The 144179-nt window shown below is 37.2% G+C and overlaps 1 protein-coding gene and 4 pseudogenes across 1 annotated transcript; 2 read left to right on the top strand and 3 right to left on the bottom strand.

Moving 5' to 3' along the window:
* The first annotated feature begins 16285 nt into the window (after positions 1–16285).
* LOC108383877 (inhibitor of nuclear factor kappa-B kinase-interacting protein-like) lies at positions 16286–17339 on the top strand (annotated as a pseudogene).
* A 7994-nt stretch (positions 17340–25333) lies between these two features.
* Positions 25334–26275, bottom strand: LOC118973848 (olfactory receptor 2F1-like; annotated as a pseudogene).
* Positions 26276–47551: 21276 nt separating this feature from the next.
* Positions 47552–49024, bottom strand: LOC108406930 (olfactory receptor 5V1-like; annotated as a pseudogene).
* A 5918-nt stretch (positions 49025–54942) lies between these two features.
* On the top strand, positions 54943–97993 carry LOC140845988 (E3 ubiquitin-protein ligase UBR3-like; annotated as a pseudogene).
* A 9387-nt stretch (positions 97994–107380) lies between these two features.
* LOC140845987 (endogenous retrovirus group K member 6 Gag polyprotein-like) lies at positions 107381–111162 on the bottom strand. The gene is made up of 2 exons (XM_073221427.1): positions 111136–111162; positions 107381–108880 (listed from the first exon to the last, which is right to left on the bottom strand). Exons 1-2 carry the CDS (start codon positions 111160–111162, stop codon positions 107516–107518), a joined length of 1392 nt encoding a protein of 463 aa, XP_073077528.1. The 3' UTR covers positions 107381–107515.
* Between the last annotated feature and the right edge of the window lie 33017 nt (positions 111163–144179).

Below are 144179 nucleotides of genomic sequence, written 5' to 3'. Positions count from 1 at the left end.
GAAATAAAGATTATTTTCTTCCTGTAAATTCCTAGAAGTGGAGTTACTGGGTTATATGGAATTTCTATTTTTGATTTTATGAGGAACCTACATACTGCTTTCCACAGTGGCTTCCCCAATTTACATTCTCACCAGTGTCATAAGAGGGTGTTCTTTTCTCCACTTACTCACAAATGTCTGTTTTTTTAGATAGCAGTCACTCTAACTGGTGTGAGGAGATATCTCGTTGTGGTTTTCATTTTCATTTTCCTGATAATTAACAATGTGGAGCATCTTTTATGTGTCTGTTGTCAATCGCTATTTCTTCTTTGGAGAAATGTATTCAGATCCTCTGCCCATTTTCTAATTGCTTTATTTTTTTTAGGTGTTGAATTGTATGCATTCTTTATATGTTTTGGAAGATAACCCCTTACTGGATAAATCATTTAGGAATATATTCTGCCATAATGTGGGTTATTTTATTGTTCTGTTGATGGTGTCCTTTGCTGCACAGAAGATTTTCTGTGTGCTGCAGTCCACTTGTTCCTTTCTGATTTTAGTTCCCTTGCCCAGGGAGATATGTACAGAAAGAGAATGTGCATGCTTATGTTGTCTTTTAAGAGTTTGATGGTTTCATCTCTCACATTTAGGTTTTTAATAAAATTTAAGTTTATCTTTGTGTGTGGTGTTAGACAATAAACTCAGTTTCATTTTCATACAATGTAGCCCTCCAATTTTCTAAAGCCAAGTTACTTAAGAGACTGTCTTTTCTCGTACATTCATGGGTGGTTTATCATATACTGATTGAACACATATTCATGAGTTTATGTCTGGGCTCTCTATTCTGTTCCATTCATCTATGGGTCTGTGCTAGTACAAAATTGTTTTGATTATTGTGACTTTGTAGTAGATCTTGAAGTTGGGGAGCATAATCCTCCTAGCTTTGCTCTTCTTTCTCAGGATTGCTTTGGCCCTTCAGATCTTTTCTGGTTCCATGTGAATTTTAAGTTTATTTGCTCCAGTTCATTGAAAAATTCCATTGGTATTTTGTCGCGACCCTTCAAGGACCGAAGCAACACGCCCAAGGTCTTGATTCTTCTCTAGGCTTTATTGTCTAATCTCTCACGGTGGTTACAGCAGTTGTTGGGAAGCTCCCCTCCCTCCCAGCGGGCTCCCTTATATTCAGTCACCCAACCAATCCAGGACAGTATCATGCGTGACCTTTAAGCGGATAGGTGTCACGCGCCACTCTAAGCGGGCAGCACGAGCTGTGCACGGGTATGGAAGTCTGCTGGGCCAATCCCCAAAAGGGAAGAGGGGAAAGGGTGGTGAGCAGTAAATGGGCGCCATCTTCTCCAGCTGGTGACGAAGCTAAAATACCAGGTCTTAGAACTACCACTGGGCAAGGGAGCTGTGGTGGATCAGCCCCGGGACCAAGCCCTGGCCAGGGGCCCGGCCCTCACATCTCCCCCTTCTTTGTTTGATATAATGCGTGGCCTTTGGATCATGCCTGTCTTAGGTTGCCCAGAGTCTGCAGCATTCTTACCCATCCTCAGGCAGCAGACAGCTCTGGTCTGTGCCCTGTCTTAGGTTGATATGCGCAGCTCCAGATCTTACCCGTCTCTGGCTACTGATCCAACATCTGAAGCCATATATTTGGGGAGACGCCTTCTTCCAGGGCAGACATCGCTTGCAACAGCAGCAGTCCAGCGATCCCAATCACACCAATAACTCCCACCCCGGACCAAGCCTTTCGGCATCAAACACTGTCATAGCTGATTGAGACATGGAGCTAACATTCATGATTTCTAATCTTAGCTGTGCGGTAAGCTCCTCGAGTTCGCTAGACCAGTTTGTGTTCAGCAAGTGTCCCAGCTGTCGGGATAGGTTTGCAGCCCGAGAGAAGTTGTTGAACGGAATGCTGGAAACACACAGTCCAGTGTAGGAACTGACACAGCCCAAATGCCATGTCTGACCGAGCAAATCTAGTTGTTCCTGGAGAATGTCCACGCGCTGGTTCACCAAGATCTTGCGACAGGCTGTTCAAAGTCTCTGCTGATAGGTTACTCAGGGGCAGTGGCAGTGGCCATGCCTTTACTACTCCCCATAGCTGTCTCTGCTCGGGTCTCGCTGGTGGCAGGGTCCACCCTAGGATCGTGAGCGCTATCAGCATCAGTATTCTGTTCTTCCGTCCTTGAGTTTTCCACTCGCCTCACGTATCACTCCGGTACCCAGATAGGTTGGTGTTGGCCCTGCGGGAAAACACAAACAGAGCCTCGGGTCCAGGTAAGTACTGGGTCCGGGCCTTTCCAGTTACCTTCCAGCACGTCTTTCCACAGTACTTTGGGTTTCCTGTCAGGGTTAGCAGACTGACTGTGTCTTTCAGCCGCACTCTGGCCGTTTCTGTCCAATGTCAAAAAATTTAATATAAATAGGATGATATTAAGTTTATCTTTAGGGGATTTGTAGTCTGGCCCTATTCCCCCTTTTTGTTTTATTAGAGTGGCCTTGAGTGTTCTGTGTGTGTGCTCTACTACACCCTGTCCTTGAGGGTTGTATGGAATGCCCGTTGTATGAGCAATGTTTAGAGTCTGAGTAAATGTCAGAAATGGTCGGGATGTATATGCTGGTCCATTGTCAGTCTTCAGGTGTTTAGGCATGCCCCAGGCAGAGAATGCCTGTAGGCAGTGGGAAATAACATCTCGGACTTTTTCACCCGTGTGGCAGGAGGCGAAGATTACTCCTGAGCATGTGTCAACGGACACATGAACATATTTCATGTTCCCAAATTCGGGGATGTGTGTGACATCCATTTGCCACAGGTGGTTTGGTAGTAGTCCTTTTGGGTTTATGCCTTGAGATGGTAGGGGTAGGAGAGCAATGCACCATTTATAGCCAAGAACTATGGCTCTCACTTGCTCCCTTGTAATAGGATATTTCATCCGTAAGGTGGTGGAATTAACATGAAAGAGCTTGTGGTAATTAGTGGCCTGTTCTACAGGGTTGGCTAAAGCCAGGATGTACGGGCTGCGGGTTAGTTTGTCCGCTCTCCTACTTCCTTCGGCAAGCGGGCCTGGGAGTGGAGTATGAGCCCTGATATGTCCAATAAAGAAAGGATGGACCCAATCCCAGATAAGGTGTTGCAAGCTTCTAAGTGTTCCAGCGACTGGCGATGTCTGTCTAACGTGCCCTGCATTTTCTATAATGGTAACTGAGTTAACTGCATATTGACTGTCTGACAGGAGGTTAAATGGCTCGTGAGGAAATAATTTAAAGGCCTGCACCACTGCCAGCAGCTCTACCTGCTGGGCGGATGTCGCCGGGAATGTGAGGGTCCATGATTGTTCATTGGTAACTATTGCGGCGGTGCCATCCTTAGAGCCGTCGGTAAAGATTACCTTAGCCCTAGGAATGGGTTCCCTCCTGGTAGTTTTAGGGAAAATGATCGGGTTAGCTAGGCAAAACTGGAGCCAAGGGGATTTTGGATAATGATTATCGAAGGTGGCACTAGATATGGTGCAGGCGATAGCCCATGCATCACAGCAGGCGGTAAGACATTTAATTTGTTTTGCAGTATATGGGGTAATGATGGTATTTGGAGGGGCACCGAACGTCTCTGTGGATACCCTGGCACCTTTCAAGATCAGCTCGGCCACACTCTGGGGATACCAATCCAGGATCTTCCCGGGCGAATGTGCCAAGACCCATAGCATAGGGCCCTCTTGCCACAATACGCCTGTGGGGCTATGATTACTAGGGAGCACTATGAAGGCAATTGGTTTGGAGTAATCAATCCGCTCGACTTGTGCTAACTGTAAGCGTGACTGAACCAATGTTATAGCTTTTCTCGCCTCTTCAGTGAGTGATCGAGGGGAGGCCAGATCAGGTTCTCCCCTCAGGAGGTCATATAAGGGACTTAGCTCTTCACTGGTGAGTTTCAAATATGGACGAACCCAATTAATGTCTCCTAGTAGTTTTTGAAAATCATTTAGAGTTTTCAGGTGATCCGTCCTTATGGTTACCTTTAATGGCCTGGCCATTGTGTTTCCCAATCTCATTCCTAAATATTCCTTTACTTTGGATGTTTGGATCTTTTCAGGGGCTATTTTAAGGTTCCACTCCTCAAAATGTTCCTGCAGGAAACAGAGAGCCAACTCCAGTTGTCTCTCCTCTTCACTGCACAGCAAAATGTCATCCATATAGTGATAGATGATTATCAGGGGAAACTGTTTCCTGACAGTTTGCAAGGCCTTCTTTACATACATCTGACACATGGTGGGGCTATTAGCCATGCCCTGTGGCAATACTATCCACTCATATCGCTCATCCAGACAACTATGATTCACTGCTGGCACGGTAAAGGCAAACCTTTGACAGTCTCTGGGGTGAAGCGGGATGGAGAAGAAACAGTCTTTGATATCTATCACTATTGGATTCCATCCTCTGGGCAGAGCCACAGGGAGAGGAAGGCCTAATTGTACAGGTCCCATAAGCTCCATCTGTCTGTTCACTGCCCTGAGATCATGGAGTAATCTCCACTTGCCAGACTTTTTCCTAATTACAAAAATAGGTGTGTTCCATGGCGAGGTAGAGGGCTGGAGGTGACCAGCTGCTATCTGTTCTTGTACTAAAGTGTGGGCTGCTTCCTTCTTTTCTTTGGTGAGGGGCCACTGAGGTACCCACACGGGCCTTTTTGACTGCCATGTTATTTCTATAGGCTGTTTTCCCTCAGTGGCCCCGAAGAAAAATCCAATCCTGGTCCTCCGGGCCCTTTGGGCGGTCTCCCTGCTAAAAGGATTGGTTGTTCTTTCCCTTGGAGATCCTTTCCTAGTCCTCTAGTGCCCGCGTACCCCTGTCTTTTCATTATGGCATTAGACTGCTCACTGTAAAAAGTCTCTGTGGTTAGTTTAAAATTCATTTGTGTTAACACATCTCGTCCCCATAGGGACATAGGCATTTTTAGGATGTATGGTTGAATAACACCGTGATGCCCCTCTAAGTCCTTCCATGGCAGTGTGGCTGCACTGTACATTGGTGCCTGGGCTATCCCCAGACCTCTCAGTGTTTGTGCAGCTCGATTTAGAGGCCAGTCTTTAGGCCACTCTTCTTCCCTGATGATGCTGCGATCTGCCCTGGTATCTAACAGCCAAACAAACTCCCTGCCTCTAATTTGGATTACATACATAGGCCGATCCCCTAATTCTAGCGTGACACAAGCTAGTGGAGCCCCAGATGACCCAAAGCCAGAGGTCCCCCTTATGACCTTCTTACTGTCAAAATTGTCATGGTTACTGGGAAGCATGAGAATTTGAGCGATGCGGTCTCCTGGATTTATGGCGGTAATGCCTCGTGGGGAGGAGACCATCACCTTTACTATTCCCTCAAAATCTGGATCTATCACTCCAGGATGGACTATCAAGCCTGCTCTAGTGGTGGAACTGCGGCCTAAAAAGAGTCCCACCACCCCCCTCTTTAAGGGCCCCCTGTAATCGGACTGCACTACTTGAACTCCCATTTCTGGGGTCAGTACGAGGTGGGTGGTGGCACGGATGTCCAGTCCGGCACTCCCTGTTGTGGCTCTCCTTGGTTCTCCGCCTCCTTGTGAGTGCTCTGATTGGTCAGATGATAATGTGTTCGGGGGATTTGCTGAATCACCCCATACATTTGCGGGCCCTGAGGTGTGGGGCCCCGCCTCCCGTTTTTTGGTTGCTGTGGAGGCAGTGGGCGTCCTTCTACATCGGCCACTGATCTACACTCATTTGCCCAATGGTTCCCTTTTCTGCACCTAGGGCACAGTCGAGGTTGCCTGATGGGTGCGGCATTACCTCCTGGTCCCCCTAGCTTGGGGCAGTCCCTCTTCAAGTGACCTGGCTGCTTACAATAGAAGCATGCCCCTGGAGGGGTGGCTCCGCCGCGCGCATTGCGCAGTCCTTGAGTTATTGCAGCGGCCATCACTTGCCCTTGAACTACACTATCGTTTATGTCTCTACATACCTTAATATAGGTGTTTAAGTCTTTATTTTTCCATGGCCAAATGGCTTCCTTACACCATTTGTTTGCTTGCTCATACGCTAACTGTTTGACTAAGGGCATGGCTGTTTCTGCATCTCCAAAGATCCTACCGGCAGTTTGCATCAACCTCGCGATAAAATCTGCATAGGGCTCATTAGGCCCCTGCAACACCTTAGAAAGCTGACCCTGTAGATCCCCTGTGCCTTGTAAGGTCTTCCAAGCTCTGACTGTGGCTGTGGAAATCTGTAAGTAAACCGCAGGAGGGTAGTTGACCTGATTGTGCTGCCCTAAGTAGGGTCCAGAGCCCATTAACATGTCTAGGTTCCATTGATGGTTCCCTGCTGCAATATTACGCCATGCAGTATCCTGGGAAAACTCCTGCCACGCAGTTTTAAAAGTCAGATACTGGCCTCTGGAGAGAGATGCCCTGGCGACATTGGCCCAGTCATCTGGGGTTAGGTTCAAAGAGGCCACTGATTCTACCAGAGACACTGTAAAGGCGACCTGAGGCCCATAGGTGGTGGCGGCCTCCTTCAGGCTTTTGATTATTTTGAAGTCTATGGGTTGATGATATCTTTGCTGAGTGTTCGGGTCTTCTATTACAGGGAATGCTGCCTGCCCTTCTCTGCATACCCACCTCGCCCAGCCATCTTTACAGTGACAGTGCTGATAAGGTGGCGGCTCGGGCCATGAAGTGAATGGTCCTGGTTTTAATCGTGAGGGTTCGATGGGGGCTGAGGGAGTTACTAGCCCTGCTTTGGCATTATCTGCCTTTAGGGGGGTGTGGTGAGCCTCCCCCTCCTCCCTTGGCTGGAGTCTCAATGGTTCAAGGGAGGGATATAATGACTGGCGTGATGCTCTGCTATTAAACCTGTTCTCTAGCTCGTCCCCTGAAAGTTCCCCGTCTTCATCCTCATCAGCTGGCAGTCCCTGTTCAGATCCCCCTTCCGATGCCTTTGTGGAGGCACGCTCTTCTCGTACTTCCTCTAATATTTCCTCCCCCTCTTGGATGGCCTCTCGGCAGCTTGGCTTCTGTCCCTTCAGGCAATTTTTTACTTGACCCCAAATAGGGATTGTCCCTGGTGGAAGGGGCTCCCTCTTGTCTGCCCGGCATAGGTCATCCCCCAGCCTGTCCCATAAAGGGCTGGTGATCTTTCCTTCATCTAAGAACCATGGGGCATGATTCTCTATAGTGTTCAGGAATGCCCTGGCAGTCTTCGTTTTCAAAGGGGTTCCATTAGCTCTAAGGAGCGCATTCAGAGGTTCCTCAGCCCTAACCCTAGAGGCCTCCGTCCCCATCCTCTCTCTAAAGGGGCAAGTATCCTAGTTATAATTTAGATGGACTACGTCGCTAATTCCGCGAACCTATTGATTTTGTCGCCACTCTGTGAACCTTTTGATTTCGTCGCTGCTCTGCAAACCTTCACTGGCGCCTCCTCATTCCATATATTATAATAAACAATGTCACAAACTCTAACAGGACACACACACTACACATAAACACCCACCGCAACTGCCTGCTGTCTGCCCTGCCACGTATACTTTCAGTTTACTCGCCGATCCACTCACCCTCCTCGGTTCCCTCTCCCAGTCTGGCCAGCCGACCGAACAGCATCCAGCCATGTTCCTGAAGAGTTACAAGCTCTACTTCATTGGCAGGCGCCAGGGTCAGCGGATCAGGTCGCGACGAGGTTTAGCGATTCCCGGGGTTCGGCACCACTTGTTAGGACCCTTCAAGGACCGAAGCAACACGCCCAAGGTCTTGATTCTTCTCTAGGCTTTATTGTCTAATCTCTCACGGTGGTTACAGCAGTTGTCGGGAAGCTCCCCTCCCTCCCGGTGGGCTCCCTTATATTCAGTCACCCAACCAATCCGGGACAGTATCATGCGTGACCTTTAAGCGGATAGGTGTCACGTGCCACTCTAAGCAGGCAGCACGAGCTGTGCACGGGTACGGAAGTCTGCTGGGCCAATCCCCAACAGGGAAGAGGGGAAAGGGTGGTGAGCAGGAAATGGGCGCCATCTTCTCCAGCTGGTGACGAAGCTAAAATACCAGGTCTTAGAACTACCACTGGGCAAGGGAGCTGCGGTGGATCAGCCCCGGGACTGAGCCCTGGCCAGGGGCCCGGCCCTCACAGTATTTTGATAGGGATTGCATTGAATCTGTAAATGCATTGGATAGAATGGCCATTCTGACAACATTTACTTCTTTCTATGCATCAGCATTCAATGTATTTCCATTAGCTTGTGTCTTCTTTAATTTATCTCTTGAGTGTTTTATATTTTCCATATTATAGGTCTTTCACCTCCTTGGTTAGGTTTACTCCAAAGTATTTTATTCTTTGTTATGTAATTGTAAATGGAATTGTTTTCTTGATTTCTTTTTCTGCTACTTCATTCTTAGTGTATAGGACTGCAACAGATTTCTGCATATTAATTTTGTATCCTGTAACTTTGATGAATGCAGTTATTAGTTCCAATAGTATTTTGAAGGAGTCTTTGGAGTTTTCTATATGTAGTATAGAATCATGTCTTCTGCAAATAGTGACAGTTTTACTTCTTCCTTAGCAATCTGGATGCCTTTTATTTCTTTGTCTTGTCTGACTGCCATGGCTAGGACCTCCAGTACTATGTTGAGTAAGAGTGGTGAGAATGGGATCCCTGTCTTGCTTCTGATCTTAGAGGAAAAGCCTTCAGCATTTTAACTTTGAGTATAACGCTATCTGTGGGTTTGTGTATAAGGCAATCTTTATTATTTTAAGGTACATTCCCTCAATACCCATTTTGTTGAGTTTTTTTCATAAATGGATGTTGAATTTTTTTGTATGCTTTTTCAGCATCAATTGAGTAATCATATGACTTTATCCTTCTTTTTGTTAATGTTCTGTATAATAGTAATTGATTTACAAATATCATACAATCCTTGCATCCCTGGAATGAATTCAATTTTGGTCATGGTGGATGATCCTTTTGATGTATTTTTGAATTTGTTTTGCTCATATTTTGTTGATTTTTTTTATCCAATATTCATTTGGGATATTGATCTATAATTTCCCTTTTTTTAGTGTATTTTTCTTGTTTTGGTAATAGAGTGATGCTGGTCTCACAGAATGACTTTGGGAGTATTCTCTCCTCTTCTTTTTGGAATACTTTAAGAATAGTGGGTAATTTTTTGTTAAATGTTTGATGGAATTCAGCTTGGTAGCCATAAATTCCTGGAATTTTGTTTGTTGGAATTTATTTGATTATTAATTCAATTTTGTTTATTGGTAGTTGTTTTCTCAGAGCTTCTCCTTCTTCCTGGGACAGTCTTCAGAAGGTTATTGTTTTATAGGAATTTGTTCATTTCTTCTATGTTCTCCATTTTATTGGCATATATTTTTTCATAGAATTCTCTAGTTCTTTGTATTTCTGCATTCAGTTTTGCTTTTTTTTGTTTCTGATTTTGTTTATTTGGATTCTCTCTTTTTTATTGATGTGTCTCACTAGAGGTTTCTATATTTTGTTGATGTTTTCAAAGAATCAGTTTTTTGTTTCACTGCTTTTTTCTGTTGTTTTTTTATTCCCTACTCAATACATTTCTTCTCTGATATGCCCCTCCTTCTAACTTTGGGCTTCATTTCTTCCAGTTTTTTTTAGTTTATGTTGTTGTGAGTTTAGACTGTTTATTTGGGATTGTTCTTGCTTTTTGAGGCAGGCCTCTACTACTAAGTACTTTCCTTTTAGAACCATTGTGGCAGCATCCTACAAAATTTCCCACAGTTATATTTTCATAAACTCTCACCAATTTATCTGAATTAAACAAAGAAATAATCAAATTTGTTTCATAGTATCATTTATTAAAATTAACATAAAACAAAAACACATACAAACACAACATTCAATATGAATAAATGTAATTTTTGTATTTGAGGGGGAATTTCTTGTGTGTTTTGCCTATGTGGTGCCTCAAATCATGAGGGTTACAGTTGGTCCTTAATGAACATGGCTTTAAACTCCAATGGTGTTACTCCAAGGGGAAAGTCTTGAGGCAAAATATCTTTAAAACTGAAATCAGTCAAAGGGAGAAAAAAATTGGGAGAAACCCATTTATTGCTAATAAGCAGTCATCCACTCTCCTTGCCAGTGTCTCTTGTGGCCTGGCTGCTGAGGAAGGGTGTCCCACCCAACCTCTCTGATCCAGATATTCCTCACTCTGCCTTGTAATTACCTACTGATATGGAGATGGACTACTTCTTTCCACCCCTTGGAAACACCTTTTGGTATGGAGATGCACTACTATGACCAGGCAAGATATTCTGGAAATATTGCAGTTTTACCCACAACTAGTCCACTTATGTGAAGATTTCTTTCAGCAAATAAAATGGAAAATATTTTTGAAATTCATATCAATTGGATTTTTTTTCTTTTCTCTAGCATACTTTACTGTAAGAATACATATATAATACATATAATACAAAATCTGTGCTAATTGACTTCACTGTTACTGTCTAAATTGGTAAGTCTTTGGGTCAACAGTAAGATAATAGTTAAGTTTTCAGGGAGTCAAAAGTTATGCATTAATTTTTCGATCAGCACCATTAACTTACATTGTTCACATAATTTTTTTCAGTTTATAGAGATATAATTCATAGGATATTGTTTAAGGTTCACAATATGTTGATTGATACATTTATATATTTTTAAATCATTGCCACCATAACATTCACAAACACCTCCAATCCATTTCATAATTATCATTATTTCTGTGATGAGACCATTATTATTAGCTGCAATCACCATGATGTACATTACATCTCCCGAATTTGCTATAACTGGAAAATGTGTACCCTTTAAATAATATTTACCCATTTCCCCTCCCCCAAGCTCTGGTAACTACCACTCTCTTTCTATCAGTTCAGCATTTTTCAATTCCACATATAGGTGATATAGAAAATGTTTGTCTTTCTCTGACTTAGCATAGTGCCCTCACGTTACATCAAAGTTATTGCAAATGGCATGATTTGCTTCATCTCACAGCTGAATAATAATCCATTATACATGTTTTGTTTATCCATTCATCTGCTGATGGACATGTAGGCTGTTTCCATGTAGTTTCTATTGTGAAAATACTGCACTGAATATGGGGGTGTGGATATTCTTTGGGTTCCTCAAGAGTGGGACTGGATGATCATTTAGATCTATTTTTAATTTTTGTGGAAATTCCACACTGTTATCTGTAGTGTCTACTAATTTGAATTCCCACCAGCAGTATACAACAGCCCCTATTCCCCACAGCTGGGTTGACACTGGTCACCTCTTACAGCTGTGAGACGGCCCTTCTGACAGCGTGAGGTGGTGGCAGGTGGTCCTGTGTGCATGTCCATCATGGCTAATGATGCCGAGCACCTGTTCATGTATCTACGGGCTACTATAACTGTGGAAAAACATGTCTATTCAGTGGTTCTGTCCTTTTTGTTCTGAAGTACAATTGATATACAGTCTTGTATTAGTTTCAAGCATACAGCACAGTGGTTCCCCAGTTACCATGTTGTTATATCCTCACCCCAACTTGTGCAGTTACTACTTGTCAACAGAAAAATGTTGAAAGTGGAGGTATTGAAGTCTACTACTATTATTGTTTGCCTTTCCCCTTCTGATCTGTTAAGTTTCTTTATATGTTTGGGTGCTATGATTTTGAGGGCATATTACCTTGTTATCTGTTATGTCAATCACTTGTACTTATTTCAGTAGGTTTGGTTTATGGTAAATTACCCTGTTTTTTGTTTTGACATATATTTCCCAATTTCCTCATTTTCCCTTCCACATTGTTTTGCTTTTTATGCATTAAAAAGAGTCAACTCTCCCTGCCTTGAATGCTAGCATTCTTTAGGATAAACTTCACCATTTAGCCTGGCCCAAGATTATAGGTACCTATGAAATTTTGCATATGTCCAAACCATTGTCTTCTTTTTTAAGCAGTTCCCAGGAGATTAGGGTGTGCCAAAGTTTGTGGTGCTCAGAAGCAGCATAAATACCTATACATCCATTCAGGTTCCAGAAGGTGTGATAGTGGCCTGCTCCATGGGCTCCCTGATGCAGGCTGATTAGAAGCTGATGGTGGACAGCCACTGGGAAATTCAAGGTGTTAGGGGACCACTCTTGCTCCCAATGTGAGATCCTATGAGCTAGGTGATTTTGGCTACTCATTCTGTAGCGATCTATGGGAATAGCCCCTAGGAGCGCTTGTGCATCCGTATAAAACCACCTCCTTGTTCTCTGTGGTCGTGGAGTCTCATGAATGCTGAGCACCGTCAGCTGGCTAAGATAGGGATACAGGATACAGGATCCAGTCTTTGGCTTGTGGCCATTAATGCTGTTTGGTAGGTGTTGGACAAGTTCATTTCAAGGACAATATGGAGACAATTGCTGGGTGAGTTGGAAGGAAGCTCCCACACAGTGGACCAAGTTCCTGGAGAAATAATTATATGCCCCATCACTCCCAGGTGCAGTTTAGTTAGAAACTTACAATCATGCATCAGTTAATCCTCATCCAGGGAGAAACTGTTGGCCTTATGTTTTTGCAGATATTTCTCTGCTGAGATGGGGGATAGCTGTCGAAGTTGTTTGCACTTTGCTTTTTTTGCTATCATTAATGTACAATTACATGAACAACATTGTGGTTAACAGACTCCCCCTACCATCAAGTCCCTACCACATACCCCATTATAGTCACTGTCCATCAGTGTAGTAAGATGCTATAGAATCAGTTTGTCTTTTCTGTGTTATACTTCCTTCCCCGTGTCCTGCCCACCTACATCATATGTCATACTTCTCTTTTAAACTGCCTCTTATTTTGATGTGGTCCCATGGCACTTGTAATTTCAGGACCCACATTCAGCCTCAGGAATTGGTGATTTGGAACCCATTTCCTCAAGTGACAGCCATAAAATTGGGGCACCAGCTGTGTGGACAAGCTCCTTTCCTTGGAAACTTTTGTTTTTACCCAGAGAGCATGCCAGCAGGAGGAAGTTTGGAGAAATTTTCACAGGCCTCCCAGGTTCCTAGAGGAGTCCAGTAACCTCCTCCATATGGGCTGTAGAACTGTCTCCCTCAGGGACACCTGGGAAAGCAGGCAGTCAAAACCCTTTGAGGGAGAAGCTGGGGGCTGGGCTTTTTACCTCCTATCCTTCTGAACAGTGCCTGTGAGGACATCTAAGGCCACCTGCACTTCTGCTAACAAGGTCCTCTTTGTAGAAAGTAGTCCTGGGACACTCAAGAATGCCAAGCCCATTGGCTCTCTGAGCTGGATGGTAAGATGGCAGCTATAAAGGTAGGGCTTCTTGATATTCAGACAAGCTCCTTTAAGGGAGAAGCTTGGACTTGGTTTTGCTGTTGGAATAGTCCTGGGTGAGGAGGCCTGAGAAGATATCACAACCCTTTATGGCTCCAAGGAGGATTGCAGTCAGCTTCAGAATGCAAGATAATTAGAAACTGACCCTCAGGAAGTAACTGCGATAATAGGCCATCTAACTTGTCCTAGGGAGAAACTGGGAGCTGAGCATTTTTGCCTGCTCCCTCTGCACTGAGGCCAGGATGGTAGCCGCAGGATGTGTTTCCATGAGTATTTAAAGACATCCCTTTTTAGTGTGGTCTTGGGGGTTCATGAGTACAAAGATAATTGGCTTTTAAAGCTGTAGGGTTTGGAAGCCATTCCTTTCATCTGTAACTGCATAAGTAGGGATACTAAGTGTGCTGTCCTCAGGCAGACCTAGAAGATGATGACAGTTCCTTCTGACTATAATGTGCTCGCTGTTTGACATTATTATGCCTCAGATTTCCCCACCCATTTTTTTAATATTTTTTATTTTGGTATCATTAATCTACAATTACATGAAGAACATTATGTTTACTAGGCTCCTCCTTCACCAATTCCCCCCACATACCCCTTCACAGTCACTTCCCATCAGCGTAGTAAGATGCTGTAAAATCACTACTTGTCTTCTCTGTGTTGTAGAGCCCGCCCCATACCCCCTCCACATTATACATGCTAATTGTAATGCCTCCTTTCTTTTTCCCACCCTTATCCCTCCATTCCCACCTATCCTCGCCAGTCCCTTTCCCTTTGGTAACTGTTAGTTCATTTGTGGGTTCTGTGATTCTGCTGCTGTTTTGTTCATTCAGTTTTTCTTTGCTCTTATACTCCACATGAGTGAAATCATTTGGCACTTGTCTTTCTCTGCCTGGCTTATTTCACTTAGCATAATACTCTTTAGCTCCATCCATGTTTTTGCAAACGGTAGGATTTGCCCTCTTCTTATGGCTGAGTAATATTCCATTGTGTATATGTACCACATCTTCTTTATCCATTCATCTACTGATGGACATTTAGGTTGCTTCCAATTCTTGGCTATTGTAAATAGTGCTGCGATAAACATAGGGGTGCATCTGTCTTTTTCAAACTGGAGTGCTGCATTCTTAGGGTAAATTCTTGGAAGTGGAATTCCTGGGTCAAATGGTCTATTTTAAGCATTTTGAGAAACCCCCATACTGCTTTCCACAACAGTTGAACTAATTTACATTCCCACCAACAGTGTAGGAGGGATCCCCTTTCTCCACAACCTCGCCAACATCTGTTGTTGTTTGTCTTTTGGACAGTCCCCACCCATTTTTATAGTGGTATTTTCTCATTTTCTGTAAGTGTGAGGGTCCCCTAACTAGAGTCTGGGTTTATCTCAGAAATAATGGATCTTTGTTGCACTGTATATTTAGTGCATCTGTACGAGAATGTAGGCAGGAGGCCCCAATTCTACCATCTTGCAGGTGTTATGACTACGTAATTTTCAGTGTGCTTTTCTGTAGGGTTATCCTTGAATGAGGTGGCCGAGGACATCCTAGGCTGCATTGTCTGTGTGATATGCAGGCTAATAAATGATACAGAATGCAGAACAGATATATTTATATCCTAGAAAGATGTGATTATAATATTGTTTTGTTTCAATTGGCAGTTTTATTTTTATTTTTTAACTTTCTTAATTACATTATTTCCATTATATTATAAAAGTAAAACTTTTTGTTTTAGAATTATTTTTATATTGACTAATGTTTTGACCCATGTATACACTCATGTAACCTTCAGCCAAATCAAGATTTCAACCATTCTCTTTCATTTTCCCCCTTTCAAGATTTAATCCATCCCCCCTCATGGCAACCACATTCCATCCTTTATGTGAGACTATTCCTGTCTTATTTATTCATTTGTTTTAACAGTCCACATATAAGTGAAATCAAATAATAATTTATGTTTCTGTCCTTTTAAAGTTAGAGTAATACCTTCTAGGTCCCTCCATGTTGTTGCAAATGGCTAGATTTCATTCTCTTTTATGGATGAGTAATTTTCTACTGTATATATGTTCCACATCTTTCTCCATTCATCTATTGATGGACATTTAGGTTTAGGTTGCTTTGTATTTTTGCTATTGTAAGTAACACTGCAATGAACATAGGAGTGCATATCACTTTTGAAATTAGTGGTTACCTCCTCATGGTCTATTCTCAGAGGTGGAATTGCTGGATCACATCATATTTGTAGTTTGAGTTTTCTGAGAAACTTTCCACTGTTTTCACCCATGTGCATTCTCACCTGCAGGGTACAAGGATTGCATTTCCTCAACATCCTCTCCAGCATGTTATGTTGTGTGTTGGTGGTGTTAGCCGCTCTGACTGGTGTGGTCATATCTCCCTGTGCAGTTGGCCTTCTGTGACACATGGATGGACCCAGATTATATTATGCTAAGTGAAGTAAGTCACACAGAGAAAGACAAACACCACAAGATTTCACCTATATGTAGAATCTCAAAAAGAAACAAATGAACAAACACAACAGAAAGAGACTCAGAGACATAGAGAATACATAGGTGTTCGCCATTGGGTAGCTGAGTGAGGGAATGGGTGTTAAAGGTGAAGGAGGAAACAATTCAGTGAGATTATTTCATACCTTGATCTTGGTGATGGTCACATGAATGTCCTCACATAGAAACGTTCACTGAGCAATGCACTGAGATTCATGCATCTTTTTGTATTTACCGCAGAAACAAAAATGACATAAATAAGAACCAGAAAAAAACTTTTTGACAAAATTTTTATCACAAGCCGAGGGGCTGCGGGACGCTGCGCAGCCGCGACGGTGCCCGGTGAGGGAGGGGCTGGCTTCTGGGCGGTGCCAAGTCCGGGAGGGGCGCGGCCACCGCCGAGGCGCCGGAGGCCACGTCCCGCTCCCGCAGGGTGAGGACGCGTCCCTGGGTGTGTCCTCAGGACCAGACATGTCCGAAGTGAAGAGCCGGAAGAAGTCCAGGCCCAAGGGAGCCTCCGCGGAGCCCGGGAAGCGAGGCAACCTCGGAAAGAGCCCCGAGGCCCGGGGCGGTGGAGGCGGGGGCTGGGCGGACCCCCGGACCTGCGTGAGCCTGCTGTCGCTGGGGATGTGCCTGGGCCTGGCCTGGTTTGTATTTCAGCAGTCGGGGAAGTTTGCAAGGATAGAAAACCAATACCAGTTACTAAAAATAGAAACCAAGGAGTTCCATAGGCTTCAAAGTTCAGTCGGTTTAATTTCAGAAAAGTGTCAGAAGTCTGAAGCCTGCAAGGAAAAATTGAAGTCTTTTCAAATAATTACTCGCCTAAAGCGTCTACAGGAGAAAATATATGAGGCGAAAACTTGGTCTAACAGGATAACTGAAAAACAGGATACACGGAACAACAGCTTGACAGATCTTTCTCAAAAAGTTGCAGAAGTAGACCAGAATATAACTTCCATGGCAAAAGATATTGTCTCAAGATTACAACTATAAAGACAGACATACGACGTATTTCAGGTTTAGTAACGGATGTAACATCATTGACAGACTCTGTGCAAGAACTAGAAAATAAAATAGAAAAAGTAGAAAAAATACACTGAAAAACATAGGTGATCTTCTTTCAAGTAGCACTGACCGAACAGCAATGCTCCGAAAAACAGCATCTGAAAATTCACGAAGAATTAACTCTGTTAAGAACATACTTTCAGAGCTAAAGAATGATTTCAACAAACACACAGATAGGTTTTTAACCTTAGAAAGTGACAGAGCTAAAGTTCTGAAGACAGTGACTTTGCAAATGATCTGAAACCAAAGGTGTATAATCTAAAGAAGGACTTTTCCCGTTTGGAACCATTGGTAAATGATTTAATACTACACATTGGGAGATTGGTTACTGACTTCCTACAAAGAGAGAACGAAATTGCTTTCTTAAATGAAAAAATACCTAACTTAGCAATAGTCCATGCTGAAATTAAAGATATAAAAGATGAAACAGCACACATTTCAGATATGGATTAGTTTTATGTTTAGATTAGACTGAAATTTTTAAAAAATAAGACCACTGTCATAAAAAGCCTGACAAGTCAGAAATAACCGAATTTTGGAGTTAATACCATTTTGTACTTGATTGTATTTTGAGTTCTATATTAAAGCATTGTGCACCTCGTTTTCCAAAATAAGTATGTGAAAAAAAATTTATCAGTAAATGAAATAAGTAAACTCACATGAAATAAACCTTCATACATAAATTAATTGCATTTTTATACACTGATAATGAACTATGTATAAGAGAAATGGTTCCATTCATAGTAGCGTCAAGAATATATTTAGAATACATTTAACCAAGGAGGTGTAAGACCAGTACACTGTAAATTATAAGATTTCAATGAATGACATGCAAAAAGACATCAATAAATGTAAAAATACCCAATGTTCAAAGACTGAAAGAATTCATATTGTTAGAATGTCCAAACTACCCAAAACCATTTATAGATTTCTTCTGTTGAAAGTATTTTATCTTTTAAAGTTTACTCTTTATGAAAATAATAACAGATGAAGTGAGGTAGTAAGGAATAGAAAGAAGGAAAGATGATGGAGCAATGGAGATTAAGAAAGGGGAATAAGCAAAATCAAAGAAAAGAAAGATGGAGGGGAAATATGTAACTAGAGTTAAAAAACTAGAAATTTAGGAACAGGGTCTATAATAAATTTTTTAACAATAAACCAATGAACCTGTTGGTAGTTTTACCAATTTTCCTATAAAACTACGTATGATAGATGTCTGTTATTTTCCAACATGAATTATCTTGGTAACCTTAAATTCATCTGAGATTCTCCCATGGGGATTTGTTCATAAATCTTTTTGGCATCCTGGGATTTACGGAGCTAAAGCTTATGACTGTAGAGGGTGTGCGGAAAGATGGTAGAGTTGAAAAGTAAGGCAGAAACACCCCTGCATGCACACTCCAAGGAGGAAACTGCGGAAAACACAACTAAACTGAGAAATGATCTGAAGACCGCAGAAGTCGTCATCTATCTCCAGTGAGGAGGAGAGGACCCACTGCAAAGGGCAAAGGGCCAAAAAGGGAAGGACGGAGAGCGACGGGCCCGGAAGCCCCCGCGGGGCCGTGCGCACCACCGCCGCCGCGGCCAGCGGGCTCCACGACGACGTCCCGGGCGGTGCCGCCGCCCCTGCTCGGGGGGCGGGGGCGAGAACCGCGTTGCCCGCCCCGCGGCGCTGAGCCGCCCGCCCCCTGCCGCCGCAGGCCGACGGACAAGCCCGCCGCCGCCGCCGCCGCCGCCGGGGCCGCGGGAGAAGCAATGCAAAGTTGACAATGTGGCCAACAGTACGGGTAGTGAGAATTAAGCTGATGTTCACTAATCAATAAATATTTAACATTTCTGATTGGTGACAACTGTGTTTGAGTCTTGTTGAGAAAAGGATAGAGCAACAAAGATTTCAGAAACTAAGTGATTAACCATGCCTTCAGAAATAGAGTACATTTTTCAGACACACACATACATACACATGTGCAGAGTTGCACAAACACTTTATCCTTTAGTCTAAGCTTCAGTGTACTTCCTCTAAAGGAAAGCCTCCTTTTTCCACTTCTGAGTTCTTCTGTATTCTCTGTTAATACAACTGAGTTCCTACCCAACATTAAGCTAAGTGCATCAACAGTCACTATCCTGGAGCCACCATTAACAACCTAGCATATGTGACATCCACACAGGCCACGTGGTGTTTACAAGTGGGCAGATGCATGGTGACCACTGTCCCACTTCAGAATGAGGGCCACAAGCCAAGGACTGTTGCCATGTAGCACAGAGGGTCATAGACCATCACACAGAGTCATAGGCTACTGCTACCACCATCAGGAGTTCAGTCCCTCCTTTATCATGAGCGAGAAAAGCTGAGCCCTGCATTGGGCAAAGGAGATGGTCTTCTTCTCCAGGAAGAAGTGCATCCTGCATCTGGGGAACCCTACTGGAGATGGAGCAGATGTTCACCACTGAGAGGTTGCAGAGGAAGAAGTATATAAGCAGGTCCAGCCCAATCAGGAGCCTGATAAACCCGTTGCCCAGCAGGGTCAGCAGATAGGTGGCCCCAAATTGGACAGAATCCAGCCTGGCTTGCCCATCCCTGGAGAGCCCCAGCAGGGTAAACTCACTCCCCTAGGTCAGGTTGTCCCTCCTTACGTAGCAGTGGGCCAGACTTCTGGGGCAGGAGATGCATTAGAGAAGCCAGAATCAGAATCAGAAATCATGGCCTGGATCTGAACAGAAGACGTGAGGTGGGATTTCAGGGACTTCTGTATTTTCTATATCAGCCTCTGGGCTTCTTGAAGTCAGGGATCTTTTCTGATTTTTATTTTTATACAAAAATTCCTAGCAAATGTTTAGATAATAAAAATTGTTTTTTATTGGGTGCAAAAATAAAAAAAGTTTAAAATAGTGGTTTTGAGGTTTATTCTCTGGTCCTAAGATATAGGACTTGTGTTCTGGAATTCTTCCATGTCCTTATTACTCACACTGGAGCCTGTGATTCTTCCTGCTTCTCCCATAAGCTGGGCCGGGTCAGTGACAGGCAAGAAGATTGCTCACTGGTTCTCAGTGTACTGATCAATCAGGCTGAGCCCTAAGGTTGATAAGATCAAGGCCTTATTGTAGAACATTATAGCAACTATAATTATGTCCCAACTTCTTGCCATTATGCTGTTTCCTTGGTGAAATGCGGGCATTTATTTGAAAGTAATTAATAAAAGATGAATTGCAATATCACTACTTGCAGTGACAACATTTGAAACTGATGGTGCCCACAGATGAAGTCAGGAAAGGAGTGCCTCTAAAACCCTTTGAGCTTTTTTATGTGTAAGTAACTCTTATGTGTAAATAATTTTTATGTGTAAACATGTCATAGCAAAGACACCTTCGCCGTTGGAACACCTCCCTTCTTACTTTGCTGGTCTTTAGCCTCTATCAAAGGATGAAGATGCCAGTTTTTTCTCAGTACAAATGTACTAAACAATTTGATAATCTTTATTTATCTGTTTATTAATAGCATTTCAGTGTTCACCTTGTGTGTCTTTGCAATATAGGGAGAGAAGGTAGTGAGTGCATTGGCTGGTATGGGAATAAGGAGAGAGCACAGGGCATGGAGGTGAGTCTGACTGCTGGAAAAGCCCATTTGGGTGCTACTAGGGGAAGCTTGAAAAGGAAGGAAAAAACTCCAGATGCTCAGGTTTGCCTGTGAAGATCCCACAGTTCCCACGGTGGGTACTAGAGCAGTGCTTTCCGCAGTGGCTACACACTGCAGTCACCTGGGACACTTTGAAAACTCCGGAAGCCCAGTCTACACCCCAAGCACTTAGGTCACAGTCTCAGGTGGGTCAAACACAGATATTAGTATATTAGTAACTTAATGTTTCCCAAGTAGTTAAAAACCAAGAAGCTAAGTTTGAGAATCACTACTTTAGAGGGAACTTTTAACCTTAATTTTGAAGATTTAAGATAGGGTTTTTTGAGAGAGGACTGTATTTTGAGATAAACCTAGGAGAGGCTTTGGGGGGAAAAGATGTTTGGGGTTAAACTTCTCACTCTTTGTTTTAGATTTGAGGCCAAGAGAGTTTAAATGATTTGCCTCATATCCTAGTGAATGGGTGAAACAGTGATCCTAGGTATCATGCCTTTTGTGTGTTAAGTATCCCTTAGCCTTAGCTTTCTTAGGTCTGGTTCAAAACAATGATCTAGAATATCTTAGACCCAGGGGAGAACTAGTGAGTATCAGATGAAATACTGTGTGAGAAAGTCCTTCATAAATTGCAGAGCATTTATCCAAATCAAAGAATTTATATTAAAGATATGAGAGATGGGCCTAGAAGTCAATGAAGGAAGTAAAACCATTCAACCCAACACTTTGAACTGAAGACAAGTCTCATGCTTGAATCGGCGTGAAGGGGACAGAGCAGCTGGGTGCCATCCCCCTTCTTTTCTAGCTAGTTGGAACCTACCCTTTTCCTCTGCTAGTCCTTGTGTGGCTAGAACGTGTTGCTGTAGAAAAATGCTAAGAATAGAAATTCGCTTTGGCACGATACCCAGCTGAGTTTCGGAGCCTGCATCTGGGATGGGAGCCCCGGGCTTTCCACAGAACCTAGTTATTTTGTCAGTAAATAACCAAACTTTAGTCCCCAAATGTGACTCCTGAGTGCTGAGAACGGCAAGTGAAGTTCTCACCTTTGAAGAGAATAAAATGGAAAATGAAAATCACAGAATGAAAGGAAAGCTGGAGGGAACTCTTAGGCTCATCATTTGAACCTTGTCATTTTACAAATGGGGAAACTGAGGCTGAGAGAGCAGAAGTGATTGTCACAAGACCCTGCTGCCACGGAGGAGCTGAGCTGGAGAAGGAGCTCCCGTGCCCTTCCTGCTGCAGCACATTGTGTCATCACCCGGAGCGTGAGGAGGCTGGCAGAGCGGCGAGTGAGGAGCAGCATTCCCTTGGGATGACCAGCGGGACAGGTTTGATTTATGAGGGGAGGGAGATGCCAGGAAGTGCATAGTGTTTGGGATGCTGCTCCTGGAAGTGCTACTTGGAGGCTTTGAACTGCCACAAAGTAATGCAGGGAATCAGGCTAAAAAGTAGTCCACACAGGTGAGTGGACTGGAAGTCTAGTTCATCAAGTCACCTGACCTCTTTCCATTTTATCTGTAAAAGGGAAATATCTACCCCACAGTTCAGTGAGAGCATGGAGCCCGCACACCTGGACTCTCAACTCTATGCAGCTGCGAGGTAGAAGTGGAAAAATCCATCCACTAAGCCTGGCTGCTTCACTTACCTTTTCTAAATTCTGACAAGCTAAGTGCTTGAAAGGAGAGAGGGTGTTTTCTTGTTTTATTTTATCTGTTTCTTATTTCTAACAGAGATTGGCATATAGAGTTGGTGGGCTGAATGAACATCTTATTGAGGAGTGGTTTCTTTAAACTTCTTTCTCTAACCTAGGAGCTCAGTCTAGAACCTTCTTGTTGGTGTTTTCGGAGTCTCCTTCTTAGTAACATCTCAAGAATGGCTCCACTCAGAAGGGTCTCCTGAGGACCAAACAGTTGTTCTCTACTGATTATTAAGTGTCCTTTAAATACACTGAATCTCTCTTTAAAGAGACAAGGACTAAAACAAAATTTCTAAATTATAAAATTCAAACAAAAACAATATTTTGTACCCATTCTCCCTTTTCCTAACCTGTAACTTAATGAATTGATGTCTTCTTTGGATATACTAAATGTATGCACTCATGCTGTGGACAATAGAATACAAGTATTATTTTATATACAAAATATGTTTTAATTATTATGATTAGAATATGTCTTAATAGATTATTATCCCTACTATATTGGAATTTAATGAAGGATTATAGCTCAACCAGTATATAACCAACGTCATTGTTTTTGGTTGACACCTCAATTTTTAACTGGCTTTATATATAAAAAAGGCAATTCATACACAAAGATTACCCATTTTTGGTGATCGTTTTGTAGCCAGGCTATGTTAGAAGGTATACTAGGATGTCACACTGCTTAAAGCTAGATGTTCCATTAAAATGTGATGAGGATAAAGGAAAATATATTAAATTATAAGTGGTTACAGTTTGTTCTTCCTCACAAGCAAGGAGGAAGAACTCTTGAGATTTCTTTGGTGTACAAAATGTAGAGCCTGGGCAAAGGACAGGCGTATGCCTAAACATGGAGGCTTTGGTTGGGGGAAAGGTCTTTGAGAGGAAATAGAGAAAGGGAAAGGTAATCTGTTGATCTAGGGAGAGAAATTCATAGTTAGAGAAGGGTCTAAAAATGAGAGTCAAAAATTTGGGGGATGGAGCTGGGCAGCTCAGATGGGAGTGGGGGAAGGAGCAGGGAGGGCAGTTGCTCTGGTGGGATGGGAAGAAGGACATGGGAAGAGGTTGAGGGAGTGAAAGAAGGTGATGCTCAAGGGAAGGGAGTGAAGGAGGGTCTTAAATAAAAAATGAAAATAAGTTTTGCTGGATATTTCTCCAAAGAAGATAGACAAATGGCCAAAAGCATGTGATAAGGTGTTCAATATCATTAGTCATCAGGGACATGCAAGTTAAAGATAGAGTGGGCTATCATGTCATACTCACTGGGATAGTTATAAGCAAAGAAACAGAATGTAAGTGTTGAAAGGATGTGGGGAGATTGTATCCCTCCTTCATTGCTGGTGGGGATGTGCAATCGTTTGGTTGTGGTTGAGAGCAGTTTGGCATGTCATTTCTCTAAAGTAAACATAGAATTGTCATATGATCCAGCAATTTCACTCCAGGAATTGAATCCAAAAGAACTGAAAACAAGTGTTCAAACAAAAATGTCTAAATGAATGTTCATAGTAGCACTGCTAAAATGGTAGAAATGACCCAGATGTCCACCATGTGATGAATGGATAAACAAGATGTGGTTATTTATGTACAGTGGAGTATTATTCAGTCATAAAAAAGGAATGAATAACTGCTACATGCTACAATATGGGTAGAACTCAAAACCACTGTGCTAAGTGAAAGAAGCCAGACCCAAATGGTCACATATAATATGATTCCATTAATATGAAGTGTCCAGATTTGTAGAGACAGAAAGCAGATTAGTAGTTGTCAGGGCCTGGGAGGAATGAGGAATAACTGCTTAGAGGGGGTTAGGTGCCCTTTCGGCATGATGAAAATGTTTTAGATAGGCACGAGGTTGTACAACATTGCAAATGTCCTGAATGCCACTGAATTGTACACTTTGAAATAGTTAAAATCATGAATCATGTACTATGTCAATTTTTACTTCAATTAAAAAAGAAGTTCTGCTAGGAATTGAAAAAGTCACTCCATTTCCTCCTCAACCTTTTGGCATTTTCTCAGCAGGTTGGTTAGAAGTCTGAATTGTTCTCAATTTATGGGTTTTTCTTTTGTTGTTTTTCATGTGTAAGACAAACCAGAGATGTGTAATATTGGGTAAGAGATGCTTTATTTTGATATTAAGTCTTGTTTTAAACCTTTTCTGGATAAAATTTTCACTGCTTTACTTGTGGTTTAGGATGTTTAGAGCTCAGTCATTAATTGTGTGTTAAACAGTAGAGTGAAATTAACAGTAGTGGAAAACTGACTCTTCCCTTGCTGACTGATGGGTTCACCTCAGGTGGTGCGTGGCATGATAGTCTAGTAAAATATGAGTTCCGAATACATCTCTTTATTTTTTCAAAAGAATATATATCCTTAGAGTTGATTGTGTAGAAGGATACATGTTCGAGGTCCTATATGACTTTTGGGAAGCTGTTTGCAACCACTGCAAGTCTGAGAGAGAAACATGCAGAGTGACATCCACGTGGCACAGTCCAGTCTGCCCATCAGGGGTGGGAGGATCATTAGCATGATTTTTGCTCCAAGTCCTTGTGGGAATTCCCCACCCTACTGAGCTGGGCTGACCATGTATGAGTCACTTGTATGACCTTTGAATCTTTGACCTAAGGCCTGTTTGATCCCAGTGGGCACACTGGGTTTTTTAAATTAGAGTTCCCCCACCCCCTACACCCATGAGCCCTCTGCCTTTTCTCACTGATCACAGAAAAGCTTAGACATATAGTTGTAGATTTTAGCAAGGAAATAGACTTTTGTGGCATAAGTTTTGTGCACTGCCCTAAATTCTGATTTAATCTTCCTTTCAAATTCATATGTGCTGCTATATCTTTGTTTTCCATTTAGTTTTCGAAGGGTGTTGTGTATTTCTAAGTTGTAATTAATATTTTTTAGAATAAGTCAGGGACCAAAATAGAGTCTAGAGATAAAATCCCACTTCTCCACCTCAAATGATAGTGGTCCAGATTGTGGTCTTCTTGCTGTTCCCTTATGCACATACACATGCCCACACATGTTCACACACACGTACATGGACATGCACACATCATGGCAGAGGGAAACTCCAATGGTCACTGTGTTCAGAGTGAGGCCCTCTTATGACAAAGTCATATACTAAAATTTTGATTCAAAGCTTTTCATCAGAACTTGGCCCAAAGAAGCCTTTATCTCTTTGTTCCTCAGGCTGTAGATGAATGGATTCAGCATGGGGGTCACAACAGCATAAAAGACCACCACCACCTTGCTCTGCTCTGCTGAGGCTGTGGAGTGAGGCTGCATGTAGGTCACCAGGGCCATCCCATAAGACATGGAGACCACAGTGAGGTGGGAGGCACGGGTCCTGAAGGCTTTGCGGCATCCCCCCATGGAGCAAATCCGTAGGATGGCAGCCACAATTTGGGCATAGGACAGTGAGACCAGACAGCAGGGCACCAGAAGCACCACCACACTAGAGGCCACTATGACCACCTGATTGATGGTTATGTCCACGCAGGCCAACCTAATGAGTGCCAGAGTCTCACAGGCCACATGGTTCAGCACGTGGTGCCCACAAGTGGGCAGGTGCATGGTGACTGCTGTCTCCACTGCAGAATTAGCCAGACCCACATGCCAGGAGACAGCTGCCAGCCCTGCACAGCGCCTTGGGCCCATCATGGCCATGTAGCTCAGGGGGTAACAGACAGCCACATAGCAGTCATAGGCCATGGCGGCCAGAAGCAGGAACTCGGTCCCTCCCAGGGCCAGTGAGAAGAAGAGCTGGGCCCCACATCAGGTGAAGGAAATGGTCTTCTTCTCCAGGAAGAAGTGCACCAGCATCTGGGGGACCCCGCTTGAGATGGAGCAGATGTCTACCACTGAGAGGTTGCAGAGGAAGAAGTACATGGGCAGGTGCAGTTGAGCGTCCAGCCCAATCAGGAGGAGGATGAGCCTGTTGCCCAGCAGGGTCAGCAGGTAGGTAGCCCCAAACAGAATAAAGAGTCCAGCCTGGGTCTGCCCATCACTGGAGAGCCCCAGAAGGACAAACTCACTCCCCCAGGTCAGGTTGCCCCTCCTCATGAAGCAGGTGGGCAAAGCTGCTGGGAGAAGGGCAGAGTCAGAAACCAGCAAGTAAAAAGCACCTTCAGGAGCTGGGGCTTAAGCCCTGGGCTGTGACCGGAGCTGCAGCCGGGACCCTGACCTGAGTTTCTTAGCTGAGGTGGTGAGGCGAGGATGCAGTGAGGTACTGGAGAAAGGGGCAGTGGGTTCTCACTGGACTGTGAGATTCCCAAAGATAACGTCCTGGTTCTACTTATGCTTTTATGTCTGGGATCCAGCACAGATAGATTAATATAGGAGACAATCCATCAGTCAAGAAGGAATGACAGGGAGAAAAAGTGCTGGATAAAGGATAGAAGGAAAGACACAAAGGAGAATAAAAGAGAAAGAAAAACTAAGGAAGGAAAGTAGGAAAATGCCGAGGGCGCCGAGGGAGAGCGGGATGGCGAGGCGCGGCGGGGAGGGCGGGGAGCCGGGGATGGCGCGGCGGGGAGGCGGGGTGGGGCGCCTGGAAGGGCGGGCGGGGCGCGGGGACGGGAGGAGCGGGAGGGGCGGGGCGCGGCGCCCGCAGGGGCGGGGCGGGGGAGCTGCGGGAGGGGCGGTGCCCCACCGGCGCGTTCGGCGGCCCCGCGGCCGATGCCCGGGTGAACATGACGGGGCCGGAGCAGGGCGGAGAGAACGGAGACGGGGGCGGCGACTCCACAGCAGGTCGCGCTGCGGAGGGAAGCCGGGAGCTGTCAGACCCGGGCAGCTCCGGTCCGTTACAGGAGCGGCTGCAGCGGTTTCAGGCAGGTGCAAAAGCGCAGCCACGGCCTCTCGGGAAGACCCGTAGGTCTCCCCGAACAGAGAGAAGTGGGTGCAGCAGGTACAGCAGGGGTGCCAGCGCCTCAGGTGGTTTGATCTCAAGTAGCACATTGGGCAAGAACATTGAAGATCTTGAAAGGAAGTAGTAAGAGAAAGGCAAGAAAATTGAAGACTTGTGGGACTAATGCAAGATGAAGAGAAAATGATCGGAAAACTCAAAAAAGAAATTGATTTGTTAAATAGAGACCTAGATGACATCGAAGATGAAAATGAACAACTGAAGCAGGAGAATAAAATTCTTGTGAAACTTGTTGGGCAGCTAACAAGGTAGAAGAAACAAGGCTCAATGTGGAAAAAATATTTTAAAACTAGTGATTGAATGTTATGGTTAGTGGTAGGACAAAATTCCTATGCTGCCATACATTAAGTAAGTATATTTATTTCTAGAAAATAGTGGATATTTATTTTCAAAATATTTCTATTTCATTATTAGTTTAGAAAAGTCATCAACCTATTTCACAAATAAATAACATCTTTCAGTTATTAAAATAATAGATTATCCGTCTTTTGGTTTTGTGTGGTATTCAGATAATATATGGTTTTCACAACCATATGAACATATTTTATCTAATTTAATGTATTTTCTTCCATAAGGAATATACATAGTCTTTGTTTACATAAATTCAAATACTTGTGGGGAGTTATCTGCAAATGCCTTAGTGCTGCTGTGAGCAACCTTTTATGTGTTGCTGACATAATCATAAAGGTCTCTGTCTACTGTCATTTGTTCTTTCAAATTATAAGCAATTTAGGGTAATAGAGAATCACACTATTTTGTGTAACAGTGATCTTTAAAAAGGAAAGCTATTATAAAAATTTTCTTAATATCATGTACTAGTAGTTGGCTGAATATAAAATTTAAGATAATACTTGAATTATGCTATAGTAAATTAAAATGTGGTATTTTGTATTTGAATATTTAAAAAAATAAATCACTGTAACTTCTGAAAAGCATACAGTTATAATTTGAATATAACATTTCTTATAGAGGTACTACCTTTTCTGTTATTACAAAGTTTATAAGTGAGCATGGGTATTTAAAAAGTTCTATATTCACAAGCTGGAGAATCTGTCCAATTTCAATGTATAAGAAAAAAACCCATTCTTTTAATTATCATATGCATTAAAATAAAAACCAACATATTTATCCACACTTAAAACATTTATACTTATATTAACCAAACAGTACATAGACAGAAATAGTACTGAAACACTTTGCTTAATTTCTAACTGGGAGAGGAACACTGTGCCACTGTTGTTCTCATGTGAGAGAATCATTCCCCTACCTCACATTTAGGGGATTGTCTTCTTAACATTGGATATATAAAAACATTTATTTTGAAGAATTACACAGATTTTCTTTTCTATTAAATATCATTAATGTTTAGAGTTGTCTCAATGACATCATCGTATTGAATAAGGGGACCCCTGTCTTTCAAATACATTAACAGTAAGATATGTCTGCCTTATGATTGAATCTCAAATAGTATACGATAGTTTTTCTTAATGTACATGAGTGGTCTTACGTGGTAAAATCCATTTGGGGTGCCCTATTGACTCTTTTCTTCACTTGGCAAGCCCCTTCATTATTCACTATTAGAAAAATAGGGAAGATGAGACAATTAGAAAAAATGTGGAATAATTGAAAAATATCAGATGTTGGATTCTAAATCTCTGTAGTGACCTAGCTTGGCTCCCCCACCTTCCACTTCAAAGTTTCAGCTGTGGCTGATCATCCGAATCACTTGTGCTGCTTGAGAAGAATTCCCTGGCTGTAGTTTAGAGATAGGCTTAGGCTGAGACCCTGGACAGAATTCCTGAAGCCTGCCACCTGGTGACTCTGACCGTAATCGGGGTTTGGAACCAGCGGCCCTTACCTCTTTCCTCCTGTGGCTTCCATTGGAGACTCTGCAATTAACATCATTTAACCACTGGCATTTTTTCCCTCTTAGTTTATTTAATAATTAACTTGGTCTCTGGAGGAATTTTCATATGTCCATGTATATGTATCAGAAAGTTCCCTATTAGATTACCAAATGAGAGAGCCGCAGAATTGCTGCCTTCAAGCCTCCTTTTTGGAGAATATTCCCTGGCATGGGAGCAGTGATCTGCTGCCCACGTGCCACATGTTGCACCAGGTTCAGGCCCCAGCTTTATTTTCAAGATACTCATCCCCCTTTGGCTACCCTCATCTAGGAAATGCTAGTATTGCCCAGTTGCCCTTCCATACTTTGGACGTTGCGAAAATGCTGTTAGTATTCACCCGTAAAATATATTAACGTATTTATTTTTCAGTAAAAGATTTGGATTTTCTATTTAATGCAAATATAATTAAAGGAATATTTCATTTTCCCTTTAAAAATTACACCAGTTATTAATACTTTTAAGGACTGATTGGTTAAAAAAAATTTTCCTTTTGTTCAGTTTATTGGGAAAATTTCCAACAGTGATCTTTTACATAACGGTACCCAGTTCAAACACAAGAGCCTGACAACTGAGGCAGAGCGGTTCACAAGCAGCCGTTCCGTCCTTAACACATATTTTCATGTTACATGTAGGTTTTTACACTGACACTGAAAAGTAAAGTAGTATCTGTTACAAGTTCCCTTTAATATTGATCAGAAACATTAAGATTTTTTTAAAAAGATAACTTTAATATGTACACTACCTTAGAAACCTTGGGTGTTGTCAATAAACTGCTAGTATTTGTGAAATTTTTAGTCCCGTTTAGAGAACATTTCTTATGTTTCCTGGGAATTTGTGGCATAATAAAGCATATTCAGAGTTAAAAAAAAATGATTGATTGAGACCCACGCCCTGCCCCCTTTCCTGCCCACGTGCAGGAGGGAGAGGAATGGAGTGGGGAGGAGATCAACATGCAGGAACCCAGCTCACCTGGCCTTGGATATCTGCTCCATAAACATGAGTCCACTTTGCGCTGGGAAAAGGAATTTCTTAAGGCCAGAAAATGCTAATAGAGGTGTGTGACAGCTAAAAACACAGCAATATTTCCATAGTAGGCATCCCAGAAGAAGAGAGTGATAAAAGTTCAGAAAGTCTCTTTGAAGAAATATAGGTGGAAAATTTCACAATCTATGGAAAGAAAAAGACATCTAGGTTCCCAAAGTACAGAGAATTCCTAACAAAATGAATCACAGGAAGACAACACCAAGACATATAATAATTAAGATGGCAAAGATTAAAGATAAAGAGAGAATCTTAAAAGCAACAAGAGAGAGGCACACAGTTACCTATACGAAAACTCCTTAAATGTATCAGCTGTGTTTTCAGCAGAAACTGTACAGGCCAGAAGTGAGTGGCATGAAATACTGAAGGTACTGAATGGAAAGAAACTACAACCAGTAATTCTCTGCCCAGCAAGGTTATCATTCAAAACTGAAGGATGGATTATAAGTTCCCCAGATAAAGGAAAATGGAAAAAATTCAGCACCACTAAATCTGACTTACAAAATATGATAGAGGGATTCCTTTAGATAGAAATGTTTTTAAGTCCAAATATTTTTCATCAGGAAACCAAAACCTGCAGTAAAGACAGTAGACCAATTGTTTCCAAAGCAAGTTTGAAGTTAAGGAAACAGTAGTAAAATAAACTGTACACAAAATTAGTCAAGGGATACCCAAGAGATATAGATTACATCATCTTATAAATAGTGTGGAGGAAGAAATACAAAAAATTGTTAATTTAGAATGTGACTCAAAGTCACATCAGTAGTCTCCATTTGACTTCTTTCACTTGGTGTAATGTCCACTAGATGTATTCATAGTGTTGCATTGACAGGATTTCATTATTGCTTATGGCTGAGTAATATTCCATTGTGTGTGTGTGTGTGTGTGTGTGTACTACATATTTTTGTATCCATTCATTTATAGATAGAAACTTAGGCTATTTTAATAATGCTAAAATAAATACAGGATTTCATATATATTTTTGAATCAAGGGTTTTGTTTTCTTTGGTTATATTCCTAAAAGAGCAGTTGCTGAGTTATATGGTATGTATATTTTAAGCTTTTTAAGGAAACTCCATTCTGTGTTCCAAAGTGGTTACACCGATTTACATTCCTTCCAGCAGTGTAGGAGGGTTACCTCTTCTCCACATCCTTAACATTATTTCTTGTCTTTTGGGTAGTGGCCTTTCTAACTGTTGTGAGGTGATAGCTCATTGTACTTTTGATCATCTCTAATGATTAGCTACAGAGGATCTTTTCATGTGCCTGATCGCCATCTGTATTTCTTCTTTGAAATATTTCTGTTTAGGTCATCAGCCATTTGCAACAACATGGATGGACCTGGAGGGTATTATGGTAAGTGAAATAAGTCATGCAGGAAAAGACAAGAACCATATGATTTCAGTTGTTTCTGGAATCCAAAAACAAAGCAAAACAAAATGAACAAAACCGCAGTACACTCAGAGACAGAGAAGTGACTACTGATTACAATGGGTGAAGGGTTGGAGTGGTTGGGTGGGGTAATAGGGGGATAAAGGGACACAAAACCTCAATCATAAGTTGCTTCCATATACAAAATGTTGTTGGAAGATATCATAAAACTTATTAAATGGAAAGGCATGCCATGTTTCTGGACTACAAGAAGCAATAAAGATAAAATTTCTTACCCTATTGATCCATTCCTTTATTAAAATTCTAGTCAAATCCCTGTTGACCTATGTACATCTTCACAAAGTGAATGTAAATCTTATGTGAGCTGGGCAACTAAAATATAATAGACAAAGTGACTTTGAAAAAGAATGTACTTAGTCGCATCATTCTATCCATTTTCAAGACTTTTGCTGAGGGTAAAGTACTTAAGACTCTCTGGTGTTCAGGGAGGTATAGACAAACATGTCGATGCACAAGAGTTCAGAAATAGACTCATGAATGTGTGGCCATTTGTTTTTTGTAAAACATATATATATAAATCAACGGACACTGGTTAGTCTTCTGAAAATTGTCATTAGAACATATGGACATCCACATGGAAAAATGGAATTGTTACCTAGCACTCAGATTTCATAAACAAATTAAGTCTAAAAAGAAACCATAAAATTATGAAACCTTTAGAATAAAGCACACAGAATTATAAAAACATGATAACACAAAGTGCTTAACAGGATACAAATGCAAAATCCATAAAAGAGGAAAAAGTGCTTCTTCAACATTGAGAAATAAATGATCTAATGACACTAAAGGCACAAAGTATGTAAGTAGAACTTCATTAAAATTTGAAATTTCTACTCCCCCAAAAGACAGTGTCATGGTAATGAAAAGGCAGTCCATGAACTGGGAGAAAATATGTTGTAAAGACTTAGCTCACAAAGGCCTGTCCTCCAAAAATACAAGAACTACTTAAATTTGAAGAAAAAAATAACCTAGTATAAAAGAGTCCAAAGACCTAGCACACTATAGCATAGAGAACATACAGTTGATAAATAAGCAAATGAAAAGATGCTGCACATCGTATGTCATTGGGAAAATGCAAGTGGAAGCACTGAGATACCACCATGCACCTGGTGGGAGAGATGAACCCAGAACACTAGCAGTGCCCAGCACCGGCAAGGGTGTGGGGCTCACTCACTGGAGCAGAAACACAGGATGGCACAGCCACCTTGGAAGGCAGTTCGACGGTTTCTCACAAAATTGAACACACTGTTACCATATGATATGACAACTGTGCTTTGGAGCTGAAAACATCAACAAAAAATCTGCCCACTGGTAATTATAGGAGCTTTATTCATCGTTGTCAAAGGGAATCAGCCAAGGTGCCTTTCGTAAGTAAATAGTTAATACATTGATGTACATCCAGACATCAGAATATTACTACTGGTTGAAAAAAATGAGATAGAAGGCCTTGAGATACAATGAAGGGCCTTAGGGACATATTAGTAAGTGAAAGCAGCCAATGTGTAAAGGATAAAACTTCTATTGTTTCAACTCCAAGAGATTCTAGGAAAAGCAGGATGGTAGAGACAGTGAAACACATGCAGGGGTTGCCATAGGCTGTGAGGGCATAGGGCTGAATAGGCACAGTTTACAGGCACTGAAATTACTTCATATGATGCTACGATGATGCATATGCAGCAACAGTGATCCACAATGTAAAATAATTTTTTTGCAGGATTATGTTTTTTTGACATAGATTTATCGAGTAACAAATGTGCCACTCTGGTGGGAAGATGCTGGTAAAGGGGTGGTCTATGCCTGGATGGGGCTAAAGAGTATTGGGATTTTCTGCAATTCCCTTCAACTTTTCTGAGAAGCTGAAATGGCACTAAAATTTTAATTCAGTAAGAATATAAATAATCAACAAATATCTGTGATAGATGGTAAGACAGTGACAGCACACATACAGTGGAAGAAAGGATTTGCAGATCACATTCTGACAATGGACTTGAGAATATATAAATATCACTCAGTACTCAAAAAATATAAATGACACAATTAAAAAGTGGACACTTAATTAGAGGATAAATGAATGGTAAATAAGTACATGAAAATATTCAATATCAAAAGATATTATGGAATTGCAAGTTTAAGGTAACAGCATACCACGTCTAATATGAAATACATTGAAAATGCCAAATGATGGGGGGATCCTGCAGCACCTGGAAGTCCCCACTGTTGCTGGTGGCAATGTGAAATGGCACAGAGACTGAACAATTTGGTCAGTTTCTAGTACTGTAAACATAGACTCACCATATGACCCAGAAATCACACCACTCTGTATCTGAGAGAAATGAAGCCTAGTGTTTAAATCCAAATCAGTACGTGGCGGTTATAGTCGATTTATTGAGAATCACCAAAATCAGGAGAAAATCCAAACATCCTCAGGAAACACTGGGTGAACACAAGTGAGACTCATAAAATGGAATACTACTTACGGATGAAAATGAGCTGTGGATATGCGCAGCAGCCTGGGGCCTCCCAGTGAATGACCCTGTGGGAAACAAGCAGCGTCAGAAGGCTGCATACTGTTGACTCGGTGCACAAGACTTTCTCCAGACAGAAACCCTAAGGGATGAAGAGACGACGGGAGCTACAGGGGGCCTGGGTGGGAGGGAGGGTGTGGGGGTGACGGACTAGCAGAGGGGGCTGGGGGATGGTTGTGCATTCTTGAAGCAGTGGCAGTCATAAGAGTCTAAAGAAGTTAAAAAAAATTCAGAGACCTGAAGAATACAACAGTTGCTAATTTTATGGTAATGTTAATTAGAAAAAATAAACCAGTGAGGAGAATTCAATGAGCAATAATTCTGTGGCCTTTTTAATGTATTTTTATTTCAAGAATAATTTCAATCATGTAAATAATAATTATTTTTATACAGGAATTGTAAGCATAATGCTCCATTCTTCAAGGGAGTCATCTGGAGAGCTGGTCCACCTACCAAAGGGTGAATGGATAATCAAAAGTTAGGAACTATTCCTGAATATTAAAATATTAAATTGTAGACACATGAAGCTTATTAATTTGACAATAAGGAAATATTTAACAAACTCAAAATAGGAATGTAAAAGTCAGTTACCTACCTTGTTTATATTTATGACATAGAATATGCACACATCATATTTGTCTACATCTCATTCACTTAAACGTTATCAGATTGATCCAGGCAGATAAGAGGGAAACTGGAAAATGTACCCATTAGTCAGTAAGTATTGTTTGCTGAAGATATCTAGATGGGGGGCTCCATCACTCCACCCCTTACAAATCATTAAGAACAGAGTAAATATTAGAAGGCAACTCATAATTTGCCAAATAATAAATGAAAAGTCAGATTATAGGTGGTTTTTATGGTGTTATATAAGCCCAATATTAGTTGAACACTTCAGCCTTCATACCATTTATAAAGATATACATAATCTTTTGTTACTTTTTTACATATACGTAAAGTAGTAAGAACTCATAATATACGCAACTCTTGACACTGTTTGCTGTTCAAGGATCTCTCTCAAATAAGAACCACATATCCAGACCCCCTGCCACCTGAGTGGGCCCAGATCATTCAACCCTTTCAAGTACAGAGTAAATGGAAATTTTTGAAACTGCTTTCACAAAACATTCTTCCAAGTGGCTCAACAGCTCACATTTTGTGGGGCAGTGGGGTTCCTATAGCCAGGATCCTCACTGAACTTAAACCACGTGACGATGTAACTGGCCTGTTGCTAGGCTACCGCTTCCATGCCTGCAGGCAATGAGCTAATTACTGCGCTATAGAGAGAGCTCTGCGCAGTGCTCCGGGCGGAGAGGGGGGTGGGGGAGCCAGTGCTCGGCCTACCGCCGGGAGAACCCGCTAGGAAATAAACCCTTTCACCCCGAACAACGTTTGCTCTGATTTTCTTTGGTCCCATTGAATCCACAGCGAACTTGCCCGGGGCTGAAACCCATTAGCAAGACGATTCCCTTCCCTCTTCCCAGGCGCCTGGACCCTGGAGCGGGGACAGGGATGCCGTCCGCTGAGTGCGCGTGGTTGGAGCTGCGGAGAGTGGGTGCGGGGCGGGTGGAGCTGCCCGCAGGCATGGACGAGAGCCGCGTGCCTAGAGTGCTGAATGGAAAGCAGGGGGCCCAGGTGCTTGGGAATGTGTGAAGGTGGCGTTTCACCCATTGCTTTCATGTGGAAGAAGAAGAATAAGTGAATTTGCTTAACACTTTTTGAGGGGTGTCTTTTTCCTGATCATTTTATCACAGGATATTCACCTCTACAGACCAAAGACCTGGAAGGTGAAGGGAGCATAAAAAGCAGATTAAGTTACAATCTATTTCATAGATAAAACACATGTGAAACCTTAAATAGGAGACTAGAAATCTTCTAATGAATCAGCAACTTAAAAACATGAAAAGTGTCATAGATGCCCATATGGCTGAATTACCCTGGGTAAATGGCAACTGCGTTACCAAAGAAATATAGGGTAAAGTTAAGAATTTTACGATCATAATGAGATTGAATAGGAACAAGGACCTCTATCATGAGACATTTTTCTCAATGTCATTTTTTATGTTCATGTTTGATTTTACCTTGGGAAGTGATACAGTTACAGAAAAATGAGAATGGCATAATGACCATCTGCATATCTTTCCCCTGAACTCACTGAATGCATGTATATTTTTAATTTACAGATGTGTATTTTTAAAATTCTTTGATCTAAATTTGTTTTACATTAAACCATTATTCTGAGATAAGACAATTTAGGAATTGTAGGTTGAAAATAATTTGAAATTGCACTCAATTTGAGCATGAAATCTTAAAACAACAAAAAAACCCTATTCATTTGGATAGTCTTAATAATACTAACATGTGAATAATGCACACAGATTGTGCTACAGCTTAGTTATTTCGCATGAGAAATGCAAATTTATGCAAGTGGATAGTACAGTCATATACTGAGAGTTAATTTACTGATTATAGAAAATTCATAATATTACTTTACTCTTTACTTTTGTCTTGCAATTCAATTCTTGACCCATCTTGTTTATTCTTATCCTAAACAGTTACAGCAAAATTTCACTCTTCTATAATTTAGCTTTTTTTCAATTATATTAAATTTAGTAAACATAAAATTAGTAAGTGCCTATAATTATTAAGTGCCCATTATTAGGTTGGTAGCAATTTATATTTGTGAAGACAAGAATATTCCCTATAGAGTACTTACTATAGTATTTTTCCTTAGAGAAAACATGACATCATTTCAACTATAGAATAAGTTACAATATTCATGCTGTATATGAGTAAAAAATTTTCTGTTCATTTTGATGCTTTCTTTCCTTTGGCAAGATCATTTTGCATTCTCACTGTTTAGAGTTTTTATTGGTACTGAGTACTCTCACACTGAAAAGGTATTGAAAATGAAAAGTGAATTCTGGACTTAGTGTAAATAATTTGATATTTGTAAAGATATTAATGTGGTGTAAAGATGTACACATTTGATAAATTAGTTAAAATTGAATGCTAAACCAGTATGATGAAGGGTGTGGAATTTGAAATATTATACAGTATATGTGTAAATATTGCTTTCAATTGTTTAATTTCATTGCCAGAAATTTTGCATCCCCCTGTAAGTGTGTATCCAGATTCTCTGTATGCAGAATTCTGCTGTGTCAAATGAATTTTTTTGACTGAATGACCTGAATGTATGTTCCTTACAAGAATGGTCCATGACTCCATAGGCAATAAGGATGTGCCAAAGCAAATGTAGAGGGACATTTTTGATTGCTTTAAAAATCTTAGCTGTCAATCCACTTAGTTAAAAAGGAAGGTTACTCACTTCTTCCTTATCTATATAGCCTCAATAAAACATATCCTCCTATTCAGAAAGAAATTTTACTTGCAATTTTCCTTGATATCGACATACTGAAGTAATTATAAAATTTTAATTATCTTAAGATATGAGATTTCTCAGTGATTATTTTTGCTTGAATAACTAATTTTCTTTTTTGTGACATAGTAGATCCTTGACATAAACTATTTGATATAGAAGAGAGAGCTTCATATGTGGTTTATTTCATTTTAAACAAAGGCACAAGGGTAAGTTATATACATAATAAGAAAGCTTGATTTCTGGATAATTACCAAGGAAAGATAATCTTAGCTCCACATCCCTTCCTCCAATTCTCATTATATGATTGGCTGTTTCCAAACATAATGAAAAACAAAAAAACTTGATTTCAACTTGTGTTTTTCATATACCATATTCTTATGTTTACACCGATTAATCTCACAGAGAAGGTGAGCTATTGCGCTTCCTAAGAATTTGTTGGAATCTTTAGTATATGTGCTATCAGTCTCCTGGGTTAATAACAATGTTATAAAAGTTCTTCCTCTTCAATATGTTATCAAGAAAAGTATCATTCATCTTTCTAATGAGATGCAAATTCTTAAGATTTCATTATGTTTGATTTTAAAGAAGGGTATTGTTAATATGAATACAAGTTTTCTTCCCAAATGAACAGACTCTATATGCTAGAAGTTAAATTAAAATGTGAACAACAAAGTAATAAATATTTGGAAATTTTATTGTGTTTTGAGGGATGTATATTGATTAAGGAAACTGATGTAGAACTAGGTTACATATTTATCAGGATATTTTGACTTATTTGCCATAATCCATATTAAAACCAAGAGTGAAATTAATAAGTGTGAGTTCAAAGGAAAATGAACATTTCATATAGAACTTAATATTTAATGTCACAAGGTATAATTTTTCTTGTATTAGAAAGTACCTTTTAAACTTTCATAAATTTACTGCAACATTTTCAAAAATTAATATGTAAAGATGCAGAACAGTGAAATTGTACAGCTCTGTAGAACCTAGAAATTTGAGAATTTGTAAACTGACCAGGTAGATGTTGTTTCAAACATTTTAATTCATTCACTAAACACCAGCTTGCATAATGATATCCAAGCAATTTGTGGTTAATATAGTGATTTTCTTTCTTAAATTTCATGATTAAATATCAAGAAAAATAATTTTATTTTCCTCCCAAGAATGAAACGGACCTGGTCTTGCTTGCAGAAAGAATAAACTCATCCCCAAGGTAATATCAAAGATCCTTATTTAATAGTACATGGGAGAGGACCGTGAATGTGGGCAAAGTTGGGGCAGGAGATAATTGCTGACTTCCAACTACAAAATAAATTCATCACAGGGATAAAAGGATGGCAAAAGGAATACAGTCAATAATATTTAGTAACTTTGGTGACAAATGGTAACTATACTTACTGTGATGAGGATTTAGTGACATATGTAAATATCGAACCACTATGTTGTGGACCTGAAACCAATATAATAATGCCCCTCATACATTTCAGTTTTAAAAAATGGTAAGGAGCAATAGTTCTCAAATAGATGTTCTAGAGCTTATTGGTTTTGTGAAGTATAAATAAAATATTAAACTTGAAAACAGTTTGCTAATGAATAATTTGTGCTGTTTTTATTAAAAGCAATAAAAGATTAATATAAAGAATTACTAGATGGAAAAACTTGTGATAGAAAATAGTTTCATTCCACATGTTTAAACAAATCATTACATATAATTGTATTATTCATATGCATTTTATCTGAGGAAAGAATTCATTAGCAATTTCCATGAGGCAAAAGTAAATATAGAGGGGGAGCCATTGAAAATTACTTTAAAATTTTATTTTCTTATCATATATCCCCTTTCTATTATACAAATTTGATATTAAAAAAGAAATAGTTTTCAAAGTGAAGATATAATCCACAAAAATATTGACTTTTAGACTTTCAGTTAAAGTGATTTTAAGAAGTTTTCTTGAACTTTACGATTATGAGGATCATTAAAATACATCAATTGCAATTCAAAAATTAAAACGTATGGCCGACAGCTTCAATCATATATAACATTGAAAATCCTTTATTTCCTTAAATAATTAGACACATGATCACGTTTGTTTTAAGTAAAATACAAATTAAATATAATATGAATATAGTGGTTTCTAATTTCGGATACCTTTAGAAACTATCAACAAAGTTGTATCCTTCCTTGTTTTAATATGATTTTGAAGTACAGTTGATGTGCAATATCGTATTGCTCTCAGATGAACAATATAGTGATTTGACCACTCTATGTATTACTGATACTCACCCTATAAGTGTAGTTACCATTTGCCACCAAAGACGTAACAATATTATTATCTATATTCACCATGCTATACTGTCATCCCAGTGACGAATTCAATGTATGATTTGAAATTTGTGCCTCTTTATCCCTTTCACCCAATTCTCCTGCCCTCCCCACTCTGCATGGTAACCCGCAATCTGTTCCGTGTGTTTTTGAGTCTTTTTCTGCTTTGCTTGTTTGTTCTTTGGTTTTGTTTGTATTTTATATACAAATTTTATTTATTAAAGTATAGTAATTGTGGAAAATAACTATTGAATTTCATACTTAACTGGTTATGATTCAGAATCTATCAGAACATTTCCATATGTATTATCAATACACTTTGTCTAAGAAAGAGCTACATCATTCATTCTTTCACACAAAACTTATTTAGATAATTTTTATTTTATTATGTGTTTGCTAGTTTTAATAATTATTAAAATTACCCACCATGCAAAATACATGGTTTCTACCCTTAAGGAATGTACAAATGAGATAGAGATAGTGCATAACACTGTGCACATTGAGATAATACAAAGCAAAACAAGGAAATGCCCACGGAGGTGTGACACACACACAGGAAACTACCACTGAATTGTGAAACCCAAACACTGGTGAAGGGTTCATGATGGTTTTTACTGAGGAGATGAATTTTTTACACATCTTCTTAGGGTCCCAGAGAGCTATGTCCTGAAATGGATTGGAAGATGAAAATTTCAAGAAGCAAACTGCTGTAGGAGATATTTTAAACAGTAGTTGTAAAAACTGAAGTCCCTAATTAGAATAGAGCTAACTATTCATATCAACTACACACCAGTTTTCTGAATCTCATCACTGAGCTCCTTGGCTTTTTAATCTAACCCATTTGTTGCCTTCCTTCCCTCCAGAAAGACCCCAGTGGAGAGAGGAGATGGGCGGCTACAATCTCACCACTGTGACTCACTTTATCCTCATGGGGCTCTCTGACCTCCCCGAGGTGTGCTATCCTCTCTTTGTGGTCTTTGCCACCATCTACCAGGTCACCTTGGTGGAAAACAGGGCCATTCTCTTGGCCATTGGGATGGAGAGGAAGCTGTGCACACCCATGTATTACTTTCTGGCCAATCTGTCCCTCTTAGACATATTCTGCCCATCAGCTACTGTCCCCAAGATGCTGGACAACCTCCTGACTGGGAATTACAGCATTTCCTCCCTGGGCTGTGCTTTGCAGCTTTATTTCCTGGTGGCCCTGGTAGGGACTGAATTCTTCCTTCTCAGTGTCATGGCTTATGACCGTTAGGTGGTCATCTGCTTCCCCCTCTGTTACACCCTCATCATGACAAAGGCTCACTGTGCCCAGATGGCAGCAGGGTTTCTCAATTCCCTCCTTCATACTGTGTCCACCTTCTGCCTGTCTTTCTGCAAATCCAGTTGGATTAACCAGTACTACTGTGACATCCCCCTACTGGTGGCCCACTCCCGCTCATCCAAGTCCCTGAAAGACACGGTCGTGTTTGTGCGAAGAGGGATTTTGGGGATTGGTGCCTTCCTGACCACATTCATCTGTTACATCTACATTATATCTGCCATCCTGAAGATCCAGTCAGTGGAAGGGAAGCACAAAGCCTTCTCCACATGTGCTTCCTACCTCCTGGTCTGCTTGTTCTATGGCACAGCCACATTCACCTACATGCAACCCTCTTCCGGTGGACACTCTTCCACTGGCCACAGCCTCATCCCCATGCTCTATGGGATTATTACCCCAGTGTTAAACCCCATGATCTACAGCTTGAGGAACAGAGAGGTGAAAGGCGCAGTCAGCAGGACTGTCATGGAGCATGTTTACAGGAAATGCAAGAGTAAAAGAGAATGTCTTAATGCGTACTTTTAAATAGGGCAAATTCATAGAAAGTAATTTTCAATTGATACAGAACATACATACAATACACAGAAATTTATTGATACACACATACATATAACTTTATACCTATATCTGTATGCATATTTATCTCATTCCAATTGAAACATAAAGTGTTTCATTCAAAAGTAGGTATTTTCAGGTGTATACAGAGAACTGTTAATGATCACACTAGGAAGAGGTGTAACTGGGCGTTTCTTTTCATTTAACTGGGGTGTGTGATCGCATCCACATTCACATCCATATCCGTACCTATACCTGTATCATCTGTATATTTTATGTCTATTTTTAAACCTATATCTGAACATTTATCCACAGGTCTTTCCCTTCTTTCCACTGTGATACCAGCTGCCTAGGCTGATATGTCTCTCTAACGTTATGATCTCTCTCAGCCTGTCTTTCAGCTTTTGCTCCCACTCACTCTGTATTCCTCTGCTGCTCCCCCTTTCCTGGTGACCCTATCCATTTTCAGTAAAACCTGTGTCTCCAAGGAGAGCACTGTCTTTTCCTGTCTGGTTTAGATATCTAATTCAGTTTAAAATATTACTGCCCTCTTAGCTTCAACATGTTAGAGACTGGAAACACCTTCTCACATACACACAAACACACACACCTTTTAATCAGCTGCCATGTATTCTTGTTACCAGTTTTCCCCAGGTACATAGACTAAAATCCCTGAAACTAGACTCTGCCTTGAAATCCAGCACTTCCGGTCAGGGTCACTAGACAGCTGTTGTTGTTGAGGGGATGGTGAAGCTTTCTCACTCTATTCCCTTTTCCTGTCACCTCAGGAAAAGGAACGTTTTCTCTATGTTTATGTAATACACTGCTTAATCTGCAATTGTGTATCATTCTCTCTATAGTTTTCCTAATAATCTGGGAATCCCAACAACTTCGGAATTTAGTCCACAGTCAGGTGGTCACCTTGAATATCTATCCCCTCTGCACTTCTGATTCTCCTCAGTCTTCTCCTCTACCTGCACTTTGTCCTCCATTGTCATTAAATGATGTGATCACAGCACTAGTGAATGCTCCTACATTATTTAGAATCATTCTGTTACTTACTTCTCTGTATGTTATTGATATTTTTACTCAATTCAAAGCTTTACACAATGATGGCCTCATCATATGAACTTGTGCCGCATCAGACAGGGTATGTGAACTTTTGCACGCAGTCTTTTGGAAACAATTAAATTCTCCCAGACGCAGCATTGCCCAGACACACATCCTCTATGACACTTCAGAGTTGCCCATAGCAGGGGCAGGTCACTGTTACTTGATTTTTAGACACAGTGAAAAAATCCATAAAGACTTGAAGTAAGAAGGAAAGTAATAATACAACTGTACTATTAGAAACTTGAGGTTTGTTTTGTTTTTTTCTTCATTTTATTCTAACACAGTTTGCATGTGGTATTAAAAATTCAGTTCTTCATTGTATAAAAACCCATAGATTTTGTTAAAATGTAATACTACATAAAATTGAATAAAATTTTAAAAACACAACTAGTTGTCTATTTTAGATAACAAATATTCATATGTTTGCTTAATATTTTACCTTTTATTTGAATGTAATATTATTTGTGGTGATGGTGTTATATCTGTGTTACACAAACCACCCTGAAATATAATTATCTCTTAAAAAACAGTAGCTATCTCACATTTTTTGCCCAATTCAGGTCTTGCCCAACAATAGAAAGATTTTTGGATAATGGTTAAAAGAAGAAAAATAAAGGACTACAATTTTCTCTTTTTTTATAAACATGAAATCATGGCAAATCAAGTTTCTTCTTATTAAGTGTAAAAGAAACCATTGAACTCTTATGAAAATAATGGGTTACTCTGTTTTCTGTGAGATTATGGGTGTACTACACAAAACTTAAAATATTTTTAATTTAAGTATAGTTGATGTATAGTATTATATTGATTTAAAGTATATTACTTAGTTGATTTGATCATTTCCTACATTATTAAATGTTCATTCAAACTAGTGTAGTGTCTGTCTACACAGAAAGATGTTATAGAACTATTGACTAGCTTCCCTATGCTGTACTTTAATCCCTGTGACTAATTTATATGATGATTGAGATTTTGTGCCTCTTTATCATCTTCACCCATTTCACCCACCCACCCCAGCCCCTCCCACATGGGGATCATCAGTGTGTTCTCAGTGTCTATGCCTATTGTTATTAGGTTCATTTTGTTTGGACTTTGGTTTCTTGGGAGTTTTCATTACCAATTCAATTTAATTTCACTTTGTTTTGTTTTTAGATTCCACATATAAGTGAAAACATATGGTATTTGTCTCTCTCCACCTAGCTTGTTTCATTCAACATGATGACCTCTAGTTCCATCATCCATGTTGTTGCAAATGACCAAATTTCTTTCTTTTCATGGCCGAATGTCATTACATACATTTGTCTACTGATGGGCATACTAGTTTCTCCCACATCTTGGCTATTGTAGGTGATGTTGCTGGCAACACAGGAGCGCATTCATCTTCCCAAATCAGTGATTTTGTTTTCTTTGGGTAAATTCCTAGAAATGGAATTGATGGTCATAGGTGATTTTTGTTTGTAGTATTTTGAGGAACTTCCATACTGATTTCCATGTCTTCACCAATTTTCCATGGTGACTGCACCAAAAAGAGGGTTCCCTTTTCTCCACATCCTCACCAACACTTGTTTTTTGCAATGTGGCCATTCTGAGTGGTGTGTGGGGTGACATCTATTGTGGTTTTGACTTGCATTTTCCTGACGTCTAGTGATATGAAGCATCTTTTTATGTGCCTGTTGGTTATTTGTATGGTATGATGTTGGCTGTGGGTTTGCCATCTATGGCCTTGATAATACTGAAATACATGTCCTTTTTAATATTCGTTGGAAGTTTTTATCATGAATGGGTGTTGAATTTTGTCAAATGCTTTTTCAACATCTGTTGAGATGATTTTTATCCTTCCTTTTGATCATGTGGTGTTTCCCATTGATTTATTTGCAGATATTATACCATCCTTGCTTCCCTGTGATAAATCCTAGCTGATCGTGGTGAATGATCTTTTCAATGTATTTTTGAATGTGGTTTGAAAGTTAAAATACAAAAGTAGCAAAATCAACTGCTTTTTCAGATTATTTAAAGGAATCCTGAAGTCAAAGGTGATAAAGTAGACATATACATATCTATATCTATATATTCAGTGGAGGAGGGGGAAACAGAAATGTAGGATGTTAGAAGGTATTCAAAATTAAGCAACTAACAAAATAACATAGGCTGCTATTTATGTAACATCATATATAAAACACACGGTAACTACAAAACACACACCTATAATAGATATACAAACACAGAAAAAAGGAATACAATATAGCAAAAAGTTAAGTTATCAAACAATAGTGTTTTAAGTAGGAAAAAAGAGAACTAAGAGATGAGTCTTTGAAAAGATAAATAAAATTCTAACTAGGCTATCAAAACATAAAAATACAATAGTAGATGTAAAGAGAAACATTACAACTAATCCTACAGAATTACAAAGGATCATAAGAGACTAACATGAACAATTACAGGCCTAAAAATGGTCTAAACAAGAACAAATGGACACATTTCCTAGAAACACTTTCTACCAAGAGTGAATCATGAAAATATAGAAAATGTTAACAGACCAATAATAAGATTGAATCATTAATAATAAAATCTTAAAAATAGGAAACTCCTAGGACTAACGTATTTATTAGTGTATTCTAGTAATCATTAATGAATTAATACCAATCCTTCTCAAGAGCTTGCAAAAATTTTAAGAGGAGAGAACATCACCAAATCCATTTCACAAGGACATAATTACTCTGATACAGAGCAAGATAAGGAAACTACAAGGAAGAAAACTGCCGTCAATATCCCTGATGAACATAGATGCAAAAATCCTAAAACAGTTCTGACTTTTGTGACTTCTATTCAACAAAACATTGGAGTCCTAGCAATTAGGCAAGAAAAGATTGACAAATATCCAAATAATAAAAGAAGTATTAATGTTGTCTCTGCAGATGATGTACTTTTTATAGAAAAATACTTAAGACAAAAAAACCCCCAGAAATTAATTTTTGCATTTCAATGACATGGATTGACCTAGAGGGTATTTTGCTAAGTGAAATAAGTCTCAGAGAGAAAGAAGATTATTTATCCTAATCTGGGTGATCATTACATGAGCATATAAACATCAAAATTCTTCCATCTCTGCAGTAAGAAATGTGCATTTTAGTATATGTGCATTGATAAAAACTGACATTAACAAGAGAAAGAAAATCACTAAGATTCCATCAGAAAGTATTAAACAAAAAAACTAAACACACAGGATACAAATCTACATACAAATATCTAATACATTTTGATACATTAATAATTTATGTATAAAAGATACGAGACATATCTTACAATTGCATCAAAAGTATACTAAGACTAAATTTAGCCAAGGAGGTATAAGGTCAATAAACTGAAAATTATTAGACATTGATAAAATAAATTTTAAAAAGATACAAATACATGTAAATATCCCATCATGTATAAGAAGAATTCATACTGTTAAAATGAACACACCACCCAAAGTTATCTATAGATTCAATACAATTCCCATCAAACTTCCAGTGTCAGTTTCCACATAAATAGAAATCAAAACTCTTATCATATGGAATAAAAAAGAACCTTAAGTTACAAACACTACTGAAAAAAGTACAGAGTAGGTATCACTCTTCTTTACCTCAAATTATATTATGAAGCTATATTATGCAAAAGAGTGTGGTACCAGCCAACAAAACCTTATAATAGACACATAGACCCATGGAATAGAATTAAAAGCCAGAAGTAAACATACATATATGGGCAGCTAATATCTGATAAGGCAGCCAAGAAACACAATGGAGAAAGGATAGTGTCATAAAATAGAGGTGGTAGATGTGTTAACCAACCTTATGGTGTCAAATATTTTGCAACAAATATATCAAACTATCATTTTGCACACCAAAACTTATACAACATTATATGTCAACTCTATCTCAGTAATGGTGGGGAAAATGATACAATTATAAATTATGCGTGTCCATTTCTCCGTAATAATTACTGTATCTAAATGAGAGACTAGTTTCAGGGATTTTAGTCCCTGTAGCTGGAGAATACTGATACTAAAAATACACAGCAACTGATAAGGAGTGTTTGTGGTTTGTGTATGTGTGTGTGTGTCTGTGTTAGAAAATGGTGCTTTCAATTTTGATCATGTTGAGAGTAAGATGAGAGTAATTTATTGAACTAAATTAGATAATCAGAGATAAAATAAGTCCTCTCTTTGGAGAGACAGGTAGGTCTAAGAATGTACAGGGTCACAGAAAGAGGGAGAAAAGCAGATAAATACATAGTAAGTAGAAGCAAAAAAAAAAAAGGCAGGATGAGCAAAAGGAAAATTTTATGGAGAGAGCACAGGCATTCAATCACATGTGGAAAAGAAGAAAAACAAAGATCTATGAATACACATTTAGATATAGATGTAAATGTAGATATAAAAAAAGGTAGTATAGGTTTAGCTATGGATATGGATATGCCTATGAACATAAATTCTAATTACCTTAAAAGATAAGCTCAGTTTATCCTTATATTACTGTAACTAGTATTCTCTGCTACTCATGAAAAGGTTTATTTTGAGGTTATATACTTTAAGTTCCCCTTGGATTGAGATACACATATGCATATATAGATATGTAGGCTTTCAGATAAACTAAAATCATGTGGATGTTTGCATGTTTATAAATTTCAGTGTGCATAAGTGCATTCTATGTGTCAAATAAAATTATTGTCTATGAATTCTCCTTAAAAATGTGTTCTAAAATGAGTACCGACTTTTTCTGTTTTACTTTTACACTCACTGTAAACATGCTCAGTGACATAAGTACCTGCTGAGTGACCCTTTCACCTCTGTGTTCCTCAAGCTGTAGATTGTGCGGTTTAGCATTGGGGTGATAACCCTGTAGAGCATGGCGATGAGTCTGTCCCTGACTGGGGAGTTGTGACTTGAAGAGGGATGAATGTAGGTGAAGATGACTGTGCCATAGAACAAACAGACCACCAGGAGGCGGGAGGCACAGGTGGAGAAGGCTTTGTACTTCCCTTCCAGAGACTGTATCTTTAGGATGGTGGATATGATGTAAATGTAAGAGATGAAGGTAGTTAGGAAGGCACCAATTCCTGAGACACCTCCTGCCACTAAAACAAGCATTTCTGCCATGTAGGTGGATGAGCAGGAGAGGATCACCAGTAGGGGTTATCACAGTAGTACTGGTTAACCCGATTGGACTTGCAGAAAGACAGGCAGAAGGTGGACACTGTGTGGAGGAGGGAATGGAGAAACCCTGCTGCCAGCTGGGCACAGCGAGCCTTTGTCATGATGAGGGTGTAACGGAGGGGGAAGTAGATGGCCACGTGCCAGTCATAAGCCATGACAGAGAGAAGGAAGACATCAGTCACCACCAGGGCCACCAGGAAATAAAGCTGCAAAGCACAACCCAGGAAGGAAATGCTGTAATTCCCAGTCAGTAGGTTGTCCAGCATCTTGGGGATAGTAGCTGATGGGCAGAATATGTCTAAGAGGGACAGATTGGCCAGAAAGTAATACATGGTGTGTGCAGCTTCTTCTCCATCCAGATGGCCAAGAGAATGGCCCCGTTTCCCACCAAGGTGACCTGGTACGTGATGGCAAAGACCACAAAGAGAGGATAGTGCACCTCGTGGAGGTCAAACAGCCCCGTGAGGATAAAGTGAGTCACGGTGGTGAGATTGTAGCCATCCACCCCCTCTCTCCACGGAGGTCTCTCTGGAGGGAAGGAAGGCAAAAAATGGGTTAGAGAAAAAAGCCAAGGGGACTATTGATTAGAAATTTGGCAAGTCATTGTGTGTGGTTCGTGATGAATATGTTACTTATATTTTAATTAAATATGCCATTTATTAGAACTGTTGTTAAAGACATCTCCTGACTTCATGCTCTTGCTTGGAATACTCATCCTCAGTTCCTTACCATGAGGAAGCCCTCTGAGACTAGAGATGTTTAAAAATTCACCTCCTCATTAAAACCATTGTGGATCTTTCACTAGCATTTGAAGTTTCACAACTCAGTGATATAGCTGTTTTGGATTCTTGAAACTGATGGGAATTTACGTTATTTTGCTTTTATTATTTCAATGTTTACAATTTTATGCACTATCTCAATTCTAAGTATCTCAAAGGCAGTAGCTATTTATTTTACACTGTATGTAATTTTGGGGAATATTGTTCATGTACAACATTATATTGGTTTCAGATGTACAACAAACATAGTGACTCAGTACTTACCCACATTCCCAGCAAGTCTTGCCATGGTCCATCTACAGCCCGCTACCAACCACCGTATTACTGTGCTATTTTTTATAATCATTTTTTTTCACTTCCATTCCTATGCCCAGTTCATTTTATAATTTGAAGTCTGTACCTCTTTATCTGTTACCTTTTCAACCATCTTCACAACCCCACTTTACGTTATGTACAAAAAAAACAAATAATAAAAAACAAATACATGGTAAATCATTTAAATAAATTTTACCAGTGAACAAACAATAAAAGAATAATTTACTTTTTTGTATAGGTGCAGAAGAATAAATGCTGAATCTCCTGGTTAGACAAATTGTATCTGTTGTTAAGAATAAACATGGAAATGTTTTTTATAATAGAATCACAATAATTTAAGAATTAATTTTAACAGGTGTTCTCAAGAATTAGTATAGTTTGATAAATGTATGTTTCATACAAAGTATAAACTAAACAAGCTAGAAAACAGAAACAGACTCATAAACACAGAGAACAGCCTGCTGGTTACCATGGACAGGGGCAAATGAAATAGGTGCATTAGATAAAGAATTACAAATTTCAATGTATTAAATAATTTAGTCACAGGGATGGAAGTACAGCATAAGTAATAGAACTAATAATATTGTAATATATTTTTGGTGACATATAATCACTACACATCATGATGAGCATTTGGTAATGTATACAATTATTGGATCACTGTTGTTCATCTGAAACCAACATAATATTGTATATCATCTATTCCAATAAAAAAATTTAAAGAATAAAGGACAAATAAAATGTTTGATAATGCCTAAGTATGAAGAAAATTAGAAACAAATATATTCACATGATACTCAGTTCCCATTCTCCTTAAAATAAATATTTCTACATGTGTCTAATTGTTCAAAGAAATATGAGATCACAAAAATTAGGTGTGATGGAAGCTCTTGGTCATTGTCACTCCTTTAATTTTTAAATTACATTTGTATGTATTTTAAGTCCTCATAATCATGTTCAAAACTATTTATAAAAATAACCTCCATGAAGATCTAAAAATCAGTAGTTCTATGGATGGTTCTGTCACATTGAAAACTACTTTTTTAAATATTAAATGTGTATGACAGAGAGGGAGATGATTAGCTCATAAAATATAACCATCATTTCAGTGCTTCTGCCTCCACATTTATTTTGTCTACTGGAAATTACTGATGATATATTGGCTCAGATAAAATGTACAAATAATAGAAATTTATATATTATGATTTATTTTTACAAATGGAATAAAATTTTCTACCACCTTTCTTTAATGCAATATTTCATTATTTCCTTCTTATCCGTCTTCTGATTTCTTACTTTGTTTCTTTTTGTCCTTCTTTCCACCCATTTGTCTGTCTTTTGAAAACTGCAAAAAAACATTCAGTTGACAAATTTTTCTACTTTATTATTTCTCTTATATTTCATTAAACTAATAGACTGTTGAATATCTTCCTGAGGGCTACTACCCCTTAACTTTAATTGAAATAAAGTTAATTGAAATATAGTTAACGTACATATTATACTGGTCTCAGTGTACAACATAGTGATTTGAGAATTATACACTTTGCTAAATGCTCACCATGATAAATGTAAATATCTGTAGATAATATCATACAAATATTCCACAATATTATTGACTATATTCCCTGTGCTGTGCTTTCATCCCTGTGGGTACTTTATTTTATAATGGGAACCCTGCTCCTCTTTGACCCCTTCACTCACTTAGGCCGTCCTCCTGTCCCTCTCCCCATGTGATGTATATTTAAGTAAGAATCACTGATGTTACTTGGATGATTTTATCTTTTATATTCTCAAACCACCCCGGGTCTGTGTCATGCTTTGGAGGAAAAGACAATGTATTTTTGTGATATTAAAGTCATGATATTTAGGAAAGAAAATTACAGTACTGAACAGAAAGTGTTTGGATATAATTCAATCAGCAGATGTTTAGTGGGCAAATGAAAATGACTGAAGAAAAACACCCACCTCAAATGTCAAGGTGCTGTAAAGCTGCACAATTTCAGTTCTCTACATCTTTATACATTAATTTTTTGGTATCATTAATCTACAATTACATGAAGGAAATTATGTTTACTAGGCTTCCCCCTTCACCAAGTCCCACCCACATACCCCTTCACAGTCACTGTCCATCAGTGTAGTAAGATGCTACATTCACTATTTGCCTTCTCTGTGCTGCACTGTTCTCCCTGTGATCCCCCACACCATGTGTACTAAACATAATACCCCTCAATCTCCTTCTCCCTCCCTCCCTCCCTCCCCACCCATCCTACCACATCCCTCCCCTTTGGTAACCACTAGTTCCTTCTTGGAGTCTCTGAGTCTGCTGCTATATTTTTCCTTCAGTTTTGTTTCATTGTTATACTCCACAAATGAGGGAAATCTTTTTGCACTTGTCTTTCTCTGCCTGGCTTATTCCACTGAGCATAATGTCCTTAAGCTCCATCCATGTTGTTGCAAATGGTAGGATTTGTTTCTTTTTTATGGCTGAATAGTATTCCATTGTGTATATTTACCACATCTTCTTTATTTATTCATCTACTGATGAACACAGGTTGCTTCCATATCTTGGCTACTGTAAAAAGTGCTGCAAAAAACATAGGGGTGCATATGTCTTTTTGAATCTGAGAAGTTGAATTCTTTGGGTTAATTCCAAGGACTGGGATTTCCGGGTCAAATGGTATTTCTATTTTTATTTTTTTTAGGAACTTCCATATTGCTTTCCACGATGGTTGAATCATTAGTTGACATTACCACCAGCAGTATAAGAGGGTTCCCCTTTCTTAGAATCCTTGCCAGCATTTGTTGTTCTTAGTCTTTTTGATGCTGGCCATTTTTACTGGTGTGAGGTGATATCTCACTGGGGCTTTAATTTGCATTACCCTGATGATTAGTGATATGGAGCATCTTTTCATGTGCTTTTGGCCATCTGAATTTCTTCTTGGAGAACTGTTTCTTCATATCTCTGACCATTTTTTAATTGCGTTATTTACTTTGCTTTTTGGGTGTTGAGGTGTGTAAGTTCTTTATATATTTTGGATGTTAACCCCTTGTCGGATATGTCATTTACAAGTATATTCTCCCTTACTGTAGGATGGTTTTTTGTCTGTTGATGGTGTCCTTTGCCGTACAGAAACCTTTTAGTTTGATGTATTCCCATAACTTCATTTTTGCTTTTGTTTCCCTTGCTCAAGGAGATGTGTTCAGGAAGAAGTTGCTCATGATTATATTCAGGAGATTTTTGCCTCTTTTCTTCTAAGAGTTTTATGGTTTCACGACTTACAGTCAGCTTTTTGATCCATTTTGAGTTTACTTTGTGTATGGGGTTAAGCAATCCAGATTTGCCAATACCAGCTGTTGAAGAGGCTGTCATTTCCCCATTGTATATCCATGGTTCCTTTATTGTATATTAAGTGGGCACATATGCTTGGGTTAGTATCTGGACTCTATTCTGTTCCACTGGTTTATGGGTCTGTTCTCGTGCCACTACCAAATTGTCTTGATTTCTGTGGCTTTGTAGTAGAGCTTGACTTCAGGGGGCATAATTCCCCCTACTTTATTCTTCCTTCTCATGATTGCTTTGTCTATTCTGGGTCTTCTGTGGTTTCATATGAATTTTAGAACTATTTGCTTTAGTTCATTGAAGAATGCCATTGGTATTTGATAGGGATTGCACTGAATCTGTAGATTGTTTTGGGCAGGATGGCCATTTTGACAGTATTAATTCTTCCTATCCAAGAGCATGGGATGTGCTTCCATTTATTGGTATTTTCTTTAATTTCTCTCATGAGTGTCTTACAGTTTTCAGGGTATAAGTCTTTCACTTCGTTTATTAAGTTTATTCCTAGGTATTTTATTCTTTTTGATGCAATCATGAATGGAATTGTTTTCCTGATATCTCTTTCTCCTAGTTTATCATTAGTATATGGGAGTGCAACAGATTTCTGTGTGTTAATTTTGTATACTGGAACATTGCTGAATTCAGATGTTTAATTTAGTAGTTTTGGGGTGGATTCTTTAGGGTTTTTTGTGGTATGTGATCTATTCTTGAAAATGTTTCATGTTCAGTTGAGAAGAATGTGTGCCTTGTTGCTTTTGGGTGGAGTGTTCTGTAGATGTCTGTTAGGTCCATCTGTTGTAATGTGTTGTTCAGTGCCTCTGTCTCCTTACTTATTTTCTGTCTGGTTGATATGTCCTTTGGAGTGAGTGAAGTGTTGAAGTCTCCTAAAATGAATGCATCACAATCTATTTCCTTCTTTAATTGTGTTAGTACTTGTTTCACATTTTTGAGTGCTTCTTTGTTAAGTACACACATATTTATAATGGTTATATCCTTTTGTTGGACTGACCCCTTTATCATTATCTAATGTGTTCTTTGTCTCCATACTTTGTTTTCTGAAGTCTATTTTGTTGAATACATGTACTGCAATGCCTGCTTTTTTCTCCATTAGTTGCATGAAATATTTTTTTCCATAACTTCAGTTTTAGTCTGTGTATGTCTTTGGGTTTGAACTGAGTCTCTTGTAGGCATCATATAGACGGGTCTTATTTTTTGTCCCTTCAATGACTCTATGTCTTTTGATTGATGCCTTCAGGCCATTTACATTTAGGGTGATTATCAATACATATGTACTTATTGCCATTGCAGGCTTTAGATTTGTGGTTACCAAAGGTTCAAGGGTAACTTTCTTTCTATCTCAATGTCTAACTTAACTCATGTAATGCTATTACAAACACAATCTAAACGTTATTTTTTCCCCTCCTTTTCTTCCTCCTCTATATTTAGTATATTAGGTATCATAATCTGTACTCTTTGTCTATCCCTTGTCTGACTTTGGGGTAGTTGATTTAATTTTGCATTTGTTTAGTAATTAATTGTTCCACTTTCTTTACTATGGTTTTGTTTGTTCTGGTAACAGCTATTTAGCCTTAGGAACAGTGTGGAGACGGTTTGTGGAGGAAGGTAAATTCTCTCAATTTTTGCTTATCTGGAAATTGTTTAATCCCTTTCAAATTTAAATGATAATCTTTCTGAGTAGAGTATTGTTGGTTCAAGATCCTTATGTTTAATTACATTAAATATATCCTGTCACTCCCTTCTGGCCTGTAACATTTTTGTTGAGAAGTCTGATGATAGCCTGATGGGTTTACCTTTGTATGTGATCTTTTTTCTCTCTCTGGCTGCTTTTAATATTCTGTCCTCATCCTTGATCTTTGCCATTTCAAATATTAGATGTCCTGGTGTTATCTTCCTTGGGTCCTTTTTTTGGGGAGATCTGTGCTCTTCCATGGCCTGTGTGACTTTCCTTCCCCCAGATTGGGGACATTTTCAATGATTATTTCTTGAGAGACCCTCTTTATCTCTTTTCCTCTCTCTTCTTCTGGTGTCTTTAGAATGTGAATATTGTTCCTTTTGGATTGGTCACATGGGTCTCTTAATACTCTTTCATTGTTGGAGATCATTTTTTCTCTCTCTTCCTCAGTTTCTTTGTGTTCCTGTTCTGTAATTTGTATTCCATTGAGTCTCCTGTCACTCCTATAATATCCTTTCAAATCCTTCCATTGTATGGTTCAGTTCAGCTACTGTATTTTTCAAAGTCTCTATGTCTGTCTTGAATTGTCCCTGAGATCTTGAATATGTTTTTGTAGCTCTGTGAGCATGTTTATGATTTTTACTTTGAAATCTTTATTGAGAAGATTGGTTATCTTGGTTTCACTCTCCTCTCTAGTGTTGTAGGGCTTTTGGATTGAGCAAGGTTCTTTTGACATTTCATTCCTACTTGAATCCTATGGAATGATAACTTTGTGTAATTCACTCCCTCTAGTGACCAGGATCTTTACTCTCTGGGGTATTAATGTTGGTTGCAGGATGTGGCACTGGTGCCTGCTGGGATGATGGAGCTCTTTCCTGATTCACAGCCACAGTGTCTGCCTGAACTGCCAGGGCCAGTTGGTCAAGCATGCAGGGAGCAGCCTCTGTGTTACACCCCTTTATCTGCTCTATTGGGTGCTGCCCTCCTGCTGACCCAGTGTCATGGTTGGGGTAGCAGTTTTGTGAACAGGTGCTCGACGGGAGGAAGGAGTAGGCAGGTTGCTTATGGTGGTATGGGGCCTCGAGGCTGCATTGTTAGACAGGGGGATGGAGCTCTGGAAACTCCTGAAAGTTCCCATCCTGATGGACTGAGTGTGCTGGGATGATTTTGTCTCCATATCCTTCCTCCTTAGCAGCAAACTCTGTGTAATCCTTGCCCCTTTAGCAGCCCTCTTGCTGTTGGGAATCTTTCAATGCATCTGCCTTTGTCTTGTCCTGCAGTGGCTGTTTTTGGGTACTTGTTCTATGTAAGTGACTGGAATCTCAGTCTGCCCAAGTGTTCCACCTGTCCCTGCTTTCCAACCCCTTTAATTTTCAGAGCACCATGCAATGTGGGTTCGTGATCCTAGAGCTGGGCTGGGTATTTAACAGTCCTGGGTTTCTACTCCCTTCCTCCTCCTGCCTATGTGCTGGGTTTGGGGAGAGGGCTTGGGTTCTGCCCGATTATGGCTTTGATACTTTACCCTTTTCCTTGAGGTCTTCTATTTTCCCCAGATGTAATGTCTATTGCTGTTTCCTTCTGGTCACTCTGTCTAGATTAGTTGTATTTGCTGTGTTTTCATGTTATATGTGGTTTTGGAGTTTATTTCTACTTCACTTCTCATGCTGTCATCTTTCCTGCTCTCCTCAAGGGTATTCTTTTTATAACCACTGAATACCATTATCACATCCAAGAAATTTAATAATATCATCTATTTCTATATTTAAATTCTCCCAGTTGTCCTAATAATATTGTTTGTAGCAGATTTTTTTTTTGGTCCAAAAGCCAAGAAAATAATCATGCATTGCATTTGCTTGTCATTTCCTTAGTCCCCTTTAATCTAAAACAGTTTTTACTACCACTTCTTAAAAAAATTCAGGAGTCCAGTTCTGTAGAGTGTCTCATTTTCTGAATTTGTGTGATTATTTTCTTATCATTGGATTCGAGTTAAAAGCCATTACCAATTTTGGTAATGGCATTGTATAGATGATGTTCCTTCCCATTTTGTTATATCAGGAGTCTCATAGTGCCAGTTTGTCCTGTTGTTGGTGATGCCAACCAAGTCTAATTACTTAGTTAAAATGATAGGTAATCTTTATGATGATACTCTATATTTTGACTCTAATAATTTATCCTTGCCCCCTTTTACTTGGAGTCCTTGCCTGAATTAGTGAATATATTATCTGTTATTATCATTATTTTTAATGCTCAAATTTTCTCAGATTTGGCCAATTGAAATTGCTTTAGTGCCCTGAGCACTCCATGTTTAGATACTTCCTTGCTCTTTATTACACACAATTACAGGTCGCTTTGTGCTTTTCTCTAGCCCTGTACTCAGCTTTTTCTCCAAAGATAACTGTTTCCTGTTAGTGAGAAATAATATATTTAGGAAGGAAGTTTATTGATACTGGAGAGTCATAACTTCTAGATTTTTTCAGTGGACAGATTTTGGAAACCATTGTCAGTCACTCCATACATCCATCTATCCATCCATCCATCCATCCGCTCACCCATCCATCTATCCACATAATTCATACTGATATTTTAGTGTTGTTTTTTAAAAATTGGTATATTTGAAGCTTTATTTACAATATAGAAGAAAGCTAGAATACCAGTTTAGGTCTTTAAAAATATTCTAATAGTGGAAAAAATTAAAGTAGCTGAAGGTAAATAACAGCTTTTCTTGGTGAATCAGGTATATGTCTGTTATTTAGTGAGTTCTTATTTCTGTTGTTAATGTAGTTTTGGAGCAGTGCTGTGACAACATGGAGCCAAAAAAGCTGCCTGTCACTGAAAAGGAGCAGATTTACCCTTGGGACACATGTGCAGCTGTTCATGACGTGAGGCTTTCATTATTACAGTGTTATTTTAAGGATGTAAGCACTCTTTTTTTCACATGTATATTTTACTGCAAAATTGATGGTTATTTGATGGTTATTTCTATCCAGAGTGTTGTTCTATATTTTTCTTCTATGAAATGTCATTGTAATTTGGAATCTAGACATTTGTTAAAAAAATACTTAATGTGTGGATTGTAAGGAAATAGAAATTTTTAAAAAGTCAAAGAAATGGATTGTAAACAATAAATAAAAATTTCAGGTTATAGATGTTACACCTTTGTTTTAAATGTTACTTATTATTAGGCATACAAATTCAGTTCAATGGAATGTAAATATTTATAAAAACTTGATATGATACAAATATTTTATAAAGATTTTTGCCTTCTTTTACTTTTATTTAAAGATACACAGTATACTCTCATTATGATACTTCTAAAATGTAAAGTAGGGTCAGATTTAAGTCATGCTTTTCTGGTTTCTTGTTGTGAGCTTGTTTTTTTTTTCAGCTCTTTGCACCTAGGTGCTCTAGCACTCAGGTGTCCTAAACCTCAGAAGATCAACTTTATTTATTTAGTAGCAATAGCATTGTTAACTTCTTTTAAAAATTTCCATACCACTTCTAGTGTTTCCTGAGTAGATTATCAAATGAAGTGTTCTTTCACCTGTTTTTTTTATCTACTGTGTTTTGAATTAAGTAAACATACAATAATAACAAAATGCTTAAAATACAAAGTGCAACATTATTTTTGGTTAGCTAATGAGATTCTTGCTCATAATACACTAGATTAAATATAAGAAACTATTAGTATAGGTGGAAGAAAGATTACTTAATCAGATAACCAGGAATTGGCCTAGTGATGCTAACAGTCAGAGTGGTACGGTTCAGTTGGGTGGACAGAGGAGAAAATATTTGGTGGATTCTTGAGGAGATGATGTCTCTAGTTACAGAGGTGTCATATAGATTATACAGAGTCCCAGATTAGAAAAAGTGGGTTGTCATTCTGATTCTTCCATTTCTTAGCAATATGAGCTTGGCTATATAAACACTCAAAGGCTCAATTTCCTTATCTGTAAAATAGGGCATATACTGGTCTTTGATGCAGTAACCCACCAGGTTAGAAATTTCTTTAGATCACTTTATACATAATAAAGGTCAGTGTAAATGTAAAGTGTTGTTTTTAATATTCAAGGTAGCCCATTTAGGAGGGCTCAGGTTAGGCTTTATAATGTAGTTTGGGTTAGGTAATGAGGATTATGCTTCCATGTATTTTCAGAAGGTTTTAAATGAAATTTTCATTATTTTGAAAAAGGATGCCTTTCATACATTTGTTGCAGGTTGAGTTCATTCTCCTGAATCCTTGTCCCCACTTGCAGTAAGAATTGAAAGGCAGAGACACAGTAGCAAAGCAGAGGGCAAGTTTTATTTGAATATACTCCAAGGGAGGAGTGGGCCAGAGTCAAGGTAGATAAAGGCCTCGATTTGTTAGGTGGGAGGCTTGTCTATTGAATTCTGGTTAGGAGGCAACTGTTTGACTGGCAAGGTGGGATTATTTGATTTATAGGTCCTTGTATACAGTCACCCCTCTCAGAGAGCATTTTTAGTCTATTGTGGTCTGGTTGGGGAGGGGAGGAAGTTATCTCCCTGCAAAGCCTTTGCTGTCTCCACATGGGACCCCCTCCCTGGGCAGAGTTTTTGGGCAGTTTCTTCTTTGAACTTTATCTTCCCCTTTTATGGCTGCTCATGTCTCTTTCTACCTAACATTCCTAACACTTTTTTCTTGATTATTCCTTTGAATTTTTGAAAGCTTATATATATTATTTTATTATTCAGACACTAACAGATATCTTCATTTTAAAGATAATTGTACAGTTTTGCTAAGTTCTGCTTTTGCAGAAATTTACTACAATCTTCATTTAGATTTTAGTTTCCTGCCACAACCCTGGTTTTAATTTTATCATTTGGAATCACTTTAGAGTAAATCAGTAAAAGTGAATCCTAAAGCCAAATAGAAAGAAAAATAACTTGATTCAATCAAAATATGATCCAGACCTAGGAGTAAAATAATTTTGAGGGAAGGAGCGATCTAATAACGGAGAGAAAAAGTAGTATCCTTTTTTGCTTCAAGGATAGTTACTCATTTTTAGAAAAGAATCTTTTTTTGTAAAAAGGCTCTGAACTTGTCTGATTCTCTGTTATATTTCTGCTAGTGATTGTGAGAGTCTATTCTTGTATTAATACTTTTATGTACATTCATAATAGTTATTGTATGTATATATGGTGTGCTTCCTGGACTATGTACCTCTGGACATTTAGGGCCATTTCTCATATTGGATTTATATTCCATTCAGAGACTAGCACATGCTATGTGTGTTATAAATGCTTACTGGATTTCTTCTTGAATTACTCTAGCATAGATTACCAGAGTTTTGTAGCCAGAGATACTGCTCAGAGCAGTACCAAAGGGCCCTGGAAGTGATTATGGAATTACACTGTGTAGATTCTGCTTTCCTCTGATCAAATTTTACAAAGTTGACATGCAGAATTTAGTCATGGAAGACTGTGAATTTATGGTCGACACTAGAAGCATTTTATATGAAAGAGGTGACATAGTAGCAAGGGAACCTGAACTTTAGAGTCAGATAGACTTGGGTTTGAAGTTGGTCTCTATCACTTATAACTGAGTGATCTTGGTAAACTTTTCATTCCTTGTTTGTAAACAAGGATAATACCACAAAGTTTTAATAAATATTGAGGTTGTGAAGATGTAGTGTTAAGCAGTTAGCACAGCGGTAGTTGGGCATATCACTGAAATCTTCCTAAAATATTTGTCTCATGTTAGTGTTTTCATGCTTTTTTTGACCCTAGCAGATTTCAAATAAGAAATGTAAAGCTGCATAGACAAATGACATGCTATTTTCAGTTTTAGATGCTTTAATTAAAAAGATTAATTACATTTTCATAAGACACTGCCAAAGACAACAGCTTGTTTATTAACTGACTACCAACTATTCTAAAATGAACTAATACCAGTATCTGCTTCTACTTCAAGCAGCTCTGAAGCATTAAGCAGAGATGAACAGGGCTCCTGTTGTTTTTCTGATTTTTAACATTAAAAGCTAGCCCACCTGCTGTGAGGATTTGATTTCTGTGGCTGCACATCTTTAAATCAGCTGGGAAGGCATTTTGCACTGTGTAATAATTTCAACTTTCAGATGCTTATGAGGAGTCTTGATTTAATATTGGAACTTTGTTTACTATTGTTTAAAAATGATTTGGTCATCTTACATTACCATATGTTTCTTTTCAACATAAAAATAAAACATAAAGGTTTAATCAGTTTTAAAGGCTCTCAAATCTTTCTTCATATGCGGTCTCATGTCAGACCTTGGGCCTCATGCTTCTCTGGCTTGGCCATGTACGTACTACCGACTCAAGGAGGTGAAGTCAAGTTCAGGCCCAAATGCTGTTTGACAGAGGCTAAAGGAAAATTCGAAGAAAATTATTTTAGGAAGAAAAGTTTAAGCCTGTTTATAGGTTTAAAGGGAAGGAATTAGCAGGGAAGGAGGAGAATAAGGCAATTAACTTTCAAAAGGCTATGTATTTTGCTTACATAAACTTGGTCTCTTTTTTGTGCATATTATATGAAACCCTTGTTAATATTAAGATACTTTTTAGGGTTATTCTTATGAGCACATTTTTACTTTAGAAAGATGTGTGGAGGACACATCATGGAGAGCAGAAATTGGAGTCAAGGAGACCAGTTAAGGAACTTTATTTTAAAGAACTCCCTCCCCCACAACAAATGATACAGACTTGAATGTTATAGTGGGAATGAAGAGAGGTCAAAATCTGTGGCTGGAGAACTAGTACATATAGTTGTATTAGTGTAAGGAGAGGATGTGATTATAGAAAATAACTCTTAGTTTTCTGATTTGGTGACAATAGATTGTAGAGTTTTTAAACCAAAAGGAAAAGAAAGATGCATGGAGAAAATGACACGTTTTTGACGCACTGGTTTTATATTATCTGAGAGACATGAGAGTGGAGATTTCTGGTTGGCAGCTGAGTTTTTTTTTGAGTTCTGGAGAAATCTAGGCTTGGAAGATTTACTGATTAAATCACTCAGGGAAAACAGTTTGAAGGAGAAGGGAACACGACTAAGAATAGAACTTTGAGGAATATAAACATTGAAGGGGCAGGGAAAGAAAGAGTCTTAAAAGGAGGTGAAAACTAAATGGTTAAAGAAATTGGAGAGAAGCCAAGAGAGCAGCACTGCAGAAGCCAGAGGGAAACAGGCAGGTAAAGGAAGCCGTTCGTTTCAGCGGCTGTAGAGAGGTGAGTACCCTGTAGGCCATGCCAAGTGATCAGCAGCAGCATAGTCCACACTGAGTTGTAGTATAACATTGGGAGTTTGTACTTTATGCGGTGGAGAAAGACTAATTCAAATTTTTCTTTCATTATGTACAGAGATATTTGAAGCTAAAACTTCATGTAGTTTCAAGTTTAAAGATACTGGCTTAGGGCTCTCAAGTCAAGTGTTCTGTCACAAAAATACAAAGTTCACAGTAGTATAATAAAAAATCATTCATAGGTTTATGTGGGTATATTTAGGTTTGTTTAAACTTCTTCAAAATTAATTGTATTTTTCTTTTTATTTTTTTTAAGAGTTCTTGTCTCTTTGCAGTATCAGTTGGCTGGGGAGGAGGTGTTTATGTACAGACCTGTGGCCACACATTGCATACCGATTGTCATAAATCTTACATGGAATCTTTGTGGGTATGTAGAGTGAAACATTTCTGGTGGTGTGTATCGTTCTAGATGTTAGATATTTTCACAGCAAATACATCCCATTTCCTCTTGAGTGATTTTTCACTGTTTGAACCATCCAGCCTGAGAGTTCCTTGCCTCTACAACTTCAGGGATTTCATTTTTTTACTTCACTTTAGCAAGTGACTTCCGTAACTATAATTTTAGACTTTGCTACTCTAGCTTTGAAATACTGTTTTAATACCCCACCATATCCTCTTATTATATGATTATTCTTCACATTCTCATTTTCACTGTCAAATGTTTGTTTTGCTTCTGACATGAAGCTCTCTAGTCCTTTAAACCCCTTTGCATTTTTCCTACCATTAGCTCTTCCCTAAACTTACTTTCTTGTAGTATCCCCATCCTGTTCTTAGTGCTAGTCATTCAAACTACCTTCTTTGATTTTAGACCCAGGCAGCTAGTCCTGCTAGTAAAATTATAAAACTTGGTGAACTGGTACCTCTACAAATTTTTACTTTCCTATAACAGTAGTTTAGACTAGGATTCTGGATTGTAGATACTACTTTTCAATTCATTTGCCTGTCTTTGATCAGTTCTCTCTCCTATTTCCTCAGCAGCTATTGCAAACCTTTCCCTCCCTCATCCCAGACTCTTTGCCTAAACCCCAGGAGAGATTGTTGTCTCTCACATACTACCTCAGCTTCTTGCCTTATTATTCTGTTCTTGATAAATGTCCCTGCATCCCAACCAAACCTTTCCTTTTTACTCCTTGAGGCAGTATTCCTTCTCTTCAGGAATAATTTTTCTGCTAATGCTTTACTACTACTTTTTCCCCATCACCTCAGAGGCCTTGATCTATCAGTAGGTAACCTATTTTTCTTCTGTATCTCCATTTTCTGCCTACTCTGTCCCTTCTTTTCAGCTCATAAAGACACTCAAGTCCCTGCTATTCAAAATTCCTTCACTTGACCTTACATTCCCTTGTAGCTGCAGTCTTTCTCCTTCTCTCAGATCATCTTCCTAACAGCATTGTCTACTCTGATCTTACATCCCTAACTCAGAAACAGTGAATTTCTGCTTTTCCCTCCCTATTTCTTACCTCTCACATTCAGTCACTTACCAAATTCTATTGATTCTGTCTCCTAAATTTTACTTGATTATATCATGCCTTTGTTATTCCCACTTAGGCTTTTTGTATATGCCTTCATCTCTCATTTTGACTTTTGCAATTGCTTTCTTACCAGTTTCTTTACTCCAAGTCTAATTTATTCACTACATTAAATCTTTCTAAGATGTAAATCTGATGACATGTCATTGGCTTAAAAATCCTTTGCTGACTTCTTCCTGACATGATAAAAGTTCACTCTTCTCTGAATGACATTCACAGCACTCCATGATCTGGGCTTACCTATTGCTTTACCTTTATCTTCCATCAGCTCAGCATTAATAAGCTAATTAATAGCTCACTAAGCACATTATGCATTTTTCATACCTTTGTATCCAATTTGTTCATTTAACAAATATTTATTCAGTGCCTGCAGTGTTCCAGATACTATGATAGACACTGGGAATACAGCAGTGAAAAGACAGTTTCTTCCTTAAAGTAGTTTAGTATGTATTACATGAGACAGAAATAAACTGTTCCAGTGTATGTGCTGAGTATTATGAAGTGTGCACAGGGTCTTATTAGAACATCTGCAAGTGTTGGAACCTTTGATGAAGTAAGGTGACTGAGTGATGAGAGAGAAGACTGGGGAAGTAAGTAGGGGTCATATTGTAAAGGGCCTTGAGGTCCCTGTAAAGAATTTGGAATTCAGACAGATTATTTACAGAGAGCTTTTAAATACTCTTAAGCAGAAATAAGACGTGTTCAGAAAGGCCATTGTGGCAGTTGTATAGATTGCAGGGGTTGCTGTGGGATTGCAGGAGAGTAAAATGAATGTGGTGATATCATTTAGAAGATAATAGGTGATGGTGGCTCGGGCTTAGTCAAGGCAGTGGAGATAGTGAAGGGGTTAGAGATTTGAAATATATTTAACAGAAGAGTCTTCCGGACTTGGTGAGAGAATGCATGTGGAGCATATGAAGAAAAAATAATTACTGTGAGAGACAATGGTGATCCTTGAAAAACTGTGATTAGGAAAAAGAGTCTCACATTACATAGATCATATTTGCAGTTGTATGGTTGGGAGACTAGTTAGGAGATAACCAGCAAAGGGGGTAGAAAGAAGAAAGTGGATGGAAGGGTGATGGGAGTGATTAATTTGATATTTGAGGAATATGAAGGAGTTGCATGACTTTGTTCTTTCTGGGGTAGGAAATGTAGCTTTATTCAAGTAAAAAGGGGCAAATCTTGGGTAGGTGAAGGGACTTGACAAGTGAAGTGGTTAGAAATGGGAATTAGAGAGTGCTTCAGAAGATGTAAGGAAAGATTGCCAGGCAGTATTCATGGCTTAGTTGAGGATGGAAACAGGTTATAACAAGAAGTTATTTCAATTTCCTCTAACAGCACTCAGTTCGCATGCAGAATTGAAGTCATACATTGGATTAATGCTGTGTGAAGGTTTAGTTAGATACATGTGATAAAAGGACATATGGATGGGGAATGAGAAGCATTGAAGAGAGTTTTTGAAATGATAGATCATGGTGTGTAGGCAGGATGGGAAAGTCCTGATAAACTGGGGAAAAAGGAGGGACTAAAGGCGATAGGGGGAGTTGGCAATCAGAATTTAAGATGTTTGAATTTTGCATTTCCAGAAATGGACAATTTGGGGTCATTGCAGGACAAGGGGATGTTCATGGTAATAGGTTCTGGAGTAGGAGGCCAAAGCTATAGAATTTGGTGAGGTCAAAGAGCTCACCAACTAAGATACAAGACTGATTGACCACATACAGACATACATACATGCACAGGAGGATGGCAGGTCTTGGAGTGAAGAGGAAAACTGATCTAGGCACCAAAGTCTTCAGCGATTGAGGGCAATGGATTTCAGTGAAAATGAAGGAAAATTGTGCTATCATTAAATAAAATGAGCCGCAAAGACAGAAGAATGCAAGAGTAATAATCTCGAGCCTGCACTGGAGATGAGAAGGACACTGAGGTGTGACAGATGTAGGGGAGTGAGTAATGCCTAGTTGAGAGGGCTTGTGGGGAGGCCTCAGGGAACAACCTCATGTCAATCAAGGCAAAGAGGAGGATCTAGTTTTCTTTAAAATTAAGGCCCTACGGAAGCTTAACACAGAATGTCCTTCAGTGACCAGGATCTTTGCCCCAACCTTCTAAAAACACTCTTCTTGTGTATTTTTAAAACTTAGCTCACAAGTCTCCTTCTCTGGGAAGCTTTCTCTGTTGTATTTATTACACTCTTATTAAAATATTTTTGTTTCTGCTTGCTTTTAATTGGTTGATACTTTAAGTGAAGATGTGTCTTCCTTTTTTACATCATCACTGCATTTGACACATGATAGGAGCTTAGTAAATGTTTGTAAAAGTGGATTTAAAAAGACATGGTGTCACATTTTTAAAGATTTGGAAAAATGTCAAAAGGTAAAAAAAAAGTAGAATTCAGTTCTTTTTAGTCAAAGTTTTTGAGATCCAAAATATAGTCAAATGAGCACCTAGTTAAGAGTTGGGAAACCTAAGTTCATTCTGATGTCATTAACTACCTTTGTAACCATAGGCAGTTAATTCATTTTCTTTTCTTTGTATCAGTTTCTCTCATTATTTTTGTCTTGTTAGTAGTAATGATCATATTGTAAGATTCATACATATACATCAGTGTATTAAATACAACTTTTGAGATAAAGCATTTGGCCAGTGGCAAAATAAGAGACAGACTACCTGGGAAAGATTAATATAGTAGTTAGGACTACACAATAGCAATATTCTTAAATTGCAAAGTAGACCTGGGGTGGTGTCAGTAAAAGAAAGGAACAGATGTAGCAGGCAGAATTCCTCCTACCCTAAGTTGTCTGTTTAGTCAGCATATATTGCTGTCTCTTATGAGCAAGAGTTTCCTCCTAAGTGTGTGCACATTATATATCTGTTTCAAAAATTATTTTTCTTCCTCTTCCTATCAGAAGCATCTGAAGTAGAAGTATTAAATTAATTCACCTCCTATCACACTTATGTTCTGAGTAATTTAACTAAATCTTCCCCCTATCAATTAAACCTAAACCCACTGCATAAAATTCAGTCAGTTTTGTTCAGCAATTAGACACCTTAAATGACACAGCACATTGCTTAGCCTTAATTTACTCTCAAAAACTGCCTATCCTATATCAAAGAATATGGGTCCTGGGAGAATCTTCCCAGTAGTGATTACAGACTGTGAAAACAGGGGCATGTAGTAAGAGGAAAGAGATCCACTTTAATGTGGCCTACTTTTTGAGTTATTCTTTATTTAAAATCCACATTTCAGATTGATTGCATGATGATTTGAATGTCTTATCCTGAATGAAGAGCAACTAAATAAGAGACTTTGTGTTTTTATGACATATATTAGATGTATCTTTTTTTTGTGTGATTCATTTTACTTACTATAAAAGGTAGTGGTGTCAATTTTGTTTCTGGAATGGTGTTCATCTTACATATGTATGTTTATTTCCTTTTTTAGAATGACCAGGTTCTGCAGGGCTTCTCAGTGGACAAAGGAGAATTCACGTGTCCTCTCTGTAGGCAGTTTGCTGACAGTGTCCTTCCTTGTTATCCTGGAGGCAATGTGGAAAATAACCTCTGGCAATGTCCTAGTAACAAATACATCCAAGATCTCATAAAGGAAGTGGAGGAGCTGCAGGGACGGCCGGGAGCCTTCCCAGTAAGCATCAGTGTGAGGCCGAAATATCCTGGTTGACTCAGCTCTGCTTTTCAGCTTTCATTTTTGTTCTGTTTCTAAATTACTGCAGAACTTTGTACATTTAGTAGCAATTGCTGTTAGAGGCTTTTCTCTTCTGTTTGTGGTTATTAAAAACGAAAATAAGAGTAACAAAACAAATTATAGAACCAAAGGCATTAGAACTAAGGGATATACTTTTCCATAGTTTGAATTGTTATAGTTTTAATATGTATCTTCCAGATCATAAAATCCTATCAGCTTAGATATGGTTACACTCTTTTAAGATGTTGAAATATTTAACAACAAAGCCAAACAAATTACATATATGTATCTTGCAATGTAAAGCACAATCTAAATACATAAAAATATACCAATTAGGCACATTAGATTAAGATGATATATTTCCACACACATGCATACTTTATGTGTGGGCAATTATAGATTTACACATGTATGAGTGCATATCTTTGTATTGCAGAAATAATTGTATACTTGATTGAACCATTCACCATAAGTCAGTCAATTTTACTGTGGGATTTGGTGTAAGTGAACTCCTCTTTAATCTCATCCCATAAGATTTGTTTATTTGATTTAAATTCTAATATATTTCACCTTCATTATAGATCTATGATATGGTCCCTGAGAGAAGTGACAGCTGTGCCTGTTCTATGGAGTAAATTTATGAAAGCTATGAATATTTGACTTTTGAAACAAATTCATCATTGAAATCTGCTCAGTAAGCTTTCTCTCCTGGCAGTTCCTTTTATCAGTTGATGACTGTTCTTAGAGTGTGTGTGATTTTTTTCTTCATAAACTGAAATTTTTGTGCTAATAATAGGCTTAAAGTAAGGGATATTGATATTAGTCTTTGAAAAATGAATTCAAATGACTGGTTTTTTATAAATATGGAAACTGTTCTAAAATATATTTTTAAAGACATCCACTTATTTGTTTAGGATATAAATTTATGTGGTTAATTCATGGTTGGATTATAGTGTTACCAATCACAATGTAGAATTATAATGAAAGATCTCTAAAATAAGAGAAAATGTTTCTTGATCTGTTTTACCTTTGTGCACTAAATATAGTAGACAGCTAATGTACATGTGACTTTTTAATTTCCTAGTGTGTTCATATGATAAACATTGAACTGTTAAACTATTAGAGAAAACCAATATAAATAAACTTTACATGTATGTTTGCAGTTTTTGCAGTCAGAAACCAACTTAAGTAAAGAAATGGAATCTGTAATGAAAGACATCAGAAATACCACTCAGAAGAAATACAGAGACTATAGCAAGACCCCAGGCTCACCAGACAATGATTTTCTCTCTATGTATTCTGTTGCTAGGTAGGTAATAATAGTATACACTTCTGTATTATGTTATTAGAAGTAATTGATTTTATTATTGTCATTCATATTTATTTGAAGAAAGGATGCCTTTTTTTAATGTTGGTTGACATTATGGCTACTTTTAAAACCTCCTAAAAGTATGAAAGTGTAGTCTTCCTTCATTTTCTGAAGTTTTTATTTTAATGAACTATTGGGTTAAACTTTATTAAACATTATAAGATATGTGGGAAAAAATATATTAGTAGCATTTGGGGACAGATACCTACCTCAACGCATGTGAACATTATATATACAGTGTGTTGTTAAGAAATCCCTATTGAAGTACTGCCCAAAAGTGGTAATACTGAGAATTAAAACATTGTAATATGTAAACCTCTTTAATTTATTTTTAAAATAAGAAAATAAGATCTTACTTTTTTCCATTTAAGCTAGTGAAAGATCTAGTAATATCCAAAAATACTACAGGTAGTTTAGAAAATCAGGTAAGGGAGAAAAGCAAGAGAACTGGCATGTTCTAAGCCTCTGTTAGTGGCCAGCAGCAGGCTCAAGAAAACAGAGGTGAGTACTTTTCATTTTTCAGATCCAGTAGGATTAGTCTGATTGACTGAATATGTGTTCAGTACCTAAGAAACAGTTCCAAATAGGAATTTTAGAAACCTTAATTGAATGAGAACCATAAAAAAATGAAATCGGGGCAAGTAGGCACAATTAAGAATTTAAAAACACATTCTGCCAGCATATGTGTTGTAGACCCCTGGATATCTCTAGAAACATACTTTATGTTTTGCCCAAGTACTATTTATTACATACTAGGTAAAATGTAGAGAGATAATGTGATTTGAAGTCATGCAGCAAATTACTGGCAGAATAGAACTGGAATTCAAATCTTGAATAAAGGTCTAGTTTTCTTTCAATTACTGTTCTTTCTCCTCTCCTGTTTTCAGCTTTTTATAGGTCACATGCAATTCATCATGGCCATTCTCTGCCTTATTCCCAGAACAGAGGGTAACAAAAGAGTAGATGAACTATATATATGTAGTCTTTAGAACCCAGGAAAAATGGAATCAGACTTAGTGAAATTGCAGCAAGAAAGTTACAGCTCAGCATAAGGAAACATTAACTTTTTGTCTAAGAATGTGAATGTTGGATACAGATTGATGTAAAAGGATCTAATGGATGGGAAAATAACTTTCCAGTCTGCCATTCCTGGACTATTGTTTTTATTGTAAATAAATAAGAACAATATTTGGGGAAACATGTACTGGTTAATTTAACATTTTGTTTCCGGAGAGTTACCAGTTGCATACTTGGAACAAAATATACCTCATGTGAAAACTAAATTGAATATAATTTAATTTTGCCAAGGTTTCAAGTTGTACAAAATTTATGTACAGTATTATGGTAATGTTATAGAAGATTTTAAGATGACTGAAGACTATCTCTTGTTATGCTATACAAGTTACATGCACACACATTTATGTTGCTTATGTATTTATGCCTTTAATTTTATTAAGATGGACCTTTTATTAAGATTGACCTTATAAGAAAATCCTGGTTGAGTGGAAATGATCTGTGCATGGAATTTTTCTATAGCATGATATATCAAATAATTTGATTTAAATTTAGTTTAGTGGAAGTTCCTGTTTCTTGGTTTAAATATATATTTTATAGAAGAAAGCGTGTTGTGGTAATGGGAGACTTTGATTCAGCATGTTTCAGTTTTTCTTTTATAGAAAAGCAGGGACAGATATCAAATGTCATTTACTATGGGTGTATGTAGAGAAACAAAATGTGTTCTCCCCTCTCCCATTCTTCTCTGATCCCTAATGATAAAGTCTAAAGCAGCAACACAATGAGTCTAAAAGAGAAAGTTTAAACCCTTAAAAACCTCATTATCCTTTGGTTAAAATTAAAATTACCCAGACCATTCATTGCAAGGTTCTCACAGTGAGATTGTGTGCCTTCTCTTAAGTTTTCCTTATTCATTAAAAAGAAAACAAAAAGCAAATTGACTGAGGAGTTAAGAAAAACATGAATTGAAAGAAAAAAGTATGTGTATCCTATTTGAATAGGATGTAGTTTTTTCAAGCTAGGTAACCAGGTCTTTATTTTATGCCTAGCATATAACCTTATTTCATAAAATATTATGATCACAGATCATGATTATATAAAATATTCTGAAATGAACTTAATTTTAACTATTTAACTTTTGAACTAAATATGACTCTTAAAAATGTACTTCATTAGATGTGTGTGTGTTTGTATTTGACATTAGTAATTTGAATGGAATACAACCCTAGTTTCCCAGAACTGAATACTCCAAACTGAATAAATAATTTTGTTTGCTCTTTCAGAGCTAAATTCTTTGATGTTTAGAAACCAAATATTTCTATTGGGTAACTAGCCTGTAAAACTGTTTTCTTCAGTGATTGTTTTAAACTAGCCTGTAAAGCTGCTTTCTTCAGTGATTGTTTTAGAGCTGTTTTATTTTTTTGTAGGACAATATGTATCTCTATCTCATTTTATTTGTATGCTTAAGCCTTGAAAGATTTTCTGAGGGTAGCAGAGAAGAATTTGTTGGAATGATATCTTTCTGTGGTATAAAAATTAATTAAAATCACTCTGTTCAAGTTTTAACATATTTCTAAAAAACCTTCTGTTGCAAATATGTGTCATTCAGATGGATTATGGAAAGTTAATTTTAGAGTAGAAAGCTTTACTTCCTTCAATGCCAATTTAGTTTTTCATTATTGAAACAAAGAATGACACTGATTTTTCCAAGAGTTTTGTATGAAAGTTACATATAGCCTAGAGGTATTGGTGACTAGCACTTGGCCTTCATATAGTCAGAAACATGGAAATGGAAAGAAAATAAAACGTAAGTAGCTGAGATGTAGATAGGGAAACATCTTTAAATCACAGTGGGTAAACCAGTCAGTAGAATGAATGGACCTTGTTTTATACATTAGTTGAATTGTAAGTTTAAACTAAACTATACGTGAAATAAAAGGAATGCTAGCTAGAATATCAAATTACGAATCATTTTTAAAACTAAAATATTATTTTGTAGAAACAAATAATCTCCCCCTGCTCCCCACCCCTCTTTCTTGTTGGTTCACTGCTGGGTTTAAGGGAATGGAAGGAAGGACCATCAAAAGAAAAAATGAACTGGGGACTAATGAGAATCTTATCATTGGTTACATATAAAAACAAAGAGGTTGTTGTCAGTTCATAAGAATTGTTTGAACAATTTGCTAGTTACCATCAGGGATTTAGAAGCTGTTACCTGAAATTGTCTCTGCTCTCTGGGAATTTATATTTGGTTGGACAGACAAAACTAATAAACACCAATCTGTGTACAATGGAATACAGTTTGTTAAAAAAACTATATCATATTGAAAAAGTGCTGAAGAGCTTCAGAAGCAAAAATGAGCAAATTGAAATATAAAATATGTGGAAGTGCTTCTTTCCTGTCCTAAGAAGAAGGGATTAGTTCTTGCTAACTCCTGAAGGAGTTAGCTTGAGCTGAGTCTTGTATGGATGAAGATATTTTTTTCTCTGGAAACCAGTAACTTGTTCAGACAGTAGGTGGTAAGCTCAGGCCTTGAATCTATACTATACCAGTATGTGTTTGAGTGTCTCTGTGTGTGTGTACGTATATATACCCATTTCTTTTTCAAATTATAGCTCTAAAAATAGAAGTTAGTGCTGATATGGGGTAGAAGGGAAAAGCAGACCCTGGTCATGTAAATAGAAGCTGGGACATGGAGGAGTTTTTGTCTGGGATTTCTAGGTGGCCACTATGTGAATCTGGAAGCAGTCTGTCTCATCATTCTTTCCAATGTAGAGATTTTCTCTTTTTTTCCCTTCCAAACTAACTTGAAGGTATTTGTGTTAGAAAATACAGAAAGTAGAGTCTGTTGAGAACAAAAAGGCCCAGAAAACTCCTGCTCCCAGGGCATCTTATTTTTACAGCATCCCATTCAGGGGGACAGGAGCTGAAGACTGTGTTGGGATTTTCAGCAGTGACTGAAAATCAGACGTGGGGCATGTGCTGCAGTTGTGTTTCTTTCCTCCAGGAAGTGTCAAGGGAACTATTTTGATTAAATGAAATATGGGCAGGCTGATGGGTAGGGCCTCTGACATAGAGAGTTTTACCCTTTGGATAGGTAGTTTTTGTGTTTTTAACTCACATGAAAAGTTGTGTTGGAGATCTTCCACCCATAATCAGAAATAATTACATTTAGTAGTTTTCTTTCTGTTATTTTTTCAAATAAAATTCTTGGTAACATGTTTGTCATCCTTTAAAATATCTTACTTGATGATTGAATAAACAGAATTGTGCTTGTATTTATATTTTAATGAATATTTTTCAAAGTATGTTGAAATAAAGATTGGCATTCTGGTTCTGACATTCATTTATAGTAATTGATCATGTTTCTGTAGCTCTTTTAAAAGTACAATCTAGGAAATCTTAGTTTTTATAAGAGAATGTAGCCATTAATTTTTTTCTACAGATTAGGCAACAGAAGATTTGTGAAAACAAAATGTATTGATCTCATTTATGTTCCCCTTGATGAAGGAACACATGCTGGTCTCCGCCCGCTTTCTGTCCACTGATATGAAATCCTTGTCCCTGCTTCCTTGCTGGTAGGTTTTTAGAAGTTCAGAGAGCAATGCAAATCGCCTGAAGGGTGGAAAGTTCCCTAGTCACTCAGATGCCCTTATCGGCAGCAACCAGATGGAGCTCTGAGCAGGAAGATTATCAATATTAAATTGTCCCCCCCACCCAGTAGAGAGCATTAAAGCGTTCCTTCAGAAATGGGTGGCAAACATACAGACTTAGGAATATTATTTTTAACAGTTTGTATTTGTAAGTAAATACATGAAAATAACATTTCAGACATTGTGTGTTCAAAATAAAATGAAAACAGTTCAAAATGTTTTGTTTTAAATCAAATAAGGTATCTTTCTTGAATTCACTTGCCAAGTGTAAGCTTGAAACTTTGCCCTTTTTTGTGGTTAAGATGGGGGAAGTCTAACCACTAGTGTTAAATGCATATCTTCGATATAAACTAGCTTATTCATCTTTAATTGTGGCAACTAAATGTGTGTTTTTATTAATTGAAGTAAAAATACAACTTATGTTTCTGAATTTTCATTTATTTTGGCAAAATTGGCTATTTTACTGTTACTGTTTTTGTATAAATTTGTGAATTCTGCATCAATTTGATTTTTGAAATGTCAATTTAACAATTATTTCTATCCTGTAAGCTAATGATCATTAAGTACTATAAATTCAGATCTGTATGAACAGTACTGATGTTTAGCAGTGTTAATAGTTATACAATATATTTTAATTAAACTGTAATATTAGAAGTCCATGAAAGAGACTGCCGTTGATTAAATGTGTTGCTCATAGCTGCTTTAGTGTTAGTGATTTTGTTTCTTAATACTGATTTCTAGACACCATCTAAGCTCCAACGAGTGACAACCATTTCTCTGCTAGGAAAATTGGTATGCCTGCCTTTGTGTCTTATATGACAGAAACGACCTAATTAGTGGCTAACAGTTGGAGTGCAAATGCTTTCAACAGATTCATATGCAGGTTTATGAAATGTGTTACAGTTTTTTTCTTAAGGCCTACATTCTAGTATTTGCCAACAGTTGAGGTTTTGCAACAATTACACCATAACGTGTGCAGTTATGCAGGTGGAAATATGAACATGTAAGTAAGGATAGATGAACTGTTTCCCTTTTTAGTTCTAATACATAAAATATGATTATTACTGATATGCATATACTATACTTCAGCAAATAATAAAGTTGAAGAACTTTACTATTTGGGTTGATTCAGACATATTAATAAAATAAATTTTGAAATATTGCTTCAGCCTAATGACTAAGATATATTTTAATGTTTTACTTACAGAACCAGTTTGAAACTTGAATTAATTCATTGAGGAGGCAATTTGTGCTCAGGTGGGTGGTGCAAGCACAGATGGCAAAAGGTCTTGTTTAAGTAAGTATTAAAGAGAGCTACCTTTTTAAAATGTCTAATTATATCATTTTTGAAGTATATACAGGCAAAGTGGGTTTTTTTTGGTATATTTTCAAGTTACCTTTATGTTATAATCAGTTTTACTAGTGATTCTATGCTTTAAATGGTTAATCTTGTACTTAAAAGAGTCATATGAATATTTAGCTCTTTCTATACTATGATTACTCAGTAAATTGATGTCATACTAACTAATCAGATTTACGGTGGTTCAAAATAAAAAATAATGTAGTATTCTCAGCTGTAATTGTCCTCAAACTTAAGTTCTTTTGAAGAATTTTTAAATTGTGTGGATTTAAGAATATCTTTTTATAAAGACAATTTCTGTTCCCTAAAAATTCCTGTAGATATAGCTGCTGTTAATTAATGAAAGTGTACTGAATTTTGATGTGCACATTAAAATATATTAAAATTGTGGATGTTTACTTTTGTTTATGAATATATATTATAAAATGAGCATGATGATTCAATACTTTTTGTAAGGGTAAATTTGAGAGAAATGTCATTTAGAACTTGAAGTAGATTTTTCATGAGTATGGTTTTGATAATATCACTATTTAGTCATTGTTTAGAGAATTAGTGTGAATACTAGGAGTAATATTATTCAATGTCCTATACATCTAATTACTGGTCCCAAATCACTGACATTAAAATATTACCTAATGTGATTGGTATAGGAAATAAAAATTATTTAAATCAAATAATGTATTCTTTCTAAAAATTGAATATGTTTTCTTAAGTATTAAATTATTAGTTATTAAATTTTACTAATACTTTTTTTAATTAGTATATTTTTAGAAGATATATCTTTTAAATTTTGGAATGATTTCAAAGCAAAAGACTGATCAAAAATATCTTGCGTTTTCTAACATAAAGATACAGACTTCTGTGTGATTTCGACTGAGTTACTTTAAAATATTTGATAAATTGTATTAGATTTTGATATTTTATTTGGGGTCTCACTTGATACCTACAAGTTTAAGGTTTTGGAAGTTATTTTTTACTGAGTATTCAGTATTATTGATCCTTTGATGTATACACTTAAACTGCTTAATCAGTGATTTAGTATTATTTTTTAAATAAAGGGGAAGGTGCTGACTGCTAAGGGCTTTAGCTTCAAAGTCTGTTTGAATTAGCTGAAACTGTCATTGCACTTACATAAATTATTCTTTCTTGTTGATTTATTCATACTTGATATTTTTCATTGGATAATATTCTAGAAAATGTTACATTAGGAAGCATTTAGTAAGGGAATTTCAGTTTTATGTTCACTCTTTCATATCTATTTTCTCTGAAGTATTCAAATTTATTCAGAGGCTTGTAAATTATTAATTTATTCAGAATCCTAAAGTAGTAGTAAAATTCTAGCAGCAGCCACTGCAGTCATCATCCTCAATTTTTAATTTAAATTATTAAATTGATAGTTATTTTCAGATTTCTTTTTTTTATTTTCCCCTTAGGTAATAAGAGATTACAGTGTACCAATATAGAAAAAGTAGTGATGAAGCACATTCTAAATATAAGTTAATACTATTTTTAGTTTTCTTTTCTTATTAACTAATACTAGTACTTTTTTTCCCCCAACTTTGCTGAGGTAAAATGGACAAAGAAAAGTTTATGTGTTTAGGTTTCACAACATAATGTTTTCTTTCATTTTCATCTGATTTATTGTTCAATAGCTCATGTGTTATTTATCCTAATACTTATAAAAGCAATCATGTATGTAGAATATATTGTATAAAATCGACTATTTTTTTGCAAGTGTATAAACTTAAGCACTTGTTTTTCACTCATGCTTAACTCAAACCTCATTTACGTTGAACACCAGAACTTAAATGGATGGTGTTTCATAGGATGCTAGGTCAAATATCTCATTTTTTTCATCTTCCAGTAGAATTTTAATTGTATTATTAAACAAAAATTTCTGTCTTTTCTCTAGAGATTGCTCATATGTCAGTATTATCCTCTTCCCATTCATTGCTCTCCATTACTTTTTGTTGAATATCTCATTTTAAAAGTGTCTTTTTAAAATTTCGTAATATTTTGAGAAAAGACCGAAAATGGTCCACTAATTAAACAAATGAAAGGGAACTTAGATTTTTTGAATACTCCACAACTTCTTGATGAAATTGAAGATTAGTTTAGTCAAGGAAAGATTTAATAAATTTTGTCTGGAATGGCTTCAGAGGCCTGACAGGTAATTAATAGATGTACCCACACATCCACAGGGATGGGGTGGAGAAGGGTCAGAGGTGGACAGGAGATCAAGGATTGTTCTTTCTACACAATAAAAGCAGAAAATATAATAGCTAAATTCATACTGAGAAATCAAATAATATTATAGTGGAACAATACCCTTCAACACATTTATATTCAAATATATTTTTTTACTTTTTATGGTAAAATGATCACTATCCAATCATAATAAAAGTTCATTCCTAAATATGGGTCTGAAAAATTTTCCACATTAAAAAAATGAGCAAAATTTATTTACATAGCAGAATACTATGGTATTTTAATAATACCTTACATTTGTATTCTTAAAGTTGTAAAGAACTTTCACATAAATTATTTATTCTTTAGAATGACCATGTGAACAGGTGCTAATCTCTTTTTTGTAGAAAAGGAACCTGAAGTTCAGAGTGATGCCTTGCCAAGTCATACAGCTAGAAAATGTCAAGCTCATACTTCACCCCAGCTCTTCTGACTCTAAATTCAGTTTTTTAAGACATATTCCTTCCCCTTAAGTGTTCCAAAGGATTCAGAACCTTTAGGGCCTTAGCCAACGGGCTTGGTCAAGGACTGAGCTACACTGTTGATATGGCATCTTTCCAGGCTCTGCCATGCTAACCCTTCTATTACTTTCTCTGTTTTCTCTTACCAACCTTTCTCTGTGGATCCTCTTTTTGTGTTGGGCCACTCCTTCAGCTATTTTCTCAAGTCCTGATTCCTTATTCCTTGAATGCCAGTTTGCTCTTCCTTATTTTTCACCAGTTTGCTGACTGGTTCTTCCTTGCTTCTGCTGTGCACCATCTGTGTCAGTTCCGACATATAGCTCTGCTACTGAGTCCTGCTTCAGAGGCCTAGACCTCCTGCTTATCCACTAGAAGATAAGATTTAAGGACCTTGGGTTCAGCAGATAATGCTGGTTATAGATCATTTATTATAAGGTAGAAATTGTTAAGTTCTAAAGAGGGATATGCATAAAGTTCTAGGAAATTAGGAGGTTTAGGATCATAACTAGCTGGTAAAATGAGTGAAGATTATGGTAGACATGGGATATGAACAAGACTTTGAAATATAAGTGAATTTAGAGTTTTTGTTAAATATTCGTGTAAATGCTGGTAAGTACTACCAACTTGGTGAGCAACTGATACAGGACAAAGTGATGGAAAAACTGAAGGCAAAATTTTTATTAAGAATAAAGTCTTATGGAGATTAAACAAGATGGCTGTGTGAGAAGTGAGGCAGAAACCTCCTCCCCAAACCACGTATAACACGAAAATACAGCAAATACAACTAATCCTGAAAGAGCGATTGGAAAGAAGAATGCAACAGACAGCTTACATGCAACAGACAGCTTACATCTGGGGAAAAGAGAAGATCTCATGGAAAGGGTAAAGAAACCTGTGATCCTGTGTGACACAAGCCCTCTCCCACCTAAGCTCAAGAGCGGGAGGAAGAGATATGGAGGGGGAGAGAGTAGAAGCCCAGGACTGCTAAATACCCACCCCTGGAGATCTGCTCTGGGAGCATAAACCCACATTACATTATTCTCTGGAGATTAGAGGGGTTGGAAAGCAAAGACAGGCAGAATACTCAGAAAGACTAGATTCTAACTACTTGTGGAAAACAGCTACCCACAACTGGTTATGCTGGAACAAAAGAAAGGCAGGCACTTTGAAAGACTTCCTAACAGTGAGAAGGCTGCTAAAGGGACAAGGATAACACAGAGCTTGCTGCCAGGAGAAAAGACAGGTGCACAAAATCATCCTGGCACACTCAGCAGAGCAGATTGGGAACTTTCAGAAGCTCCATGCACTTCATCCCCCTGGCTGGCAACACAGTGCCAAGGCCTACCCAGTGCAATATGCAGCCTGTGGCTCCTTCTTCCCAGCCAGCACTAGTGCACAAACCTGCTGACACCACCATCATCCCGGGCCAGCCAGAGGGCAGCCCCACCTACAGCACCAACAAAGGTGTAGCTTAGAGAATCCATCTTGCACTCTTGGCCCACTGACTCTGGCATTGGAGGCAGGCACTGTGGCCAGGAAGATGGGGAAAGTGCTCTTTTTTCCCAGAAGGTGCTGGCCCTGTGCACCTCTGACCCCTGCCTTTGCTCCAGGGGCTGGACAGCTCTGGAGAGTAGAGCTTCTGGGCACTAGAGGCCACTGCCTACACAAAGTTACTATTCAGTAGGATTCATTAGAAATATGAAATGGCAAAAAACCTGGTACAAACCAAAATCCCTCAAACACCAGAAAGAAGGCTAAGTGAAACTGAATCACCAATCTTCCTGATACAGATTTCAAAATAAAAATCACAAACATGTTCACAGAGCTACAGAAAAATTTTGAAGACCTCAGGGAGATTTTCAACAAAGAGACAGAAACTTTGAAAAATATAGCATCTAAATGAATGCTATACAATGGAGGGATATAAAAAGCAGATAAGATGAGGTAAAGGAGATGATTAATGAAATAGAAATTAGGGAACAGAAATACAAAGAACCTGAGGTGGAGAGAGAAAAAAGAATCTCTAGGAATGAAAGTGTATTAAGAGAACTGTGTAACCAATTCAAAAGAAGCAATGTTCATATTACAGGGGTACCAGTAGGAGAGAAAGAAAAGTAAAAAAGGAAAGAAAGTGTCTTTGAGGATATATTTGCTGAAAACACCTCAATCTTGGGAAGGAAATGTTCTCTCAGGCCATGGAGGTGCACAGATCTGCCAACACACAAGGGACCCAAGGAAGACAGCACCAAGACACATAATAATAAAAATGCAAAGATCACGGACAAGGACAGAATATTCAGAGTATCCAGAGAGAAAAAAAAGATTAGATACAAAGAAAACCCATCAGGCTGTCATCACACTTGTCAGCTGAAATCTTAAAGGCCAGAAGGGAGTGGCATGATACATTTAATGCAATGAAACAAAAGGGCCTTGAATGAAGAATACTCTACCTGACAATATTTTCATTTAAATTTGATGGAAGTATTAAACCATTTCCAGAAATGCAAAAGTTGAGGGAATTTACCTTCCAGAAACCAAACCATCTCTCTGGTACATTTCAAAGGCACTGCTCTAGATGGGAGTGCTCCAAAGGCTAAATAGCTGTCACCACAGAAAATAAAACCACAGTGAAGAAAGTAGACCAATTAATTGCTAAGCAAATGGGAAATTAAATAAACTACCCTCAAAATCAGTGAAGGGATACAGAAAGAGTACAGAATATGACACCTAGTATATAAAGAGTGGAGGAGGAAGAAAATGGAGAAAAAAATTCTTTAAATTTTGTTTGAAATTGCATGATAAACAAGTTAAATTAGGCTTTTAGATACTAAATAAGATGCCCTTGAACCTTTGGTTACCACAAATCTAAAACCTGCAATGGCAAACTACATATCTATCGATAATAACTCTAAATGTAAGGACTGAATGCACCAAACAAAAGACATAGAGTTACAGAAGGGATAAAAAAAACAAGACCCATACATATGTTGCCCACAAGAGTCTCACTTCAAACACAAAGACCTACACAGATTAAAAATCAAGGGGTGGAAAAAGATATTTCACGCAGCTAAATAGGGAGAAAAAAGCAGGAGTTGCAGTACTTGTATCAGATAAAAAAAGACTTCAAAACAAAGGAAGTCACAGGAGAAAACAAAAGAAGGACATTACATAATGATGAAGGGGTCAGTCCAACAAGAGGATGTAACCATTAGAAATGTCCGTGCACCAAACATAGAGCACCCAAAAATGTGAAAAAATGCTCACAGAATTGAAAGGGGAAATAGAATGCAATGCATTCATTTTAGGAGACTTGAACTCACCACTCAATACAAGGACAGATCAACCAGACAGAAAATAAGTAAGGAGACAGAGGCACTGAACAACACGTTAGAACAGATGGACCTAAGAGACGTCTGTAGAACACGCCACCAAAAAGCAACAGGATACACATTCTTCTCAAGTGCACATGGAACATTTTCAAGAATAGATCATATACTAGGCCACACAAGACCATTGGTAAATTAAAAAAGATTGAAATTGTACAAACAGCTTTTCAGACCCCAAAGGTATGAAATTAAAAATAAATCCTGCAAAGAAAACAAAAAATCGCACAAACACAAGGAGGCTTCAGAACATGCCCCTAAATAACCAATGGATCAATAACCAAATAAAAACAGAGATCAAGCAATATATGTAGGTAATGAAAACAATAATTCAGAACCCCAAAGTCTGTGGAATGCAGCAAAAGCCATGCTAAGAGGGAAGTATATTGCAATACAGGCCTACCTCAGGAGAGAAAAACAATCAGATATGAACAGCCAAAACCTGCATTTAACGAAACTATAAAAAGAACAAAGGAGACACAAATTCAGTAGAAGGAGGGGCATAATAAAGATTAGAACATAAATAAATAAAATCAAGAAGAATAAAACAATACAAAGAATCAATGAAAGCAAGAGCTTGTTCTTTGAGAAAATAAATCAAATAGATAAACCCCCAAGTCAGACTTATACATAAAAAAGAGAGTCTACACACATAAACAGAATAAAAAATGAGAAAGGAAAAATCATGAAGGACACCACAGAAATACAAAGAATTATCAGAGATTGCAATACAAAATAACATGCTAAAAAACTGCATAATCTAGAAGAAATGGACAGATTTCTAGAAAAATACCACCTTCCAAGGCTGACCCAGAAAGAAACAAAATCTGAACAGACCAATAACCAGTAACAAGATTGAATTGGTAATCAAAAAACTACCTAAGAAGAAAATCCCTGGACCAGAGGGCTTCACAGCTGAATTTTAATCAAACATTTACTGAAGACATATTACCCATCCTCCTTAAAGTTTTCCAAAAAGTAGAAGAGGAGGGAATACTTCCAAACTAATTCTATGAGGCCAGCATCACTTTAATACCAAAACCAGGCAAAGACAACACAAAAAAGGAAAATTACAGATCAATATCCCTGATGAACCTAGATGCAAAAGTACTCAACAAAATATTAGCAAGCTGATTTAATAAATACATTGAAAACATCATCCACCATGACCAAGTAGGATTTATTCCAGGGATACAAGGATGGTACAATATTTGAAAATCCATCATCAGCCACCACATCAACAAAAAGAAGGACAAAAACCACATGACTATCTCCATAGATGCCTAAAAAGCACTTGACAAAATTCACCATCCATTCGTGATAGACTCTCAACAAAATGGGTATAGAGGGCAAGTACCTCAACATAATAAAGGTCATATATGACAACCCACAGTCAACATTAGACTTAACAGCGAGAAGCTGAAAGCCTTACTTTTTAGTTCAGGAACAGGACAAGGATGTCCCCTCTCTACACTTTTATTCAACCTAGTTCTGGAGGTTCTCTCTACAGCAATTAAACAACACAAAAATAAAGGTCATCCAGATTGGTAAAGAAGAAGTTAAACTGTCACTGTTTGCAGATGACCTGATACTGTACCTAAAAATCCTTAAGGAATCTACACCAAAACTACTAGATCTAATATCTGAATTCAGCAAAGTTGCAGGTTAGAAAATTAATACACAGAAATCTGTTGCATTCCTGTACACTAACCATGAAATTACCAGTAAAAGATATCAGAAAAAAAATTCCATTCACAATTGCATCAAAAAGAATAAAATACCTGGAAATAAACCTAACCAAGGAAGTGAAAAACTTGTACTCTGAAAACTACAAGACCCTCATGAGAGAAATTAAAGAAGGTACCAATAAATGGAAACACATCCCGTGCTCATGGCTAGGAAGAATTAATATTGTCAAAATGGCCATCCTGCCTAAAGCAATCTACAGATTCAATGCAATCCCTATCAAAATACCGACAGCATTCTTCAATGAACCAGAGCAAATAGTTCTAAAGTTCATATGCAACCACAAAAGACCCCGAATAGCCAAGCAATCTTGAGAAGGAAGACTAAAGCTGGGGGGGGTTACACTCCCTGACTTCAAGCTCTAGCCAAAGCCACAGTAATCAAGACAACTTGGTACTGGCACAAGAACAGACACACACACAGACCAATGGAACAGACGATACAGCCTAGATATAAACCCAACCATATATGGTCATTTAATATACGATAAAGGAGCAATGGATATACAATGGGGAAATAACAGCCTCTTTAACAAATGGTGGTGTCAAAACTGGACAGCTACATGCAAGAGAATGAAACTGGATTTTTGTTTAACCCAATACACAAAAGTAAATTCAAAATGGATCAACGACTTGAATGTAAGCCATGAAAACATAAAACTCTTAGAAGACAACATAGGCAAACATCTCCTGAATATAAATATGAGCAACTTCTTGAACCTATCTCCTCGAGAAAGGGAAACAAAAGCAAAAATGAACTCATGGGACTACATCAAACTAAAAAGTTTCTATAAGGCAAAAGTCATCATCAACAGAACAAAAGACATCATGCAGTATGGGAGAATATATTTTTGAACAGCATATTCGACAAGGGGTTAACATCAAAAATATATAAGAAACTCACACGTCTCAACACCCAAAACAAATAACCCTATGAAAAAATGGGCAGAGGATATGAACATGAAATTCTCCAAAGAAGAAGTTCAGAGGGCCAACAGGCACTTGAAAACATTCTCCACATCACTAATCATCAGTGAAATGCAAATTGAAAACCACAATGATATATCACCTCACACCAGTAAGGATCACCACCATCCAAAAGACAAACAACAACAAATGTTGGCCAGAATGTGGAGAAATGGGAACCCTCCTACACTGCTGTTGGGAATGTAAGCTAGTTCAAACATTGTGGAAAGCAATATTGAGGTTCCTCAAAAAAATGAAAATAGAAATACCATTTGATCCAGAAAACCCACTCCTAGGTATTTACCCAAAGAATACAAGTTCTCAGATTCAAAAAGACATATGCACCCCTGTGTTTATGCAGCACTATTTACAGTAGCCAAGAAATGGAGGCAACGTAAGTGTCCATCAGTAGATGAATGGATAAAGAGGTGGTACATATACATAATGTGATTCTATTCAGCCATAAGAAAAAAACAAATCCTACCATTTGCCAGAACATGAATGGAGCTGAAGGATATTATGCTCAGTGATATAAGCCAGGTGGAGAAAGACAAGTGCCAAATGATTTCCCTCATTTGTGGAGTATAACAAAGAAGCAAAACTGAAAGAACAAAACAGCAGCAGCCTCGGACCTCCAAGAAAGGACTAGCAGTTACCAAAGGTGAGGGATGTGGGAGGGCAGGTCAGGAGGGACACAGAAGGGGATTGAGGGGGATTATGTTTAGTAGACATTGTGTGTGGGGTTACAGGGAAGGCAGTGTAGCACAGAGAAGGCGAATAGCGAATCTGTGGCATCTTACTACACTGATGGACAGTGACTGCAATGGGGTATGGGTGAGGACTTGATGAATGGGTGAATGTAGTAACCACATTGTTTTCTCATGTGAAATATTCATGAGTGCATATCAATAATACCTTAATGAGAAGAAATTAATATGGAATGACAAAAGACCCCGAATCTCCAAGCAATCCTGAGAAGGAAGAATAAAGATGGGTGAGTTACGCTCCCTGAGTTCTAGCTCTACTACAAAGCTACAGAAATCAAGACAATTTGGTACTGGCACAAGCACAGACCCATAGATCGATGGAACAGGATATACAGTGCAGATATATATCCAATCATATATGATCAATTAATATACGAAAAACGAGCCATGTATATACAATGGGGACATGACAACCGCTTAAAGAACTTGTGTTGGCAAAACGGGACAGCTACATGTAAGAGAATGAAACTGGATTATTGTCTCACCTCATACACAAAAGTAAACTCAAAATGGATCAAAGAATGTAAGTCATGAAACCATAAAACTCTTGGAAGAAAGCATAGGCAAAAATCTCTTGAATATAAACGTGAGCAACTTTTTCATGATCATATCTTCTTCGGCAAGGGAAACAAAAGCAAAAATGAGCAAATGGGACTACATCAAGCTAAAAAGCTTCTGTTCAGTAAAGGACACCATCAGCAGAACAAAAGGCATCCCGTAGTATAGAGGATATATTTGCAAACGATCTATCTGTAAGGGATTAACTTCCAAAATATATAAAGAACTCACTTGCCTCAACACCCAAAAAGCAAATAAACTGATAAAAAATGGGCAGAGGACCTAAATAGACAATTCTCCAAAGAAGAAATTCAGATGGCCAACAGGCACATGAAAAGATGCTCCACATTGCTAATTAGGGAAATACAAATTAAGATCACACCGGATGGCCACCATCCAAAAGACAAGGAACAACAAATGCTGGTGAGCAGGTGGAGAACAGAGAAGCATCCTACACTATTGGTGGGAATGTAAATTAGTTCAATGGTTGTGGAAAGCAATATGGAGGTGCATCAGAAAACTAAAAATAGAAATACCATTTGGCCCAGGAATTCCACTCCTAGGAATTTATGTGAAGAAAAAAGATCCCAGATTCATAAAAACATATGCACCCCTGTTAATCACAGCACTATTCACTGTAGCCAAGATTTGGAAGCAACCTAAGTTTCCATTAGTAGATGAATGGATAAAGAATATGTGGTACATAATACATGATGCATATTATTGAGACATAAAAAGACAAGAAATTCTACCATTTGCAATAACATGGATATATCTAGATGGTATTATGCTCAGTGAAATAATCCAAGCAGAGAAAGACAAGCACCAAATGATTTTACTTATTTGTGGACCATAACAATGAAGCCAAACTGAAGACATGAAGCAGCAGCAGACTCACAGACTCCAAGAAGAGCCTAGTGGTTACCAAGGGGAAGGGGGTGGGAAGGGTGAGTGGAGAGGGATAGAGAAGTGGATTAAGCGATATTATAATTAGCATACATAGTGTCGTTGGGTCACGGGGATGGCAATGCACCACAGAGAGAACAAGTAGTGAATCTCGCATCTTAATATGCTGATGGACAGTGACTGCAATTGGATTTGTGTGGAGGGGGACTTACTAATATGGGTGAATTTAATAACCACAATGTTGGACATGATAAATCTTTGTAAGATTGTATATCAACGATACCTTAAAAAAAGGAATATCTTATTAAAATTACTCAGTTAATTTCTTCATTCAAGTAATTTGAATGTAGACATGAAACTCCATAGATTCGTAGGCTTTCAACACTTTTTTGCTATAACATTCTTAGTGTATTTCTCATGAAGTAATTGTTGAAACCAGTGGCTGGAGGAAAGATGTCATTTGGTAAATTATTAACATTAAAGGATAAGTTTTAAAACGTTATCTTTAGATAAAAAAACATCTTTGCACATGGTTGGGTGAGACTTTCTGCTTATTACTGTAGTTTTAAGAAGTATCAATTTGTATCACAAATGGATTTCATGATTTTATGCAGAGGTTTAAAAATGAAACTTAAGTTAAGAGAGAGTAAGCAAACCCTCTCTCTGACATTTTCATTTGAGGAGTTCTAACTTATTTGTGATATAATTTACAATCTTATCAAGAAATGATGCAAATATGAAAAACTGACCCCTGTATTTGTTTTTCATGGAACACAATCCATCTTAAATGTGTGCAGGAAGTTAAAGTAGCTTTACTTGCTCAAAGAGTGACTTTTTTGTGAGTTCCGAGTATTTAAGATTATTTGGATGTTAATTTCACCCTGCAGTAAGGCTGTATAAAGGTCTTGTTGAGTAAAATCCCAAAACTGCTCTTATTTAGTCTGACCTTATCCTTGAACACTGGTAAATTTCTGGTATATATGGTTTACTAAGTTTTTATTTTCAGGTTTAAAAATTATGAATTCTGCAAATATGTTTAATCACAACTTCTGTTCTTTTTGTTATCCCATAACTAGTGGAGAGTTTGTCCCTCAAATTTTATGTCAGTGTGCATAAATTAATAGAAAAATGTGGAGTTTTCCTCCTGAAACCATTATTTATGGTAGACATGGTTTAGGTGCGAGCTTTTTTACCTCATCCATTCTGTTTCCTCATGGTCCTCAACCCAGAAGATCGTTATATAAGACCTCAATTTTACAGTGTATATTTAAGTCTTCATAGATTGTAATCTCGACCATTACTATTTCTGCTATTTCAACACTTCCATTATCAAATTAGTGAAGGTGGTGGTGGTGGTGGTGGTGGTGATGAGACCAGAAGTAAGATGAAAGTTAATTTTTAACTCTTTTTTTTTTTTTTTTTAAGATTTCAACAGTCTTTCAATCTGTTAAGAGATGATGTTAGAAAGGACAGAATGGGATTTATTTCCAAAGACTGATATAACTCATCTGTTTGGTTAATTTCAGGGAACTTTTAGCTTTAATATTTGCGATCAAAGTTGTGGCTTTTATAATTCTTTAGTCTTTCTGAAAGTCCTTTGCTTTGTGGCCCAGGAAGCCAGGACTCCCTGCATTCATCATTCATGACTTCCATATTCCAGGACCTAAGTACCACATATAATAATTTCTGCTGTCAGAGCATAGGCACAAGGCATCCAGCTCCTTTTTTCTTCAGTGTGAGTAGAACTCTATTCTGTGTCCCTCAGTTTTAAATGAGGTGCTCCAATTAGACCTAGATTCATGAAGTGTGCCCTCTTTGGTAAGAAGTAAATTAGGAATCCTAAGAACCGGCCTGTTTCTTTACACTTCCTGGGGCTACCTATATTTGGAAGCAGAATTGTGCCCCTCCCCACCCCTAACATTTTACCTTATTGTGGAAATGGGGATGATAATACCTGTGATGATTATCTCACATACCATGTTTAATGAAAGGTCCTGTGATGATTATCTCACATACCATGTTTAATGAAAGGTCCAAATGGTATTATCTAATGCTATATATCATATGAATTAAAGTATTTTATATATATTACTTTATTATTATTACTATTATTACAGAATTTTTAACCCTTCAAAATTCCTACCACGACTGCCACTTCATTCCCCGCCCTGCCCTGCCCTGCCTGGAGTGGGGAGGAGTGGCATGGGGAAAGTTCCTGCTACCCAGTGGCATGAGCCTCCTATTTCTTGGGAACCAAGAGGAGAGCTGCCGATCTTTCCTCCTTAGAGTTGTTCCCAGACCTCAGCTGAGGAGCTCTCTCCCATTTTTCCGCGGCTGATTTCTCATGGGCGTGTAGAGAAACCAGGGGAAGCTGACCCTGCTCAGAGAGGATACCCATACCTGTTATATTCACCTTTTGGATAAATGGATCAGAACCATTTCCTCACTTTCATTATTCAGTTACAGAGAAACTGAGATTTTTTTTTCCTCATGGTAATTCAGAAAGTTATTTGGCTACTTGAGATTTTTTTCACTAACAATTATTTAACCTGTGATAACTGTATTGATAGGGCTAAAATCCTGAGTGGTCTGGAAATGCAACCCAGTTAATTTTACCTTAAGTAAATTTTAACAGTGGTACAACTTAAGATGTAAAGCTAAGTGAGCACTCAGCTGAGTAATCCATCTGAGAAGTGATGGTCACAGTGGAGTGGAGCAGAGGATGGATCATAGGATGCAGGACCAGTAGGACTGGTGACCAGTTGGCTATGGAGGATAAGGGCACGGAAGACGGCTCCCACGTTTTCCTTGGATGTTTGCATGGCAGTGATGTCATTAGCTTGTGTAGGGACTATGAAAGGAAAAGAACATTGGAGCTAGGTTGAGCTATTTAATCAGTCTAGTTTTGGGTATATTCATTTTATGGTACCTATCGAACATCTGAATTGCTAGAGAAATTTGTGAATTGTAGACTTATAGGTAGAAGTAGAAGTTGAACTTAACGTGAAGTAGTGTGTGTAGAGTAAGAGGGAGGGGGGACTAGGAAGAACTTCCTTATCCTTTCTTACAGAGAATGCCACCTTTTCGGGTTCAGTAGAGGAAGAAGAGTGTGTAGAAGTAACTGAGAAGGAAATGGGGGAGATCCAGGGAAGAGTGGTACCAATAGTTCCGGGGAGGTGTGAGAAAGAGTTAAAAATGCATGTTAATATTTTCTGTGGAGTGGTAGTTTTATGTGGATACCTGATGTTTCTACTGTAGTTATAACCTCTAATTTTAGTTGTAATATCTCAAGTTTATAAGTATTAAATTTACTACTTGGAATTTAATCTTAGAAACCATATGTATATACATGTATGTAAGCATACCTGTCTATACACTGCAAATGTATGCTATTATGGTAATCGCTTTCATATGTAACAGGGCAGAAAGGTGATATTATCCCCATGGGACAGATAGTAAGACTAAGGTGATTTTCCCTAGGACACATAAGGCCAGTACAGAGCTTGGATTCAAATCCAGGACTTGCTGGCTCCTGCTAGACAGTGGTGCCTCCTATACGTGTGTTGAAAGCACAACACACCCATAAGTTAATTTAATAATGTTTCTTATTTCCAAACTCTTTTATAAATATAGATCTAACTTCAGAGCTTTAAAATGTGTCCTTCCAGAGAAGAAGTTATCCTTTCCTTTTACTATTGTTCAAATTTTAATAATATGCTTTTTTGGTATCATTATTTTCAGCTTTTTAATACCATGCACATATTTGATGTTTAATACATCTTCTCATTATTTTTTAGTTTTTAACTTTTTGATTATGATCTTAGGGTTTTACTTATCCTGTGTGTACTACTGTCATTATTTGTTTAGTATTAGAGATATTTTTTCAGCTAACTGAATATTAGAGTTTAGTCTTACTAATAGGTCTCAGGCAAAATTTTGAAAACAGTGCATTGTATAAACTTAGTAAGAGGTATTGATTGTTACTTGGCCAATTCTGTTTCCTACTGAAGTTATCTGCAATTTCTAGGAGTGTTTTTGGAAGGTAAATATAACTTGTTAGATATGTTGTTATTCTTCAGTTCTAGTTAAAGCCAATACCAAAGACTTTTATCATATATTGTTTGAATAGCTTTAGAAGATGCCTCCGGGTTTTCATAGGAATAGGAAGGTGTGTGTGTGTGTGTGTGTGTGTGTGTGTGTATTAAAAAAGGAATTTTGTACTATTTTATTAATTATGAAAACTCCAAGGAGAGCTGGACTGGGAGTGGTAGAAAGAACTAGGAAGTAGCCAATCTTGAATTCCATTTTTAAGCTTTTCCTATAAATACTATGATAACTTGGCAAGGTACTTCCTTTCTATTAGCCTATTTCTCACCTGCAGGATGATGGAATGTAAAAAGGTATAAAGTTTCCTTCTAAAATTTATGTTTCTTTAATTATGGTGGGGGCTAGGAAAATAGGCAGATTGCAACATTATTTGTATGCTGGCTGTGATTTTTAGTGTGAAACAGCTTAATAAAACTGCAACTTCTATGCTTTTGATTTAACTGGGTACTTTAAGGTAATTGATCTCGAAAGGAGATATTTTTAAAAGCTCTTTGATTTTGTTAACACTTATATAAACAAATTGCAAAGCTCCCCATCTTGCAACTTGAGTTAATATTTTTCTGCAAAAGGAATTTAGGGATTTTAAAATACTTTTAGGTTTTAAGATACTTTAAATAGTATATGCTTGATCAAAGCAGTCTATTATGTGTAACTGAATTGAAATAAAATAAAAATGACCAATATATCTTTCATTGTATTATTTCTCTACTAAAAATGACTCTTGTTCTCAGTGTAATCAGTGGAACCAATGGAACCAGGTTACTGGAAAAACTAGAAATTTGGGAGATTTGTCTCAAAGCAGGATATAACACTATTACTTAACCTGGTAGAATTTGTGTGAAAATTAATTGAGATAATCTGTGTAAAGTGATTATTAAATAGTGCTTGGCACATAATAGATGCTGAGCTACTGTTAGCTGTTAATGGGATAAAGAAATTTTAAAAGATGACTCTAAACTATACACTGATTTAGAGACAGAGGTGAAGCAGGGTGAAGTATTTGGATTTTTATATTTGTTATAGAGAGATCAGATTGAAACTTAAATTTGTGTGTGGAGTGTTAAGATTCAGCTCTCCCACCCACCTCCTATGTCCTCTCCCGTGCCCCACAGAATAGAAGAACATTTATTTTGTTCATCTTAGAGCTCTCATATGTCTTACAATAGCTTGCCAAAATAACAACTGTGCTACCATCACCACTACCATATACCACCAACACAGACGAATACTGATGGATCTTAAGTTAATCTAAAATATAGTTGATTTCTAAGTTAATTGCTTAGAGAAACAAAACCTTGTTTAGTTTTGATTATTGTAATTTAGAGAATAAAGGACAATATGCTTGTGCCATTTGGCTAATTCTTTTCCTCCTGATTTTAAGAATTAATTTCAGTCATATGTGAAGAACTGTTTGTTATCTGACTTTATAGAAAATGTCTTTTGATTTAGAAATATTTTGAGTATTTGTGTTAAAATAATTTAATTCACCCTGTCATTTATACCAAAAAAAAGATGTGATATGAAAGCAAAATTCAGGATTTTGTTTCTGAATAATTAAAATATTTTTAATAAAATTTTTTCTTCTAAATGGTGTGAGCAGAATTGTGTTGAAAGTTAAGACAGGTAGATTATTATGGTTTAGATAGAAGAAATAAATAAATAGCCAGAGTAAGTCCTCCTAAATACTTTTATTTCAATTATTTTTTTCTTTATGTTGATTCAAAAGATGATGAAATCACAATTCAGTCTAAAGAGGATTTAAGAGAAAATATCAGGTAAACAGAGAAATTCACCTAACAGTGATTTATATAGATGTTACTATCCATATTACTTAGGGTAGGGCATTGAAAGTAATAGTAATTTTGGTTATGAGGTGACCATGATAGTAAGAGTTTTTGCAAGTTGTCAAAGCTGAACCATAAAGCCAAGGAAAAGTAGGTCTTTGACAGGAGATGAGAAAAACATTCCTGTGTTAAGACACAGGACATAAGGACAGTTCAGATTCTAGTAGAAATTATTTGGATCTATATTTCAGTTTACTGTAAAGAGAGCACGAAGTAATTTGTAGTTAAACTTGATGAATTATAAAGATAGGAAGCATTTCCCTATGAATTAGCTAGAAATTGTATCTGAATTTTTTTCTGTAGGAATTGTGTGCATTTTACCTTTTCTTCAATTTATTTAGATCAGCTGTTCCATGTATTAGCCTTGCACATGCGGCTCTATAGTATTGATTCTGAATATAATCCCTGGAGAAAGCTTACACAGTTACTAGGAGACATGAATTCACAGTAAGTATTATTGAAAAATTTAGGTAAATTAAAACTGTTTTTGAAAAATAAGTGTAAGAATAGATTGAAATTCTTCATAAAAGTGTGTATTTTCCTTGTAAACACAGAAATATTTAAAAAAGTTGAAAGCCATTATACTTTTTGTAAAAAATGCTTAAAAATTCCTATCAAGTGAGAAAATCTTTTAAAGAATCCCATTGGTTTTTATCCAGATAAAACATTCAAATGGAGGCACATAATGGCTAGTTGGCTCTCTTTTTATGTCAGAATCAAGCAGCGGGTCCAGGTGGCCTTGGTCTAATCCCTCTACTGTAAAGTTCCCCACCAGCCTTTCACCTAGTGAGTTTCGCAAGCCCTGATGATTCTTGCTTAAATGCAGTATTTCATTAGGGGCAACAAAATAAACAACAAAAAGGCTTCCTTGTGATTTATTAGCTAAAATGTTTTTATAAAGAAGAGTTGTCCGTATCAGCTATTTGGTTACCCTGAAATATACTGGCTTAATTATTCCCAATTTATGAATTTTCAAATAAATAAGTTGATGCCCTGTTAGTCATCTATATGTCTTCTTTTGAAATATGAATATCCCTATTTGGATCCTCCTCCCAAATAGGGAGTTATATTAGTTCTTTATATATTTTGGATCTTAAACCCGTATCAGACATATTTTAATATTTCCGTGGCTTCAGTTTTTACATTTAGATCTCTAATCATTTGGAATTTATCATAATGTGTCATATAAGGAGTGGATCCAATTTAGTTTTCTTCCATATAGCCAGCTATCAAATGTCCTACTACTTTGCCTTTTCTACAATAGTAAATTAAAACAGAACTAAAAGAAAAGAAAGGTGAGAAAGTACTTTGTATATTGATATGGAAAGATCAACACCAATGCAATGTTAAGAGAAAAATCTGGGAGCCGAAAATGTGTACTTTATGCCACTACTTGTATAATCAAGGGAGGATGAAAAAATAAATTTGTATAAGCACGGAGAGGACAAGTAATGACTCTATAGCATCTTCCTATGCTGATAGTGACTGCAATGGGGGAGTGAGGACTTGATAATATGGGTGAATATTGACACCACAATGTTGTTCATGTAAGACCTTCAAAAGATTGTATATCAATGGTAAATTTAATTAAATCTTTCTCATTCCAGAACCGAAGTTCTTAATTATTACTGGGTGCTTCCTTTCCTAGAACGAAGAAATCAGGAATTTCAAGAAAGTTCGGTTGATTTTTGTGCATAACCTCCCCACTCCCCATTTGTTCTCATTTTATGGTTCATTAGTTCTCTAACTTGTAATATAATTTATTGAATATGTCATCTGTGTTTCATATCTGAATCCTAGATTTTTAAAAAATTGAACTATCTTTTTCAATTTTCTCACTTAATACTTTTCCAACATAAAATTCTATGTCTGGTAATACAAGTTTCTCATATATAGTTTTTCCAGTAATCCTCAAGAAAGTTATTTCCTTATAATTTAACTGTTGATAATCACTTTCTTTTAAAATGTAATGGTAAAATTAGGCCTATTAACTCTAATCTGTCCTTTTCCTCTTATCATCCATAGAGTTTACTAGTTTACTAGTTTACAGTTTTTAGTCTAGATTTTAAGATTACATAAAAGATTTAAGAGATAGAAACAATTTCATATTTTAAAATATTAAGCATTTTAAAGGATAGTATCACAATGATAGTACTAAATCCCACAGTCAAAATCTTTGCAGTGGGGTATATCCATTCATTCATTCATTCCAATTATGTTCCTACCATGTGCCAGGAAAGATCCATTTCTGTGTTTTCAGAATGGTTGTTTTTATCTTAGAAGCCAGTAAGCTCTAGGTTACTGTTTTTGTAAATTTTTTTCTGATAATAAAAATTGTATTTATTGTATAGTGTTCAGAATATACAAAAATATTGAAGAAAAAAGTGAAATACTCTAAAATATTATAACCTACATGTTACATATAATTTATTATAATTTAATAAACTAATCAACCATAAAAGTGAGAGCAAATATGAGAGAAAACAATCAACTATATTTTCCAGAATTCCTCTAATACTGTTAAGATTTTCAGAAATTTCTGTCCAGTCCCTTTTTTTCTGTGTGAAAATTATAGATTTTAAAATACTATTTGAATCATACTATATGTTTTAGAATCTGCTTTTTAAAATTCACACATATCAATTAAATTCTTATATCATTAAAATTTCTTTAAATGATGTACTTATTTATTGACTTAAATTGTTTCTCCTTTTCCAGCATAATATCAGATGATGTGTTAAGCCGTTCTTAACATTCAGATGTGACCCCGGAACTTACAGAATAACATGAAAGCATATAAATATTTTATATTTTTAGTCATTAATTTGATAAATATTCACTGAGTGTCGAGTACTGTGTTACATAGTGCTACAATACTTTCCAGAAATATGGTATACATAAATTTTCACAGGCAGTGTAGGAATGTCTCCATTTGTCAATCTGCATATTACCACCTGAAAAAACATTTTTAGAGGCTAATTTGGTAAGTAAAATGGGATCCCAAAATAAATTTATTTAATTTCTGGTGAAGTTAACTTTATGCAAATATTTCATATTTATTAGCTATTTGTATATACTCTGTGAATGATCTATTCAGAAAATCTATCCATTTTTCTGTTGGCATTTTATTTTAAAAAATTATTTGAATGATTCATTGTACCTTAAAAATATTAAACTATCATAGGTGTTGAGATATTTTTTCAAAAATATGTTTTGCTTTTTAATTTTATAGTTACTTTTCTTGACATATTAAAGTTTTAAATTTTCATGAATCCAAACCAATCAGACCTTGTATTTCTTGATTTTCCTGATTATTTTGACACTTAAAATGCCTATCTATCCCTTCCAAGATAATGATGTTTACCTTCAAGAACCAGTTTTATAATGTTTCCCATCTTAGGACTTGCAATATCTACCTATATATTTTTTGTAGAATTTTCTTATGGGATGATTTTTTTTAATGCATAATCTACTTGAAGTTAATTTTCATCAGCACTAATGGGTGAAGATTTAAAATTTATTTTTTAGCAATTTTATATCCTACTTTTTTATATACTAAGTGTGTGTGTATATTGTAGTCCTTATTAGAGATTTTTCTCTTTGTTCTGTTGACCTACAAGCCTATTTCTGTAACAAAACCATGCTGTTTACTTACTGAGGAAATAAGAGTATACCTCTAGTTGGGCTAGGTTCCTCTCATTCTTTCCTTCATCTCCCAGTTTTTCTTTGCTATTCTCACTTATTTTTCCAGGTGATCTTTAGAACAATTTTCTAAACATTTGTGATTTTGATTGAAAATATTTTCAACTCATAAATTAATCTGGGAAAATTAGTTACCTTTATACTAGACAGTCTCCTCAAACCTTTCCCATTCTTTCATTTTTTGGTGTCATTGTAGTTTGAAACACTTGTTAATTATACATTCTTAATTGTATTTAATATAAAAGTTGCTAAATTTTTAACAAGGAATGTATGAATAATCATAACAGGATATAACTTTTGTATAGGTTTCCATGCATATGGGGATTTAGAATGATTTTAAATGAAATTGGAAGGACACTGCAATAACAATAAAAAGCAAATAATCCACCTTCAATTTTGAGAAAGATTGATTCTATTATAAAAATCTGTTGACATAATAAGATAAATGAAAATCTAGAATTGTTAGTCCTTAAAGCTTTTTAGTTGCTTGTAATATCCCCATTTTAAGAAATCATATTTAATTTACTTGTTTGGGAATGCTTTTCTGTATCTGAAAGCTCTGTAATTTGTTGGTCTTGAGGTTATGATGCAAGAAGTTCTCAAGCCTATTTGATTTTTGTGCAGTAAAGTGGATCCTTGCGTCAGTGTGAGATTGGCCTGGTTTAAATGGATCCATACAGTTCCTTATAAATATGAGTCATAATCAGCTGTTAAATTTATAATGTAAGATTTAATAATCCAGAATCATTTTTATTCTAAGTAGTTTTTAAAGGACCTGTTTATTATTACCATTTTCTTTTTTATCCATAGTACAGCAAGGGTTTTTCAATTTTACCTTCCTCTTACTCTTCATGCCCCTTTATTTGGGTCTGGTTTCACCCTTTCTGCATATTTCCTTTTGAGTCAGTTAGTTCATTTCATTAAAGGGACTGTGATAAAACCACTGAAATACAAAAATGTGTAGGACCTATGGGCCCTGATATCAGTAAGGTTGTAATTTACTATGATGTGTCTTCCCTTGGTTTACTTTGTCAGTCTCATTATGCTCTAGTGTAGCTAAGCTAGTCTAGTTTTTGTTTCTTTTGCCACCTGTTTGTTCTTTTGTTCATCCATCCATCTATCATTCATCCATCCATCCATCCATTATTTATTTATTTATTTGTTTATTCAGGTAGTTTTTATTAATTGTTTTAATCTGGGCATCTAAGATATAATAGCAAACAAGATACAGTTCCTATGGGGTCTTTTTTTTCAGGGTACTAACAGTATAAAGGATGAATTGGAGGGACATAAAATTAGGGGAGATAGAATACTTAAACAGCCATATGGATGGCAGAGTCATTAGGACTTACTGCCAATTAAATATGGGGTGAATGAAAGGAGATGGGTTTGGGATGTCCTAAGTTTCTTCATTATACTTTTAGTACATTTCAGGCATGTGCTGAATACTAAAATATATAATAAATAAGCCACATCAAGACTAAGACTATAATAGGGAGAGCATATTGATTATGACTAGGATGGGATTACATGTGTGGATAAAGTGGAATGATGATGAGTTCAGTTTCAGGCATGTTGAGGTTAAGCTGTCTGTCAAATGTGCAAGTGGATATTCAGATAGAGTGTTCAAGAGAGTCATGGCTAGAGATACAGACTTGGGATACAGCTGGTGATTGAAGTCATGGGCTACGGGATCTTTCAAGGAGAGTCCTTCATACTAAAATAGAGTGAGAATTGGAGCCTTGGGGAACAGCACTATTTCTACTGGTCAGAGGCGAAGAACCTAGCAAGAAGATTAAATGGAGTAAACAGAAAGGTAGAAGGGAAGCTGGGAGAGTGTTGCACAAAGCCAAGAAAATTTTCCAGACAAGAGTGTTCAGCTATATCCAAAGTTGAGGGTCAGAAAGATAAGGATTGAAAAATGTTCACTAAATTTTTAATTATAGTATCATTGTTGACCATGTGGAAAACCATTTCTGTGGGGGTTTGAATAATAGGTGAAGAAGTGGTGCCCCTCCATTCAGATTCTTTTTTAAAAAAGAACTTTTGGGCTTGTAAGGAAGAGATGCTAGAGAGACTCGAAAGGCAAGAAAGAGTAGGATCCATTAGCATTAATGGAAGGTTGGCTTCAGAGAGGAAGACAAGTAAATTAATGGGATATTTGTAGAGAATAGAGATATTCAGAGAGCTGTCTTCCTTCCTCTGGCTTCCTTCCTGTGAACTTCATAGCACCAGGTTTTAGTTTATCCACCAGTGTATTCAGTGCCTGACATATAGTAAGTAATTTGTAAGTATTTGTTGAATGATGGGCCTAATAAAAAGAGCAATTTTTGTTCATCCTAAGTCTAGTCAGAAGTGTAGCTTTAGAATTTAGCTGATTCTGGAAGCTTAAGATTTATTTTTGTTCTCTGACATTAAAAATTAAACCTATGATCAAAAACTTTAACCTTCTAAAGAAGTTAAAAAAATTTGACAACAAAATATGCTGCATTACATTATATCCCATGTTTTCCATAGTACGACTCTCCTCAGGTTTAATCCTTTGTCTTTTATAATGTATTTTAAGTTCTGCTTTGGTTATTATTATCTTTTGTGAAACTTTGAAGATAAATGTTAAAGATTTTATTTGAACTTTATGTTAATTATAAAGTTGAGACATCTTTTAAATGACATATAAACCAAGACTTTTCAGTGTAACTTCTTTGTGAATTGTACTTGTTCTTTTCGTATAATGTGAAATTGACTCCTTAGTGTGAAGTTTATGATAGCAAGCATCTTATGTGCCACCCCATCTGTGGTGAAATAATTTTAAGTTCCATTTAATGCTTCATTTGATTTCTGTAATATAAGAGATCAGAAAGACTCAAGTCAAGGTAAAATATTCCAGTTATTTACTTTAGTAAGACCTAATAAATTTTCTATGTAGTTTTTTATTTTAGGGAGAATCGAAGAAATAAATGGGTCCAAAAGATTATATTTTGAGGCAAAAAATGCAGCCCCTAACTTTTTCTTTTGAGAGTTTTCAGTTGCTCATGAAAGTTTCATTTCAGTTCCATAGGCATGTATCTGAAATATAAAATGAAATTAGACAATATGTACAATACTATCTAAAGTGGTTATGCATTTTTCTTTTAGGCAGGGAAATGAAGAACAACAGCCTGAGGTTCCAATTCTTTACCATGACGTTACGTCCCTCTTGCTCATCCAGATCTTAATGGTGCCACAACCCTTATGCAAAGGTATGTCTTTGTAATACAGGTTCTTAAATTATATAGTATATATGCTGAATATTCTAAAAATGTTGGGGACCAATAGAGCAGTCAGTCTGATGGAAATGTTTTGAGGTAAATGACATTATTGTTTACCTATTATTAGTAAATAGTAATCATATATATCAAAAGAAGATGACAAGTAAAGGATTTTTTTTCCCTTGTGGGTCTATTCTTTTCACCTTTTAGTCAATAATAAGGAATAAGGAAAAGACATGGGGAAATGACTCTGAAAACCTTTGTTTAAAAAAAGTGGTAATACAAAAATGTGAAAAATAAAGCAAACTGTTAACCTTAATGCCTCTACCCTGTCTACATACATACATATTTTAATATAGTAGTAGTCATATTTATTTAAAATGTGATATCCCATCATTTTTAGTTTTCATAATATTATGATATTATGTTGTCACTAACAGTATTAACATTATATTATCAGATTTGAACTATTGTTCCATAGTCTTTGTAGTTTTCATTTTGAGATGTTTACAATGTTACATCATTCAGCAAACTTGCAGGATACAAAATTAATACACAGACGTCTGTTGCAACAAACTAGCAGAAAGAGAAATCAGGAAAACAGTTCTGTTAAAATTGCATGAAAAAGAATAAAGTAACTAAGAATAAACCTAACCAAGGAGATGAAAGGTGTACACTCTGAAAACTATAAGCTACTCATGAGAGAAATGAAAGAAGACACAAATAAGAGATAATCTATCCCATGCTCATAGATAGGAAAAACTAATATTGCCAAAATGGATATCCTGCCCAAAGCAATTTACAGATTCAGTGTAATCCCTATCAAAATATCGATGACATTTTTCAGTGAACTAGAGCAAATAATCTTAAGATTCATATGGAACCACAGAAGGCCCTGAATGGCCAAAGCAATCTTGAGAAAGAAGAACAAGCTTGGGGGTATTTTGCTCCTTATTTCAAGCTCAACTACAAAGCTACAGTAATCAAAATAGTATGGTTCTGGTGCAAGAACAGACCCCTTAGATCAATGGAACAACATAAAGCCCAGGAATAAACCCATGCTTATATGGTCAATTAATATATGATAAAGGAGCCATGAATATACAATGGAAAAAGAGTCTTGTCAATAACTGGTGTTAAGAAAACTGGACAGCAATATGCAAGAGAATGAAACTGGATTACCGTCTAAGCCCATATACAAAAGTAAACTGGAAAGACCTAGATATAAGACATGAAACCATACAACTTTTAGAAGGAAACATAGGTAAAAATATCTTGAACATAAGTGTGAGCATTTTTTTTTCTGGATATGTCTCCCTGGGCAAGGGAAAAAAATAAAAGTAAACAAGTGGGACTATATCAAACTAAAAAGCTTCTGTACAGCAAAGGATACCATCAATAGAACAAAAAAGCAACTTAGGGTATGGGAGAATATTTTCATAAATGATTTATCCAATAAGGGGTTAACATCTGAGATACATAAAGAACTCATATGACTGAACACCAAAAAACCCAAATACCCTGATTAAAAAATGGGCAGAGGACATGAACAGACATTTTTTCCAAAGAATAAGTACAGATGGCCAACAGTCAAATGAAAAGATGCTCCACATCGCTAATCATCAGGCAAATGCAAATCAAAACCACAGTGAGATATCACCTCTCTCCACTACCCAAAAGACAAGAAATAACAAGTGGTGACGAGGATGTAGAGAAGAGAGAACTCTCCCACATTGTTTGTGTGAATGTAAATTGGTACAGCTACTACAGAAAGCAATATGGAGGTTCCTCAAAAAAACTAAAAAAGAACCATAGAATCCAATATTCTGCTTCTGGGAATTTACTGGAAGAAAATAAAATCCCTGATTTTAAAAGATATATGCACCCCTATATTTATTGCCATATTATTTACAATAGCCAAGATATGGAAGCAGCCAAAGTGTCCAACGATAGACAAATGGATAAAGGAGGTGTGGTTACTATACAAAATGGATTATTATTCAGCCATAAGAAAGAAGCCCTGCTATTTGCAACAACATGGATGGACCTAGGGGGTATTATGCTCATTGAAGTAAGCCAGGTAGAGAAAGACAAATACCATATGATTTCACTTGTTTATGTAATACAAAAACAAAACAAAATGAACAGAATGGCAGTACACTCAGAGACACTAAGAAGTGACTGGTGGTTACCCTGGAGGAGGGTTTGGAGTGGGTGGGAAAGGTAGGAAAGGGCACAGAAATCTCAATCATAATATATTTTTTTCATGGGGATGGAAGTGCAGCATAGAGAATATAGCCAGTGGGTCTATAGCATTTTTCTGTGTTGACAGGTAGTAACTACACTAGTTGCGGTGAGGATTTAATAATGTGTGTAACTGTTGAACCATGGTGTGATATGCTCAAAACCAACATAATAATGTGTATCAACTATGCTTCAATTAAAAAAAAATCTAATGTGTATCAAGTATACCTAAATGAAATAAAATTCTATCAAATAATTGACCATTCTTCTTTAGTGGAAAACTATGGTCTTGTGCTACATTATAAGTTACATCACAAAGAACATTTGTGGGTATGTAAAGGATCATTGATTTTAAGTACAGGCAAATTGATATGCAAATTCTGGTATTTTGTAAAGAGTTGAATAATATCATTAGTAAACAAACATAATTATACTATAGGTGTGAATTTTGTATTAATATTTTAATTACAAAATTCACAAAACATAAAATTCAACATTTTAATGATTCTAATGTGTACAATTTGGTACATTCACTATATTGAGCAACCATCACCATTATCTAGTACAGGAACATTTCATCATCCCAAAGAGGAACTTTGAACCCATTAAGCAGTCACTCCCCATTTCCTTCTTCCCCCAAGCCCTGAAACCGCTAATCTGCATTCTGTCTGTATGAATTGACCTACACTGGATATTTCATATTAATTGAATTAAACAATATGTGCCCTTTCATGTCTTGCTCCTTTCACTTAGTATAATGTTTTCGAGGTTCATCCATGTTGTAGTATGTGTCAAACTTCATTCCACTTTATGGCTGAGTAATATTCTATTGTATGGATATACTACTTTTATTTATCTTATCCATTCATCAGTTGATGGACATTTGGATTGTTTCTACTGTTTGGCTTTTGTGAGGAGTGCTGCTATGACACTCATATGTAAGTTTTTGTTAAAATACCTGTTTTCAATCTTTTGTGTACATAGCTAAAAATGGAATTGCTGGGTCATGGTAATTCTATGTTTAACTTTTTGAGAGACTGCCAAACTTCAGATATTTTTGAATGTTACCTTTTTTGGGATTTGGCTATGTGTATTAATTTCATCATTTATTTTTCAGACTTGAAAGTATAAACCTATCAAGTGGTCTTACTGAAATTCATCTCTTTGCAGAATTATAAATTGTTTAGGTTTCTTGTGTTACCCTGCTTAGTTTTCCTTAGTTTAAGGAAATAGTTGCTTTGGAGTTATGCTGGTTTACCTTGACTGTGCTCTTGTAATTATACTAGTAGTAGTAACATTTTGAAATATAAAAAGTATTGCTCTGCTTTATAATGTCTTCTAAATAGTTAAGTATTTTACTTAAATATATATTTTACTTGTAAGCATAATTATTACACAAACCTGAGAGGCTAAAAGTGAGAGAAACTTGATATATAGAAGTAATTTTATTTCTATAATCAGTATTTATCTAAAGAGAAAAATATTTCAGTTAATTGTAAAGAACCTATTGTATTAGTGTTTGAGATCTGTAGCTGGTGTATCTTCCCCATCATTAGATAACTGTTGGCACTGTCGCGTGCCCTGTCCTCGCCGGCAAGAACAGCATGCAACAACAGCAGGATTCTTCTGCAGAAAGCTTTATTCTTCAGCTCTTTGTGAAACAAATGAGTTGGGCAGGACCCAGAGGGGAAGGAGAGGCTTGCTTATATAGTTCTCATGCTCTGACCTGGTTGGTGCGGCTCCATATGCCTTATTAGCATAACCATTTGGTGGGTCTCATTGGTCCTTATGCCAAGGCGCAATTAGCATGTAGTTTAGTGGTGTGGGATGATTTGTCATTAGGAAGTTCGGGGCCTTCCGGCTGCCCTGCATTGGGCGCTATTTTCTGAGCACGGCTGCCAACATCTCCCCCTTTTTTGTCTAACAGAAGCTCAAGGCGGAACTTGCCAGCAGAGGCGGAGACAGAGGCCTGACCTCCATCATACTTCCTGATGCCCCCTTTTTGGAGAGGGGTTCTGGGCATCTACCCCTATGCAGTCAGGCATGCCTCTCAGAGGGGTCCAAGACCTCTTGCAGTGCTTTGCCTCGCATCCTCTGGCTGGCGTTGGGACCGCTTGGTACAAAGGGTTTGGACCCTTTTTCTCAACTCTCTTGCACCATGAGCTTCTTAAAGAAAGCTGTGATTAAGCATTGAGGTACTCGGGCCTGGTGCAGTGCCACATGGGCTCAGGGTGCAAGAGCTACCTCAAGCTAAAGCCGAGCTTCCTTCTTAAGCATGTTGAGCCACACTTGGGGAGAGGCGCCAACGTCTATTGCCATTAGGGCTTGAGCAAGGATCACCTTGTCCTGCTTATGTTGGTTGCGGAGTCTGCATAACAACCAGAGTAAGAGCATGAGACCTTCAAGCAGGAACACGCCCATCCCAGCCATGCCCGCCCACTCCTTGACGTGGGAGAGAGCTCTGAGGAGCCAGGAAGAGAGTCCTTCCGCTACAGAGATATCTAGACGGGTGGAGTTGATGTGGATAATTTCTCGCCGCAGCTCTTCTAGTGTCCCATCGAAGTCTTGGGACCAGTTTCCTGAAAGATACTGGGACAGGTCTCGTGACAGATTAGCTGCCCGTGTAAAATTTTTATATTGAATGCTAGTGATGCAGAGGGCACGATATTTCTGCTCACATCCCAATTGGGCCATTTGCCAGAGCACCTCTATTTGTTCCTCCATGAGATCTATGTGTTGATTGAGGATCATTATTCCTCCTTTCAGTTTGCCATCAAGTGTGGACTGTTGGTCCAGGGCAGAAGCTACTGAGGCTGCAAGGTTATTGAGCTCTGTAGCCGATTTGATGGAGGTGTCTAAAGCTATACCAGCGGCGGTGGCTGCGACCGCGGTCGCGGAGATCAGGAGCACTATGGCGGCTGTAACACCGAAATCGCGCCTTTCTCGAAACAGAGTCATGGTGTTAGGGGCGTCTACGGGAACAGGGACCCAACGGGGGATGCGGACTACCAAAGCATTGGTAAAGTTACGCGCATCCCAACACTGAGACAGAAAGCAGGTTTCATTGGAGCAGGAGTCAAAGCTACTATTGGATAAGATAAACAGAAATGGGGGGTATACGCATACTGGAGAAGGTGGAAAAAGGGAATAAGGTGACTCTGGACCTGATTTTGCTGAACACGTGTAGTTCTCGTTGTTATGGGTCATGATCATGTTCCAGTGTGCGCGCATGTGGTTATTCTCGCACCAAAAGGTGATATTTTTTACACCGATTCCCCCACCCTGGAGGGCGGAAAAGGGGGAGAGGTCGGTACACGAGCCATTGACTCCACACAGCATCCATTTATGGAAGGGGTTCATGCTCAGCTGCTGACGAAACTCGCCTTCGAGCACCTTTACTGGCCACCAAGCCTCATTGGCTGGCCGTCCCTCCATATCTGGGGAGATGGTAAACTCCTGCCTCTCAGTTGCCCACGTTACTACAGTTGACTGACAGTCAGTCCAGGGCCACAGCTCTCCCTCATAGTCGCCCACACAATGGGAGGCATATTTGGGTTGACGAGGCCTGTCGGTGGAATTGTTCCTGGGAGAGTGTACAAATGTGCCATTGATCCAGAGAACCATCTGGTGGATAGTCATGTTCTTATAGGGCGGGCTCCCTTCCTTATTAGGCCCTTCAAATTTAGCTGACATAACGGGGAGGCTACTGGCCTCTAGAATTATGTCACTGAACCATCCGTATTTCCTCCGTTTCAGGGAGATACAGCCAGCTAGATTCTGAGTGGTGAAGCATAATGACCCATTAGTTATGAAGGATCGGTTTTCTCCCAGGGGAGCTACTAGGGTGTCTTTAACTAAGTAGGGCAAGTTCATACTAGCATTGGTAGTGAAAAAGTGCGGAAAAACGGCTGCATTGAAACGGACAGGCATAGGCTTAGGAAAGGCAGACAGGGTTCCCCATCTCAATACTCCCTGAGTCGGGGTCTCCAGTGTCAGGAGCAGGGTCAGGAGGTATAGCGAAGTCATCTCCTTTGTTTAGGACTTTCCTTGTTAGGCGCTCCGGGATCCAGAAGGGATTTTCTTTACCCTGGGGGAAAACACACACAGCTCCCCTGGATCTGATTATGATTGGATCCGGGCCCTTCCATTGGTTAGATAACACGTCCTTCCATTTTACTAGTTCTTGTGGGTCTTTTGGCCACTGATTATGGCGATCCGCTGCTGTATGGCCTTGAGCATCCAGATTCAAAAAATTTATAGTGAAAAGTGCTAGGGCTATGGCAGTTTTTGGTGTGGGGGGTATATCTTCAATTCCCCCTTTTTGTTTAAGTAAATAGGATTTGAGCGTGCGGTTCGCGCGTTCCACAATCCCTTGACCCTGTGGGTTGTAGGGAAGGCCAGTGATATGTTTTATCCCCATGTGATGACAAAATTGAGCAAATTTTGTAGAGGTATAGGCTGGGCCATTGTCTGTTTTCAGAATCTGTGGTAACCCCCATGCGCTCCAAGCCTCAAGGCAGTGCTGGATGACATGGGAAGCTTTCTCTCCTGACAATGGGGAGGCAAAGATGACTCCTGAACAAGTATCCACGGATACATGTACATATTTCAGTTTCCCAAAAGACGAAATATGCGTCACATCCATTTGCCAAACTTGTAAAGGCCTAATACCTCTGGGGTTGATCCCAACATGAGGTGTGGGAAGGAAGCTGCAGCAATGTTGGCAGCTAAGGACAATGTTCCTAGCTTCGGCCCTGGTTATGCTAAACCGCTTGCGCAGTGTTTCGGCAGTGACATGAAATTGTGTATGGAATTTTGAAGCTGTGGTGATAGGGTCTAGCAGGGGAAAAGCTATATTTCTGGTTGCGAGGTCTGCCAGGTGGTTTCCTTGGGTCATAGGCCCGGGAAGGCCTGAATGTTCTCTGATATGAGTTATATACAAAGGAGATTGCCTATGAAGTAGTGCTGATTGTATCTGTTTGAACAAAGTGGCTACTGGGCTGGACGCTTTGATTAGCCCGGCCACTTCTAGAGATTTGACTGCATTAACTACATAACAGGAGTCAGACACAATATTTAAAGGTTCAGGAAAGATTTGTAGGACCTCTAAGACTATGCGACATTCCACTATTTGTGGAGTGTCAGGCGTGTAGCCTTTTGTCACAACTTTGCCATCATGGACATAGGCACCTGTGCCTGTCTTAGACCCGTCCGTGTAAACTGTTTTTCCATGAGGCAGCGGGGTTAGGCTAGTGACCCGAGGAAATACTAGGAGATGATTTTTGGCGAAGTTGATGAGGGGATGTTTTGGGAAATGATTATCAAAGGTTCCTGAGAAACTGTAAGCAAGTATGGCCCAATCATCATTCATAGCACATAATACTTGTATCTGTTCTACGCTGTAAGGGGTTATAATTTTAGCTGGAGCCTCTCCGAAATGTGTCATGGAGGTTTTTACTCCTCTCAAAGCAAGTTTGGCCACGGCTGCCGGTTAGTACTCTATTGTCCTAGCCTGAGAGGCTTGGGGATGGATCCAGATCAGTGGGCCGTGCTGCCATAAAACTGCTGTTGGCAGCTCCGGGGTGGGAAGCACACACAACTCAAAGGGTTCATTCGATTGCACTCTATTTAATTGTGCTGTCATCAAAGCCTGTTCTACTTTGCGAATGGCTTGTAATGCCTCAGGTGTGAGGGAGCGCGGTGACGTTAGTTGTGGGTCTCCTTCTAGGGTTTTAAATAGTGGAGTCAATTCAGTGGTGGGTATCTTTAAGTATGGGCGCAACCAATTAATATCTCCTAGGAGTTTTTGGAAGTCATTCAAATTTCGCAATTGATTATGTCTTATCTCAAGCTTTTGGGGGCAAATTACATCTGTGTAAATGGTTGCTCCTAGGAATTTGCTAACACTAGATTTTTGGACCTTCTCGCTTGCTATATTCAGTCTCCAATTTTCTAGGGATCTAGTGAGATCTATATATGCTTCTTTATTTCTGCTGGTTGTGGGGAGCAAAGAAGGATGTCATCCATGTAATGGATGATCTTTAGCGTGGGATAGGTCTTACGAATTGGGTCTAGCGCTCGCTGAACGTACAGTTGACATATGGTGGGGCTATTTGCCATTCCTTGAGGGAGGACCTTCCACTGAAATCTGGCATCGGGTTGTTCATGGTTAATAGCTGGCAAAGTAAAAGCAAATCTTTCCCTGTCCTTGGAGCTTAGAGGTATAGAAAAGAAACAATCTTTAATATCTATTATGAGCACTTTCCATTCTTTGGGTAAGGCAGAGAGGAGTGGCAGTCCCCGTTGTACGGGTCCAAGCATTCTCATTTGAGCATTTACTGCTCTCAGATCATGAAGCAACCTCCATGATCCTGACTTTTTCCTGATTACAAATATGGGTGTGTTCCATGGGGACACAGAGGGTTCTAGGTGTCCCACTTGGAGCTGCTCTTGCACTAAGCAATGAGCTGCTTCTAATTTTTCAGAGGATAGGGGCCACTGAGGAACCCATACGGCCTCCTCTGTGAGCCAAGGTATGGGCATGGCATCTTCAATGGCCCCTATGAAAAACCCAGGCCGTGACGGTCATTCTTTACTTTGGGCAGGATGGGCTCTATGTGTCCCTGTTGGTGTTTCCCCAGCCCCTTGCCAGGGATGTATCCCATGTCCATCATCATGCCTTGGGCGGGGGTGGAGTATTCATTAATGAGTTTGAGGCCTAAGTCTCTCATGACATCCCTCCCCCATAAATTGACCGGTAGAGGGAGTACATAAGGGGTGACTGTACCCTCTTGTCCTTCAGGGGCTCGCCATTTCAATGGTTTGGCACTAATTGAAGGGCTTGACTCATATCCTAAACCTTGTAATGAATGTGAGGATTGGGTCACAGGCCACTTGGAGGGCCACCAGGTTGCAGAGATAATACTTTTATCTGCTCCAGTGTCTAGGATTCCCTCAAAGCTCTTTCCCTCTATTTGAAGAGTTAATTTTGGTCTGTCTGCTAAATCTAATACTATGAAGGCTGAATCCCAGTCAGAGGAGCCGAAGCTCCTTTCTCCCCTCTCCGTGTTGGTAGCAGGATAATTTGCGTGGAGACTAGGTAAAACTAAGAGCTGGGCTATGCGGTCTCCCGGGGATATAGGATAGATTCCTCTGGGAGCCGAACACATGATTTTTACTTGCCCTTCATAATCTTGATCTATAACTCCGGGATGAACTACCAGGCCTTTCAATGCAGCAGAAGAGCGCCCTAGGAGTAACCCAAGGGTATTTGGTGGTAGGGGGCCTTTAAAGTCTGAAGGGATAGGCTGAACTCCCATCTGTGGAGTCAACACTATTCTGGTGGTGGCACGGATGTCCAATCCCGCGGAACCTGAAGTGGCTCTCCTTGGGGGGCCTGGTTGTTCCCGAATGACACTTGTGTGCTGGTTGCCCCATATATTTGCGGGCCCTGGTGACAGGGGCCCCTCTGGGCGTTTTTTGGCAGTTCTAAGGGTTTCCCTTCTATATCTTTAATGGACCGGCACTCATTAGCCCAATGCCTGCCTTTCTTACACTTAGGGCACAACCCAGGGGTCTTTTGGGTTGTTTGTTCTGAAGCTGGGCTCCTACACTCTCTCTTTATATGTCCTAATTTCCCGCATTGAAAGCATTTGATACTTCTGTTAGTGATCCTGGCTTGTTTGTGGCTCTGTAATATGGCTGCGGCTAGGCCCGCATTGGTGAGTGGCCCTCCTATTTCTCTACAGGCTTTCAACCAGGCATGTATCCCTTTTTGTTTCCAGGGTGTTATCGCCTGTCTGCATTCCTTGGTACATTGTTCAAATACTAATTGCTCCACTAGGGGCATTGCTTGTTCCTGATCTCCAAATATTCTGCCTGCGGCCTCCATCATACGAGCGACAAAGTCAGAAAATGGCTCGCTCAGCCCCTGAATAATTTTTGTCAAATTGCCTGATACTTCTCCTTTGTTGGTGAGGGCTTTCCATGCCTTGGCGGCGCACGTGTTTATTTGTGCATATACCTGTAAGGGGAAGGCGGTCTGGTTGGCTACCCACTGTCCTTGGCCCGTCAGCATATCATATGACCACGCAGGCTGTCCTTCGGTCGCGTTTGCGCGTGCCTGGGTCATGCTGATATCATGCCACAATGCCTTCCATTCTATGTATTGCCCCATACTAGAAAGGCATGCCTTAGTTACATATTGCCAGTCTGCGGGTGTCATGGCTGTCTCTGTTAATCTCTCAACTTGTGCTATGGTATAGTTAGCACTGACTCCATAAGCCCGAACGGATTCTGCTAACTCCTTAACTTGTTTATGGCTCAGGGGCTGGTGAGAGCGTACGCCATTATCCTTAAATACAGGAAACATTTGTCTAATTGCCTGAAGAGTATCTGGGTGGCAAAAGGAGAGTGCGCCACTCACGTAAGGTGGCGGGGCAACGGGCGTCGGGGGACACCCTGCTTTCATTTTTTCCTTGGTCCGCTTTTCAACTTTGCTGGTTCCCTTACTTCTGCACTCTGCGGTTTTATTCTCTTCCCCTTCCTCTGCGGACGTTAATTCCTCTTCAGATTCCCTATTGGAAAGTTGGAGGTCCCTCAACTCTTTCCAGGGGTATTTACTATTTTCTCCGAGGCGATCGTCACTCGCTTCTCGGGGCTCTTTCGCTTTTGCCCTAGGCGGGCTTTCTCCCTCACTCTGAGGTTTCTTTACCTTCATTTTTGTGGCCTTTTTTTGGCCGCGCGCTCTCTGTTTCCCGTTCCGTTTCTGACATGCTCTCTTGGATATCTGTCAATGCTCTCTGACCTTCTTTTATTACCTTTTCACATCTCTCATCTTGCAGACAAGCTCTAATCAGTTTCCAGAGGGGCCTGGTGCCTCCCCTCAGGCTACCCTCCTCCTCCTCTCTATCAAGATATTTCCCCAGTTTGTCCCAGCTCGGGATTGAGAGGGACCCTGAACAAATGAACCAGGGGGCCACACGGTCTATCTCCTTCACAAAAGATCCTAAGACTTTGCTGGAGACCTTCAAGTTTCGCTCTTTGAGAGCTGTCTGCAGCGCCGTGACTAATGACGGTGCATTCCCCATGGTGCCTCCTTATTTACAGAGAACCATCAACCATCATCCTAAAAAGCAGGGGCCTCTCGGAACTTACCCCTCCGGGCTTTCTTCTGACCTGCAGTTCTGAATCCTCTCCAGATGTCTGAAGGGTCCTCCCTGTGCCGGTGATGTTCTGGTTCCCGGGATTCGGCACCACTTGTCGCATGCCCTGTCCTCGCCGGCAAGAACAGCATGCAACAACAGCAGGATTCTTCTGCAGAAAGCTTTATTCTTCAGCTCTTTGTGAAACAAATGAGTTGGGCAGGACCCAGAGGGGAAGGAGAGGCTTGCTTATATAGTTCTCATGCTCTGACCTGGTTGGTGCGGCTCCATATGCCTTATTAGCATAACCATTTGGTGGGTCTCATTGGTCCTTATGCCAAGGCGCAATTAGCATGTAGTTTAGTGGTGTGGGATGATTTGTCATTAGGAAGTTCAGGGCCTTCCGGCTGCCCTGCATTGGGCGCTATTTTCTGAGCGCGGCTGCCAACAGGCACTATATCTAAACAGAAGGTGAAATTAATGCTGAAAGGGGGTATAATACATTGAATTAACTGAACCTAGTAAATTAAATTCAGTAGGAACACATCCTAAAATTATTTACTAAAATATAAGTCAAGAAAATTGATTTACTTAATTTAATAATAGTTAAAAGAATAGAACATATTCAGGAAAACATACATAAATGTTTATAATACTGTTAGTAACTATAATCATTTAAAAAGTGGTGGGCAGATTTAATCAAGCAAATATTTTTTATTTTTTATTTATTTTATTTTTATAATAAAGTATTAATATACAGTCTTATGATGGTTTAAAATACACAGTGGTTCAACATCCCCCTATATTATCAAGTCCTCACCCCCTCTATTGCAGTCACTATCATCATAGTAGAAATTAGAGTCAATTGTTCTCTGTACTGTACTACCATCCCCGTGACCTACCTATATTGTGATTGTGAATTACAGTACCTTTTCATCCCCTTCTCCCTTCCCACCCATCTTCCCCAGTTCCTTCCCTTTGGTAACCACTAGTCCCTTCTTGGTGTCCATGAGTCTACTGCTATTTTGTTCCTTCTGTTTAATAGCAAGTATTTACTAGTTGTTTGTAAAGACACTGCTTGATACAAAAAATATTTAATGAGTACCTACTATGTGCCAGGTGGTTATGCTTGTTTGTCAGGTGGTGGAGATACAAAGCTGAATAAAACATGGCTTTGCCTTTGGGGAACCAGAGAGCTGAATATTTAGCAGTGATTAACTTTAGTCAAATTAGAATTACTTCTAAAAGCCTATGATTTATATTATTTCTTAAAACGTCATAATGATTCTAGATTGGATGATCTGAATTTTTATAAAACAACTTGAAACACATTGTGTAATATGTTACTTGCCATCATTGCAGTGACGAGCACTTTTTAAAAATCTAGGACCAGAAAAAAATTGCCATTCTTTATTAAATTTTTTCAGTCTGTCACATATTGGGAGCTGGATAGAGACCTTTATTTTAACTTTATATTTAACTGGGTATAGATCTATTTTTGATTTCTAGGAAGTTCAGAACTTGATTATATTTTTATTATAATTTTCCTCCGATAATTTTTTTTCTGAAGGTGGGAATTTGTAGATTAGGGAAGGTAGAGTTGTTATGTTAAATTTTCTTTTCTACCCACTATTGACATGAAGTTAACAATTGCTGGTCTTTACTGTACCTGTGTTTTATTCTAAGAATATGTATTTGGTTACTGGTATTTATTAGAAGAGGAAAGGAAAGGAAATATTACTGTTTGTATATATTGGAATGTTAAATGCTTCCCTGGTTTTATCTGAAACTAGGTGACACAAAGACCTACCTTAAGCTTTGCAGTGTTCAGTACCATGTTCAGTTTTTTTACACCAATTGTCTCATTAGAAGCTTGAATTTATATATTAAAGACAACTATTTATTTTCCTTTGATCTCTTTTTATGTCCTTGTACCTTCTTCATTATAATACCCATCACATTACTGGCTTCCAAAGAATAAGCTTTAAAACAACTTCTGATGCATCACTGTTTTTCAGGTATTCATCTTTATTTTATTTATAACTTCGGGTCAGGTTTGGCTGTATATAAAAGAGAAGAAACCCCAAATAACACAGTAGCTTAAGTAAGTGAGAAGTTTATTTCTTTCATGTAGAAAGAAGTCTGAAGGTCAGGTCCTTCTGTGTTACGGCACCGTATTCCTTATGGTGCATCTCTGCTTCATGTTCCTAGATAGTTGCTAGATTTCCAGCCATCACAGTCTTAAAGCAGGTGGATGGAGAGGCGAAAGAGGAGCTTTACCCTCTTTTTAAGAAGCCCCCTTGGAAGTTCCACTTAAATTTTATATCTCTTTGGCTAAAAATCTTCCTTCTTTCTGAACCTACAGGATTTAAAATATGAAATCATCATCTTTTTTGGGATGGGTCAGTTACTCTGGTTCAGGTCATGCTGCTGGTCTTTCCCACCTGTCACTGAGGAGCTTCATGATTCTGTTCAAGTCATGCCTTGTAGGGCAGAGATTTCTCTGAAGCTAATACCCTCTAGCTCTATCTATGTTGTTGCAAATGGTAGGATTTGTTTTCTTCCTATGGGTGAACAGTACTCCATTGTGTATATGTACCACATCTTCTTTATTCATTCATCTACTGATGGACACTTAGGTTGCTTCCATTTCTTGGCTATTGCGAATAGTGCTGTGATAAACATAGGGGGCATATGTCTTTTTCACACTGGGCTCCTGCATTCTTAGGGTAAATTCCTAGGAGTAGAATTCCTGGGTCAAATACTATTTCCATTTTCAGTTTTTTGAGGAACCTCCATACTGCTTTCCACAATCATTGAACTAGTTTACATTACCACCAGCAGTGTGTAGGAGGGTTTCTCTTTCTCCACATCCTCACCAGCATTCGTTGTTCTTATTATTTTCTATGTTGGCCATCCTAACTGGTGTAAGGTGATATCTCATTGTGGTTTTAATTTGTATTTCCCTGACCATCTGAATTACTTCTCTGGAGAATTGTCTGTTTATATCCTCCACCCTCTTTTTAATATGGTTATTTGCTTTTTGGGTGTTGAGGCATATGAGTTCTTTATAGATTTTGGATGTTAACCCCTTGTCAGATATGTCATTACAAATATATTCTCCCATACTGTAGGATGTCTTTTTGTTCTGCTGATAGTGTCCTTTGCTGTACAGAAGCTTTTTAGCATGATGTAGTCCCATTTGTTGGTTTTTATTTTGTTTCCATTGCCCGAGGAGATGTGTTCAGGAGAAAGTTGCTCATGTATGTATTCAAGAGACTTTTGCCTATGTTTCCTCCTTGGAGTTTTGTGGCTTCATGACTTACATACATGGCTTTTATACATTTTGAGTTTACTTTTGTGTATGTTGTTAGACAATAATTCAGTTTCATTCTCTTGCATATAGCTGTCCAGGTTTGCCAACAACAGCTGTTGAAGAGGCTCTCATTTTCCCAGTGTATATCCATTGCTCCTTTATTGTATATTAATTGAAAATATATGTTTGGGTTTATATTTGGGCTCTCTAGACTGTTCCATTCATCTATGGCTCTGTTCTTGTGCCAGTGCCAAATTGTTTTGATTACTGTGGCTTTGTAGTAGAGCTTGAAGTCAGGGAGCATAATTCCCCCACTTTATTCTTCCTTCTCATGATTGTTTTGGCTATTTGGGCTCTTTTGTGGTTCCAGATGAATTTTAGAACTATTTGCTTTAGTTCATTGAGGAATGCCTTTGGTATTTTGATAGGAATTGCATTGAATCTATAGATTACTTTAGGCAGAATGGCCATTTTGACAATATTAATTTATCCTATCCATGAGTGTTTCCATTTATTAGTATCTTCTTTAATTTCTCTCATGGGTGTCATATAGTTTTCAGAGTATAGGCCTTTCACTTCCATGGTTAGGTTTATTCCTAGGTATTTTATTATTTTTGATACAAATGTGAATGGAATTCTTTTCCTGATTTCTATTTCTGCTAGTTCATCATTAGTGTATAGGAATGCAACAGATTTCTGTGTATTAATTTTCTATCAGGCAACACTGCTGAATTCAGATATTAGATCTAATAGTTCTGGAGTGGATTCTTTAGGGTTTTTTATGTACAATATCATGTCATCCCCAAACAGGGATAATTTAATTTCTTCCTTGCCAATCTGGGTGCCTTTTATTTCTTTGTGTTGTCTGATTGCCATGGCCTAGAACTCCAGATCTATGTTGAATAAAAGTGGAGAGAGTGGGCACCCTTGTCTTGTTCCTGATCTTAAAGGAAAAACTTTCAGCTTCTCCCTGTAAACTATAATGCTAGCTGTGGGTTTTCATCTGTATGACCTTTATTATGTTGAGGTGCTTGCCCTCTATACCCAATTTGTTGAGAGTTTTTATCATGACTGGATGTTGAATTGTGTTGAATGTTTTTTCAGCATCTATGGAGAAGATCATGTGGTTTTTGTCCTTCTTTTTGTTGATGTGGTGGATGGTGTTGTTGGATTTTCGAATGTTGTGCCAACCTTGCATCTCTGGGATGAATCCTACTTGTTCATGATGGATGATCTTTTTGATGTACTTTTGAATTTGGTTTGCTGATATTTTGTTGAGTATTTTTGCATCTATGTTCATCAGGGACATTGGTCTCTAATTTTCTTTTTTTATGGGGTCTTTGCCTGGTTTTGGTATTAGAGTGATGTTGGCCTTGTATAATGAGTTTGGGAATATTACCCCCTCTTCTACTGTTTGGAAAACTTTAAAGGGGATGGGTATTAGGTCTTCACTAAATGTTTGATTAAATTCAGCACTGAAACCATCATGTCCAGGAGATTTGTTCTTGGGTAGTTTTTTGATTACCACTTCAGTTTCCTTACTGGTAATTGGTGTGTTCAGATTTTCTATTTCTTCCTGGGTTAGCCTTGGAAGGTTGTACTTTTTCTAGAAAGTTTTCCATTTCTTCTAGGTTATCCAGTTTGTTAGCATATAATTTTTCATGGTTTTCTTTCATCATTCTTTGTATTTCTGTGGTGTCCTTCATGATTTCTCCTTTCTTATTTCTGACTCGCTTTATGTGTTTAGACTCCTTTTTTCTTGATAAGTTTGCCTAGGGGTTTATCTATTTTGTTTATTTTCTTGAAAAACCATCTCATACTTTCATTGATTCTTTCAATTGTTTTATTCTTGATTTTATTCATTTCTGCTCTAATCTTTATATGGCCCTCCTTCTATGGACTTTGGGCCTCATTTGTTCTTCCTTTTCTAGTTACATTAATTGTGAGTTTAGACTGTTCATTTGGGATTGTTATTCTTTCATCAGGTAGGCCTGTATTGCAATATACTTCCCAGATTTTGCAGTGTTGAATTATTGTTATCATTGGTCCCCATATATTGCTTGATACCTGTTGTTATTTGGTTATTGATCCATTGATTATTTAGGGGCATGTTATTAAGCCTCCATGTGTTTGTGGGCTTTTTCATTTTCTTTGTGTAATTTATTTCTAGTTTCATACCTTTGTGATCTGAGAAGCTGGTTGGTACAATTTCAATCTTTTTATATTTACTGAGCCTCTTTTTGTAGCCTAGCATGTGATCTATTATAGAAAATGATCCATGTGCACTTGAGAAGAATGTGTATCCTGTTTTTTTGGATGGAGTCTTCTGTGCATGTCCATTTGGTCCATCTGTTCTAATACATTGTTCAGTGTCTCTGTCTCCTTACTTATCTTCTGGTTGGTTGACCTGTCCTTTGGAGTGAGTGGAGTGTTGAAGTCTCCTATAATGAATGCATTGCATTCTATTTCCCCCTTTAATTCTGTTAGTATTTTTTAACATATGTATGTGATCCTGTGTTGGGTGCATAGTTTTAATAGTTATATCCTCTTGTTGCACTGAAACCTTTATCATTATGTAATGTCCTTCTTTGTCTCTTGTTACTTTCTTTGTTTTGAAGTCCAAGTTTTGTGTTACAAGTACTGCAACTCCTGCCTTTTTCTCCCTGTTAGTTGCATGAAATATCTTTTTCTATCCCTTTTCTTTAAGTCTGTGTATGTCTTTGGGTTTGAAGTGAGTCTCTTGTAAGCAGCATATAGACAGGTCTTGTTTTTTTATCCTTTCAGTGACTCTATGTCTTTGGATTGGTGCATTCAGACCATTTACATTTAGGGTGATTTTCAGTAGGTATGTACTTATTGCCATTGCAGACTTTAGATTCGTGGTTACCAAAGGTTCAAGGGTAATTCCCTTACTATCTCACACTCTAATATAACTCACTTTGTATGCTATTACAAACACAACCTAAAGGTTCTTCTTTTTTCTTCTCCTTTCCCTTCCCTCCCTGTTCTTTATATATTCGTTATCATATTCTGTACTCTTTCCCTATCCCTTGATTGATCTTGTGGATAGTTGATTTGATTTTGCATCTTAGTCATTAGTTGTTCTACTTTGCTGTGGTTTTATTTCCCCTGGTGAGAGCTATTTAGCCTTAGGAATACTTCCATCTATAGTAGTCCCTCCAAAATGTATTGTAGAGGTAGTTTGTGGCAGGTAAATTCTCTCAGCTTTTGATTGTCTCAAAATTATTTAATCCCCACTTCAAATTTAAATGATAGTCTTGCTGGGGAGAGTATTCATAGTTTGAGCCCCTTCTGCCTCATTGCATTGAATGTATCATGACACTCCCTTCTGGCCTGTAATGTTTCTGTTGAGAAATATGATGACAGCCTGATGGGTTTTCCTTTGTATGTGATCTTTTTACTCTCTCTAGCTGCTTTTAGAAGTCTGTCTTTATCCTTGATCTTTGCCATTTTAATTATTGTATGTCTTGATGTTGTCTTCCTTGGATCTTTGTGTTGGAAGATATGTCTACCCCAATGTCCTGAGAAACTATCTCGTTCCCCAGATTGGGGAAGTTTTCAGCAATTACCTCCTCAGTGACACTTACCCTTTTTCTCTCTTTCTGGTACCCCTATAATGTGAATATTGTTCTGTTTGGATTGGTCACACAGTTTTCTCAGTATTTTGTCATTCTTAGAGATCCTTTTTTCTCCCTGTGCCTCAGCTCCTTTGTATTCCTCTTCTCTAATTTCTTTTCCATTTTCCATCTCCTACACTTTATCTAATCTGTTTTTAAATCCCTCAATTGTATATTTCATTTCTGATACTGTGTTCTGTAATGATTGAATCTCCTTCCAGAATTCTTCCCTTAGTTCTTGAATATGTTTCTTTACCTCCATGAGCATGTTTATGATTTTTATTTTAAAACGTGTTTCAGGGAGATTGTAGAGTTCAGTTTCACTTGGTCCTCTTTCTGGTGTTCATGGGATTTTATGTTGAACCAGGTTCCTTTGATGTTTCATATTTGTAGGTGGTGACCTCTAGTGCCAAGAAGCTCTACTTTCTTGTGCTTCTCAGTCCCTGTAGCGATATCAGTGTCACAGGGGATTGGTACTACTGCCTGTTGGGCCAAAGGAGCTGTTTCCTGCTTCCTGGCTGCAGTGCCTGTCTTCACTGCCAGAACCAGTGGGCCAAGAACAGAGGTGTAAGCCTCTGTGCTTTGCATTTTTAGCTTCCATAGGCAGGGCTTCCCTCTTGCTGGCCTTCCCTGAGGGCTGGGGTTGCTGTTTTGTGAGCCGGTGTGCACTGACCAACAGTGGAGTGCCTGAAGGTTCTGAAAGTTTCCAACCTTCTCGTACTAGTTCACCTGAACAATTTTGTCCCCCTTTCCTTTCTCCTGAGCAGTAAGCTCTGAGCAATCCTTGCCCTTTTTTCACCCCATTCACTCTTAGGAAACCTCTCAGACTACCCACCTTTCTTTTGTCCCAGAGCAGCCAGAGGTGGATCCCTGTTTTCCAAAAGCAGCTGGAATCTCAGTCCCTCCAGGTATTCACCTGTTTTAGCTTTCCAACCCCACTAATCTCCAGAACACCATGCAATATAGGTTCATGCTCAAAGAGCAGATCTCCAGGGCTGGGTGTTCTGCAGTCCCAGGCCTCCACTTCCCTCCCTGCTCAATTTCTCTTCCTTCTGCCCATGAGTTGGGGTGGGGGAAGGGCTTGGATCTGGCTGGAACACGGCTTTGGTACTTTACCCTGTTCCTAGAGGTCTGTTCTTTTCTCCAGGTGTGTGCAGTCTGGTGCAGCCTTCTTTCCTGTTGCTCTTCCAGGATTAGTTATATTAATTATATTTTCATATTATATGTGGTTTTGGGAGGAGGCCTGTCTCACCTCTCATGCCACCATCCTTAATCTCTCTCATACTCTGTTAATCTTTACTCAAAAGAGTTTATTGAATTTAGGAAACTTTTAGCCTGAATTTCATAGTTTCAGAAACCTAAATATGTCACATTGATTAATAAGCAGCAATATCATGGTATTATTTTCTTTTGAGTTTTCTACATTTTAGCTCAAGTAAACTATGTATTACTGTGGTTAATTCATTTTAAAAATATAAATATGCTGCTGTTTTGATATTCAGCAGAATATTGATTTGTAACCTGTAGGTCATCATACTTGACAAATGTTCATCCTGTTGATTAATCAAGCAAGGGTGGGGTGGATCCCATGACAAAGTGAGCAGTTGTAGAGTCAGGGACATTTTTAAAGATTGGGATTCTGACATAATAACACATGATGGCTGAGTTGATTTAGCAGAAAGCAGAGAAGCAATTTAAATTAATTCAAATAATTAATTTTCAAAAGAGGTACATCCAGAAATTTCCAGGCTCAGAAATTCCAACATTACTCAATCAGATTTCATCAGTTAGCAAGTATTTATTGCTCAGATTTTTGTTATGCAAAAGGACACATGAAAAATACAAAGCACAGTTCCTGATATTTTGGAATTTACAGTCTAGTTTAAGAGGGCACAATGACATGTGAGGAACAATGAGGGGTTGTAGAAAAATTAAGAATCATAAAATCACAAACTCCTGTGGTCCAGATTATCAATGCCTTAAAAATTTAAGGTACTTTTATATCCCACAGTGTTTACTCAATTTTTATGTTGTACTGTTTAAAAATGAATAGTTAATGAATAAATGATACCATAGCAAAATTACTACTTTATCCCAATTCATACTTTAATTTTCAACAACCCCTAATATATCAGTGACTGTAAAAACAGGCCCATTTCTTTTATGTGTGAAATCTTACTGATAAGTTTGAATTTAGAAAAAGTATACTGTCATAAACTTTAATTTGTAAAGTTATTTAATGTAATTATTGGTACATTCTATAAGAAACATAGTCTTATTTTTTTTACAGTAAATTGTTTTAACAAATCCTATTCTAGGAATTTGAGGGAAATTGTAAAAGAAAATATTTGTAGTCCATATTTTCTTCTTCTATTTCATTCATGTACTATTTGTGCCTCTATAATAAGTATATATACTTCAATTTACTTTTTTCACATTATATTACTAGAAACTTTTTCATATAGATCATATTTGTCATAATTTAGATCATTGCCTCACTTTTGTTGGTCATTTCTAATTTTTCATTATTATAATGCTGCAGTGAATGTCTTGGGTGTATAGCTATTTTTTTTCCTATTAGCTTGCCAGGAAGAATTTCCAAGCCTGGGAATTAATGGGTCAAAAGAGATGATTTACATATGTTCACTTACATATACATTTTGTAATTTATATGCTGTCTTTTAAAGAACTGTTGGAATGGCTTTAATCACCTACCCAATTTCATTGTGAATCTAGAGGTGTACTGTTGTACACAGATTTTGAGGAACTGAAATTTACATGCTTGAAAATGGCATAATCAGAATTATATTCTATTCAAAAGTGTTTTTTCCAGTGTAAATTATTTTGTAATTTTCAGTGACTGATGAAACTAATTTTTAATTTTTTCCAGAATACATGTAATGTGGGAAAGTCTTAGGAAGTGTTATTAAGCTTTGTGATAAGTGAACTTTGTAAAGGAAAGTTACACCATGAAGAAGGAACTCAGGAGTGTATAATGGTATGCTCTAAGATCAGATATAGTAGTTAAAGTTTGGGTTTTGTTGAAATTATGAATATAATTTTTTAAGCTATATCTATTACAGAATGAATTGTCAAATTTTCTTCTTTAACTTTAGGTTAGTCCTATTATTTGGGCTACTGAACCTATGGAAAAATACTTAGAGGACTTCTGCTTACCTTTCCTCAGAATCACCACCCTTCTTCAACACCACCTTTTTGGGGAAGATTTACCTAGCTGCCAGGTGTAATTTGTGGTAGGGAGTAGGAAGCCTTTTTTTACAGTTAGCTAATTTTTTTTGAAACATGCTGTGTTACATAGTATAATACTTATATCTTTGTACAGAACTGTCATACAAGTTTATAAGGACATAAAAAATTATTATTCTCAAATGAATAAATGGAATATTTACAATTTTTATATTTATAAGCATCTGCCCATTTTTATGATAATACTAATATTTGATATTTGAGTAGTTTTGGATTAGATCAGTCATGATAAATACTCAATATTTTAAGAGGATCATAGTACTCATGTATTTATTTATTTTTATTGTATTTCCGTTTTTACCACTAATCATCATCTATTTTTTAATCCTTTTAAAAATTATGTTAGTCAGAAAGCTGGTTTTTGAAAGTATGATGGCATTTATGTAATTTTAGAATAGCAAAATGTTCAATTTGTAGCCAGTTGTATTACAACTTGGATAAATGAACTAGTTTAATCCATTTCATAAAACTGTGGGTCAATGTCAGTAGGCAAGAAAGTGACAGGATAGGAAACCAGAAGGTAAGTAAACCAAACTGTGCTTATAGGACTATGATTCTGACTTTATATGCCATTTGTTTCCAGGGAATTTGATGTGGGAATTAAGAAATTTATTATATTTATGGGTCTTTGAAGCCTGAAATATATCAGAATTAAGTAGTGATCTACTCCTTAAGTAATTAACCATTGCATTAAATTGTTTGGAGTCTTTGTTTTTTATCGTTTGTACATTTGTCTCCAAAACATTCTATTTAGAATTATAAGATATTGAATAAATTCAAATATTCATTAATTAGATATTTTCTTTCATAGTTATTTATTTTTAAATTTCAAGTTAAAAGTGTTTTTCATTTTGGCATACAGTATTCTCCCTTATCCACAGGGATGCATTCCTAGACATTCAATGGATGCCTGAAACTGTGGATAATATCAAACCCCTATATATACTATGTTTTTTCCAATATATGCATACCTATGATAAATTTTTTATAAATTAGGCACAGTAAGAGATTATCAACAATAACTAATAATAAAGTACAGCAGTTACAACAATATGCCATAATAAGAGATGTGTGTATGTGGTCTCTCAAAATACCTTATTGCGCTGTATTCACCTTTCTTGTGATGATGTGAGATGGTAAAATGCCTATATGATGAGATGAAGTGAGGTGACCTGATGAGGTATTGTGATGTAGTGTCAGGCTACTACTGACCTTCTGACAAAAGGTAAGAAGGAGGATTATCTGCTTCTAGACCACAGGTAACTGAAACCGCAGAAAGGGAAACACAAGTAAGGGAGGACTTAAGTATGAACATCCTTAAGCGTGGAGAAGGTTAACCCCAAAAGCACTCCACTACTTTCTTATCAGCTGTGCTTTCTTCACATCTAAAAGCCAGAGGCTGTGGTTCTTTGTGTTCTTCTTAGCCTGTGGTTCACTTTGTCATTAGTTTTTATTGGAAGGTATTTTTCTCCCATAAGCTGGAACTTACCTGGAGGCAGAAGGTCTTGAACTGGGCACGGAAAGTCGGTCTGGGGTTTGGGTGTACAGCTATGCCTGTAGTGCTTTAACCAAGCAAGAAATTCATTGATTTGGAGGCATGAAGAAGAATAGTGCAACATAGTGTCAGAAAGATAAAGGTGAAGTTGTAGGGGATCTTGAATTCACCATTGATGTGGTTAAAAAATGTGACATGATTCAAATTTTACTTCAGGATAAAATATAAAACAGACTACGTGGTGTGAGGAATGGAGAGACTGGAAACAGAAAAGCTAGTTGGGGAAGGACATAATTAGAAACAAGAGGATAGGAAGCAATTAGAACTTTCAGAGGTGGAACAGTGTCAAGATCTGACACCTAGTTGAACATATGGGAGTCACGGGAGGAGAAAGAATCATGATGTGCTTGGGTTTTGAGCCTGGGGTGCTTGAACTTTTGTGGGACAGTTAACAGGAGGAGGAAATATGGAGCAGATTTGTGGGGGTCTGAAAATATTTTTCATTTATTCAAATTGAGGGGTTGGTTGGACCATTTAAGTGGATGTATTCAACTGAATGAGAAAAATAAGATTACAGCTATAGGTAGATGCTTGCTCTGTTTCTGTTTAGATTTCTGTCATCTGTGTAATCCTTTTTATTTTCACATATGTATGTAATATATAAAGTAGATACATAATATAAAACCTGTAATATATATAAATATATAGATACACATTTTTTGTTCTTACACTTTATTCACAGCTGTTTGTTTCTATTAATCATTGTATTGTATAGATGGATGTAATATTACACTAACTTTTGTGGATTTGACATTTTTCTTTATGTCACTTTCATGCAGAGTATATTTTCTGGTTAGCTGTATATGGATCTTTATTCTCATATATATGTTTTATAATCAATTTGTAAATTTTCATCCAAAATTCTTCCAAAAGATGTTAGATGAGAGTTGGTTAGAATATATGGTGTTTAGGGATTGAACACAGTGTACTGTGTGTGCCTTTATTCATGTCTTTTTTAATACTTTCATAGAATTTTTAAATTGTCATCTTAACATCTGGAGCATTCTTTGTAAAGCTAATCCTAGAGGCTTTATGGTTTTAGGTACTATTTACATGGTATCTTATTTTCTGTAATATTCTCAAATTACCTCTTCCTGGTTTAGAATATTAGTATATGTTTGTGTGTTCCTGTGATTCGCCACTTGCTGAACTCCCTTATCAGTGCTGATAATTTGCCTGTTGATTGTTTTTAGGTTTGCTGTGTCATTATGATCACACCATCTGAAAATAACGACAGCATTGCCCCTTCCTTTCAGATCCTTGCCTCTCCGTCGCTGCCTTCATGTGCGCCCAGCGCTGTCTTGAGCAGTAGGATGGGCAGCACCCTTTTTTTGAACTGGGCACGGAAAGTCGGTCTGGGGTTTGGGTGTACAGCTATGCCTGTAGTGCTTTAACCAAGCAAGAAATTCATTGATTTGGAGGCATGAAGAAGAATAGTGCAACACAGTGTCAGAAAGATAAAGGTGAAGTTGTAGGGGATCTTGAATTCACCATTGATGTGGTAAAAAATTAGAAATTATATTTCTAATGTATAGATAAAACGTAAAAATCCAAGTTGGAATTTTTGAACATTAATCTACATTTAGCCACTTTGCTAAAAAAATAAATCCAGTGTTTGTTTCTTAAGTGAACTGAAGCCAGGAGATAGCCGGGAGACTCTTGAGTTTCACAATACATTTTTGAATCAGACATTTTGTTAAGGACGGGAAGTCACTGAGAATGGTCCCTGGTACATGCGTGACACCGCAAGCCTGCTCTCCACAGTAATATATTAGACCTTCCTAACTTAGTTACAAGTCTTAGTTCAACACTGTTTCTACTACCATATTAGGGCTAAATGTGGTAACCTATCCAGTTCTCTCATCTTTATTCCTACTTAAGTGCATCCTCTCTTATTTGTCCTCTAACTCTGAAATTCTTAATTGAGGGACTTCAGGTAACTTTTAAATTCTGTTGTATTATTTAAAAATGTTTGTGTATGTATTTTTTTGGAAGAAAATAGTTTTCAGATTCTTATAGGGAACCGTGATTATCCACTCTCCCCTGAAGTTGAAAACCACTACTCTAATATAACTCCTTTAATTATTTTTTCTTTCCTATATGTCAAAAATAGTTTCCCTATAAATATACAACAAGAGCTAGCATTAATTATACACTAGCTACGTGCTAACCACTGTTTAAAATTCATTTAAGCTTCACAACAACTATGAGGTAGCTGTTAAAATCCTCACTTTGCAGACAAGTAAACAGGCACAGAGAGATTGATACTTGCCCAAGATGCACAGCTAGTATACAAGGCAGCTAGGGTTTGAGCACATTTAATCTGGATGCCAAATATGCAAAATTAACATCTGAGCTTTACTACTGCTTGCTACATGAAACATTTTTTTTGTGGGGCACAGGTGATTTTCTTCCAGCATTAAGTCTATAAAAACCACTGTAATATCACATATTGTACTCTCTTTGATCTTCATATAACTATACTCCACCTATAAACATTTCTTATGTGATAATATGGTTATTGATTTATTGATAGCTGAATAGCATACTGGAATTGTAAAAAACAAAAAACACCTCAAGTGTCCATCAATGGGAAACTGGTTAAATAAACTATGGTTTATGCATACAATGAAATAATCTGAAGAAAATAAAATAATAGAAATTTTTCTATATGGTAATATGGAAAAAAATATCAAACTATATTAAGTAATCAAAGGCATGGTGTACTTGTATTGAATGCGGATGGGGAGGAAATGATGGTATTCGTGTTTGCTTGTATATATAGTGGACCTATGAGCAACAGAGTTTTCAATTTCACAGGTCCACTTATTTGGGGATTTCCTTCAATTCAAATACTGGAAAAATTTTTTGCAACAATTTGAAAAACATTTTCTCTAGCTTACTTTGTTGTAAGAACACACTATATAAGAACATATACAAAATATGTGTTAATTGACTTTTTATTATTGGCAAAGCTTCTTTCTGGTCAGCAGGATATTAATAGTTGAGTTTTGGTGGAGTCAAAGTTACATGTGGATTCTTGACTGTGTAGGTGTTTGGTGCCCCTAACTCTCATGTTGTTCATGGGTCAGTTGTATATAAGATATTCTGGTCAGTTCTTACCTAGGAGTTGAGGTGGTGAGTTTGAGATTTGCATAGAAGGGGAACAGAAATTATGGAGAGGCTTTTTTTTTTAAGTGATCTTTTCATACTTTCTAAATTTTAAATAGTGGAAGTATGTTACTTCAATAGTTAAGATTACAGAGAAGATAAAAAGGTGTTTATTTTTTGAACTGGTCATGTAGTCACATTTTTCAGAATTCAAAAAGTGCTAAACAGCTCTGTGAATATATTTGTTTCTCCCCCTTTTTCTAGACACTCAGTTGTTGGTGCTATCAGTTTTGTCTGTATTATTACAGTGACATTTTATGTGTATTCCAAAAAAAGTATGTGCAGGAGTGTATTTTTTTCTTTGAGCATTTTATACATTGTTCTACAAATTGCATTTTTTTTTCACTTAGGAGTCTATCTTAGAGATCATTTCACATTCAATACATGAAGACCTTCACATTTTGTTTTACAAATTCAGGGTATGTACCAGGATGTATTTAATCAGTGTCCTATTAATCAGTATTTGGGTTATTTCTACATTTGCTATCTATAAACAGTACCACAATGAATAATAATAATACAAGGTATTTTGTATGGTTTTGGTTGTATTTGTAAGATAAATTCTTAGAAGTGATTTACTTTGTCTGCACTTTAAAGACATTTATAGTTTTGATGCTTATTACCAAACTGCCTTCATTGAAATTGTACGAATTACATTAACACCAGTAATATATGATAGTTGCCCTATACTGTGTCTACTTAGTGTGTTATAAAGCTATTTGATTTTTGCCTCTAGATCTTTGTCTAGGTAAAATATATCTCAATGTAGTTTTAATTTGCATTTCTCCTAATTGTGCATTTTCCATATTTAGGAACCATTTTATTTTCTTCACCATAACCTCCTTGTTACATAATGCTTCTTTTGAAAATAATTAGAAAATGAAAACAATTAGAAAAATTATTTATCAGATCTTAATGAAAGTATCTCATGAGCTTTTCTTTGGTTAGAATAATCTGTCACTCTTGTCTGTTTTGTCTAAGTCAGATGATAAGGAGGAAAAAGAAACTTTTCTTTAACTTTTGTTCTTCTTTCATAGATTTTCCTCAGTTTTTTTTTTCATTTTGGTGACTTATATTTGGACTCAACATCTGCTTCATAAGAGTTGCCACATAGTACTGAAGTAGCCTAGGAATGCCAGGAAGAAAATTGTACTTATGTACATCTTTGTTAATTTTTATCCATTGTTGGATTTGCTATCATAAAGATGAAAAATTGTTACTTTTCTACCATTAGTTCCCATTCTCTCAAGTTTTTTGCCTTACATTAGAAAATAAATGTCCTCTCTCAATAGAGCAGGAGGATGTAACAATTGTAAATAATATATACACAAAACAGCAAAACCCTAAATTACATAAAGCAGAAATTGACAGAATTAAAGAAATAGACAAATCCACAATTATAGCTGGAGCTTTCAATGTTCTTTCTTAGTAGTCAATAGCAGGTAGACAGGAAATCAACTAGATAAATGAGACCTGAACAATACTCTCAAGTGAACGTCATATAATTGACTTACATAGACTTCACCAAATAATAGCACAATGCATATTTTTTACAAGTGCACTTGCAACATTCACCAGAATATGCCAACCCATAAGCAAGTATCAATACATTTAAAATAATTGAAATCATACAACATATTTTCTGACCATATGGAATTAAATTAGAAATCAGTAACAGAAAGAAATATGGAAATTCCCAAATGTGTTGGAATTAAGCAATACACTTCTAGATAACTTATATATCAAAGCAGAAATCATATGGAAATTAGAAAATGAAAATGCAACAGTAATATTGTGGGATGCTGTTAAAGTTCTTGGATACATAAAGCTTTAAAATGCTTATATTTAAAAAGAAGAGTCTAAATTCATTTATTTGATTTCTATGTTATGAAGCTGAAAGTAGAGCAAATTAAATTCAAAGCAAGTAAAAGAAAGAAAATTATAAAAATCAGAACAGAAACCAAAAAAATAGTAATGGAGAAATTGTAGAGAAAATCAGTGATTCCAAAATCTGGTTCTTTGCAAAGATTAGTAAAATGGAGAAACTTAAATGTCAGGAGCTCAGCTCTCAGCTGGGAGAGATAAAAGAACAGAGCTGCCTGGTGTCAGAGTAGCTAATTGAAGTAACAAGTAAAAAATTTAACAGAGGAAGTCCTTTAATCACTTGCTGTGGTGGTTTTATCAAGAGGCTAAAACCAGAGGAAACACCAGCTCCCCCTACACCGTTTGCCCTTGTGGATGAAATGGCACGCTTGCTGACGATCAGGTGGATGAGTACAGACATGACATGGGGATCTGTTGAGGGAACTCCAAATAAAAGGCTCTGGCAGTTTTATGGACTCTTGAGGTAGAGAGGGGATGGGGGGGAAAGAGTAGGAGTGGAAAAGCACTGGGTACTGAGTCAGGGTAGGGAAAATACTCTTCAAGGTTTCTCATTGTTTCCTGCATAACGTGGCCTGGGCAGAGGTGTCCAAGAGAACTCTTCCCAGGGCCTCAGGTGGAGGACTAGGAATAAAGACACCAGAACTAGGAAGAGCCTAGTTAAAAAGCATCATGGGCCAGGGGGCGCCTGAGGTCTTGACTACAAGTGCCATCAGAGACTGCAGTGCATTGTTTGCGCGCCAAGTCTGGCATAGGGAAGGCAGTTTTCGTCCATGAGGCTTGCAAAGTAAAACCTTCAGTTAGGTGTGAAAAATCACACATAGGTTTTTAACCAGTAACCAGACTCTTTACTAGATTGTTAAGAAAAAAAGATGGTGCAAGTTACCAATACCAGCAATGAGGGAGGAAATATCCCTACAGAACCATAGAGAATATCATGAATAATATTTGCCATCAAATTTGATAACATAAATGAAATGGGAAAATTATCTGAACTGACTCAATAAGAAATAGAATTTCTTGAATAGATCTATACCAACTAAGAGAATTGATATAATTATAAAACTTCTTTAGAAAAGTCAATAGCTTTATACTAACAAACTACACCATAGTGAATTCTATGAAACATTTAAGGAAAAAATTGTAGCAACACTATACAAACTTTAAGAAAACAGAGGAAGAGCAACACCCCAAACTCATGAGGCCACTTTTACTCTGACACCTAAACCAGGCATCTTAAGAAAACTGCAAAGCTTTGTCTTTCATTAACATAGAGAAGCAAAAGTCTTAGCAAAATATTAGCAAAGAAAAATTAATACTCTACAACCAAATAGGTTTATCCTAGGAATGTACAGTTTGTTCAACACCAAAGAAATCAATTTAATTCACTCATATTAAGATTTTTTTGGTATCATTAATCTGCAATTACATGCCTATGTTTACTAGGCTCTCCCCTTCACCATGTGCCCCTCACAAACCCCATTACAGTCACTGCCCATCAGCGTAGTAAGATGCTGTACAGACACTACTTGTCTTCTCTGTGTTGCACCGCCCTTCCCGTGCCTCCCCCCACATTATACATGCTAATCATAAAGCCCTCTTTCTTTCCACCCCCCACTCCCCCACTTATTCCACTCTTCCTGGCCCTCCTCACTAGTCCCTTTCCCTTTGGTAACTGTTAGTCCATTCGTGGGTTCTGTGATTCTGCTGCTGTTTTGTTCCTTCAGTTTTTTCTTTGTTCTTATACTCCACATATGAGTGAAATTATTTGGTACTTGTCTTTCTCCACCTGACTTATTTCACTGAGCATAATACCCTCTAGCTCCATCCATGTTGTTGCAAATGGTAGGATTTGTTTTCTTCTTATGGCTGAATAATATTTCATTGTGTATATGTACCACATCTTCTTTATCCATTCATCTACTGATGAACAGTTAGGATGCTTCCACTTCTTGGCTATTGTAAATAGTGCTGCGATAAACATAGGGGTGCATCTGTCTTCTTCAAACTGGAGTGCTGCATTCTTAGGGCAAATTCCTAGAAGTGGAATTCCTGGGTCAAATTGTATTTCTATTTTTAGTTTTTTGAGGAACCTCCATATTTCTTTCCACAATGGTTGAACTAATTTATATTCCCAGCAGGTGTAGGAGGGTTCCCCTTTCCCCACAACCTCGCCAACATTTCTTGTTGTTTGTCTTTTGGATGGTGGCAATCCTTACTGGTGTGAGGTGATATCTCATTGTGGTTTTAATTTGCATTCCTCTGATGACTAGCGATGTGGAGCATCTTTTCATGTGTCTGTTGGCCATCTGAATTTCTTCTTGGGAGAACAGTCTGTTCAGTTCCTCTGCCCATTTATTAATTGGATTAGTTGCTTTTTGTTTGTTGAGGTGTGTGAGCTCTTTATATATTTTGGATGTCAACCCTTTATCAGATCTGTCATTTATGAATATATTCTCCCATACTGTAGGATAACTTTTTGGTTTATTGATGGTATGCTTTGCTGTACAGAAGCTTTTTAGCTTGATATAGCTCCACTTGTTCATTTTTGCTTTTGTTTCCCTTGCCCGGGAAGATATGTTCATGAAGAAGTCACTCATGTTGTTTATGTCCATGAGATTTTTGCCTATGTTTTTTTCTAAGAGTTTTATGGTTTCATGACTTACATTTAGATCTTTGATCCATTTCAAATTTAATTTTGTGTATGTGGTTAGACAGTGATCCAGTTTCATTTTCTTACATGTAGTTGTCCAGTTTTTCCAACACCATCTGTTGAAGAGACTGTCATTTCCCCATTGTATGTCCATGACTCCTTTATCATATATTAATTGGCCATATATGTTTGGGTTGATGTTTGGAGTCTCTATTCTGTTCCACTGGTCTGTGGCTCTGTTCTTGTGCCAGTACCAAATTGTCTTGATTACTGTGACTTTGTAGTAGAGCCTAAAGTTGGGGAGCAAGAGCCTGCCCACTTTATTCTTCCTTCTCAGGATTGCTTTGGCTATGCGGGATCTTTGTAGTTCCATATGAATTTTTGAACTATTTGTTCCAGTTCATTGAAGAATGCTGTTGGTAATTTGATATGGATTGCATCAAATCTGTATATTGCTTTGGGAAGCATGGCCATTTTGATGATATTAATTCTTCCTAGCCAGGAGCATGGGATGAGTTTCCATTTGTTAGTGACCTCTTTAATTTCTCTTAAGAGTGTCTTATAGTTTTCAGGGTATAGGTCTTTCACTTCCTTGTTTAGGTTTATTCCTAGGTATTTTATTCTTTATGATACCATTGTGAATGGAATTGTTTTCCTGATTTCTCTTTCTATTAGTTCATTGTTAGAGTATAGGAGAGCCACAAATTTCTGTGTATTAATTTTTTATTGCAACTTTGCTGAATTCCTATATTAGTTCTAGCAGTTTTGGAGTGGAGTCTTCAGGGATTTTTATGTACAATATCATGTCATCTGGAAATAGTGACAGTGTGACTTCTTCTTTACCAATCTGGATTCTTTGTATTTCTTTGTTTTGTCTAATTGCCATGCATACGACCTCCAGTACTATGGTGAATAACAGTGGGGAGAGTGGACATACCTGTGTTATTCCCGATCTCAGAGGAAAAGCTTTCAGCTTCTCACTGTTCAGTATGATGTTGGCTGTGGGTTTATCATATATGGCCTTTATTATGTTGAGGTACTTGCCCTCTATGCCCATTTTGTTGAGAGTTTTTATCATGAATGGATGTTGAATTTTGTCGAATGCTTTTTCAGCATCTATGGAGATGATCATGTGGTTTTTGTCTTTCTTTTTGTTGATGTGGTTGATGATGTTGATGGATTTTCAAATGTACCATCCTTGCATACCTGGGATGAATCCCACCTGGTCATAGTGAATTATGCTTTTGATGTATTTTTCAATTCTGTTTACTAATATTTTGTTGAGTATTTTTACACTACGTCGTTCATCAGGGATATTGGTCTGTAGTTTTCTTTTTTGGTGGGGTCTTTGCCTGGTTTTGGTATTAGTGTGATGTTGGCTTCACAGAGAGAGTTTGGGAGTATTCCCTCCTCTTGTATTTTTTGAAAACTTTAAGGAGAATGGGTATTATGTCTTCTCTTAGTGTCTGGTAAAATTCCAAGGTATTTCCATGTGGCCCTGGGGTTTTGTTCTTGGGTAGTTTTTTGATTACCACTTCAATTTTGTTGCTGGTAATTGGTCTGTTTAGATTTTCTGTTTCTTTCTGAGTCAGTCTTGGAAGGTTGTATTTTTCTAAGAAGTTGTCCATTTCTCCTAGGTTTTCCAGCTTGTTAGCATGTAGGTTTCCATAGTGTTCTTTAATAATTCTTTGTATTTCTGTGGGTTCTGTCATGATTTTTTCATTCTTGTTTCTGATTCTGTTGTCTGTTGACTCTCTTTTTCTCTTAATAAGTCTGGCTAGAGGCTTATCTATTTGGTTTGTTTTCTCGATGAACCAGCTCTTGGTTTCACTGATTTTTTCTATTGTTTTATTCTCAATTTTATTACTTCTTCTCTCATTTTTATTATGTCCCTACTTCTGCTGACCTTAGGCGTCATTTATTCTTCTTTTTCCAATTTCCATAATTTTGATGTTAGACTATTCTTTTGGGATTGCTCTTTCTTCTTTAACTATGCCTGGATTGCTATATACTTCCCTCTTAAGACTGCTTTTGCTGCATCTCACAGAAGTTGGGGTTTTGTTTTGTTGTTGTCATTCGTTTCCATATATTGCTGGATCTCCATTTTAATTTGGTCATTGATCCATTGATTCTGAACAAAGTGACTATAAATATTCACACATAGATTTTTAATTTTTTAATTTCTCTAAAACTTCTACGGGTGTGATTTCTGGGTCATGAGTATATTTCTACATTAGAAACTGAGCACATTTTTCAGAGAAGCTGTAGCATTTTTACATTACCACCAGCAATGGGTGAGAATTCCAGGTAATGTACATCCTCACAGTCATTTGGCATTGTCCACATTTTGTATTTTAATCATGGTCTCATATGTCTTCTAAAATATGTATTTCAGTAATGTATATTGCTATTGAACATCTTCATGTGCTTATTTACCATCCATTCATCATGTTAGTAAAGTGTTTTTTTTTTTGTCATTTATATTACACTTCTTGAATACTAGGTAATTTTTATTTATTCTCAATAGAAGTCCATTGTCAGAGTGTGATTTGTTAAGACTTTCTTCCCTTGCATCTTATAAGTCATGTTCTTATCACCACCCTTTGCAGAGATCTATTTATTTGTTTCTTTTTATTGAGTTCAATATTTTTAGAGCCTTTTAAGTTCACAGTAAAACTTAGAGGGAGTCCCAGAGATTTCCACAGAGCCCCAAGCCCAGACCTGCACGTCCCTCACCGTTACCAGCAGCCCTTAGAAGAGGGGTGCAGTCTGTGCTGTTGACACACTGATATGGACACAGTGTAAACTCCTGACTCTGTGCTTCAAATTGTGCATCATTTTTGCTGTTATTTGTATCATTAAAGCGTCATATGAAGTAATTTCACTGCCCTGCACGTCTCCTGTTCTACTCAGTCCCCACCAGTCCGACACAGCCATTTGCAATCTCCACGAATCAGTTATAGTTAGAATTATACAATATGCACACTTCCAAAATTGGCTTCTTTAAAACTCACTAAATGGCTTTAAGATTCTTTGGCTTTTCAAGGCTTGATATATCATTTCCTTCTGTCATGAATACTATTCTTTCATCTGGATACACCACCATTAATTTATCAAATCACCTTCCAAAAATTGTCTTGGTTGATCTCAAGTTTGCCATTGATGACTTAAGCTGCCCAACTGTGTGTGCAGGTTTTTGTGCTGACATGAGTTTTCAGCTTCTTTCAGTAAATGCTAATAAGCACAATTGCAGCATCACATAGTAAGGGTGTGTTAAGTTTTTTAACAAGTGGGCAAACAGACTCCCTAAGTGTGCCATTTGGCATTTCTGCCAGCAATGAATGAGTTCCATATCTTTGCCAGAACAGGACATTGTCAGTACACCAAGGAGTGGTATCTCATTATTGTTTGAATTTACATTTTCCTGTTGTTATATGATGTGGAGCATATTTTCATTTGCTTATTTGTCTTCTGTATATCATCCTTGGTATTGCTTTTAGGTCTTTGGACTGTTGTACAAAGTTTTATTTGTAGGTTTAGGGAACAGTCTTTTGTGAGTTATGTCTTTTGAAAATATATTCTCCCAATTCATGGCTTGTTTTCTCATTACCTTGACATTGTCTTTCAGAGAGCAGATATTTAAATTTTAATGAAGTCATGGTTCGAAGTACTCATTTCATGGGTTGTGCCTTTACTGTTGCCAGATAATTGAATTTTAAACTTCGATGAAGTGTGTTTTTTTAGTCTTTTATCTACTTTGCTTTTGTGTCATTTTAAGCATTCTGTGTAGTCAGGTAATTAAATTTTTATTTTTGTTTTATGTTAATAGTGTTATAATTTTATGGTTCCTTCTGAAATTAATTTGGCAGCCAGTCTCCATTTAATTGTTTTTTAGTATCTTGTTAAAAACCAAAGGGCCACATGTGCCAGGATCCTTTTATGGACTGTGTACCTTTCTCCACTGACTTATTTCACTATCTCTTCATTAACACCCCAAAGTCTTAACTGTGCCTTCATAGTACGTTTCAAATGGAATAGACTGATGCATCCAAATTGATTAATTTTCAAAATTATTTCATATACAATAGTTTCACTGCCCAGTCCACATAAGCATTACTGTCAGTTTGTCTGGATGTATAAAAAGCCAGTTGTGAATTGACAGTAATTGGGAGAAAGGTGTGGATCAATAGGATAAGGAATGAATCTCTATTGTGTTGTTTCTTACAGTCCATGAGCATGATCTGCCTTTCTGTTTAATTCATTGTTTCCTATCTTCCACCCATATTTGGAGTTTTCCATCATACAGTTTCTGAACCTATTTAGATACTTATCTGATATTTCAATTAGCTTTATGTTATTGTCAATGGTATTGTTTTCCTACCAAATTCTTATTGCTAGCACAGAGAAATATGATGCTCTTTTATGTTTAAAATCTGTGTCCTGTGATTTTACTACTCTGACATTAATTCTAGGAGGTAATTTTGGTGTAGATCTCTCTTGATTTTTTTTATATTGACAGTCATACCATCTGTGAATAGGTTCCCTTTATCTCCTTCTTTGTAGTTCTTTTTGTTTACAGTTTTGTATTATTGCATTGCTAGGACATATGCTACCATGTCAGATGGGACTTGTCGGGATTGACATCCTTACCTTCTTCCCTGTTCTCAGGTGAAAGCATTCAGTCCATCTTCAGCAAGTCTGGCATTAACCATAGTTGGTGTGTGAATGATGTTTGCCCCCTTGTTTATGCATGTAGAGATGATTTGCTCATTGTTGAGGACATTTGTATCTATACTTCTAAAAGTTATTTGTTTACTTTTATGGTACTTTCCTTGTGGGTTTTGGTATTCAAAGCTGGCAATATGGGGTGAAATAATTCTCACATTTCACAACCTATTGACTTACTCTTCTGATGCTTGTATAAGAAAGTTCTCTATTTTAAGGTCTCGTGCAATTCCTTTGAAACTACATAGATAATGCAGAATAATCTTCCTATCTTAAGGTCAACTGTGCCATGTAAGATCACAGTGTCACAGATGTGATATCATCATATTCACAGATTTCAGGGATAAACACAAAAATTTGGGGGAAAGGTTTTAGAATATTTCCTACGACTAATTCAAAATTACATGTGCACTACCATGCTTATTATGACATAACTTACAATATGAAGATATGGAAGCAACATAAGTGCCCCTTGATAAGTGAATGTATGAAGAACATATGGGCCATCTGTGCAACTCAACCATATAAAAGAATTCAATCTTGACATTTACAGCAATATAGGTGGATCTAGAGGTTATTATATCAATTGACACAAATCAAACAGGAAAGGACAAATACCGTATGATCTAACTTATATGTAGAATCAAAAAACAATGAACAAATGGACTCACAAAACAGAAATAGACTTATAAACACAGAACAGTCTGTGGGTTGTTATGGGTAGAGGGATGGGAAGACCAGCAAAATTGGTGAAGAGAATAAAGAAGTATAACATTCCATTGTAAAATAAATTTAACAGAAGAATGGAAATAAAGTCAATAATGTTCTAATTTCTTTGTATGTAGAGAGATAACTACACTTACGTGTTTAGCATTTAAGAATATATATATATATATGATATATATGTGATTTGACAAACACATATGTATGTCAAATCCTTATGGTGGACATCTGAAAACAATATAAAAGTGTATAACAACTCTATCTCAATAAAGTATAACAAACATAAAAGGAATATTTCCTAGCACAAAGACATACACTAATTTTTTCACAGATAACCTAGAATCAGTATTTTTCCATTTTAATTAGAATGTAGAATTTTACCAACAAATAAACCATTTTATGAATCTCTGATTTTTTCTAAGATTTTACGTCTGCAACTTTTGTATTTTATAATAAATCTTTTTTCAAGACACTCAAGCAAATGTAATCTATTTAGCTTTTCTGTTACCCTTCATTTCTTCTAACATTCCATATGTATTTTTGATGAAATTTCCATTCTTTTTGTAATAATTGATAAGGAATTGTTTAAAAACAAATCTGCTCATGATAAACATCCTAATTTTTATCTGGGAACACTTTATTTTAATTTCATTCCTGAAGGGTATTGTCACTGGGTAGAGAATTCTGGATTAATTGTATTTTATTAGACTATACATATTTTCTGTCACTTTCTTCAGTACTCTACAGATCAAATCCATAATTATTTGAATCATTGTTTAACCTCATACAATATGTCATTTTTCTGTAAGTGATTTCAAAGATATCAAGCCTACTTAAAGCTTTCTTAGCTGCTTGCATCAGTAAGTTTATGCTGTTTTCTAAATATATGATGTTTTCAGCTATAATTTCTTTTAAAACATTTTCTTCCTGAGCTCTTTATCATCTCCTCCTGTGATTCAAGTAATGACTGACAGATTTTTTTTCTTTGCTGTTTTTCCCAAACTTCCCTGAATGCTGTTCATTTTATTTCTCATGAACTATCTTACAGATTCCTGTTTATTTCCTCTATGATCTTCATCCTCTTTGAGTTCAACTAATAAGTCATTTTGTCTTGTATTTTGTATTTTGTCTTTTTTAAATTTTCATTTTGTTATGTTCACACCTATATTCATATCCATACATATACCTATATCATCTCTGTATTCTTTTATATCTACTTTTAAATGCATACTTAATTGTCTATTCACAGATCATGATTTTACTTCTTTGCCTTATATGATTAACTAGCTAGTCTATGTCTGCATAACATTACCATTTCACTCATGCTGTCTTTCAATTGTTGCTTCCACTGACTGAGGATTTCTATACTTTTCTCCCTTTTCCTGTGAACATGTACTTTCTCAGATCTACCTGTCTCTCCAAAGAAAGGACTTACTTTATCACTGATTCAGATATCTATCTCAGTTCAGTGTATGACTGTTATCATAGCTTCAACATGATCAAAACTGAAAGCATCATCTTCTAACAGACAGAGACACCACACACACACACACACACACACACACACACACACACACACACACGCACACCTTTTCAGTTGCCATGTATTGCTGGTATCAATTCCCCCTGCCTACATATTAGAATAAAATGTCAGAAATTAGTTTCTCATTTAGATATAGGAACTACTGTGGAGAAATGGATAGACATAATTTATAGTAATATTATTTTGTCTGGCATTATTGAGATATAGTTGACATAACGTGTGAGGTTTAAGTGTACAAAAATTATAGTTTGTTATATATATATATATATCCTGTGAAATATTTGCCACCACAAGTTTGGTTAACTCATCCATTGCCTTTACAAGACTATTATTTCTCCACTGTATTTCTTGGTCTCCTTATCAGATATTAGCTGTTCATACATGTATGCTTATATGTGGGATCTTAATTCTATTTCCTTGTTCTATATGTCTGTTATAAAATTTTGTAAACTGTTACCATACTGCTATGAACAGTATAGCTTCACAATATATTTTGAGGTGAAAACATAAGTGATGTCTGCTTTGATCTTTTCTCAGTTTTTCTTGGAATTTAAGGTTCATTTTTTATTCCATATAAGAAGGAGAGTTTTAATTTCTGTTTCTATATAAACTGATAGGAATTACAGTGAATCTATACATAGCTTTCGGGAGTATGGAGGTTTTAACAACATGAGTTCTTATAATACATGAATGTGGGATATTTTATATATTTTGTCTCTTACAACTTTATGTATTTTGTATATTTTTAAATTTATTTCATCAATGCTATATGCTTTTTAATGTACTGATGTTATAATTCCTTGGTTAAACTTATGTGAAATATATTTATGATTCTATTATAAATAGGAATATCATTTCCTTTATAGGTAGTTAATTATTAATGAATCAAAATCCATTGGCTATTTATCTGTAGATTTGCATTCTGTGAGTTTACTCAATCAGATTACTGGTTCAACAGTTTTTGGTTATATCTTAAGCATTTTCTTTTTCTTGTTTATGTCAGTATATAGATGTAGATACAATAAAATACACAATTCTTAGCGTACAGGTAAATAATTGGATACCTTCAGTTTTGTTCATTTCTACTTCAAGAAGAGCTGAGAAGAAAAAATAAATATATGATAATGTGTTTATTCTCATCAAATGAACTGCTGCCCTCACCCTTATGCACTTATGTCAGATGCTCTCCTATTTTATATGGAGCGTTTTGACCCATTGAGACTTGGTTTTATTACCACTTTGCCACGTATTTTGTGGTTTTAGACTCTACAATAATGCGAAGAAAGATTAAAATAATAACTCTAAACAGGAGAAATAGAAGCAAATCCAAGGCAAAATGAGAGGTGAAATATGTACCTACAATAGAAAAAATGGTAATTTTTAAGAATTCCATCAGAAGTACTTCAACAACAAAACTGATCCTGTTGTTGGTGTTTATGTCTTGCCCTATTAGAATGTGGACACGACAAACATCCGTACTGTTTTTCAACACGAACTCCCTTATTAACTTTAAAATCACATGATAGCCTCCCAACCAAATTTATTTATAAATCGCTATGTCTCATATGACTGAGAGCTAAAACTATGACTACAAAAATATAAACTAAAAGAAATTAAGTAGTTATTCAAAGCAATGACAAATGGATGTTCTTAATGAAAACAACGTAAATTTCATTTAGCACTGCAGTGTGGAACTGTAATGGATGTCAACATTCAAGCCAGCCAATGCGGCATTCAGGTCATCTCTGTTTTGTATAAATGGAGCAGGAATGCATATTTCTATGTTTTATTTCAGCATAGAATGCATGATCTCTATGTCATGTAAACAAAATACTGAGAACTTCAGATTACCCCAAAAACAAAGTAAAAACAGAAATTATATAGGTCTCAGGCCAGGAAACACAGCAGCAAAATAAGAAAGAAAACATTTTATTTTGAGACATATTCTTGAGTGACTGGGAGTTCAGGATTTCTCTTACTCATGCTTGACAATTGCTATCTATGTCATGTCTCAAAATTAAGGTAACTATTCACAATATAAATCCAAAAACAATAAATGCATGCACACACGAGTGCTGGAGTGTGTATGCATGGAATACAAACACATCAGAGAAAAGACAGGATACTCTGATTAAAACACCACTTGACTTACTTAGTGCCTGCTTCCTAAACATGACTCATTAATCTTTACTCCTTTTCCTAAATTACAGTATCAGTCTCCATTTTCCATTCTTATTTCCCAATGGCTTTCCTTCTTATTTCTCAGTGCAATATATCATGACCAATTTTAATTAATTCTAGGGAGGCTAGGATGGTATGTTTGTAATTCAATCAATATCCTACACCATAATAACAAAAAGAAGGATTAAAAACACATGATTATCTCAGTAGATGCTGAAAGAGCACTTGTCAAAATTCAAAATTTGTTCATGATAAAAACTAAAAAATGGGTTCAGAGATTATGTACCTCAGTGAAATAAAGGCCATGTATGACAAAGCCAGAGCCAGCATCATACTTCATAGTGAAAAGTTAAAATCTTTTACTCTAATACCAGAAGAAACATGATAAGGATGTCACCACTTTTATTTGACATAGTATTGAAGGTCCTAGCCACAGCAATCAGACAAAACAAAGAGAAAAAACTACCCAAATTGGTAAGGAAGAATTTAAACTGTCACCATTTCTAGGTGACATGGTATTATTATGCATAGAAAACCCTAAAGACTCCACCAAAAAACTATTTGAATTAATAATTGGATTCAGCAAAGTTGCAGAATACAAATTCAATACACAGAAATTTGTTGCAGAAAGACAAATAAAAAATAACTCCATTTATAATTGCATCAAAAAGAGTAAAATACCTATGAAGAAATCTAACCAAGGAGATGAAAGTTCTATGCTCTGAAAACTGTAAGACCCTTGTGAGAGAAATTGAAGAAGACCCCAATAAATGGGAATATGCCCTATGCTCATAGATAGGAAGGATTAATATAGTAAAAATGGCCATCCTGCCCAAAGCAATTTACAGATTCAATGCCATCCCTATGAAAATAACAACAGCTTTTTGCAATGAACTAAGACAAATAGTTCTAAACTTCATATGGAACCACAAAAGACCTTGAATAGCCAAAGAAATCCTCAGAAAGGAGAACAAATCTGGGAGGATTTTGCTTTCTGAAATCAAGCTATCCTACAAAGCTACAATAATCAAAATAGTTTGGTATTGGCACAAGAACAGACCCATAGATTAATGGAACAGAATAGAGAGTGCAGATGTAAACCCATGAGTATGTTCTCAATTAATATATGACAAATGAGCCATGAGTATACAATTTTGAAAAGACAGCCTCTTCAGCAACTTCTGTTGGGCAACCTGGAGAGCTACATGTAAGAGAATGAAACTGGATTATTTTCTAAATCCATACACAAAAGTAAACTCAAAATGGACCAAAGACCTGAATATAAGCCATGAAACCATAAAACTCTTAGAAGAAAACATAGGCAGAAATCCCTTGAACATAAGTATGAGCAATTTATTTTCTGGGCACATCTCCTTAGAGGAAAAAAATCAAGAACAAAGAAGTGGGACTGCATCAAAAGTAAAGATACACAGCAAAGAACACTGTAAGCAGAACAAAAAGGCATCCTACATCATGGTAGATATAGTCATAAATGACTTGTCCAGTAAGGGGTTAACATCCAAAATATATAAAGAACTCAGACATCTCAATACTCACCCAAAACAGCCTGATTATAAAATGGGCACAGGACCTGAACATATATTTCTCCAAAGAAGAAATACAGATGAGAAACAGGCACATGAAAAGATGCTCCACATCAAGGGAAATGCAAACTAAAAGGACAGTGAGATATCACCTCACACCAGTTAGACTGGCCTTTATCCAAAATTCAAGAAATGGCAGATGTTGCCGAGGATGTGGTGAAATGGGAGCCCTCCTACACTGCTGGCGGGAATGTAAATGGGTGCAGCCAGTGTGGAAAACAGTATGGAGGCTCCTCAAAAGAAGAGAAATAGAAATACCATTCTCTCCAGTAATTCCTCTTCCAGGAATTCACCCAAAGGAAACAAAATCCATGATTAAAAAAAGATATATGTACCCTATGTTTATTGTTGAACTATTTGCAATAGCAATAATATTAATGCATACTGTGTCCATCAGTGGATGAATGGAAAAAGAAGAGGTGATACATATACACAATGCATATACACAATGGAGTATTACTCATCCATGAAAAGAAAATAAATCCTGCCATTTGCAACAGCATGGAAAGATCTAGATGGGGTAATGCTCGGTGAAGAAAGCCAGGTGGTGAAGGACAAATACCATATGATTTCACTTATTTGTGGAACAAAAACAAAACAAAAGAGAATGAAGAAAACAGCAGTAGATTCATAGACACTGAGAAGTAACTAGTGGTTACCAAGTGGGAGGAGTTGGAGCAGGTGTGGGGGCAAGGGTGAGGGGGATAAAGGGGCACCATAATTCACAATCACAAAAAGAGTTGGTCATCAGATGGTAGTGCAGCATGGAGAATATAGTTAATGATTCTGTAACATCTTTCTGTATTGCTACATAATAACTACACTAGAGGGGGTTAGGATTTAATAATATGGGCAATGTTTCAACCACTGCGTTATACATTTGAAAGCAATATGACTGTATATCAATGACTTCAAAAAAATCTTAATGTTTCTACAAGTTGGAAATTATGGTATTTAAAGTGGAGAAAATTGAGTTGATTACTGATAAATTTCATACTACTTTTACTCATTTTGTTTTGTTGACAGGCTGAATTATCTGAGAATCTCTGCCACAGCTGTAATTTATCCAACATGGCAGTTTTTAAAACAATTTTTAAGGAACAAGATCTGATTGGACTCAATTTTGAATCATGACTATAGCTCCTGCTTTAAAAATACTCTAAGAGAAGTACATTACTCATTAATTTCTTACTACTGGATAATATAGTTTAGTACCTGTTTCTTAGCAAATGGAAAAACTTTTAGGTAACCTTTTTCCTTGGAAATCCTTACATTTTTCCTATTCTCCTTTTTATCTTTTAATTGTCCTATAGACAAATACTACATTTTCTTCTAATTTCAGAGATTGAATCATCTTCATCTACATATTATTGATGTCACATTTCCTCTAATGCAAGATCTTTGAGGAAGTCAATTTAGTTCATTTTAAATCATCCCCTAATACCTATAAAATATGATGCTGAGTATAGATGAAATCATATAAATTAAGAATATATTGGATGTCAGTATTATCTCACATATGGAGAAACCATAAATACTGTTCTATAGGCATTGTATGTGGGGAACTAAGGTGAGGAGATAATCTAGAGATAGAAATGGTTATGGAGGGAGATGAGGTTTATTATAGTTGGGAATGAAGTGTGAAATAATCTAGAAGATGGACTGCAATTTCAAGGCAGAAAGCCTTAGAAACACAGGATGTGATAGAGTGCCTGGTGATTGAGATACTGAAACCTTTTACTTTATTTCACAGAAGGTCTTAGCAGAAGTGTAAGGGTAGACAACTGGGAGGTATAATCTAAATTCAGATTATGAATTAGTTTGATGTACTTTTCTAAGTGATTTACTTTTATCTTGAAGGAAACTGGAAGCCATAAATTTATAAATCAGTCCTCACATAATCATGCTGTTTTTCAAATGCTGCTCTATACATGTTATTCATGGATGGAAAGTGGAACTAATAGAATGGCAGGTAGAATACATCTGCATAAAATTATAGGGTTTAGACATATACTCTTAGCAAAGATAATATAGAAGTAATTTCACCAGAATTTTAAAGGTAGCATTAAAGATTTGATAACTTTTTACAAGTGCAGATAAGGGAAAGGAGAAAATATGTCAGATGAGTAGTGGAGACTTGTTCCTGGAAAACTGAGTTGAAGTTACTGAAAATACAACATGGATTCACAATAGCCAAAATCTGGAAACAACCCAAAAGACCGTGAACATGAGCATGGATAAACAAAACATGGTTTTCTCATAATCTTATGCTACAACATAATTTAAAAATGAGATACTATTAAATGGAAATACATGGGTGAATTTCAAAAGCTTCTCATAAGATGCATTAGCTTAGACAAATGAACCCATTCTTAGAGGTAAACAGAGTAGATTTTATATACATGAATGTTGAAAACAACTCACATGAATTTATGGTGGCCAAGATGAGAACGATGGTTACATGTTAAGGGAGCTGAGTGAAAAACTTCATGAATGATAGATTTTGTTTTTCTTTTTTTTCTTTTTTTGGTATTATAGCATTTATTAAAATAATGCTATGGGTTAATAGAAACAGCAAAGAACCAAAGAGTTAAAATGTAAGGTATGTAAAATCCCAACTAAAACCCAAAAGTGTCTAATGCATGAATTCATTAGCTAACTAAAAGCCCAAGAAAGACAAGATAACCAATATAATAAAGTACCGCAAAACAATTGGCGATCTTCAGTTATCAAAACTGTGGATTTTCATTTTGTATCCTTTTTTCAATTAAGAAAAAAAAAATTATTTTTGAATGTTATATAACATACATATAAAACAAGATAGAAAAATATATTACACTTGTAACAATGGCTGTAAATATATTATCTTACATGTTTCTCATAAGCATACACAGCGTGAAACTACTAAAGTAATAAAGAATAGACAAAAATACACGACAGCTGTATAGTAACATACAAGCGACAATCCCATCTACCCACGCTAAAAAATTACATAATACTGTCAGAAAAAAAGGCTTAAAAACCACATACTTTAGTAAGAAATAAATTCAATAAAAGAATGATAATAATGCGAACCAAGGCCTCGCGTCCCTTCCCTCCGCCTCTCCGCCCGCAGGCCAGGGGCCGCCGCCGCCGCCGCCCCCGGGGCGCGCAGGCCCTTCCCGCCCGCGGCCCGCCGCGCCTCCAGCTGCTGCCCCTGCTCCTCGGCCACCGGCTCGGCGGGGTCCCCCCGGGGCCGACGGGGGCGCGTCTCCGTGGGCCACGGGTCTGATACGGCTTTAAAATATCAGAATGTATAAAGCTGTACACTTATTTTTAAAATCAGATTACAGCAATGAATGCAGAAGAGTAGGCAATATATATGAGCTTCAGGAAAAGTTTAATTCAGCTATCTGTGGACATCTACTGACATTTAGACGATGCTTGTTGTCTAGAATGATTAGCAGCATATTGGCCTTGAAAATCAGATTTGATATTCTTCCGTATTGGCAACTTTCGATGCCCTGGGAGAAAAGGGAATCATCACAAAGTGGCGTAAAGCCCAACGTAAACCTGAAAGAACAACTAATTACCAATAATAAATGGAGAGGAGAGAGAAACAAATTCAGATTGTGTTTATTATTCTTGGACTTAGTTATATGTCTTCTATACCAGCACAATTTTTGCAGTTACTCAATTAAAAGTAACACTTTATGAACATTTTCCTGTACTTTATGATGGAGAATTTTTTCCACAGCATGATAACACCAATGGAAAACAACTGAAAATTTACATTAGCAGACTATTTAAGTAAATGCAATATGGTTACATATTTTTCTCACAGTGCTTTCATAGTTACCTTGTTCCCTAGGTGGATCTCAGCAGAACATTCTTGTCTAAGTCGTCTTTCCAAAACTACAGAATCTCATGGAACTTAGCAAAGTCAACTGTATAAAGTGTAATTTTACTAGATAGTCTTGTCAATCATTTTGTTTATTCGAAGAACCTGTATTGAATGGCTTGTAAATGAAAATTATAAGGATGTGCCAAATGTCCCACATATGTAAGAGATCCATTCCACTGTGAAAAATGGAATGTTTCATGAAGGGCCATGCTATTGTTACAGTTTATACAGAAAGGCAACTAGAGATACCACAAATCCGATGCAGGCATAGTGACAAGGGCTCATGGATGCATAATAAAGAAATCTCCCAGGATGGAAAGGCGGGACTGGTTTAGGGGATACCTGTGTCCGGTTAGCAGTGCTGTGACTGATCTCTCCTTCAAACTGAATCACACTACAGTTGTTACTATTTAAGAATTTTAGTATCTGGTAAATTCATGTTTTTTTTTTCTCAACTTTATTGTCTTCACCTTCTTTGATGCATCAACTTTGGAAAATGTTACTCATCTTCCATGTATTCTGTGATATTGAGAACAGCAATCTCATTACCTTTATAATGTGATTATTGGGGGTTCTATATTTCTATCATACTAATTATCCTGAAAATAATTTATAAAGTAATTATTCATTCACTTCCTTTCTATCTACCTTTTATTAAAATTTGACAACTTCAATATCATTTCTTAAAGATTGAGATTGGACAATTGTATAGTG

The sequence above is a fragment of the Manis javanica genome, chromosome 14 (assembly GCF_040802235.1).
Source record: "Manis javanica isolate MJ-LG chromosome 14, MJ_LKY, whole genome shotgun sequence".
Taxonomy (NCBI): Eukaryota; Metazoa; Chordata; class Mammalia; order Pholidota; family Manidae; genus Manis; species Manis javanica.
This window is presented reverse-complemented; position numbering and strand designations above follow the sequence as displayed.

What these genes read in the sequence shown, in the direction of transcription:
- LOC140845987 (XM_073221427.1), bottom strand. Translation starts at nt 111,162, where the DNA reads ATGGTACTGAACACTGCAAAGCTTAAG. An exon ending in TGAACACTGCAAAGCTTAAG is followed by an intron (nt 108,881 to 111,135) that starts GTAGGTCTTTGT and finishes AAGAAACCTCAG; the next exon opens with AGTGAGGGAGAAAGCCCGCC.